This window comes from Homo sapiens, chromosome 4 (genome assembly GCF_000001405.40).
Source record: "Homo sapiens chromosome 4, GRCh38.p14 Primary Assembly".
Lineage (NCBI taxonomy): Eukaryota > Metazoa > Chordata > Mammalia > Primates > Hominidae > Homo > Homo sapiens.
The window spans coordinates 177204706-177307457 of record NC_000004.12 but is presented as its reverse complement, the minus strand read 5'-3'; the positions used below and the strand labels follow the sequence as shown (position 1 = coordinate 177307457).

At 38.4% G+C, this 102752-nt stretch overlaps 1 long non-coding RNA gene across 5 annotated transcripts, besides 1 other annotated feature; it reads left to right on the top strand.

Annotated features, from left to right (window-relative positions):
• Positions 1-6177: 6177 nt before the first annotated feature.
• LOC105377557 (uncharacterized) lies at positions 6178-94402 on the top strand. Of its 5 annotated transcripts, XR_001741925.2 has the most exons (3): positions 6178-6411; positions 86783-86971; positions 93807-94402. It is a non-coding gene; the product is annotated as an uncharacterized LOC105377557 (long non-coding RNA). The 5 variants fall into 5 exon arrangements; XR_007058380.1 differs by lacking the exon at positions 93807-94402 and having other exon boundaries at positions 86783-87050; XR_007058381.1 differs by lacking the exons at positions 6178-6411; positions 93807-94402 and adding an exon at positions 34694-36595 and having other exon boundaries at positions 86783-87050.
• Positions 51636-52155: an enhancer, noted in NCBI's record as "OCT4-NANOG hESC enhancer chr4:178176457-178176976 (GRCh37/hg19 assembly coordinates)". NCBI's record gives its function as "activates a minimal SCP1, AML or CMV promoter by ChIP-STARR-seq in naive H9 embryonic stem cells {active_cell/tissue: H9 hESC(naive)}" and the evidence as "EXISTENCE:reporter gene assay evidence [ECO:0000049][PMID:30033119]".
• Positions 94403-102752: the final 8350 nt, after the last annotated feature.

Sequence of the window (102752 nt, the reverse complement as noted above, 5' to 3'; positions counted from 1 at the left end):
GTCTGTAAAAAGAGCCCACAACATTGCAAGCAAGCCTACCCTAGTGCAGACCCTTGCTACATTTCAGCTGGACTATGTCAGGATCCTGCTAACTGCTATCCTCCTTGAATTTTCTCTTGTGCACTCTTACCAGAGGAACCTTCACAATTTCTTCTTAAGTCCAATTTACTAATTTCAGTAAATTTGCTAAATCTATTAAATTGTGCTATTTGATAACCATATATATATATGTCATTTATCTTTTCCAAAACTCACTTTCTTCATATGGACAATAAATAATACTTTTTCTATACACCTGCATATGATTGCTCTAATTTCCATACACAACATAGCTTATGTGAAAGCACTTTGAAAACTATGAATACTCTACGAAATTAAGATAAATTGTACTTATTCCCAGAATATATTTTGTACCTTTTGTTTTTTGGCTCATGCTATTATTCTCACCTTTTCTTTTTTCCAAGACAGAGTCTAGCTCTGTCTCCCAGGCTGGAGTGCAGTGGCGTGATCTCAGCTCACTGTAACCCCCACCTCCTGGGTTCAAGCAATTCTCCTGCCTCAGCCTCCCGAGTAGCTGGGATTACAGGCACCCAACACCACCCCCAGCTAATTTTTGTATTTTTAGTAGAGACCAGGTTTTGCCATGTTGGCTAGGCTTGTCTCAAACTTTTGACCTTAGGTGATCCGCCCACCTCAACCTCCCAAAGTGCTGGGTGGGATTACAGGCATGAACCACCGTGCCCGGCCTATTCTCACGTTTTTAATACCTCCTCTTTTTCCCAGTTTACTGAAGTTCTCCCAATTTTTTTTTTTTTTTTTTTTTTTTTTTGACATGGAGTCTCACTCTGTCACCCAGGCTGGAGTGCAGTGGTGCAATCTCGGCTCACTGCAACCTCCATCTCCTAGGTTCAGGCAGTTCTCCTGCCTCAGCCTCCCGAGTAGCTGGGACTACAGGCATGCACCAACATGCACTGCAACCTCTGCCTCCCGGGTTCAAGCAATTCTCCTGCCTCAGCCTCCCGAGTAGCTGGGACTACAGGCACGCACCACCATGCCCAGCTAATTTTTGTATTTTTAGTAGAGACGGTTTCACCATGTTGGCCTTCATGATCTCGATCTCTTGACCTCATGATCCGCCCACCTCAGCCGCCCAAAGTGCTGGGGTTACAGGTGTGAGCCACCGTGCCTGGCCAAGTTCTCCCAACTTTTAAGCCCCAGTTGTATGGATATCCTCTAAAACCCTTATTGATACAGTCAGAATTAACCTCATATCTTCTGAAGTTAGTTCTTCCAAAGAACTTACCAAACTTACCTTGTGGTAAAGTAATTTGTGTACATTTTGTACATTTTGGTCTTCTAGACTAGACCCTCATTCCTTAAAGACAGAAGAGATCTCATCTTTATACTTTCCATAGCAGCCAGGATGCTTTTTTTGTATATAATAGATATTCAACAAATATTTGTTTAATTGAATTATTATTATTAACTTAAGGTTGAAAAATTGGACTATCTGTTCCCAGGGGCCTTTAATATCATTCTTTTGAATTGAGATTTGATGTTTTCAAGGGTCTCTTCTAAAATAAATGTTATGGAAAATTAGTAATACATTACGTTAACCTGTGACATGTCAGTAATTAGAGCAACAAGCCAGTAATCTTGATGTATTCCCGAGGGCATTAGACCAACCGTATGTGCAGTCATTTGTGTACATTACAGTCATGCGTCACTCAGTGATGGGATGCATTCTGAGAAATTTGTCATTAGGCAGTTTTGACATTGTGTGAACATCATGGAGTGCACTTTTACAAACATAGATGGGACAGCCTACTGCACAGCTAGGCTATGTGGTATAGACTATTACTCCTAGGCTACTAAACCTGTACAGCATGTTACTGTATTGAATACTGTAAGCAATTATAACACAATGGTAAGTATTTGTGTTTCTTTTTTTTTTTTTTTTTGAGACGGAGTCTTGCTCTGTTGCCCAGGCTGGAGTGCAGTGGTGTGATCTCAGCTCACTGCAACCTCCACCTCCCAGGTTCACGCCATTCTCCTGCCTCAGCCACCCAAGTAGCTGGGACTACAGGCGCCCGCCACCACGCCTGGCTAATTTTTTTGTATTATTAGTAGAGATGGGTTTTCACCGTGTTAGCCAGGATGGTCTCAATCTACTGACCTCATGATCCACCCGCCTCGGCCTCTCAAAGTGCTGGGATTACAGGCTTGAGCCACCGTGCCCGGCCATATTTGTGTTTCTTAACATATCTAAACATAGAAAAGGTACAGTAAAAATACAGTATAAAAGATTTTAAAATGGTACACCTCCATAGGACACTTTTTATGAATGGAGCTTAGAGGACTGGAAGTTGCTCTGGGTGAGTCAGTGAGTGAGTGGTGGGTGAGTGGGAAGGCCTAGGATATTGCTATACACAACTGGAGACTTTATAAACACAGTACACTTAGGCTACACTACATTTATAAAAAGTATTTTTCTTTCTTCAGTAATAAATTAACCTTAGCTTACTGTAACTTTTTTACTTTATAAACTTTTTAAACTTTTTGACTCTTTTGTAATAACACTTAGCTTAAAACATAACCACATTGTACAGCTGTACAAAACTATTTTCTTTATATCGTTATTCTATAACTTCTATTTTAAAATTTATTTTTTTTTACTTTTAAACTTTTTGAAAAAATGAAGACACAAACACACACATTAGCCTAGGCCTACACAGGGTCAGGATCATCAATATCACTGTCTTCCACCTCCACATCTTGTCCCCTGGAAGGTCTTCAGGGGCAACGACATGCATGGAGCTGTCATCTCTTACAGCAATGCCTTCCGGAATACCTCCTGAAGGGCTTGCCTGAGACTGTTTCATGGTTAACCTTTTTTTCTTTTTTTAATAAGGACAAGGGGTAAACTCTAAAATAATCATAAAATGCACAGTATATTGTATATAAAAAGCAGGAACATAGTCAATTATTATAGAATATTATGTACTGTACATAATTGTTTATATGACAGCAGTGCAGTAAGTTTGTTTATACCAGCCAATTATTATCAAATATTATGTACTGTACATAATTATTTATAGGACAGCAGTGCAGTAGGTTTGTTTATCACCACAAACATGAGTAATGCATTACACTATGATGTTAGGATAGCTACGATGACATCACTAGGCAATAGCTCCATTACAATCTTATGGGACCACCGTAGTGTATGCGGTCCATTGTTTATCAAACTATTGTCACACAACACATGACTGTATTTTGTATGTATTTGTCTTCACGATAACCTGTATAGTAGTCAGGGAGGATATTAGCTTTAGTATTTTACAGATGAAGAAGCAGTTTCATTTCGGGTTAGTCGTTATTAAGATAACCTACATTTTTTTGCTCCTGGATCAGTACTTTTTCACTAACAACACAGGTAAGTGTTGATGAAATAAAAATTTCCAAAACACTGGGAAAGATAGCTTTCTTCAAGACCTCAAATAGGCAATATACAGCACATAAATACATAATACTAGTGGAAAAAGCATTGAAAGGGGTAACAGTTTGCCAAAAGGAGATGGATGGGAGCTAAAAATAATATAAATTTTACTTCCAATGATTTTATTAATAAAAAAATGTACTTCATGCTTGCTTTGTCCAGGGCACAGAGCCAGGCCCTGAGGTACATCGTGACATAGAGGAGTCTTTGTACACAAAGACATTACAATATGGTTAGAGATACAGGCATTAAAAAAATGTAATAAAAGGAAAAGAGATCTCATGCTATGTACAAAAAATGATACAGATACTAGGAGAATTCATTGAAGGAACCGATCACTCAGAAGCAATGTAATCTAACAAATATGATCAGAGAAGAGATGGAAGCTAAGAGGGTTCCCATCAGAAGTGGGGGCCCTAGGGAAGTAGAAAAGTCAATTAAGGGAATTCTAAGCAAGGGGAATATGGAAAAATACGTGATGTACTTTGGGCACAGTGATTAAAGCAGAAGTGTCAGGTAGGTAAGTAATGGTAGATGACACTGCAAAAATTCCTAGGTACTATGTTGTCAAGAACACAAATCAAGGAAAATAGAACTCATTTTCCTGGGATAATATGCAGCCAATGAAATTTTTCAGCAAGTGTAGGGATCCCAAACCCACAAATTCACAAAACTTCTTACTGAATTTGAAACCCAGATTTAGTACAGAAGTATTTAATACATTTACTAACCAAAATCCAGGGCTGCATTTTAGGCTATGAAGAGCTGTGGTTTGGGTCCCTTATTTGCTTACTGTTATTAAGGAATAGATGGAACTCACAGTTGCTGATAGTAGGTGGGTAGAGTTCCCTGCACAATGCTGAGTTCTTAACACTTTGAAGAGTCCTTAGTACAAAATTCCTCTATTTTCTCTAATAATAATCCCAGATGCTTACTTTGTGCTTTCATGTACCAGGAAAGGTTTGGAGTGTTTTGCAAATATTGACTCTTTTTAATTTATTTTTATTCTTTTAGAGACAGGGTCTCACTTTGCCACCTAGGCTGAAGTGCAGTGACGCAATCATATTTCACTGCAGCCTTGAACTCCTGGGCTCAAGTGATCCTCCTGCCTCAGCTTCCTGAACTGCTGGGACTAAAGGCACTCGCCACCATGCCTTGCTAATTTAAAATATATATATATTTTAGAGATAGGGTCTTGCTATATTGCCCAGGCTGGTCTTGAACTCCTGGCCTCAAGTGATCCTCCCGCCTTGGCCTGCCAAAGTCCTGGGATTATAGGCATGAGTCATGCCACATGGCCCAAATATTGGCTCTTAGTCCTCACAGTAGCCTTCTGAGGTTGGAACTATTATTGTTACCCTCATTTTACAAATCAAAGCTCTGAGGCATAGAGCGGTGAAGCCACTTTCTCAAGGTTGCAGAGTTAGGATTCAACCAGGCAAGCTGTAGTCTTAACCAAATATTTTCAGCAGCATCAATTATGTGACACTGGCACTCAACCAAATATGTTTAGTAACAACCTTAAGAAAAGTGTTTTAAAGGAAAAGAAAACATTTTAGTCAGCCTTATATGGGAACTAACCACAATCCAAAAGTCTTATTTTAGCATATTATGTTTTGACATATTTTAGATAGCAAAACTTTGTTTATATCATTCTTACAGTGTCTGTGGGCAGATTTTTAACTGGAGTGATAAAAGTATAGCATGGGGGAAATGTCTTTAATTTTGGTGCTTTACATAAATTACCTGAATATATTTAAAAGGTACAGAGAGAGCATCCATCCTCTCTCAGCACCCTCTTAATTTGAGCTTTGAAGTGAGGAAACCTCATTAGCAAGCATTATATGCAGGTGTTTTCGGTGGTATTTACTAAAGAGTCTCCAGTTTCTAAACATTAAGAGAAACTTTAACATTCAACTATCAGAAGAATAATAAAATGCACAGCAACAGAAACCATTTTGACACTTTTATTGTTTGGAGCGTACGCCAAATGTTGGGACTTTGCAAATCAGTTTTTTTGTTACATAGTGAAGGCTGGAAGTGCCCAGGTGACAGTTTTCTGCCTGCAAAGTAAAAACCTAAATTGCAAAATCAACCATGCCTTCCTGATACAGGAAAGAGCTCTGACATACCTAGCCTTTTCATAGTGTTGTGAAATTTATTATTGCGGTGTTTAATTCTAGCTTTCTTTTGCCAAATTCTTGGTGGAAGAGATATTTTTTCCAATTTTTAAAAACTCAAACATATTAAGAAAAATAGCTTCTGAGCATGAGCCTTAATTTTGGAAAAAATAATAACTAAATAGTGACTAAATACAAAATAATTTCCGTTTGAGTGGTTCTTTCCATGCAAGAGAATGGGAGAATTAATTTTTCTATTTTAAAATAGAAAAGCAAGTTATCACCCGTTAATATTTTGGAGCAACATTCTTCCTCAGTTTCAGCCACCAGAGAGTGTATTCAAGTTGAGGCATGAAATCCACCATTTACTCCATCATTCCAAAAACGATTATTGTACAACTAATATGTTCCAGGAAGAGGGTTAAACCCTTCAAGACAGATAATGGTCAGAGATCTAAACAACTCACAGACTAGTGCAGGGAAAAGAGGAAATAAACACTAGCTCTCTAATTGAGGTAACGTGCTCAGAGTGTACATGAGAAAGTGACCTAGATTCTCAGACATCTAAGCTGGCTCCTAAAGAGAAGTAAGTAAAAGTTCATCAGATGAAGAATAGAAGGTGTTTTCTAGGTGGATGGAGGAAGAGATATTTACAAAGCCAGGAGGTGTGAGGGAACCTCACATTCAGGGGAAATGCAAGAATATATGGAGGACAAGAAGATGGAAAGAGAGGGCAGTCAGAAAAATCAGCAAGACAGAGAAATAACCAAGAGAAATGAGCAAAGCCCGACTGTGAGTAATCTATTATGATATATTAAGAAATGTGAATATTGTTTTGAAAATAATAGGCAACACACAATTCTATGCAGGAAAGTGACATGACTGGATTTGCTTTTTAAAAAGATCACTAGAACAGGATAAAGCAATGGGTCTCAGCCAGAGGCAATATTGCCCCTCAGGTGACATTTGGTCACAACTAGGGGAAGGGGATGTGCTCTAAGGAGCACACAGCAGGACGCTGCTAAATATCTTACAACGCAGAGGACAAGCCACCGTAACAAGGAATGATCCAGGCAAACACGTCAATTGTGCCAAGTTTGAGAAACCCTGGGGTGGTAGACAGAATAGGGGCCTCCAAAAAGTGTTCAAGTCCTAATTTCTGGAACCTATAAATATGTTTCCTCGCATGACACAAGGACTCTGCATGTGTGATTCAATTACAGATTTTGAGGTGGGGGATTATCCTGCATTGTCCTGGTGGGCTCAACGTAATCACAAGCGTCCTCATAAAAGGCAGGCAGGAGGGTCAAAGACAGAAAAGCTGACCGAAGACAGAGGCAGAGTTAGTGAAGGCGGGTGGTGATGCTATGCTGATGCCTTTGAAGAAGGGTGAAGAGGCCATCGTCCAGGGAACACTGATGACCTCGGCAAGCCAGAAAGGGCAAGGAAACCGATTCTCCCCCCGTTGACTCCAGAGGGAACTAGCCCTACTGATTCTTTGACTCCAGGCCAGTGAGGCTGATGTTGAGTTTTTGACCTCCAGGACAGTAAGAGAAAAAATCTGTTGTGTTGTAACCCACTGAATTTGTGATAATTTGTTACAGCAGCAATAGGAAACTAATATATCTGGTTTAGAGAGGAATAGATCAGAAGCAAATCCTGAAACAGGATACACAGTAAGGAGGTTTAACAGTGAGGAGTAACAATATTGCCAGGCACTTATCGTAGCACTGGAGCTAAAATAGCCATCAATACAGAAAATAATAGTAATAATAATACCCGCTCTCTTCAAGTATATAAGCTACTGAATCATATGGGTTTTTGTCGTACTCTAGAAAATAACCTCTTGTATAATGCTAATTTATTTTCCTCCTCCATCATATATTAGCTATTTTTTTCTATCTGAACATACATTTTTACTTTTGATTTATTCAGATTTATCAACATTTTATACCGTGATTTGTTCTTTCCCCCAAATCCAAGGTTATACCAATGTCATAAAAATGTCCTCATGCACAGTTTTAATAAACTTTATAGTTTTATTATGCTAAATTGATCATTGTTTCCAGTATTCACTTGCTTCCTCACAGCAGTTTTATTAATGCTATCATTGATGTGTCTTTCTCTAGAGGATAAGACTTCACCACACCGTTGTCAGGCCATTTGACTACCTTAGTCAATTGAATGTGAGTTCTTTTATCTGATCATAAATTTGTGAGTGAGAAATAAAATGTTTATTTTTAGGCCAGGCATGGTGGCTCATGCCTGTAATCCCAGAACTTTGGGAAGCCCAGGAGGGTGGATCACTTGAGGTCAGGAATTCGAGACCAGCCTGGCTAATCTGGTGAAACACTGTCTCTACTAAAAATACAAAAATTAGCTGGGCGTGGTGGTGGGTACCTGTAATTCCAGCTACTCAGGAGCCTGAGGCAGGAGAATCACTTGAACCCAGGAGGCAGAGGTTGCAGTGAGCCGAGATCGAGCCACTGCACTCCACCCTGGGCAACAGAGTGAGACTTGAGACTCTGACTCAAATAAATAAATAAATAAATAAATAAATAAATAAATAAATAAGACTCCATCTCAAAAAAAAAAAAAGTTTATTTTTGGAAGCCACTGAGACTTTGGAATGGTTTCTTATGCAGGAAACCTAAAAAACTTTGATTAAAACTTTTATGTTTACATTTAGGTCTTTTATCTATGATGCCATCGTTATATGCAGAATTCACAGTTATATATGTCTGTTCTTCCTCTTTAGTTTTGTTGGTCTATCTGTTCTTGCCCCACGTCAATACTATTTTTATTACGGTGGTATTATAATATGTCTTCATATCTTGGAAAGTGAGTTCCCACTTTTAGTCTTTCTTTTCAAAATTATATTAGCTTTCTATGAGTGTTTAAACTTCCAGGTTATATTTAGAATCAGTTTCATATTCCTCCTGAAATTCATCTGAGATTTTAATTATAAATACATTAAATTTATAGGTAAGTTTAAGAAAAAATTAATAGCTTTACAATGTTAATGTGTCTTCTTTTATTAAGGTCTCATTGGATTAAGTTTATTAATTTTATAAGTCTCTCTGTGAAGGTGGTGCTTTCTTTATTGGCTTAATTCCTAGTTATTTCATAGATTGATATATTCAGTGGCATATTATTTTCTATTGTATTTTTAATTTTTTTTATTGTGTAAGGCACTTGATTGCAGTGTGAAATGTGAACACTCAATTGGGGAAGAGAAAAACATATTAGCATTTCTGTATATTTAAATTTTTTTTATTTTTAAAAATATTTTAATTTTAAGGCAAGTAGTTCCTAATGGATTAATAACCTAGCTCTATACTTATAATAATATATAATATTTATGAGGCACTGACTTTGTACTATGAATATTTAAGTGCTTTTCAAGTATGATTCACTTAATCCTTGCAGCATCCCAAAGTGATAAGTATTATTATTGTTCTCATTTTACAGATGAGAAAGCTGAGGCTGAGAAGGGATACGTAACTTGCCTAAATTCATACAGATAATGACACAACCAAGATTTGAGTCTAGGCAATCTTGTCCTTGTTACACCCCCAATGGTTTCTTCTTGCCCGCTGTGCAGATAAAGCCAATGTATTGAGACAGCAGTGTTACAGCAGAGAAAGAGTTTAATTACTGCAAGGCAGTTGAGCAGAAGGATGGGAGATGTTTCTCATATTTGCCTCACCAACAACTTGGAGCCTAGGGTTTTTAAGGATAATTTGGTAGGCAAGGGGCTAGGGAATGGGTGCTGCTGATTGGTTGGGGATGAAATCATCAGAGCATCCAAATTGTCTTCTTGTGCTGAGTCAGTTTCTTGGTATGAATCATGGGTCCAGGTGGCATCACTTGGTCTGACTGAATGTAAAAGTCTGAAAAATATCTCAAAAACCAATCTATAGTAATGTTATCTATAGGAACAATTGGAGAAGTTACAAACCTAGTGACATCTAGCTACATGACTCCTGAACAGTAAGGAATTATAGAAAAGCAAGCTAGGGAGCAATAACTGCTTTTTATTTAAATATGCCCACATCTTTGCAGAATTCAGGTCCCTCCCATAACCCTAACCCTGTAGCCTTTCAGTGTTCTTCCAAAGGCAGTTTCTGTCCCCAGAGGGGGTCAGTTTTGGGAGGGACTATTATCATCCTTGCTTCAAAGTTAAACTGTAAACTACATTTCTTCCATAGTTACCTTGGCCTACACCCAGAAATGAGTGAGAGCAATTAGCTTCTGAGGTTAGAAGCAAGATGGAGTCAGTTAGATTAGATTTTTCTCACTGTTATAATTTTTGCAAAGGTAGTTTTACTCTTAGCCTCTGCATTATATTGCATGTGAAGTAGATAATTGTAGCTAATAAATAAATAAATAAATATCAGGGTCATAATAGGCTCATAAAATGAGTTGGCTTGCTTTTTAATTTTTTTTTCTTTTTGAGACAGAGTCTTACTCTGTCACCCAGGCTGGAGTGCAGTGGTGCAATCTCAGCTCACTGCAACCTCTGCCTCCCAGATTCAAGTGATTCTCCTTCCTTAGCCTTGGAATAGCTGGGATTACAGGCACTCGCCACCACATCCAGCTAATTTTTGTATTTTTATAGAGACAGAGTTTTACCATGTTGGCCAGGCTGGTCTTGAACTCCTGACCTCAAGTGATCCACTCAACTTGGCTTCCCAAAGTGCTGGGATTACAAGCATGAGCTACCATGCCCAGGCTGGCTTGCTTTTTAAAAATAAGGATTATATATTTTTCAAAGTTTTATTTTTATTTTATTTTATTTATTATTATTATTATTTTTGTAGAGACAGGATCTTGAGATGTTGCCCAGGCTGGTCTCAAACTCCTGGCTTCACATGATCTTCCTGCCTCAGTCTCACAAAGCACTAGAATTATAGGTATGAGCCACCATGCCAAGCCTAAAAGTTTTATGTATTAATTTTTAGAGGAACTAATATTTTGAGACTAGTGGTGTGGAAAAATACTATTAATTTTTAAAGTTTATCTTGTATCTAGAAATTTTACTTAACTCTTTTATTAGATACACTAATTTGGTCTTTCTTTTGGATTTTCTATGTAGAGATCATCTTAGCGTCTACAAACAATGGCAGTCTCATCTTTTCCTTTCCAATTCCTTTTTTTTTGAAGCAGGGTCTCACTCTGTCACCCAGGCTGGAGTGCAATGGCGCCATCTCGGCTCACTGCAACCTCCTCCTCCCAGGTTCAAGTGATTCTCCTGCCTCAGCCTCCCTAGTAGCTGGAATTACAGGCGCGCACCACCACAGTGGGCTAATTTTTGTATTTTTAGTAAAGACAGCATTTCACCATGTTGGCCAGGCTGGTCTTGAACGCCTGACCTCAGGTGTTCCACCCGCTTTGGCCTCCAGAGTGCTGGAATTATAGGCATAAGCCACAGTGCCCAGCCGTCCAATTCTTAAGGTCAGTAATTATTTTCTTTGTCTTGCTTTGTTGGCCAGGGCCTTCAGTAGTATGTTGAACTGTAGTTGAGATATACGGTATCTTTGTCTTGTTGAGTTCAAAATTTCTTCGGTAAGCACAAACTTTTTTTTCTTTTTCTTAAAAAATCAAATACTTTTTGTTTACTATAAATTGTTCTAAGTGACTTAGGATGAGTCCCCAAGTAGCCTCGGGTTGGGGCTGGTCACCAGAAAGACTAAGGTGAGGGTTAGAGGGCTAGAACCTTTGGCCTCACCCACTGACCTTTGGAAAGGGTCATGGAAATGAGATTAGGCTCCATGAAAACTCTTGAACAACAGAGATTTGATGAGCTTCTGGACTGGTGAACACATCCAGGCCCTGAGGGAGTGGTGTCAGGAGAGTGTGTGAAGCCTCTCTGCACCCCTCCCCAAGTACCTTACTCTGAGCTGTGCCCTTTATAATAAACCAGTAAATGTGAGTTACCTGCCTTCCTGAGTTCTGTGAGCCCTTCTAGAAAGCTATCAAACGTTAGGAGGAGGTCATGGGAATGCTTAACGTATAGCCATCAGAAAGTACAGGAGGCCTGGGACTTGCAACTGGCTTCTGGAGTTGGGGGCAGTCTTGAGGGACTGAGCCCTTAAACTGTGGGATCTGCTCTAACTCTAGGTAGTTAGTGTCAAAATGGAATTGAATTGTTGAACTCCCAGTTGGTGTCTGGAGAATCACACAATGTGTGGGAACAAACCCCACACATTTGGTGCCAAAAGTATTCTGTGGATAGAAACAGATCATAAGCCAAGTAAAGGACGTCTCATTTGCTCCCAGTTTTCCTAGTTTTTCTTTTGTTTTGTATTAAATAAGAGTAAAATTGTATTAAATGCTTTATCTACGTCTACTGAGATAATTAATTGTTCTCCTTTAGCCTACTACTATAATGAATTACATGATAGAGCTTTGATCAGGAAATGTTTCTAGCATTCCTAGAATAAACCCTATCTATTCACACTGTATTATTCTTAATACATTTTGAATTTATTTGGCTAATATTTTATTTAGTATTTTCCCATCTGTTTAGAAGTGAACTATTTTTCTTTTTCTTTTATATCGTCCTTATCCAATTTTAATATCAGGGTACTAGTTATATAAAGTGACAGGTACAATCTCTTTTTTTTTTTCTGGTTTTTTTTTTTTTTTTTGAGATGAAGTTTCACTCTTGTTGCCCAGGCCGGAGTGCAATGGCGCAATCTCAGTTCACTGCAACCTCCACCTCCTGGATTCAAGTGATTCTCCTGCCTCAGCCTCCTGAGTAGCTGGGATTACAGGCACCTGCCACCATGCCCGGCTAATTTTTTGTATTTTTAATAGAGACGAGGTTTCACCATGTTGGCCAGGCTGGTCTCAAACTCCTGACCTCAGGTGATCCGCCTGCCTTGGCCTCCCAGGGTGCTGGGATTACAGGCGTGAGCCAGCATTGCAGGCCTCTTTTCTTTTTCTGGAAGAGCTTTTTTAAGATGTAGATTATCTGCTTTTTAAAGTTTCATTTATCAAACTTAAAAAGGCCCCACTTCAACTAATTATCAGGTATTCAATTAGCAAGGGTGAAAAGGAGGGATGCCAAGCCTGTGTTATGGTATTCTCCAGAGGAAGCTGGTTTAGTCAGTTAAATATTTTCTGTAATTCATCATAAGATAGTGAACTTTAAAGCTTCACAGCAGAATTTTTAAATTCATAGTATTTGGGTGTTTTGGAAGGGATTAAGAACATTAGCACTTTTGTATATTGGCCTCATTTGATGTTGTTTTGATTGCCAACCATTTTGGAAGACAGTTTCCCCCCAAATTCCTGTCAGATTATTAATGCAAAAAATCAAAATAACTATGTCAACATAAGCTATGTTTTGATGGGCAAATTGAAAGACAAACAAGGATGAGATTCCAGAAGGCGATTACTGTAAAAATTAGATTGCTAATGAGGACTGCATTTGTTCCAGGGAGAAGAAATATCAAGCTAATCATTCTTTTCAAAAAAATTTTAAGAAATTAAAAAATTGTTTTTATTTTTATTTTGAGACAGGGCCTTGCTCTGTCACCCAGGCTGGAGTGCAGCGACACAATTGTAGTTCAATACAGTCTCAAACTCTCAGGCTCACCTCACCTCAGTCCTGAGGTGGGAGGATTGCTTGAGCCAGAGAGTTTGAAGCTGCATTGAACTATGATCAGCCTCCTGAGTAGCTGATGCTACATGCCACAATGCCTGGCTAATTGAAAAAAAACTGTGGATGGGGTCTCACTGTGTTTTTGAGGCTGATCTCAAACTTCTGGGCTCAGGCAATCCTCTCTCAGCCTCTCAAAGTGCTGGGATTATGAGCCACTGTGCCTGGCCTAATTATTCTTTAATAATCAGAATTTCTACTTGAGGCAAAGGGGCCACTATTATCTGCATTGATAGAGTCTGAATGTGGAGGAAGTGTTTAGTAAGGAATTCCTCTCAAGAAACAAAAACTGAGAACAGAAATATTACTAGATTTCATCACAGGCAGAGACTATTATTTTAGACCAAGGACCAAGAGTTTTGAAATCATTTTGCATGCAGATTCATTGTTGCTATTTTTAGTGATCGCCAGTTCACATCATGAATAGCTGGAAAACTCTTAAGAATAAACAACCTGCGTGCCTGTTTTTAGGGACAGCAAGCCATTTGGAGAAATGGAAGCAAGGGACAGAGCAGGAGGTGGCAGCTGAGAGGTAGAACAGACACTAAGTTAAGTCCTGGCTGCCACAAAGCAGAAGCGGGAACAGAAAAAGTCTTGTGCCTAAGAATGGACCTGGAGTTTTAAAAAACAGAAATGCTTGAATGATGTCTTTATGCCACATTATCTACTCTGTGGACGTTCCAAGTCAGCTTGATTGTTTTAAGGCATGAGTTGAAGCAAGGTAACACTGAAATTGATAGCTGTGCAATGACAGCAACAGATGGACTTTGCTAGCATGAAGTAATCAAAGGTGTGCAAAGTTTAAGCAAAATACTCAATCCTGAGCTTGACAGACCATATAGAAGCAGGTTATATCATTAACTAAAGGTCAGATATAAATATCGTGAGCTTGTTTAAGACAGTTGGGCACACTCTAGCCTTCTCAATCATATTTACACACTTGGGAGATAACTTGTCAGCTATATGTATATTTGTCCCTACCTATGTAACAGCACAAGTACAACTTTCAGGGGGTGACTGAATCCAGTCTATTGTATAATGTCTTAATGAGAACACAGTAGTTATAATGCACTAAAATGGATTTATATTCCTATGGAACAGAAAGTCAGTTTCAGCAGCCAAATAAAAGATCACTCACTTCTGGCCCAAAGTTTTAGTCAACCACCAAAATCAGCAGAAAAACTCAGATGTATAAAATGTGTAGATGTCTTGGAATCCATTTTTTAAAAAAGGTAAGAACGATATTTAGAAATTGTTCATCTTATGCAGATGGGGTTCATAGTTTAACCATTAAGCCTCAACAACGATTCCTTGGCATTTTTGATCTAATTATTATTGGCCTGTAACGACTTTGAACTACTGATTAAGCCACAATAGGTTCTATTTTGAATTTTTTATCTATTAGACTTGAACGGTTTATCTGTTCTAAACCTATGCAGCGTTTAAAATTCAAGACTTTTTGCTTACTTGCTAAATACTGACACTTAGTTTTTTTTCTGTTCCACTGGTTTCATTCATGAAGCAATTGGAAAATGCTAAGGGAGGGGTGTGTGTGTGTGTGTGTGTGTGTGTGTGTGTGTGCACGTACACAGACACGTTTTATAGTCCTTCAGGGATAATCACTCACCTTTGCAAAATATTCTAATTTAGATTAGCAAAGCTGAAAAATAGCCCATTCTTTTATTTATTAATGCTGCACTAGGGCATCCAGAGCCATATCCTAAATGCTGGAATTACTGTCTATCTTACATGTGGAAGTTTGCATCAGTAGACATTTATGTGACAGCTTGATTATAAAAGGTTTTGATTAATTCCTCAGCACATGCATGTTAGAACTTGATGCTGAGGTTGCGTGCTAATGTGAAAGGGATTAGCGCTGCAAATTTAAAACTCTCCTTAAGAAAAGTGTTAAGCATAACTTTAGCTCAGACAGAAAAGGCCAAGGCAGTTACAGAAAACATATTTGCAGAGATTCCAGATATGAAAATAATTTTGTAGAAATTTCGCCTTGGGAATGTCTTTCAAACTATGTAAGAAGTTGAATTGTTTTACAAAAGGGCAGTCAACAATGTTCTTCAGGATAGCCTGGACTTAATGTCTCATTTTAGAAAAAGTAGTGCTATTTCAAAGAAAGGGAAACACTACTCAGATGATTTCTGATTACCAAAATGCTGCATAATGGGGGAGAGTCCGCACTGAATTCTTTGCATGATAACATAGTAACCTTTAAAAAGTATTCTTCAGAGAAGCTATTCTAGAAGAGGGGAAAACGGACAAATGTAACTCACGCAGAAGTTTGAATTTGGCTTCTGATAGAGTCATGAATTTCCTTTCTTTTTTGGTATTAGTTAGAGATTATGTTCTGCTGACTATAACAGAGACATAACTTTGTTGGCTTAACCATGTAGGGGTTTCTTTTTCTCACATACAAAGTCTGGATATAGGTCAGTGAGATTGGTATAGTGGCTTCATGAGGTCGTCAACATCCTAGACGTAATTCATCTTTTGCTCCGTCCTCCTCATGATGACTTCCTGGTTGCCAGGTGTTATTCTTCATCACTAATCTCCTTTCTCTATTCCAGTCAGGAAGAATAAGAAAGTTATGAGGTGGGAGGGCAGGTGCCCATGTCAGGGAGACAAATCAGCACAGGAATTCCTGGCAGAGTTCAGCTAATTTCATTGACCAAACCATATATGGGTAGCCTTTGCTGAAACAGAGCCGGAGAAATAGGTGTGGGTTTTTGTTTTGGTTTTTGTTGCATCGCTAATAAAAATAAAATGAGGGTCCTTTTAAAAAAAACAGAAATAGGATTCTTTTAGTAAACACAAAAGAGGGAATGGTTATTGAGTGGCCAATCAACATGTTCCACCACATATTACTTCAAGATATTTAACAGCATCCATTCTGATTTTTGGCAGACGCCTGTGACATCCTGATTGTTAGTTATTTTTTACACAATACCTTCTCTCCTTATCTTGCTTAATTAGAAGTAGATTTTGTGCAAAATAGCTTTAGTGCACAGAGTTTACGTTCTCAGGAAATAATGACATCCTGAGAGCTTGTTGATGAAGAGTTTATTCTTTCACAGTGCTTCAGAACCAGAACAAAACCTTAATTATTTATGTATGCAGAAAGGCTAAGAAGGTGTGTTAGACTGGCAACACTGGGTAAGAAATCAAAAGTAAGTATGACATCATTCTTCATACGGCTGCCCTGAAAGTTAAACCTAAAGACGTACTACGTTAATACAAAAATACCTAAAGTAAAAGCTGGTGGAACTAATGACAGATACAGACCAGTCCAATGGAAATATGAACACCTTTTATCAAGGCATATCGTACAACCTCCAGGATAAACCATATGTTGGAAAATAAAACATACAAACGTCTTGATATTATAAACTATGTTAACTGATAACAGACTTAAATTAGAAATTAATAACACAAGCTATTTAGAAAAGCCAAGACATTTGAAAAGTAAAGAACTGCCTTTTAAATATCAGATGGGTCAAAGAAAACAATTACAATTAAATAAAAACTTAATTTGTGTGTAATTATAACAAAAATACAGCCTATGAAAATTTGAGGGATATTGCTAAAGCAGGACTTAAAAGAAAAATTCTAAAATTGAATAAGCAAAATGATTTAAGATCACTCTAAATTTCTACTTTCTTAAGAAGGTAGAAAAAGGCAAGCATTTAAACCCAAATATATAAAAAGACACAAAAACAATAAAGATAAGGGTGGAAATAAGAAATATAAAACAAGCAAGGGAGAAAATTGACAAAGCCAAAAGCTGGTTCTCTGAAAAGATGAATAAAACTGATAAAACTACAGCTAGATTGGTAAGTTCAAAAAAGTCAAAAAGAAAATAAAAACTACAACTTTCTGAAAAAATAGGAATTTTTGTTCAAATAATATGTATATTAAAAGGATAATAGTGGAATATTATGAACTTTTTGCCAATATGTATGACAATTTAAGATAAAATAGACAAACTCCTTGAAAAACACCAGTTATCAAAACTGATGCAATAGAAAATCTAAATAGCCCCATAATAACTGAGTTGAATTTATCCTTACAGTCTTTCCACAAATAAAACCTGAGTCTTTTTTTTTTTGAGATAGGGTCTTGCTCTGTTGCTTGTGCTGAACTGCAATAGCATGATCTCAGCTCATTGCAGCTTCAACCTCCTGGGCCAAAGTGAAGTCATCCTCCCACCCCAACCTCCCAAGTAGTTGGGACTACAGGAGTATGCCACCGCATCTGGCTAATTTTTTTAAGAGATGAAATCTCACTCTGTTGCCAGGCTGGTCTTGAACTCTGGGGCTCAAGCAATCCTCCTGCCTCAGCCTCCCAAAGGGCTGAGATTACAGGTGTCAGCCACCACAACTGGCCAAAGCTTGAGTCTTAAATGGCTTTATGAATTCTATCAAACATTTAAGAAAGAAAGCTAATTCTGTCAAACATTTAAGAAAGAAAGCTGGATTTCCTAGGCCAACTAAGAATCCCTAAGCCTAGCTGGGAAGGTGACCACATCCACCTTTAAACATGGGGCTTGCAACTTAGCTCACACCCGACCAGTCAGGTAGTAAAGAGAGCTCACTAAAATGCTAATTAGGCAAAAACAGGAGGTAAAGAAATAGCCAAACATCTATTGCCTGAGAGCACAGCGGGAGGGACAATGATCGGGATATAAAACCAAGCATTCGAGCTGGCAACGGCCACCCTCTTTGGGTCCCCTCTCTTTGTATTGGAGCTCTGGTTTCACTCTATTAAATCTTGCAACTTCAAAAAAAAAAAAAAGTAAGAAAGAATGCAAATCTTACATATAGTTTCACGTAAAATAAAAAAGGAGGTAATAATTTCCAATGTTTTTCTATGAGGTCTGTGTCAGGCTTAGGATTTGATTTTACCCTAGTTATAAACTGTTATCTAGCATGTTACTGTTTCATACAGTCTGGCAGAAGACAATGAGACTCAACCTTATCAACATATTTGTGTCTATTCACCTTGTTCTCCAGTCCCACAGGGGTGACACAAAAGGCCCGGATGGATGCCAATACATGAGATGTATTGCATGACAGGAGAGCGGTTCTGAGCTTGAAAAATCCACCAACTTGTATCTATCTGGTGATAAAGAAACCTGACTGACAATTAGGAAACATGGTTTTGGTTTTAGCTTAGCTATCGATGCATTCTCACCTAAGGACAAGCCATCTGTGTTTTGTGGTCTCAGGTTCATCATTCATGAAATCAGAAGGTTTGGACAAAGGATTTTTCAGGTCCTCTCATCTCCAACTCTAAGAAGAGTTTAATTCATGTCTATAAACATGAATTAAAGAGGTTTGATAAATATAGCTTTAAATTGTTTTATGTACTAGAACACCTTTCATTAGCATTTGGCCTGAAAATATCAATTCTTCCCCACCCTATGATTCATACATAATCCATGAATCTTAAACTTCCTGACAGTTTTATTTAGTATTTCAGATTTGTACTTCTCATTCTATAGCTTTCTTTTCACATCCATTTAAAAACTCTCCTGATGATGAGAATAAATCAAATAAATAATCCCAAGTGTTTATATGTGTATGCAAATGTCTAGCAAATATCGAGATATGTGTATACATGAATATGTATATGTATGTGCATATATATGTGTTTATGTGCATGTGTATATGCTGATAAATAATACTAGTACAATAACATTCCTTTTTTTTTTCAATTTAATGTGTAGCTTTGGTCTTTAAAAAGCTGACATTTTCTTCCTAGCTACTTTTGCTACTATTAGAACAGTGTCACCAGGTTACAGAGGAACATTGGTCATAGACATCAAACTAACAATCTGTGTTTTTTTCTTCTAAAATTCAGATTTTCTAACCATGAATTCTTCTGAATATTGACAATAAAAAGTGATATTTAGCTAACTAGAATCAAATACATATTTTTTACTTAAACCTTAATGTCTAAAGTTTAGGGAAACAAATGTCTCTTGTCAAATTCAGGATTTTTATTACTAGTTACTTTAATCCAGTTCAGACATTATTTATTGAATATACTGTAGAGTTAAGTCTACTGGACTCCAGCTTGAAACCAAAAGATATCTTCCCATCGATTATTTTAAAATTTTGTCCTCATGCACTTTTCAAATTGTGTTCCACGGAATATTTGAAAATAATACAAAAAAAGTATTTTTATGAAGCATTGGGTTAAAGTTTTAAAAAATAAAGTAGTTTCCTCTATGTGGACTTCTAAGGACCTTCATCCACTAGTGCTCATTGTGGACTTCCAAGGGGGAAAGTATGGAACATTGCTTCCCAAATCTATTCCATCACTGAAATTTATTTCAAGAAACACACTCTGCAAATGCTACTTGAGGCTCTTCAGCATTAAGCCTTGTGATAATTTTACACAGTTTACAGAAAGTCTGCCTAAATTTTAAAAGGCTCTTAATTTGTCCTTTTCCATATTGATCAGCGAAGGCATTGTGTTGCCTTGACCCCCCTGTAATTTCTTCTCATTCAGCTGGATAAGATAGAGAGACATTAAGGCTGTGGATAGGAGAACACTGGGCCTACTTAACAGGAGCTTGAAGCCACACAGGGACAGCCAGGTTTAAGTGGTTAAGTGGTTGAGCAGGCAGATAGTTAGACAGGCCAAGAAACTGGCAGAATCGAGGCTAGTGGTGATTGCCAGCTGTCAATGCAGACTTTTCCAGGAAGAGATTCAAGGCAAGATGAGCAGATAAGGCAGGGTTGAGGCTTAATCAAGTTAGGACTGGAATTGCAGAACTTGAGTCTCAGCACTCCACCACAGGGAGGAACTGAGTCTTAATTCCACTGGACACTTGATACAGATGCCTCTTTATTTTCTAACTCTGGTGTCTCAGATTGTCTTTCACCTGTTAGGTTCAGGTAGAATTATTTTGACTCTAAAAGACCAAGGGTCTTGAAGGCAATCTGCCTGAGTGGGCAACACTATATGTTGTGAGTAGATTTTGGCCTCAGATTGAGTCACCTGTAGAATGAGGAAGGGTGGATTCTTGGGGTCCTTGAACTTTACTTTGTTGTTTTCCTCCTAGGCAGACTCTTTTTACCATAATTTTGACAAAGTAAAAGCTCCCGTTAGGGCTTATCCTAAATTAGGTCCAAGCCTCTTGTATTTATACAGGCATACCTCAGAGATATTGCAGGATCGTTTCTGGACCACTGAAATAAGCCAATATAGTAATGAAGCAAGGCACAAGAATTTTTTGGTTTTCCAGGGCATATAAATGTTATGTTTACACTATACTGTCGTCTATTAAATGTGTAATCACATCCTGTTTTTTAAAAAATGTACATACCTTAATTTTCAAATACTTTATTGCTAAAGAACTCTAACAATCATCTGACCCTTCAACAAGTTGTAATCTGTTTGTTGCTCTTGGAGGATCTCGCCCCAGTATTGATAGCCACTGATTGATCAGGGTGGAGTTGCTGAAAGTTGGGGTGGTTGTGGCAATTTCTTAAAATAGGACAAAAATAAACTTTGTCACATCAGTGGACTCTCACAAAAGATTTCTGTGTAGCATGCAAAGCTGACAGCATTTCACCTACAGCAGAATTTCTTTAAAAACTGGAGGCCATCCTTTCAAACCCCACTGCCGCTTTACCAACTAAGTTATTCTAAATAACTTAGAATAAAGTTATGCTAATATTCTAAATCCTGTTATTTGAACAGTGTGTACAGCATCTTCACCAGGTGTTATTTTTATCTCAAGAAACCACTTTCTGGCCTGGCACAGTCGCTTATGCCTATAATCCCAGCACTTTGGGAGGCTGAGGCGGGTGGATCACTTGAGGTCAGGAGTTCGAGACCAGCCAGGCCAACATGCTGAAGACCCATCTCTACTAAAAATACTAAATTAGACAGGTGTGGTGGCAGACGCCTGTAGTCCCAGCTACCCAGGAAACTGAGATAGGAGAATCAATTACTTGAACCCAGGAGGTGGAGGCTGCAGTAAGCCAAGATCCCGCCGCTGCGCTCCAGCCTGGGTGGCAGAGAGAATCTGTCTAAAAAAACCCCAAAAACCACAAAGCAAAAACTTTCTTTGCTGATTCATAAAAAGTAACTTCTCATCTATTCAAGTTTTATTATGAGATTGCATCAATTCAGTCACACCTTCAAGCTCCATTTCTAATTCTAGTTCTCTCTTGCTATTTCCACCATATCTGCAGTTAATTTCTACATTGAAGTCTGGAACTCCTCAAAGTCATCCATGAGGGTTGGAGTCAACTTCTTCCAAACTGCTGTTATGCTGATATTTTGACCAACTCCCATGAAACATGCAAATTCTTAATGTATCTAAAATGGTGAATCCTTTCTAGAAGGTTTTCAATTGTCTCCTCTCAGATCCATCAGAGGAATTACTGTCTATTGCAGCTGTAGCCTTATAAAATATTTTTCTTAAATAGTAGGACTTCAAAGTTAAATTTATTTCCTGATCCGTGGGCTACAGAATGAATGCTGCATTAGCAGGCATGAAAACAACATTCACTTCCTAGTACATCTCCATCAGAGCTCTTAGGTGACCAGGTATATCGTTCAAAAGCAGTAGGAATCTTTTTCTTTTTTCTCAACAGTGGGTCTCAAAAGTGGGCTGAGGCCAGGTGCGGTGGCTCATGCCTGTCATCCCAGCACTTTGGGAGGCTGAGGAGGGTGGATCACCTGAGGTCAGGAGTTCAAGACCAGCCTGGTCAACACGGTGAAAACCTCTCTCTACTAAAAATACAAAAAGTTAGCCAGGCGTAGTGGCACATGCCTGTAGTCCCAGCTACTCGGGAGGCTGAGGCAGGAGTATCACTTGTACCCGGGAGGTGGAGGTTGCAGTGAGCGGAGATTGCACCACTGCACTCCAGCCTGGACAACAGAGTGAGATTCCATCTCGAAAACAAAACAAAACAAAAAAAACAGTTGGCTGAAAATACTGAGTAAATCATGCTGTAAACAGATGTGCTGTCATCTACATTTTCTTTTTCCAAGACAGACAGCCTGACACTTGAAACTTTGAAGCCAGGCCTTAACTTCTCTCTAGCTATGAAAGTCCTAGATAGCATCTTTTTCTAATAGAAGGCTGTTTCATTTACATTGAAAATAGGTTGTTTAGTGTAGTCACTTTCACCGATTATTTTAGCTAGATCTTCTGGATAACCTGCAGTAGCTTCTCCATCAGCACTTGCTGCTTCACCTTGCACTGTTATGTTATGGAGGTGACCTCTTTTCTCAGCTCTCATGAACCAACAACCTCCACTAGCTTCCAACTTTTCTTCTGCAGTTTCTTTACCTTTCTCAGCCTTCACAAAGTTGACTTAGGGTCTTGCTCAGGTTTAGACTTTGATTTAAGGGAATATTGCGGCTGGTTTGATCTATTCAGACCACTCAAAACTTTCTCCGAATCAGCAATAAAGCTGTTTTGCTTTCTTATCATTTGTGTGTTCACTAGAGTAGTATTTTTAATTTCCTTCAAGAACTTTTCATTTGCATTCACATATCTAACTATTTGGTGCAAGAGGCCTAGCTTTTGGCCTATTGCTGTTTTCAACATGCCTTTCTCACTAAGCTTAATCATTTCTAGCTTTTGATTTAAGATGAGAGGCATGTGACTCTTTCACTTGAACACTTAGAGGCCGTTGCAGGGTTATTTATTTGCCTAATTTCGATATTGTTTTTTCTTAAGGAATTGGAAAGCCCAAGGAGAGGGAGAGAGACGGTGGAATGGCCAGTGGGTGGAGCAGTCAGAACACACACAACATTTATTAAGTTTATTGTCTTATATGTGCACAATTTGTGGAGCCCTGAAACAATTACAATAGTGACTTCGAAGATCACTGGTCACCGATCACCATAACAGATATAATAATCACAAGAAAGTTTGAAATATTGTTAGAAGTACCAAAATGTGACATAAATTGAGCACATGCTGTTGGAAAAATGGCATTTATAGATTTGCTTTAACGCAGGGTTGCTACCAACCTTCAATTTGTAAAATAATGCAATATTTATCCAGGCATGGTGGTGCATGTCTGTAGTTTCAGCTAGTCCAGAGGCTGAGTCAGGAGGATCACCTTAGCCCAGGAGTTTGAGGCTTCAGTAAACTATGATTGTACCACTGCAATCCAGCCTGAGTGACAGAGTCAGACCTGGTCTCCAAAAAAAGAAGAAAAAGAAGAATAATGCATTATCTTTGAAGCACAATAAAGCAAAGCACAAAAATGAAATAGGCCTTTACTGGACATAATATTATGTTTGGCTTTGAGCTATAAAAATCCTGATGAATAGTAGCTTAAACACAGAAAGTGTTAATTTTTCTCATGAGCACTTTGGGGTAGAGATAGGTAGTCCAGGGCTGTTATCACTGAAGTTCTGCAAAATTATCAAGGATTCGAACTCCTTTTATTTCTCTACTCTGCCCTCCTCAGGGTGTTGCTGCCTTTGTGCTTGTTATGGTTTGAATGTTTGTGTACCCCCCAACATTTTTATGTTTGAATTTAATCTCCAATGTGATAGCATTAACAGGTGAGGCCTTTGGGAGATGATTAGCTCATGAGGGCTCTGCCCTTATAAATGGGCTTGCTGCCATTATAAAAGAGGTCTGAGGGAGGCTGTTTGCCCTTCTGCCATGTGAGAACTCGTAGAAGGTGCCATTGATGAGGAATGGGTCCTCACCACACATGGAGTCTGCTGGTGGTTGATCTCAGAGTTCCCAGCCTCCAGAATTGTGAGCAATACATTTCTGTGGTTTATAAATTGCTCAGTCTGGCATATTTTGTTATAGCAGTCCTAATGGATTAAGACAGTGCTCATGTTTGCAAGATGGCTGCCACCTCTCCAGGCCTTCTATTCCCATTCCAGGCAGAAAGAAAGGGATAGGTATGTAACCCTTTCCCACAAGACTCTGTCTTATCTTGAGAAGGATGCTGGCGCTAGGCATGTCTGTCTGTATCTTATTAGCCAAAACTGGCAACATAGCTTCCCTTAGCTGCAAAGGGATTTGTGAAAGTGAATATATTTACATATTACACATTAAGCTTGGAACGTTGATAATAACCTCCAACAAAATTGGAGTTCTATTATCCAGGAAGAAGGGGAGAAGAGATAGTGACAAGTGACAAGTTTCTGCCATATGCTCACTGTAGAAAAATTACAAAATGCAAAGAAGCACCTCTTGATTCTTTTAGTTCCATTGATTTCTTTATTCAGCCTTTTTCCCACTTTCTTCTGGTCAGGTCCTTATTTGAAAATAGAGCCTTTCCTGGCCTTCCCTCAGATAGTTAAAGCAACTTTCAAACTATGTCCTTAAATAAACTATGCTCTGGCTTTCTGATAAAAGTAACTTGCAGAAGACATTTTTTCCTAAAATTATTTAGTATCTCTAAGAAAAAAAAATTATCTTTAAGAAAAAAAATGTAAATAAGGTTGCAGGCCAGAAATTGAAAATCGTTTTATGACAGGCTGTTGACATTTTACTTGGGTCGCAAAACAGGCCATTTCCTGTCTTCTCAAAGCCCTACATTTCTCTCATCACTGCCCTGTAACCCAGTGAGTGGAAATATACTCAGTAAATGCCGCAAAGGCAGCAGCCTCCCCCTCCTAAGTGCATGACTTTTTGTTAATGGCCCTAGACACTGATTGCGGGACCTGGTTCTGTTCATCATTGTCATAATCACCATGGATTATTTTTTTTGAGTGCTCACAGGGGGCATGGCACTATACTCTGCATAATGTTTACTGCTCTATTTCTGCTTCCGAATCATTAGATGTTTTGTTCACACTGAGCTTATCTCTGATTGCAAGCAATACTGTCCACTGCTGTCAGCTACCTAAAGTTAAAGCCTTTTACACTGTGAACATCTCCTTAAGGAATCTGATGAAAAAGTGGTATACCACTTTTTGGCTATGTGTTTTCATCGTTAATGGATTTACTCAACACGCCTATTTGTAGGTATTCTTTTCTTTATTATATAGCTCAGCGATGACGTTGCTGAGTTCAAGCTTTGCCAGAACCATCAAGATTTGAAGGAAAAAGAGAGAGTCACTATGCATCAGTCCTGGGAATAGTACAAAATTGCTTTATATTTAAAGCTTAAGGTATCTGTCTGGAGGAATAATTAGTACAAACACTTTGTAGATGAAGCAGCTGATGCTAAAAGAGATTAGATTATTTGCCCAGGCTGGGCATGGTGGTTTATGCTTATAATTCCAGCACTTTGGGAGGCCCTAGGTGGGAGAATTGCTGGGCAACATAGCCAGACCCTGTCTCTACAAAAAAAAAAAAAAAAAAGGAAAAGGAAAGAAGCTGGGCACAGTCCCATGCGCTCTGTAGTTCTAGCTACTCAGCAGGCTGAGGTGGGAGAATAGCTTGAGCCCGGGAGTTTGACATTACAGTAAGCTATGATTGCAACACTGCACTCCAGCCTGGGTGACAGCATGAGGCCACTCTCAAAAAAAGAAAAAGAAAAAAAAAAGTGAGTTGTCCAAAGCCACACAGCTGATAAAACATTAAAACTGAACTTGAGCCTGGGTCCTAATCTAATTATCTTTCAACTACAGTATACTATCCTTTAATAAATGTTCTGGTATTTCACCAAAAGATCATAAAGCCCAACCCTCATGTGTGAACCTGGCTAAACGTAAAGTATTCTAAAGAACTCATACCTTTTATTGCCATCAGCTGTTACTGTGCATGAACAAGAATAGGTCCTTTCACAAGGTAAATGAAGGGACTTAAAAAGCCTAGCAGAATTCACGAAGAAGGTATTTTATTTTCTTCAAAGTATATTATGTACTTTTGAAGTATATTATGTACTTTAGTTCTTTTAATACAGCAGAACTAAAATTACGCTATATTCTTGTTCAACATGGTTTATTTGCCCTGAACATGTTTACAACTTTGTTGTGCTTACTCACTTTATAAGTTAGTTCTCCATCATAATGATAGTTTTTCTAATAGTTTATTCTTGCTCTTAGCTCTTTGTTTTAGTAGCAATTTCTGGTGTGGTGCTTTATTTGATACATGCTTTCTTACTTTTGTTCAAGCGCTTTCATAATTTTCATACTCATTCACATCAGCCTTATTCTCCTCTTGCATTATTTCTGAGTGCTACTAACTGCACATTTCCTGAGTTTGTTTTAGAATCTTCAATCTTCCTTCTGTATTTCACAATTGCAGATGGCTTTTTTTTTTGGTAACATGCTTATTTTCTCAGTCTCTACTTCTTAAAGCTTGATGTTCCCACTCACTTAAATAACAATTCACTAAGAACCTGAAAATTTTCAAATTGTGATTGCTGTTGAATATAATTGTGACTTCTATTTCATAGGTGCCACAGTTTTCCTTATTTCTAACAATTACATCCAAAATCATTTTCAACTTTATTAGAATTTTACAAGGGAATCTAGAATATCATTTGTGTATGTTCTTTTTCTTTATAGAATCTATTGTACAGAAGCTGATCTTTCTTTTAACTAGTCTCAGTCATTGGAAGTATTTATGTTTTATGTTAACAACTAAAGCCCAAATACATTGCATTAATCTATTCTCCTTCTTATCCCATACTCTCTGGCCTTTAATACACATTTCCTTCTGGGTAACATGAAATCCACCTCACATTTGTAGGTTTTCTAAGCTTTTCTCATTGGCCTCATACCATCTTGACATTCGGGCATTGACTTAGGTAATAACAAATATTTAGTAATGTAATATTTTGGCACATGTACTTCCCTACAATTATATGGCTAGTAGAAAAAAAATGGTCGGCTGTGTAATTTAATCTGATGGAGACTAAAATTAAGTAGAAAAACATCTAAAAGTGCTTTTGAAATAAATAGATCAAGTGAAGGAAAGCAGACTCACTTTAAAAGACAAGGAAAGAAAACACAGAATGAAATATGTAAAGAAATAGTAAAACAGCAATAACTGTCTATAAAATACATGGACAGTGAACATCAAGTTCTTTGTATATTTTTAAATCACAGAATCGTGATATGGTTTTTACCCATCTGAAAGAAAACCATCAAGCATTGGAATTATCATCAATAAAGAGTTGAGTAGATACTGAAGAAGGTAGCCTCACTCATTCAGCCTACCTATATCAGAATAATAGGTAGGACAAGGAGTCAGACATACAAGCCTAGTTTGGGCACAGAAAAAGGCAGTACTGTGGGCCGGCCTGGGTGAGGAAATCCGTGGAGTCAAAAAAGGACAAAGAAAAACGAGGGGCTTAGGTTGAATATAATTATATAAATATGAGCATGTACTGGGCATGGTGGCTCATGCCTGTAATCCCAGCACTTTGGGAGGCTGAGGCAGGTGGATCACGAAGTCAAGAGATCAAGACCATCCTGGCCAACATAGTGAAATCCCACCTCTACTAAAAATACAATAATTAGCTGGGCATGGTGGTGTGTGCCTGTAGTCCCAGCTGCTCAGGAGGCTGAGGCAGGAGAATCGTTTGAACCCGAGAGGCGGAGGTTGCAGTGAGCCCATATTGGCCATTGCACTCCAGCCTGGCGACAGAGCGAGACTCCATCTCAAAAAAAAAAAGAAAAGAAAAGAATATGAGCATGTGTGTTTAAAGTATTCTGGGGTAAAGCAATCTCATCCTTTTTGCCACTGATTCTGGTCATGAGACTGTAATTAATAAAGCATATAGTTGAAAACTACATTATATCACCAGCTCTTTTTATTAGTCAACATGTATGTAGCTCATACATAATGGGGGGCTTGCTGAGAAGATAGTTTATACATAGAAATAAGTAAACAAACACAATTGATCTATTTGGCCAAAACTTTGGAAATCCTTGCCCTCATGTTAGGAAGTGACTGGAAGGGAGAAAGATGCTCAGAAGCTAGCCTGAGTGGGACCACTTCAGAAGTCATTCTGAGAGAAGTCACCTCCGTACCCTGCGTGCTCCTAGGGACGCCATTACTGCCTTTGAATGGCTTGCCTTGGCAATAGATGTTGGAATGTGTGTTGTTGATCCTTTTCATAATCTTTGCCTTACACGTTGCCTCCATTCAAGGACTCCCCTCCTCAAACCTCAGGAGCCAGCAGCCCATGGTCCACTTGCTCACCAATAGTTGTTTCTTAAGTTGAAAAGAATATGGTCAACATCCATGGGTTCACTCTGCCATCTGGAAACTTCTTTCAATTAATAGATCTGTCAGGATCAGCCAGGACTCTCACTTTTGGGGATCCAAACCCCTGCCTACACTGAATGGTGTTAACTTGAGGACAGGTAAGTACTGAAATGATATTTGTGATAGAGTCAGGAAGAGGAGGGAAAATTTTGATTCCAATGAAAGGCTTAGGGAGAGAGGACAATTCACAATGAGTAGGTATCATGAAAACACTGGGGATCTGTAAAGGGGGCGTGGGGCACAGGATGGAAGGAAATGAGCCAGCAAGAGGTGAAGGGGTTCGTATTAGTCTGTTTTCATGCTGCTACGAAGGCATACCCAAGACTGGGTAATTTATAAAGAAAAGAGGTTTAACTGAGTCATTTCCACATGGCTATGGAGGCCTCAGGAAACTAATAATCACAGTGGAAGGTGACATAGGCACATCTTACATGGTGGCAAGTGAGAGAAATGAGGAGTGAAGTGGGGAAAAGCCCCTTAGAAAACTGTCTGATCTTGTGAGAACTCACACACTATCACAAGAACAGCACGGGGGAGACGTCCCCATAATCTAATCACCTCCCACAAGGTCCCTTCCCCAACATGTGGGGATTACAATTCAGATTACAAGTCAAGATGACATTTGGGGGAAACACAAAGCCAGACCATATTAGAGTTTTAGAGAATAATAGGAAGTTCAGAAAAACAATTTTTTCATACTCTTCAATTTTTACCAAAATATTTTGGAGACAAGTGGAGTGACATTGGAAATTACTGTGAAGGTACAAATATTTAGCAGATAACTTTGGAAGACAAATGACATTAAATGAACATTTGTTGGAATTAAAATAGAGGTTAGCAACCATTTTATTATAAAGGGTCAGACAGTAAACATTTAAAGTTTTGTAGGCCATGAGGCAAAATTGAGGATATTATGTAGCTATTTATATAAGAAGAGAGAAAACAAATGTCTACAAATTTTTTATTGTTGAAATTCAAAATATAATAATGACAAGTTCATTAAAAGAAAATACAGGCTGGTACAGCGGCTCACACCTGTAATCCCAGCACTTTGGGAGGCCAAGGCAGAAGTATCACTTAAGGCCAGGAGTTTAAGGTCGGCTGGACAAAATAGCAAGACCCTGACTTTACAAAAAGTAAAAAATAAAAAAAAAATTAGCCCAGCATGGTGGTGCATGCCTGTAGTCCTAGCTATTTGGAGGCTGAGGCAGGAGGACTGCTTAAGCCTGGGAGATCCAGGCTGCAATTAGCTATGATTGTGCAACTGCACTCCAGCCTGAGTGACAGGGTGAGACCCTGTGTCAGTAAAGAAATAAGTAAACAAACAAACAAACAAATGCTTAAAAAATTTAAACATACAAGTCTATGAATGATAAGAATGGGGGGATAATATTTTGCTTAACTGGCGTTCAAAATTAGTTCTTGCTATCATCAAAATCAATTGTAAACTCATCTGTTAATGTTGATCCATAATGAAATTTCATGTATTTTATCTGTGAAAATATCTTCTCACACAGATAGGTTTTGCCAAATACTGATATCAATATGTGAGCATATGATTTTAACTGAGCACATTCACTAGCTCAAAGGCAAACAGAATTCTATTAGATTTTCCTCTTGATATTTGATTTTGGTGTACCATTCTATTGCATACCAGCAACTCCCGCAGGAAAGCTAAGTGAAAGCTCCTCAATTGCACAGTTAAGTGAATTCTGAAATATGGAGGATTTTTGTTTTGTCTTGTTTTTCCTTTAATTAAGATCTGAAAAATGCAGCTGGAACTATAGTTTGAACTTGAAAAACATATTCATTGCAAATTTTTTGTGGGAATGGAGATCTTGTGTTTTGTTTTGTCTTTAACAGTATGTGACGTGTACAGCTTGGGCACAGTGGCTCACACCTGTAATTCCAGGACTTTGGGAAGCTGAAGTGTGCAGATCACTTGAGGTCAGGAGTTCAAGACCAGCCTGGTCAGCAGAGTGAAACCTTTTCTTTACTAAAAATACAAAAATTAGCTGGGCACAGCGGCGTGTGCCTGTAATCCCAGCTACTCAAGGGTCTGAGGCATGAGAATTGCTTGAACCTGGGAGATGGAGATTGCAGTGAGCCAAGATCGTACCACTGCACTCCAGCCTGGGCAACAGAGCAAGACTTGGTATCAAAAAACAAAAACAAAAACCAGAAAACAAAAAACAACAGTATGTAACGTGTATAAAGGAGCTTTACTTTACTGGGTTTGAAACAGTGTTAGTTGTCATAGAAATGATTTTGTTGCAATGTAAGTTTTGCATAGATGCAGTCTTTTGTTTTATTAAAAAACACTAATTTTAGTTATTCAGTGCTTAATAAGAGTGGCTGAGGCTGGGGGCCGTGGTTCACGCCTGTAATCTCAGCAGTTTGGGAGGCCAAGGCGGGCGGATCACCTGAGGTCAGGAATTTGAGACCAGCCTGACCAACGTGGAGAAACCCCGTCCTACTAAAAATACAAAATTAGCTGGGTGTGGTGGTGCATGCCTGTAATCCCCAGCTACTCAGGAGGCTGAGGCAGGAGAATCGCTTGAACCTGGGAGGCAGAGGTTGTGGTGAGCCAAGATCGCGCCATTGCACTTTAGCATGGGCAACAAGAGCAAAACTTCATCTAAAAAAAAAAATTAGAAAATTAGTGGCATGGAAATAAGTAGTGGGCAAGATTTGACTGTGGGCTTTTGTTTGTCAATCACTGAATTAGACTGATATGGCCTTTGGAGTCAGACTCCTTAGTTTGAATTCTGGCCACACTCACTCTTGAATTGTGTAATTTGGGGCGGATTACTCAACCTCTCTAAACCCTCTAAGACAGGACAAGAGTTCTCCCCTTATAGAATAAAGATTAAATAAGGAGTATGCATGAAATAATACAAACGATTAGTAAATAGTATTTTAAAATTCTACTATAATGCTCTAAATGGATCCAACAATTTAGCCATGTAAAAAGGGGTTGGTGTTTTTATTGTAAAACTGATGAGTTGAGCTTGGGTAAGCCTGCTGTGGAGGATGTGTGCCAGCCATTGATGCCATCTATCTGAATTCTTGTTTTTGGGAGTTCTCCATGTATTAGAATTACTGTAAGTATTTTATGAATGCTGCCATTGTTATGCTTCTGAGATGGGATAGTTCCTTTGACCCCTTCACAGGACTCATGAAGGGGTGGCTCATCTACTCAGCCCGCAGCTCTGAACCCCTTATAGGAGGGGGAGCATGGAGGTGAGCAGGTGCGGGAACCAGGGCAAATGAACGCTGGAACTGACTGGTCACTCCTGTCTGGCATTAGCAGGCTCTCTGCGGGCCCTGTGGCAGCGTCCATGTGTGTTACAATGGTCTTTTAGCTCTGCTGTCTGAGAGGGGGTGTCTGTGACTCCTGGAACCCCAGAGGGCATGTGTTACAATCAGTGCTGTTTTAGCATTTGCCAACCACAGACAGCTAAGTGTTAAGCAGCTCAGCGAAGGGTCGGAGTGACATCCTTTTATACCTTGCCCTCTTAGTACCCAATTTCTTGTTGCGTGTCAAGGAAGAATCAGGTCACGCGAACAAATTGAAGGGTGGTGTATACGGAGGATTTTAATTGAGCAGTGGAAGTGGCTCTCAGTGGGAAGGGGAGCTGGAAGGGGGATGGATTGGGAAGATAGTCTTCCCCTGGAGTTTGGCAGTCCCCAGTTGAACTCTTCTCCAAAGTCCTTCCATCAAGCTATTCCTCTGAAGTAAAGCTGCTTTTCTCCAACATCCAGTTGCTTCTTCTCTTCTCTCCTTCGTTGCCACTTTGCTCTGCTCCTCTGCCAGTGGAGCTTGGGGTTTTTATGGTACAGGATGGGGATCATGATGGGCCAGGGTGGTTTTGGAAAAGGCAATATTTGGGTGGGAAAATAGGAATGCATGTTCTCATTTAGGGCCATAGGTCCAGGTTTGAGAGTGGACCTTTTCTACCTAGTATTTCCCTGACTCCTGTCTGTATCACTTCCTTTTCAATTTTTATTTATTTATTTATTTATTTTGAGACAGAGCCTCACTCTGTTGCCTAGGTTGGAATGCAGTGGTGTGACCTCAGCTCACTGAAACCTCCACCTCCCGGGTTCAAGCGATTTTTGTGCCTCAGCCTCCTGAGTAGCTAGGACTACAGGCCTGTGCCACCACAACTGCTAATTTTTGTATTTTTAGTAGAGACAGGGTTTTACCATGCCATCCAGGCTGGTCTGAACTCCTGGCCTCAAGTGAGCTGCCTGCCTTGGCTTCCCAAAGTGCTGGGATTACAGGTGTGAGCCACTGCTCCTGGCCCCTTTTTTATTCTTTATAACCCCCTAATGAGATAGGCATTATTTCCATGTTATGACAAGGAAATTCGTATTATCATCCTTGAATCTACTCCATTCCTCTTCACCTACTGCCCATGCTAAACTAATCCAGTTTCACCAGCTCTATGCAGGGGCTGCCCAGCTAATCCCAGCTCTTCCTTTCTCCACAGTATACACTGGTAGCATACAGAGCATGATTCATGGGTTTTGCTATTCCTCTGACTTCGTAATGGTTTCTAAAGGCAATGAAGTCCTTATTATCCTTTTTTATACTGTCTGATTTTGTGCTTATCTCTTTCCACGTTGGGTGATCCTAAAAGATCAGTGATGTGCCTTATTTATTTTGGTATGTACAGAGATTAATACTAGTAGTTATTAAAAATAAAAGTATTGAATCAACTAACAAATGAAGTTGTTAACAAATGTTTTGTTTCTGTTATAACGGAAACAAAAAAGTATTTTTATTGGTATTCCTTACTAATTTCAAAGCTTTTCAGTAGGTTATTTCATTGCAGTCATGTTTTTCATATTCTTTTTTATGTTATTTATTTATAAACCAAAAGAAGCCATTTATAGAAGAAATGACTTGGATTAACGTGATCATGTTCAGAACCCTAGTTTGCCATTAAACAGCTACGTGTGGCCAGGCACAGTGGCTCATGCCTGTAATCTCAGCACTTTGGGAAGCTGAGGCAGGAGGATCACTTGAGGCCAGGAGTTCAAAATCTGCCTTGACAGCACAGTGGGACCCTGTCTCTACAAAATATTTTAAAATTATTCAGGCATAGTGGTGTGCACCTGTAGTCCCAGCTTTTCAGGAGTCTGAGGTGGGAGAATCTATTGAGCCCAGGAGGTTGAGGCTGCAGTGAGCCATGATCATACCACTGTACTCTAGCCTGGATGACAGAAAGAGGCCCTGTCTCAAAAAGAAAAAAAAAAAAAGAAAGAAAGCTAAAAAGCTAGGAGTATTTATGCAAAAATTTTACTTTTTTCTTCTTTTATTTCCCTTTCTTTTTTTCTTTTCTAAATTCAATTCTATTATGCTTTCTAAAAAGTGACCTTTAAGGTCAAATTCAATTCTGAAATTCTATGGTAGTTTTTAAAGTATGAAGTTTAGTTTTGATAATGGATTCTGTAGTATTTACCTATGTTTTTTGAAAAATAATCTATGCATTAAAATTAGTTTAAAAATATCTTCACTCTTTCTTTAGTAGATGAAAGATGTCCTTAAATTTTTTGGTAGAAACATATTTTTTAATTTGACATATGATTAATAAATATTGGTAAATTGTTTCCTTGAATATACTTCATCAGCAATCTAATTTAATGCTTTATTGAATTGCAGCTTTTTAAGCCATATCCAAATTTCACCGCTAGTAAGAGCAGTGTCTTAACTGACTTTTCAGTGATATAGTCAGTAACCAAAACTGGGAAGGAATGATCAGTCTGGCAGGAGAAGCCACGTTGATTTCTCTATTACCTCTTGGAATTTTACTTTATATGAGAGACCTCATATATTAAAGAAAAACTCTAAACTGGTGTGGATATGCACTTTTCTTTTAATCGCTTCAATGTCAAGTTGTGATTTTTATTTGTATTTATTACTAGAAATGGAATTGGTTATTGCTATGCACCTCAAATACATTACATCATTACATCAGGCTTCTCTTTTTTTTTTTTTTTTTTTTTTGAGATGGAGTCTCGCTCTGTCTCCAGGCTGGAGTGCAGTGGCGTGATCTGGCTCACTGCAATCTCCTCCCAGGTTCAAGCAATTCTCCTGCCTCAGCCTCCCAAGAAGTTGGGACTACAGGCATGTGCCACCACACCTGGCTAATTTTTGTATTTTTAGTAGAGACAGGGTTTCACCATCTTAGCCAGGCTGGTCTTGAACTCCTGACCTCGTGATTCACCCGCCTCGGTCTCCCAAAGTGCTGGGGTTATAGGTGTGAGCACTGTGCCCAGCCCATTACATCATTTTTCTTATCACGGTAACAAGCATGTATAGATTACAGTTTCCAGGCACTTCTATTTTCATAAGACTGGACTATGGCTGTCTTCCTATTGTGTATCCCAGCAGCTAGTCCTGTTACAGAACCAAACTGGGGTCCTCTTGTCCAGCACAGTAAGACCAGATATCCACACCACAGTTTGCATCAGTAGAAAGGAAGGTGTTTATCTGTAGGGCAGCAAGCAATGAGGACCAGACAGTTCACGCTTAAGTCACAGCCTTGTTGATGGATTGCAGGTGAGAGTTTTTAAAGGCAGGGGTAAATTTCAGGAAAGCAGAAGTTATAGGCAACATGGTATGTCGATACATTTGCATTGGTTTTGGCCTTAAGAAGACAGATAACTTTAAGGGAGAGAGGGCTTACGTGTCATAAATAGATTCAAAGATTTTCTAATTTGCAATTAGATAAGTAAGATAAACCTTGTGTAAAAATTTGGGGTCAGCAGATTTGAATGTTAGCTTGGCTCCTGGATGTGACTCCCTCCTGGCGCCTCAGAATGAAATGTAAAACAAAGAACAGTGGTCAGAGTTCAGACTTCAGTTCCTCGTTATCTGAGGTCTACATGCCAGCAAGTTCGTTTGGTGGGGGTCTGGGTTTCTGAAAAACAACTCAGAGACCTATGTTGTTATCTTTAGTTTCTGCAGGAGAATCAAACATCCCATGATTGAAGCTTTCTTGGCTGTTGTTTTGGGCTACTATTACTTTCTTGCTTTTCAAGTTACTTATTTATTTCTCAGGGCTGGCTAGGCACCTGGAATTTCCCTTGAAAGAACTCAAGATTTCCCTTTAGTTCCATGCTTGGGTGTGGAGAGGTGCAGGCCCCTAAGAGGGGGTCTCTGCTCCTTTTCAGTTTAGAGCCTGACACATAATGCCTGATTCAACAAATATTCACTTAATCACAGAATGAATGAAAGTACTATCATATTTGATGCTCACATTATTTCTATTAGACAGATGAGGAAAGAAAGATGAATTAAGGATTATTGTACAAGGTCACAGAGATGATAAGCAACAGCAGTTAGATTTAAACCAGATCTTTTGACTGGAGAGCCCTAATCTTTTCAATGACTCCGGCCTGCTGCTTCTATTAAAGTTGTACATGTTTTTAGAGCCGATCTATCAAATCATGTTTGTTCAGAAGATTTTATGATAAATACTTCATACTTTAGCACTTTTTTGATATTTAGAACCAAAGACAGACTTAAACTTCCTCAGCACAAAAACACCAGAAAGGCCCGTTGAGAAACCTGCTGCAAATTTTAATGTGCATCTGCAGAGGATTAGGGTCCCCATAGACATTCTGGGGCATTCCCCAGGGAGTTTCATGGAATACTATTTCCCAAAGCTGTTCAGAAGTTCCATGAAGTCAGGAACATTTTTCTGCTGCTTAGGCAAGTATGTTATCTGCAGACTGTAATTTCTCAAGTCCAAGAAAGGGAAATGTTGGTGACAGAAACTTACTCTGGGGACTTCATCTACAGAAAGAAAGCTCACTTATCACAAACAAACCATTTCTAAGAGAGCAACAATTTTGTTGACTACATTTAAAGACAGAAACACGCAGTTCCCAAGTGCAATTTCAGTTTTCCAAAGGACAGTTTGATTCTTTTTCAGAAATGCGTTGGTGATTATTTTTTGTTGTTTTGTTTTGTTTTGCTTAGAAGGACTGCTTAGTGTGCCTCTTTAGTCAACATGAAAAAGAAGAAAAGAACAAGCAACTGAATGATCCTCTGATGGCCTCAAGGCAGTGGATTGAGAATATCTCTTAAGTACAAGGAGGTATTCTAGGTAAGACTGGTAAAGACTTTTTAAATCAGGCTCAAATACTCCTCAAACACTGACACAGTCAGATTGATTCTGATTAAATGCTTTTTTTTTTCCTAAAGAATGTCTATTTTCCATACTGATTTTACAAAATCCCTCTAAAATTGCTGAAATTCCTATAATAAAATGTTAATCTCTTACATTAAGAATTGGATGAAATTTACTTACAGCAGACAATCTTGGGTTCTATTATGTTTAGTATACAAATTTTTTTCTTTTGACAACTACTGTTTTAAAACTCATGATATTAGGTTTCAGGATACGTATTTTATAAGATATAATACATATATTATGTATTATATATACATATATGTATAAATAGCATATTTATACATATAATATATTATATTTATACATAATACATATAATATAATATATATATACACATATATATATTTGTTGTGTGTTTTTTTGACAGAGGAAATAGTACCAGGGCTAGAAATTACATCAATATCGTAGGGTATTTTTATACTGTTTTGGCTACTTTGTATCCTTCATATATATTCCTTGTAGGTAGGACATACATGCCTCAAATATGTGTAATTTTTTAGAAACTTGTGATTTTCTCAGCTTAATAACTTTGTAAATAACTTTGTACTATTTAAAAATCTATATCTGTAAAATTATATACCACACTTGCAGAAAAACTGTTTAGGATATTTACTGCATAAAAATGAAAGGTAGGCTTACATTTTGGCTTTTCTTGGGTGGGGAGGCAGGAGATACCACTACATTATGAGCTTTCTCAGGGAATACACTCTACGTTGGTCAGGTCTGCATCCCCAACACTTAGTTTGGTGACTGACCATATTAGACACTCCATATATTTTTGTTAACTAACTGCATGAAAGGCAATGATTATATCATGTGTCTGTCTAGGTGCTGGCACAGTAGGGTCAAATCTGGTCCATGACCAGTTTTTATATGCCAGGAAAGCTAAGAGTGTTTTGCGCATTTTTTTTAACATGCCGTAAAAATAACAAAGAAGAATATGTAACAGAGATTACATAGCCTGAAAAGCCTAAAATATTTGCTATCTGGCCCTTTACAGAAAAATGTTTGCTGACCCATCTTTATTCTTAAATATACTCTTGTTTTTACATACACTTCAGTCAGAGCTCAGACCAGTCTTGGAGTGAGGCTATCCCTGGAGGTAGACTCTGCTAATTGCCTGTTCAAAGTCATTCCCTTTCTCTCTTGTTAACAGAATCCCCATTATGTTTGGTTGACAATAGAACTTCTATGGATGAAACATGGCAGGTCAAAGCCAGTTTTGGCAATCTCATTTGTCTTTCCTAGTGATTTGTCTAGAGTAGGCATGTCACTCAGTTCTGGAAGATGAAACCTAAGGGGAAATGACCAGGTAGATTTCTGAGAAGGATTTTACTCCTCTTTTAAAGGCAAACATATATAAAGGAATATATGTGTTTGCTTCCACTCCATTCTGTTAAGTGAAGTTTAGCCTAAAGTTGCCTCTTTACATATTTTAAATTGAGCCTAAAGCTTTCTATGTACATAGTGAACTATAACCTAAATAGAAGTGTAAATGGTCTCAAATCTACTCTTGTGCCAATCACTGAGTTTTGGCCAATCATAGGGGGCCAACTGTTTAAACCATTTTTAAATAAGGCAAATGCTGAGCTATAACCCACCTGGCTGTTTCTGTACCTCACTTCCATTTTCTGTAGGTCACTTTCATTCTGTCCATAAGTCTTATGTCACCACATGCTTGTGCTGGACTCTCTGAGTCTACTCTGGCTCAGGAGGATGCCCAATTCATGACTTGTTCTTTGCTCAGTTAAACTCTGTTAAATTATATTTGTCTAAGGATTTTCTTTCAACAGTTCTTTCTTGCTTGGGATTTAGTTATGTGAAGTTGTGTTTTGCCTCTTTGGCAGTCCTCTTTTGACCAAGAAAGAAAGCCAAAATGATTCAAAGTGATGTTGGGCTAACATTCTGCCACTGTTGTGCTGTTGAATTGACTCTACAACTGAGATGAGATTGTTTCCTTGACCTTGATCCCCTTCATGGGTGGGAACTGGATGGCTCATTTCACTCAGTCTGCTGCTGGCCACTCCTTGCAAGAGGGAGCATGCAAGCAAGTGAGTGTGGGACCAAAGCAAATGAATACTGGAACCGGCTGGTTGCTCCTCTCTGGCAGGAGAAGGCTCTGTGCAGACCCCACAGCAGTGTCCCAGCCCCTGCCCTCTCAGCACCCAGGTTCTCATCCAGTGTCCAGGAAGAATCAGGTCACATGAATGGGTTGAAGGGTAGTGTATGCAGAGGATTTTATTGGGTGATGGAAGTGGCTCTCAGCAGAATAGAGAGTTGGAAAGGGGATGGTGTGGGAAGAAGGTGATCTTTCCCTGAAGCTGCACCATCTGAAGTTAGTTGCATCTATCTGCAGTCTCTGAAGCTCAGTTGCTTCTCTGCTTGTTTCTCAGCTACTTCCATGCTCGTTGCTCAGCCACTTGTATCCCTGATGCTCAGCTGCTTGTGTTGCTCTGCCAGCTGAAGACTTTTTATGGGCACAGGATAGGGGTAAGGCAGACCAAAAAAAAAAAAAACAAACAAAAAAACATTTTTGCGGAAAAATGGATTCAGCTATTTTCACTTAGGGCTGCGGTTCCAGGCTTAAGGTTGGGGTTTAGCTGGGAGCCCAGCCCTTCTATATCATAACCACCTATCTCTAGCCTGCTTGTCAAACCACCATTGCGAAATTGTAACTAAGACAGTGAAAGAGATTTGACCTAACCAACTGCATCTTGCTTCTAATCTCCAAGCTATCCTTATTCTTTCCTGGGCATAGGCTGAACTAACTTCTGGAAGAACTTAGTTTATAGTTTAAAACAAAGATGATAACAGGCCTTTACCAAGGCAAATCCCCTTCTTGCCTGGGGACTAGACTGCCATTGTAGGTTGAACATATTAGCCACAAGATTAGAAATTATGGTTTAAGAGTCATGCAGCTGGAGGCTACAAGATTCTGACCCTCCTTAACCTGCTTGTAAGATCAATGCTTGAGATATTTTGCAGACCTTGCAACTGATGGATCAGCTGGCACCACCAAAATTGATAAACTGGCTCATCTGATCTTGTGGCCCCCACCTAGGAACTGACTAAGCACAAGAAGCATCTCTGACTTGACCAATCAGCACACCTGTCTCATTGGCTTCCCCCCGCCCACTAAGTTGTCCTTAAAAACCCTGATCCCCCGAACCCTCGGGGAGACTGATTTGAGTAATAATAAGACTCCAGTTTCCTGCACAGCTGGCTCTGCATGAATTACTCTTTCTTTATTGCAATTCCCCTGTCTTGATAAATTGGCTCTGTCTAGGCAGTGGGCAAGGTGAACCCATTGGGTCATTACATTTGTAATATGATAAAAAAAATCATGTCTTTATGCTTCAGGCTATTGTTAATTCTGTACGCTGATGCTTTCTGCTAAAATATACTGATTCATTCAGTTTTTAGATCTATTATAATGAGCTCAATGAAATTATTGAAGTTTTTTTTAATGAGAAACTCTCAAATTACTTGGAGTCCTAATTGGTTATAGTATTATCCAGACAGGGATTAATGTAACCTGGTACTACACTATCTTGGACATAGCCATTTTGGTTCAAATTTATATGAGAAAGGCAACCACTTGGAGAGCAGAGTGAATTCAACCGTGAAAAATCAAATTAATTCTCTTATCTGATTAAGAAGTGTGTGTGGATGTGCTTATGCATTTGTGTGTTCAGTATTGACAACCATAAATAATGAGATTCAGAAAACTTTATTAATTGTAGAGTTTATTCAAGCACTAAGCTTGAGGATGGCCATCTGGGAAGCAAGGATTCCAAAAAACGGAAATCAGCTTTCCAAAATGTGGAATTTTGGAGGTCATCTATATAGATAACATTTAGGGAAGCTTAACAGAATTTCAGCATCTTTGTATATATGGCTTAATGCATGGTTACAAAGATCTGATTGGTTGAGCTGGTCTTTTTCTTTCAGGAAAGGTATATTTAATTTCCACATTGAACATGTGACAGTCATGAGGTCTTTTGCATGATCTGGTCTGAATGAGGTACAGGACAGTAAAGGAGGCAGTTAATCTATAACAAAAGTCAGTGATTAGAAGGGGAAGAGATGTGGTCTCTGGTTTCTCCTAGTCATTTACAACGCAAGAGCAATGAGAGAGTTATTCTACAATCTAAGAAGCAGAAGTTGTAACTACATTCTATGTGATTCACATCACAGTCACATTTCTCTCAAGGCCTAAAGAGTTTTGAGGGTTCCAACAGCTTTTAAATTGTATGTGTTTTCACAGTATAAACATAGAATGTATGTGCTTCACTTAAGTAGACATTGGTTAGAATATACTAGACTAGGAATTAAGGAAAACAATGCTTGTGATCTGTCAATAGTGATGTTACAAATCCATGCTGTAAAGTTCATACTCTTAAACCCTCACATTCCTCCCTCAATGCTTATTTCAGAATGGATAGATACACAATGCTAGTGTAATATTATTTTACCTTATTTCTGCATTTTGACATCCCAGAATGGTATATTGCGTTTTCACTGCCATATAGGAAACTTCCCAGGGCACTTAAATGCAGAATTAATATTCTTTAGACTTCTATTTACTCTAGGTTAGCTATGTTAACTATTAAAACTCTGCTGCAAACTAATATTCATTTAATTTGATTAAATATTTTCTGAAATCTTTCAAATAACTATGATTGAGATTATATTTTTTCAGTTGTGCCCATGTCTTACCTATCTATATATGGCACAAATAGCACTTTCTATGGACATTTCATACACTCATCCATCTCTGACTTACGTAACTTTCTACTTTAGGTTAGTTTGTCTATGAAATCTCACGTGTTATTCTGTCTGTTCATTATTGTGAACTTTGAACTGTCTGGCAGAGGGCTATAACTTCCGGCATTTGTAAAGAGACAACTCCTTGCCTCCAACAAAGCTGCTTCCATATAACAAATTAATAGAAAACTTACTTATTTTTAAAAAAAGGGAATATGTTTTCTTTAATAAATTTCTAACATGTACATAGTGCTTTACAGTAGAAAATGCATTTGTATTTCTTATTTTATCCTCATAAAAACTTCACGAAGTCAACAAGCTACTGCTTTTTGTATCTATTTCATATTTTAAAAACGGGCTCAGAAAGTTTAGGAGACTTGCTCAGTTCACTCTCCTTTGAAGAGGCAGATTCTGGCTCTAAACCCAAGTCTCCTGATTCTTGTTCCTTCCCAGAGATAGGATGTTTGCACTGTTTTGGGGGTAGCACTACCATCTTTTTGAATGATTTTTGGAAATAAGCCATTTATGAAATATAATTTTCGTTAGAGGTGGCCAACTAAATTAGCTGACCTTTGACATCTTTAATGAAATCAATGAGCCTGTGCAAAAAGTTTTACATCTATCTCTCTTTTAAAAAAATAGAGAAAAATATTCACCATATATTAGGAATCCATAGAAATATTTTGGAAATGTCTATATACTGTGAATAAAATCACTGTAGTGTACAACTATATGCCATCGACATGTGTCTGATGTCAAGGTTGATTGAAGATTATTATAAAAAGTCTAAACATATTCCCAGTTAATTTACGATGCTGGCTTTCTTTGTCTGTATTCTCAGCAGATGACAGAATTCTACATACCTGACTGTCAAGCTTTACTGGTGGTTCTTATATATGCAGCATTCATTTTACTTTAATTAACCTCAAGACTCCTAGTTTACAAGGCAGAGCTGGGCTTCCTAATTATTTCCATAAAACTAGCAATCTTGCAAGCCATCAGAGGCTGTGGCTAAATCCCACACAAAGAAGCTTCAGTACTAGAAAATTTAACAAACTACTGTTTCTTTTTTTTAAGGAAAGGACTCTTTCATATTCTTTAATTTTTGTTGAATGGTGTTACAGTGAACTCTAGAAATGGCTCAGAGGCTAATTTTTTTTTCTTTTATACATCTGTCTATCATGCTACCTCTCTATATTTTTAGAGTACATTAAAGAAAATACGCCCTACGGTACTATTTTTCATCTTTATAATGCATGTGAAAAATTATTCTTGTTTTATCGTCTAAGGATAGTGAAGAGTGGGAATTGAATTCACTGTTACCCACATGCTGGCCTTGACAGGGAAAGACCCTGGATTATCTTCAGAATCAAGCCTTCATTACTGAGATAAAGTGAAAGAGACTGTACCACTCTTTATGTAATTAAATGCAAGCATTATGAAAATTTTTCTGCACAGCTGTTAGGTTGAAAAAAATTTAGGCCTTATCAGTAATCCCTTTATATCTTTAACATGATTCATAGCTCCTCACGTATTCCCTGGCCCAAAAATGAAACAGAATTTGCAGCCTTCCACAGGTAAATATTGCCCATTTGTTGCTTTAATATCAATTCTGTAGCTTTTTAAAAAAAAATTCAGTGAGCCATTCGAATGGCTATCATGCCATGTCTGGACAATTTATTTACTCAGCAATTCATAGTTAAAAGGCCAAGTGGCCAAGCAGGTCATAAAATAGTCACTTGAATTTAGTCTCAAAATGTTGCAGGACTTTTCCTTAGTTCAGCTAAAGACAGGGTCCTTGCCACATGGTCATGGAAATTTAGGTCTGCAGAAAATTGAAGGGTGAGTAAGGCAGGGTTTTATTGGATGAAAAGGGATAAAAGGGAAAACAGGGACCCTCTGCAAAGCCAGAGTCCCTGCTGGTGAGCTTCCTACCTCGCAGTTTGAATCCCAGGTTCCAAAGAGAAAGGGCCAGGCTCCGTTCCACTGCAAATGGCGTGAACTTCTGTGGCTTCACCCGTGCTCAGGCCAGATGGAGTTTTGCCAGGGAGCCGTTCCCACCTGGCTGTCTCAAAACCTTTAGACAACTGAAGTAATAGACTCCAATCGGGCTGTTAATTAGACCACTGTAATGTAATAACATATGTGCTTGAGGGGAGGTTATGCTGCCGCCCAGGTATCTCTGGGGTTGGGAACCTGGAATGATGAGTTCCCTAACCTACTTGACCATATCCGACAACAATTCTCCAATTATATTAATTGATATGCAAAATGTTCTTTAATGTCTATTGTCTATATCTCAAATGACTCTAAACTTGGGCAGAGAAGACAGATATGCAATATACTGGGGACCTTACGACCCCATGCATTAGTCCAAGCTCAGTAATCCCTGAAAGGCCTGGGCATTTCCTTTTTCAGGCCCATGGTAAGGGGCTCTGCGTCCTTTGCAGGGAGACCAGAGAAAAGATTTGGCAATATCAAAAAGTGTTTCCTTAAGGAATCTGTTTTACTCTGTATTTGAGGGACTTTTGGCGTTCAGAAGTAGTTTATGTCTAAGAATTAGAAGGCAGAGTCTTTTACTCTTTTATGATGGCAAAATCAGACTTCTGCTTACAATACTAGAGTCTCTAAATTCAGATCTAATAGGACTCTAGTAGCCTGCCTAACTATTTTCGTCCAAGAGACCCCATAGTTAATTAGTAACTACCAAAGATCCCTATGGGAAAAATTATTCTGATGACCTTTCTGTCTCTGCTGCCTATTTCTGTAATCATGAGTATCTTGTTTCTAGCAGTTAAGTGCTGCCATTTAGTCTTCTCCACTCTGGGACCCAGTTGTCTTCACTGAAGTCATTAAGCCTATGTCAAGGACAGCCTTTTCCACCTTCCTTGCTGACCTACTCAGGATATCCAGTATGGTACCTTTCAAGGTGTTATATGTATATTTGTATTAACATATATTTTTAATTTATCTGAAAATAATTTCAAACTTATAGCAAAGTTGCAAAAATAGGCGTATACAAAGAACAATGGTACAGCCTTTACCCAGATTCACTTCTTAACATGTTGCTCCATTTGCTTTATCATAGAGACCCTGTCTCTGCCTCAGCATCTGAGCATAAGATGCATACCTCCTGGTACTTCCTCACTAAGTACTTATTTCTTAAGAAAAAATGTATCCTTGTGTAACAACTGTGTGGTTATCACCTTCAGTAAATGTAATACTAACTCGTATTTTAATCTATCATCTACATTCTATTTTATCAAGCAACCCAGTTATGTCCTTCACTGAATTTGTCTTCCATTATAAAATGTAGTCTAGGGGTAGGTACTGCACTTAATTATGTCTTTTTAGATTCATTTAATTTGAAAGATGTCTAAAGCCTTTCTTTGCCTCCTTTATATGCAGAATATAGTCCTCTCCCACATTTTCAAAAAATAAAACTGCATGTTCCTCATTTTGAGTTTGATGTTTACCCATGTTTAGATTTCAGTCATGTCTTCCCAACTGGGATACTACATAAGGGATATTGTGATTTGATGTCCTTCTCAGGGTATCAAATCGAGAGTCACACAATGTCTATTTGCATCCTTATCATCTGGTCAAGGCATTTGATTTGTATACCATATAGTTACTGCTTTTTACATTGCAATTAATAATCTGTAGTAAAACAATTTAAGATCACGCAAATATTTTGCCTCTTTTAAACATTTATCCTCCTAGTTTTAGCATCAGTTGATGATTTCTGCCTGTCTCAATCTTTACTGTAATGACTGCAAAAATGATGACCTTTTTCCAACTCCACCATCCCTCTGATGTTTATCATTCAGCAGTTGGTGTTCTTCTAAAACAAAAGCCCCTATCTTCTTATTTATTTACTTTATTTATTTATGTATTTTGTATATCTAGGTATAAGTATTTTGCATATAAGTACACATAGAGATATATATTTTGGTATAAACTCATAGTTTTCTATTTTCCCCCTAGTGGTTTATTACATATTTCTGTCTTCTATTTTATTTTTTCTTTTTTTGAGGCACGGTGTCACTCTGTCACCCAGTCTGTAGTGCAGTGGTGCGATCTCAGCTCACCGCATCCTCAAAAGCCCAGGTCAAGCGATCCTTCCATCTCAGCCTCCCAAATAGCTAGGACTACAAGTGCAAACCCCACACCCAGCTAATATCTTATTAGTGTCTCACTGTGTCGCCCAGGCTGGTCTTGAACTCCTTGTCTCAAATGATCCACCTGCATGGCCTCTTCAATTGTTGGGATTACAGGCATGAGCCACTAGGCCTGGTCCATATTTCTGTCTTTAATTATTTTGTTTACCAATTTATTTTTAAATTGCCTAGGTAAATGAAGGGTCCTCTGAGGCACCTCAGGATAAATTTCTATAGATTGAGTAATTTAGTACATAAAATAAACTCATTCCATTTTTATCTAAGTCTTAAAATTCCCTTTTCTGTATTATACTAAATAAGGTTAGGCATGTCACCTTCGTTTTGTGCAGAACACCATTTAGTCCAGGTTCCAGGCAACTAACCAAGTCAACATTTTATACCACAGTGAGAAGCTTCAGCTGGCACATTGAGTCTATAATCTCTGGTAGGTATACCTATATTGATACATTTTGTCTGATCTATATTTCTTTTTCCCTTGTCTATCCTTGTTAGAACCCATTCTCACACATATCCTTCAGCTTCCAGCTAACATTATATATGTATATATATGGATATACATATGTATATATGTATACGTATACATATATGTATATCCATATATATATATATATATTAGCAAAATCATGGATCTATTTGATATGAAACATAACTCTTTCCATGTCAGATTCTGTTCGTTTCCCTAGGACAAGCTGGGATCTAACTCTTGTCATAGGTGTAGTGTCTATGAGGTGCAGCTGTGGCCAGGGTCTCCAAACAAACCAGGGCTTGTTCCATCACAAAGGAGAGAAAGAACCGTTTCTGTGGGTGAAGAGATATTCACTGGTCTTCAGGGATGCAGAGTGTTCAGGTTCAACAGAATCCACCAAAATGTTCCTCATCAGGATTCCACTTTCTGTTGGGAAATACTCCAGCTTTGATGTAAGAGGCATGGAAAGGCTTTGCATTCAGTTTTTGTTGTGATACAGCAAATTATGGACATCAAACTCTGTGTCTGATTTCTGGCTATGTTGGTTATGTGACAGCAGGAGATCATGATAGATGTTTCCCAACCTTGTAACTGTGTGTTGAACTAAGAATTGAAAGCCCAGAGCCTGTCTTTTTTTATTTAAAAATTGCCCAATATAATGAGAAATAGCCAGAGTTCTGTATTCTTTTTACTCTCCTGGATGCTGTATCACAATGGTCATTTCATTTCAAAACCTTCCCTTCAGTAGGCACTTTATTTCAAGTGACTGAAGGTGATCCTATGAGTGGCTCTGTGTCATGGGCCACACATTTTCCATTTTTGAATGACATAGGGATCATCCTTTTTTCACAAAACAGGTCTCACAATCACTCCCAAATTCCCATCTCTCAAGTACAACTGCTTCTAATCCTACTGTATCAGTCAGAACTCAATGTAAAAACAGGGTCTACTGTCAAACCCAATACCTGACAGAGATACAAAAAAAGAAAAGAAAACTTCAGGCCAATATCCTAGATGAATATTAATACAAAAATCCTCAACAAAATACTGGCAAACTGAATCTAGCAACACATCAAAAAGCTTATCCACCACAATCAAGTAGCCTTCATCCCTGGGATGCAAGATTGGTTCAACACACAATCAACAAACAAATCAATAGATGTGATTCATTACATAAACAGAACTAAAGACAAAAACAACAAGATTATCTCAATAGATGCAGAAAAGACTTGTGATAAAATTTAACATCCCTTCATGTTAAAAACTCTCAATAAACTAGGCATTGAAGGAACGTACCTCAAAATAATAAGAGCCATATATGACAAACCCACAGCCAATATCATACTGAATGGGCAGAAACTGGAAGCATTCCCCTTGTAATCTGGCACAGGACAAGATTGCCTTCTCTCACCACTTGATTCAACCTAGTATTGGAAGTTATGGCCAGCGCAATCAGGCGATTGAAAGAAATAAAGGGGATTTGAATAGGAAGAGAGGAAGTCAAACTTTCCCTGTTTGCAGATGATATGATCCTATATCTAGAAAACTCCATTGTCTCAGCCCAAAAGCTTCTTATGCTGATAAGCAACTTCGGCAAAGTCTCAGGATACAAACTCGATGTGCAAAAATTGCTAGCACTCCTATACACCAACAACAGTTAAGCCAAGAGCCAATTCAGGAACCAACTCTTTCACAATAGCCATGAAAAGAATAAAATACCTAGGAATACAGCTAACTAGGGAGATGAAAGATCTCTAAAAGGGGAAGTACAAACCACTGCTCAAAGTAATCAGAGATGACACAAACAAATGGAGAAATATTCCATGCTCATGGATAGGAAAAATCAATATCATTAAAGTGCCCATACTGCCCAAAGCAATTTATAGATTCAATGCTATTCACATTAAATTACCATTGACATTCTTCACAGAACTAGAAAACACTATTTTAAAATTCATATAGAATCAAAAAAGAGCTAAAATAGCCAAGGCAATCCTAAGCAAAAAGAGCAAAGCTGGAGGCATTATGCTATTTAACTTCAAACTATACTGCAGGGCCACAGTAATCAAAACAGCATGGTACTGGTACAAGAACAGACACATAGACTAGTAAAACAGAATAGAGAACCCAGAAATAAGGCCCCACACGTACAACTATCTGTTCTTTGAGAAACCTGACAAAAACAAGAAAAGGGGAATGGATTCCCTATTCATAAGTGGTGGTTCAATAACTGGCTAGCCATATGCAGAAGACTGAAACTGGACCCCTTCTTTACACTGTATACAAAAACTAACTAGTGATGGATTAAAGAATTAAACGTAAACCCCAAACTATAAAAACCCTAAAAGGCAACCTAGGCAGTACCATTCAGGAGAGAGGCATGGGCAAAGATTTCATGACAAAGATGCCAAAATCGATTGCAACAAAAGCAAAAATTGACCAATAGTATCTAATTAAACTAAAGAGCTTCTGCACAGCAAAAGAAACTATCAACAGAATAAATAGACAACCTACAGAAGAGGAGAAAATTTTGCCAACTATGCATCCAACAAAGATCTGATGTTCAGCTCTATAAGGAACTTAAACGAACAACCCCATTAAAACAACCGCGTTAAAAAGTGGGCAAAGGACATGAAAAGACACTTTTCAAAAGAAGACATACATGTGGCCAACAATCATATGAGAAAAAGCTCAGCATCACTGATCATTAGAGAAATGCGAATCAAAACCACAATGAGATACTATCTCACACCAGTCAGAATGGCTCGGAATGGGTCAGAATGACTGTTATTAAAAAGTCAAAAAGTAACAGAAGCTGGCAAGTTTGTGGAGAAAAAGGAATGTTTAAACACTGTTGGTGGGTATGTAAATTAGTTCAACCATAGTGGAAGACGTGTGGCAATTCCTCAAAGACCTAAAGACAGAAATACCATTTGACTCAGCAATCCCATTTCTGGGTAGATACCCAAAGGAATATAAATCGATCGTTCTATTACCAAGACACATGCAAGCATATGTTCACTGCAGCACTATTCATAATAGCAGAGACAGAGTCAACCTAAATGTCCATCAGTGGTAGACTGGATAAAGAAAATGTGGTACACATACACCATGGAATACTATGCAGCCATAAAAAGAACAAGATCATGTCCTTTGCAGGGACATGGATGGAGCTGGAGGCCATTAATCTTAGCAAAATAATGCAGGAGCACAAAACCAAACACTGCATGTTCTCACTTGTAAGTGGGAGCTAGTTTATGAGAACACATGGACACTTAGAGGGGAGCAACACAAACTGGGGCCTTTCAGAGGATGCAGGGTGGGAAGAGGGAGAGGATCAGGAAGAATAACTAACGAGTATTAGACTTAATACCTGAGTGATGTTCGTGACCAGCCTGGCCAACATGGTGAAACCCTGTCTCTATTAAAAATACACAAATTAGCCAGGCATGGTGGTGGGTGCCTGTAATCCCAGCTACTCGGGAGGCTGAGACAGGAGAATCACTTGAACCTGGGAGGCAGAGGTTGTAGTGAGCCCACATCAAGCCACTGCACTCCAGCCTGGGCAACAGAGTAAGACTCCATCTAAAATAATAACAATAATAATAAATACATAGAATAAACCTGGGTAATGAAATAATCTGTTCAAAAACCCCCGTGACACATGTTTACCTATGTAACAAACCTGCACATGTACCCCTGAACTTAAAATGCAAGTATAAAAAGGCAGGGTGCAGTGGCTCATGCCTGTAATCCCAACACTTTGGGAAGCTGAGGTGGGTGGATCATCTGAGGTCAGGAGTTCGAGACTGGCCTGGCCAACATGGCAAAATCCTGTCTCTACTAAAAATACAAAAACTAGCTGGGCATGGTGGCACGTGCCTGTAATCCCAGCTACTGGGGGTGCTGAGGCAGGAGAAATGCTTGAACCTGGGAGATGGAGGTTGCAGTGAGCTGAGATTGTGCCACTGCACTCCAGCCTGGGTAACAGAGCGAGGTTCCGTCTCAAAAAAAAAAAAAAAAGGGAAAAAAAGAATATTTAAAAAAGAGAAAATATAAAAGACAAACAAAAAACACACAGAAAATTCTAGGCTTCCATTAAGGAATACTGGAAGGATAGATTGTAGTTGCGCCACCAGAAATGACTTCTTCAATCAAGATCCACAGGGGACCTGCTCTACTGAGACAGCTGCTGCGCTTGAGAGTGTCTGTGACGCAGGATGAGGAATCCGAGGCTGATGCCACTGCTGCCTCTGACAGAACTTCCCGTGAAAGCAAAAGAAGCAAAGAAAAAGACATTCAATGATTGAAGCAGAAAATCTTCAAATTTCCATATTCTTTTTAGAAAAAACATCGAAAAAAGACAAGAAAATGGTTTTGGCTTGACTTTCACTTTCCACATCTCACTCAAATGCATTTAATCTGAGGAATCTGATGTGTATCAAGGACCCTAGAGCAATAGATAAATGTTGTTTAGTTTCCCCAGATCTCAGTTAGAGATGCGTTGGAATCTAGGTTGAACAAACTAGTCGACAATATTTAACAGGGCCCAACAGTGAGAACTGCCACGTTTAGATCAGGAACAAGGAAACCTATGGACAGATGTGTTGTTAATGAGAGTTGTAAGCAGTAAACATTTGGCTCAATTCTCATAATGTGTATTTATATATCATACCTCATAAAACTCATAAAGAGGATGATTCTGATTCCCCCAGAATGAAGTTTATGATACTTATTGTCCTCTTTTGTTTAATATTCTTAAATCATGAAAATAAATGGCAGCTAGTTCATGTCCAAAGTGATTTTGATATTGAGTTGTACACATTATGGTAATGCATTTTTCTTTTCTAATAAAGCCTTATATTATCGTCAATTAATCAATAATTGTATATGACTTATTAATATATCTGTATTTTAGACATAGCAAGACCTAGCTGACTTTTTTAACAGGATGGTATGGAAGACCCAGTTCACTCCGAGTAAGAAAGCATCATGTCTTCTCTTTGAGAAAACTGGGCCAAACTGAGGATGCTGGCCACGTGACCTACTCATGACTGCTAAGCAACAGAATGGCTGATATGACAGATTTGTTAATATAGATTCTGGTGTAAGCATATCTCTTTCCCTTTTTTGTATTTTGTTGTTTTTATCAGTACTGTATTTTCAATGAAGAAGAAGTTCATAAGGAAAAAATGAAAAATATAACTCTAAGCTAATTGGCTTTGAAGCTTTGGGGGATTCATTTTATTATGGAAGATCAACTGGAAGATAAATGCACATACACAGCATGAAAAATATCGACCCCACAGAAACCACAGGAGAAAGCTCAATTGGCTGGCAATGCTATCTGATTCAAAAGTGTATATACATAAACTAACTTGCATTGTGTTTGTTTTATTTATACTTGTTTATCTCTTCCAAGCAAGGACTTACTGATTACTTGAAAAAGAAGTCAATTAAAGGGGAAAGGCTAAGATAAGAGAAGAAGCTGTTTTTAAAAAATACCTTTCTGATATCTTATTTAGAGGTTTTCATTGTGTGGTAAATTATTTTGTTAAATTTTATATTTTAACTTATGCTTGCAAGTTTTTTATTATTTAATACTTTAGCCCCTTTAATTCTTGCCTAAAAATATTTATTCCTCAAGCATTAATGAGAGAAGAATCTCTTCCATCTAGGCAATAAGGAAAATAAAGTGGCTACATATTAGAGTCGAGTTTTCAACTCTTGTCTGGCCTTTTGTGTAAGAACAGTTGGCACTTAAGAACACCTTTTCAAGGTGAAGTCCTCTAACTGCTTTTGTAAGCATGTGTGGGGTCATGAATAACAATGGCTTCACAGGGAGAATACATCTTCACATCTGATGGAGCATCTCGGAGATTCACTCCATTCCCAAATCTCTCTGAACAATATATATTAATCTTCAGAAGTGATAACCTTAATAGAATATGGTGCAAAGTTTTAAATGTTATTTCTCATACTGTCTGATTTATTGAAAATAGGTAGTACTTCCAATGATATCACAAAACTAACAACCATCTGACCCCAACTACAGTTACAGAATATGACAGATACAAAATATTGTTATAATGAACCAGAAGAGGTATCTGGTTTTTGTTGCAGTAGAATTTAGATCTAAGGGGTACATAACTATAATTTGCATTTCTGGGACAAAAGAACTTGAGAACCAAAAGAGCTAAACATTTGCACATCGAGTTTGTATCCTGAGACTTTGCCGAAGTTGCTTATCAGCTTAAGAAGCTTTTGGGCTGAGACAATGGAGTTTTCTAGATATAGGATCATATCATCTGCAAACTGGGAAAGTTTGACTTCCTCTCTTCCTATTCAAATCGCCTTTATTTCTTTCAATCGCCTGATTTTGCTTTTGAAATTAGCAATGGAGAAAAATGCTTCAGCAAAGTTAGCGCAATGATTTGACAAGACTCACAAATATCCCAAAGATCTACTCATAAGCTTCTAATACGTGTAAAGAGTATAGAAGAGCAGGAGAAAGAAATCACTGTCAATAACTGATCATAGAGAGGTTTGAATATTTCCAGCCACAGCCCTGTAATGTTCTTCCTTATTCAGATAGGATGTAGTTCATCTTTGGTTATGAATCCCTAAGGTTGGTCTGAGATGTCGTAGTGTTGGCAGAGCCTAAGCACAAGTTTACAGGGGGACTTATATACCCCAGACCACATAGGGAAAGACAGGGTGTATGACAAGTTAAAGCAGGCACAAGCTATCAATCTGTGCTGTCTTTTCCAAACCCTATAAAAACACATAACCAAGCCTTCATCTCTATTGCTTTTGTATTCTTACTTCTCTTGTTTTGATTCCTAATGTTTGTGGTTCTGGATTCCGGATTCCTTATCTGACTTCTATTCTCAAACTCATTTACACCTTTGATTCTTTTTTCTCATCTACACTGGCTATTATAATGATTTGGTACAGAAAATAAGAAAATGAAAGACATAAAACTTTATCTACATCTTTTCTGTCTGTGTTTTAGTCCATTTGTGCTGCTATAACAGAATACCTGAGATTGGGTAATTTATAATTAATAAAATCATCATTGGCTTATGATCCTGGAGACTGGGAAGTCCAAGATTGAGGAACTGGCTTCTGGCAAGGGCCTTCTTGCTGTGTCATGTCATGGCAGGTGGCAGAAAGGCAAGAGAGGGCAAGAGAGTAAGAGGGGGCCATATTCTTTCTTTTATAAAGGCACTGATCCCACCTCTAAGAGTGGAGGCTTCATGGCCTAATCACTTCTTGAAGGTCCTACATCATAACACTCTTACAATAGCAATTGAATTTTAACATGAGTTTTGGAGGGAACAAACATTCAAGCCATAGCAACCTGCAAAATTTTTATGTTATACTTGGTGGCTCATTTGTAAGTTAAAGTTCATAGGACGGAGATTTGGGAGTAAGGAATTTAAATGAGTTCCTTGGGAAGGAGATGAGAATAATTGCTTTAAATGTCATATAGATGTGGAGTATTCACTTTAAATTCATTAATTATATATAGAAACCACGTTATGGGTTAATGACATTCACTGTAAAGATTCTATCTGCATTTATATTTTTATATTCACAACTTTTGGAATATTACCCATAAGAGATCTTATGGGTAATATTAGATCCCTTAGACTTAAATGTAGACAGCCTGTGCCGACATTTGCCACATAATATGTGCAAGTACATTTTACTATAATGTCATTGTGTTTGTCTGGATTAGAGCAGGATTTTCCTGTTACTATAGTGGCCCTCACACTCTGCTGTAGTGTGGGTGACTGATTCTCTCCCACTTGCCTTCCTTACAAAGGCTGATTTGACTGAATCTCTTGACCTAGGCTTCCTTTTTGAAGTTGCCAGAATGGACCTCATTGGCTTTTTCAGAAAGTTTAATGTCCTGATGAAGTTCAATATCTCTCAAGGATATTCTATAGAAATCAAGTTCTGTAATAAAGTCTTTATCAGTGTAATCAGGACACATCTAACAAATGTTGGCCAGGGACTGTGGCTTAAACCTGTAATCCCAGAACTTTGGGAGGCCAAGACAGGAGGATCACTTGAGGCCAGGAGTTTAAGCACGGATAGCAGAGTGAGACCTTGTTTCTACAAAAAATTTAAAAATTAGCTGGATATGACAGCATGCACCTGTAGTCCCAGATACTCAGGAGGCTGAGGCGGGAGGATTGCTTGAGCTCAGGGGCTCAAGACTGCAGTGACCTACGATTGCACCACTGCACTCCAGCTTAGGCTACAGAGCAAGAGATCCTGTCTCCAACAAATAAATAAATAAATATGAATAAACAAATAATAATAATAAAATTAACATTTATTAAGTACTTACCATGTGCCAAGTTCTGTACTAAACAATTTACATGTATGGACTCATACAATCCTGAATAATTTTATGAGGAAAAACTGTTATAATTCCCATTTTATAGATGGGGAAACTGAAACAGAGGAAGGTTTAGTAATTTGCCCAAGTGCACACAGTAGGAAAAGACTGAACTGGTATTTAAATAGATATATTAGTGAGAAAGTCCCAGAGTTAACATAAAGTGAATCACAACAAAGCAAGAAAACCTGTAATAATAATTATCAAAAAGCTTCTTTTTTAAACCATTGTTCTTCATACTTGTCCATGGACTGTGCATTTTGAGGTAACACCCATCACTACAGTGTACGCTTTGGGAAATGCTTCATTAATTCAGTTAGATCCTCTATGACTGTACTTCCAGACCTCAGCTCTGAAGTTCCAGAGTCCTTTAGGAGCCTTGACTAAATAGGTCTGAAATTTTCCAGGGAGGGGTTTCAAGATATTCCATCACATTTACTTTAGAAATCCACAAAGTGATGGGAATAAGCTAAAGGTGTCTCATTCAATTTCCACTGTTACTGAAGGCGTGTTCTGCAAAGGCAGGAATTTTTGTGGGTTTCATTCTCTTTTATATCTCTGACAGAATCATGCTTAGAACATAGTGGGTAGTCAAAAGATATTTGATAAATAAGTGCATTAAATAGCCATCATAGATCATAACCTGATTATATACCAGATTTGCCTTGAACCCTGAAGTTTAGAAGAGAATGGCAAGGGAGAACAGAAACGGATTTCAAAGGTCTGTCCTCTGCATTCCCCATTCCACTTGTTCTCACTGCTATTCTTATTCCACAACTCTCAAGAAAATTAAGATGTTTGTCCCAGTGGACTGGAAATGTTTGGTATCTAGTTTCCTATAAGGACAAGGAAAATATTTTCACTCACGAATTCAGATAATGATACTTTTTGAAGGTTACTATGTGGTAGCCATTGGACATTTGGTAATGAACAAAATACCATGTAAGTAAGCACTTGCGTAATAATTACTATGGTCCTTTTATAAATGATGCATGTATATTTATATATATTCTCATATACATATTATATACACACAGTATGTGACAAGATATGTGATAGGCACCATGAAGTGTTTCACAGTATCATTACTAAACGTAATTTTTCCAAAGATATACACTATGTGTATATATGTCATATATAAAAATGTGTATATATGTCATATATAAAAATGTGTATATAAAAACAATATGTACATATACTCACTGAACCATCATCACACTTTACATATGAGAAAAATAGAGCCAAAAAGTTAGCAGAGGGCCATTATGAGCCTAATTAGCCATTGTCTACAAGCCAAATTTTTACAGTAAGCTATGGTCCCCACTTCAACTTTAGTGGAAATGAGAGACATCTACTCACACAAATGCCTACCAAATCCCACAAATGTGACAGGTGCTGTGACAGAGCAGCAGAGGGTGTTATGAGAGACGGCAGTGGAGGGAAAGTCAGAATGGGACTCTGATGAAATGACATTTAAGCTGAGACCTGAAAGGAGGGGAGTGGTTGGCCAAGAAAGGGCGGGGAAGGCATTCTAGATAAAGGAAACTGTGCAAGGCCGAGGCAGAGCAGGTGCACGCAGCCTTATACTGTTGAAGGAACTGGAGGAAGTGCATCGCAGTGAGAGCTTAGGAGTTGGGTGCAGGGCAGGGAAAAGGAACGCAGGACACAGCAAGAAGAGGCTGGAGAGTGGGGTCAGAGGGGCATATCACGTCCACAATGTAAACCATGCAAAATTTTACACACTTTTAATTTCAATAGGAAGTCACTGGAAGATTTTAGCAAGGATGTGACATTATCCTATTTATGTTTTGGAAATGTTAGTCTGCTTTTTGCACTTCCATAGCAATAGATAGTCATGATAATACATAGCACATTTATAAAAGAATATTTATTCTTTTAACAGATGTTTTCTTGATTACTTCAACTAGCTCATTTGTATCACAGATACCATGTGGACAACAGAAACCATATTTACATTTAAAAGTATTTAAAATGAAAATGTTTTGCTGTAAATAAATATGATATGTAAAAGAAGCAAATTTAGAAACTGTGTGTTACTAGGAAGAAAAGGAAAAGACGTGACAGAGACACTATTAAGTGCTTCACAGTATCGCTGATGGAAGTTATCAAAAGGAACCTTTTTAAAGCTACACAATGCTCATTGGCTATGTAAATGTTAAAAAACATGTATTTAGATATTTAGGACAATATTTACTATGAGGACTTCTCATGCAGTGAAATGCAGATGTAAACTTTTATTAATACATAATTATATGATAGAATTAATAAACTCTTTACTATTTCATGTGTATTTAAAATATTATGAATTAAAAGGCAAAAAAGCAACAACGTTTTAATAAAATTTAGTCAAAAAGGAGGCTTACTTTGTCCTGTATAACGAAGAGCTAAGACTAATAGGTTTGCATTGATAATGTATGTTCTTTGCAAAACTACCATCTAGAAAAAAGAACTTAGCTACCTTTAGGGTGCCCAACGTTTGTATCTTATATAAACAAGCTGTCGTTTAGAATCAGAAGTAAAATCCATGGCCTATGGCACTGGTTAAAAGCAGACACTCTTGCTCTAACAGCTCCAACCTGGGCTGGTTGGAGATTGGCAGGAACTCAGCGGGAAACATCCAGAGCGGGCTCACGGTCCAGCAGCGCTCCCAGGAGGGCGATGGCAGAATAGCAGCCTGTTAGGCGGCGGGAGGAAGGCGAGGCACCAGTTACTGATACGTATGTCTGAGAGCGAGTCTGAAGGAGAGGAAAGACTGCAGAAGGCATGGAGGTGACAGGTTAGACAGCAAGAGAAATGGCATAATGCAGAGCCGGTTAATGACTCTGGCAGCTTTCCACCTCTGAGAATGTTACAATTGGTGAGGGAGGATGGCACATGTGAATTATCTCTTGGTAAGAGGGAAATCCTTGACTTGAAAGACCTGAATGTTCTTGTCTATCAGGACACAATGAAATATTTAGATTCTGGGATAACAATGTACTAATGCTAGTTTTCTAGAGGTTATGTTATTGAATCTGTTGCCTGTCAAATTTGAGAATACAAATGAAAAAAAATACCTGATTAATAAAGCCTAGAATATGTGCTAGTGATTGCAACATTCTGGTGAAAGGTTGTTCCGTTGGTTATTTGCCATTGATAAATTTTGGGTACAGCCAAATCATCACTGGACTCTCAGTAAATTGTACAAGAAATTGTTGGTTCATATTTTTAGGTGACCTAAAAATGCATAATATTCAAAATATAAGTGGAAAATATTAGTCAGCCAGATACCTCTTCTTTTTAATTATGCAAACGCAATTATTCTTTTAAAAAGAGCTGGAAAAGAGATGCCACTGTAGTGTTGGAGATCCTGCAGATATAAATTAGGAGTGAGCAGGGGTGGGGACAATTTTGGTTTAGCAATAAAAGGCATTTAGTAACACATCCAAGCTATGACAAGGCAGTGTAGAGAGGTGTGCTGAATTCTTCTTTGGCTCAAGGTTTCTCGGATTTTAGGTTTTCTGCCATTCACTGTGTTTAGGCAACTTGATTAGTACATCTTGATAGTAACAGTACATGTCTCTCAGTTTTAGTGTGAGTATTGGCTGGGCACGGCGGCTCACACCTGCAATCCCAGCACTTTGGGAGGCTGAGGCAGCAGGATTGCTTGAGCTTAGGAGTTCAAGACCAGCCTGGGCAACATAGAGAGACACTGTCTCTGCATTAAAAAAAAAAAAGGAAAAGAAAGTGGAGTGTTCTAATATGACTCATGTAAAAGCTGTTAAGATAAAAAAAATCAGAACCAGTTTGTTTTTTTCACTTACAAGCCTTATCAGAAATTGAATTTAGTTTCAAAGATGAATTATTCTCATTTAAGTAGTTGTGTAACTGTGCATAATGTCGTAACTATTTGATAGCTAAAGACTAATATTTTATGAAACACATACCTCTATGCCAGGCATGAGGCACCGTGTCAGTAAAATAGACTTGGTCTTTCCCCTTCATAGAGCCTAGAGGATAATTTATTAATCTTAGAGGATAATGTATTCATCAAATTAACCATGATGTGGTTAATTTGTAGCTTGTGTTAGAATACAAAGAAAAAAGAACAGTTCAGAATGTTTAAAAAGGATTGGCTTTGGGTAGAGAGTTCGATACCCGCACTTTAAGCCAGGCAGCTGCAGAATGGGGAGACCTTGGTGGTAACTAAAATGGAGCCATAGTAGGTAAGGATGGAGAGGATATGGGTGAAAATCCTATGCCAGGCACTGAGCATGAACACATGCATGATTAATTTCCGTGCAGTCTGATGAAGTAGATATTCTTACTATCTACATTCAATACTCAGGGAATTTGAGGTTGAGGCGCAATTAAACAAATTGCCCAAAGTCCCACAACTAGTAAGTGCATATTTTAATATTTCTCATTGCATACAAAATTAGACAATGGAAGATTTTTAGAAAGAAAGGATTAAAACTACTAGGGCTTTAATACACACAAATAGATATTAGTAAAAATGCAGAGATGCCCAAGATAGGCATTATAATGAGACTCAACAATTGTGACCCCCTCACTCTTCTCTGTATACATTTATTGCTATCACAAACCTCCCCAATATTTTCCTGCTCATGTTCCTTCTAGAAAGAAGTCTTGGCCGGCTACAGTGGCGCATGCCTGTAATCCCAGCCCTTTGGGAGACTGAGGCAGGCAGATCGCTTGAGGTCAGGTGTTCGAGACCAGGCTGGCCAACATGGTGAGACCCCGTCTCTACTAAAAATACAAAAAATTAGCCGGGCATCATGGTGCATACCTGTAATCCTAGCTATTTGGGAGGCTGAGGCAGGAGAATCACTTGAACTTGGGAGGCGGAGGTTGCAGGGAGCCGAGACTGCGCCACTGCACTCTGCACTCTAGCCTGGAAAACAGAGTAAGACTTCGCCTCAAAAAAAAAAAAAAAAAAAAAAAAAAAAAAAGAAGAAAGAAAGAAAGAAATCTGCAGAATATAATAATGATTAGACATGAACCTGCAAGGTTAAAGTATCTATCAGGAACAATTTCCTGTTTTTTTGTTTTGCTTTGCTTTTTTTTTTTTTTTTTTGTCTCTTTCGGCCAGGTGCGGTGGCTCACGCCTGTAATCCTAGCACTTTGGGAGGCCGAGTTGGGCCAATCACCTGAGCTCAGGAGATGGAGACCAGACTGGCCAACATGGTGAAACCCCGTCTTTACTAAAAATACAAAAATTAGCCGGGCATAGTGGCGGGCGCCCGTAGTCCCAGCTACTCCAGAGGCTGAGGTGGGAGAATCGCTTGAACCTGGGAGGCGGAGGTTGCAGTAGCCCGGATCGCACCACTGCTCTCCAGCCTGGGCTACAGAGCGAGACTCCGTCTCAAAACAAAAATAAAAACAAAAACAAAAACAAAACAAAAAAAATCTTAGCAGGAAGCAAATGAAAGGTCAAAGCAGATTATTGCAGTCAGTGGGCACTCAACTAAGGGAAGCTTATAAAATGAAAACAGAAAAAAATCCAAAAAGGCTTCGCCTCCTTCCTTTCATAATAAAATGCTGACACAACCTTAATTATACTGTTATAAACAGTGCTGTTGGACCACTGCTTCACCATATGGGACTGAGAACTATAAATATGTTAGATATTGGTTCTTAGGAAGGGAAAATATAGAATATATCCTTTGTACGAATCATATTTTTATGAGGCTGCTGAAGAGTAGCTGAGTGTTGAATCAAATCACGAATTCTCAAGGCCATCATAATCAGAGTAGGCAAAGTATATATTTGCTCAGGGAAACATCTGTTAAGAAATTTCTCCTGAGTCTCATCAGTAGTTGGCAAGCTTTACTGCTTTAGCTATGTTTTCATTATTGGCCTGTCTGCAGAATAGTTTACACTGGTTGTCCTTGTATCATTAATTCACCGGTAAAGAAATAACCTTTTTAATGGCCCGCCTTTGTTGATAATGCTCACAACAAAATTTAAATTTTAAATAGTCACTCAGTGATTTGTATTTTATTCAGTTGTGCTCTTGAATTTTATGTACATGCACAGAGCTCTGAAAAAGGATAAAAATAGTAAGTTATGAACTGATTGTGAATCATCCATGGTGTTTACAGTTCAGTTGCTTTTGGAGCATTGCAGAAGTTGTGTCTTTAACTAATAATGCTTGGTTCGTAGGAGTCACACCATTACTTCTAATACTTCTCAGTGAAATTATTGAAATCAGCGACATAAAATATACATGGACTTTTTTTTTTAGTTCGAGTAGAGGTACCTTCCAGCAAAATATGCTTTCATCAAACTATCAAATTGATAATAGGAAACAAAACATTTTCTGGAAAAAGAAAAAGACAACCAGAAAATCATCTTTTTTGATACAGTTATCTCATAGGTATCTGTTAGCAGTGGCATGAATAAAATATTTCATAAACTTTTTGGACATAATTACCATTAAAACATACTGGCCAGCATCATATTATTTTCTCTCTAGATTTCCATTTAGTGCTTTCCGTGTGTCACAGAGTCAATGTAAAGCTACCTGGATAAACCCATTAATGAATTGTTGCATAATGTTTTGTAGTTGCTTTGCAAGTGAATTATTTTTGCTGTGGTACTGCTAATACAGCAACCTCTATGCCGTCTATGATTACTAATACGGAATAATAAAAAATTGTAACTTGGTCCAACATTTTCTCTGGTCAAAATGTTGATATAACTTGGCTAAAAATAAGCATGGAGAAAAACACAAGCACTATTTTGTGGTGTGTGAGATCGACCTGCAGTTGTTAACGCTGTTATTAAGTTTCAGTGACTGTTTAGGTCATCAATCTCTGACAAGAACCTTTCAGAGTGCTTGATGATATTGCAAGTAGCAAGCTGTGCTGCATTAAAAGATGATGAATCTCTGTTCAGGTAAAGCTTTGCCCTTTGGCTATCATAATGTATCACCACTTTGTTTACAAATGGGTATTCACTACGCTAAATGGCAACAGAGTGCATGCGATTTTATAAATACGAAACGTTGGCACTAGCTAATATCTGAACATCTAGTTGAAAGTGCAGTTGGAAGTCTAGGGAAAATAATCATAGTTACTTACAAGATAAATAATTTTGTAAATTAAAATTGTTGGGATTCAGCTATTTAAATGATTACAAGTTATGTTTTAAAATAACATGTTTCTATAGAATAACTCAATTTTAACCCTTGGTTTTCTCTTAAAAAAGTCTTTCCATTTTTTACCTAAACATAAATGTGGAAGCATCATACATAAATTTGATAATTTATCAATTTCAAAGGAATCTCTAATCTTTGCTATTAGATTCATGGAGCCACCAGCCACATTTTGTCCAGGTTAGTATTGTTTTAGACAAGAGTCTTATTTTTGGTAGGAAAATTATTTTCTGAACGCAGCAAAATGGAAATGACTTTATCTCTTCTTTTACTGATTGGTTTAAATGCAGCGAAGTGTTACTCCCTTGTATCCTTGCTTATTAATCAAAGGTGACATTTTACAGGCGTGTAGGAGGAAAACCATGTAGTGTTTACCGTAACAACTCCTTTTGTTTTTGAGAGAATGTCTCACTCTGTCACCCTGCTGGAGTGCAGTGCTGTGATCATGGCTCACTGCAGCCTTGATGTCCCAGGCTCGAGTGATCCTCCCACTTCAGCCTCCTGAGTAGCTGGGACTACAGGTGCACACCACCACGCCACGCTAATGTTTTGTATTTTTTTGTAGAGACAGGGTTTCACTACGTTTCCCAGGCTGGTCTCAAATTCCTGGGCTCAAAGTGAGCCACCTGCCTCAGCCTCCCAAAGTGCTGGTATTACAGGTATGAGCCACCATGCTCGGCCTAAAGTCATAAAATATTACAGAAAGTATTGTACCTTGGCTACCCTTCCCTGGTTACCTTCCTTCCCTCCATTCATATCCTGATACATTCATATCATTAGAGCATTTATTAATTTCACATATACATTTGAACTATTACTGTATAATTTATCCATAAATATAATGTAACATTTTGTATATTTTCAGTGTTTTTAAAAATATGATGAGAATATGTGTATTATTATTTAATTTGCATTTATTTGCTCAGTATTCTATTTTTGAGTTTTCACCATGTTAATGCGTAGATCCCTGATTCATTCCTTTTAAGTGCCGTGTATTAAGCTGTTGATGGAGTATACCACAGTTCATTATCCATTCTTTTTTTTCTGATGAGCTGTTAGGCCTGTGTCCAATGTTTCACATTACAAACACCATATTTTAATATCCCACCATCTGTCTGCTTATGCACGTGTGCTCCGTTTCTCTAGGAGAGTATGCACCTGGAAGTTTAAATGTTGTGCGTATCTACAGCTTCACTGGGACATTGCTCTATTTCCCTCCAGGGTATTTTTAATAGATTTATCTTTTCATCAAAGTGTGCAAGTTTTCTATTTTTCCACAACCTCGTCAATGATATTATAAAATATTTTTAAGTTTTATTAATCCGATGGATATGTTTTTCACTATTGCATTCTTTTTCATTTCCCTACTTAAAAATGAAATTATCTTTTCATACATTTATTGAGCATTTGGCTTCATCACTGAATTATTTATATCCTTTTAAAATTTCTTTTTTTGCCTATTTTCTTATTAATTAGTAGGAATTCTTTATATATTATTGTATCTAATTCATTTGTTAGTTACATGAATTGCCAGTAACTTCTCCAATTGGTGGCTAGTCTTTTTACTTGTGAGCTGGACTTTCTGCCTGGGAGTCCTGCCTCTCTTTCTTCTCCTGTGACAACCCTATGCATTTCAGGTCTAGCTTAAATTCCATGTCATTTATTAATTACCCTCCTCTCCTCATGGAGTTATAAAATATTTTTTCTCAAATCAATGAATCTAAGCCCTTTATTTGACAAATGGGGGAAAAGGGACTAAGAGAGTTGAATCAAGATTATGAAATGTGACATTTGATATTCTGTTCTGACTTTTAATTTCAACATACTTGTAAAATATAACTATTAAATATTGCTTATAATAACTTTCTGTCTATGAAGGTTTAGAATTCTTTTTTGTATTGGGATTGTTTTTTATAGTGTGCAACTTTTAGATCTGAAAGGAAATGCAGTGCTGAAATGCACCATGTATTAATTGTGGTTGTAATGTTAATCCTCAATTTAGAAGATTAAAATTGTAGAGTGAATGGACATTATTCTCAAAATGAGTTTTTTTTTGTTTTTGTTTTTGTTTTTTTTTTTTTTTTGAGATGGAGTCTTGCTCTGTCACCCAGGCTGGAGTGCAGTGGCATGATCTCGGCTCACTGCAACCTCTGCCTCCTGGGTTCAAGCGATTCTCCTGCCTCAGCCTCCTGAGTAGCTGGGACTACAGGTGCGTGCCACCACACCCAACTAATTTTTGTATTTTTAGTAGAGACGGGATTTCACCGTGTTAGCCAGGATGGTCTTGATCTCCTGATCTTGTGATCTGCCCGCCTCGGCCTCCCAAAGTGCTGGGATTACAGGCATGAGTCACTATGCCCGGCCAGTAAGTTTTTTATAAATACAAGGTGCTAATAGATGTTATATACCTGTATTTGCATTGTTTTAGTTTCATATAATAATCTAGCATAAATCCCTGTAACATCCAATTTAAGAAGAAAAACTTAGGTAAAATGCATCCCAACTCTAAAGACTTAGTTTACATTATTCATCACTAGTCCCACTAAAATAATAAATAATACAGCCTAGTCTTTATGAAGACTAGAAAGATTTAAGTGACTGAAAAATTAGCAGTTTTTTGCATTAGGATGTATAAAGCTTTATGTCTAAGCATCTTGAAATGCTGACAAAGAAACTTTTTTTGGCAAGAAAAAGTGCTGTATGGTAATTTTTACATTTTTAAAGAATGAGTAACAAGTAAGGTTTTTAAAAATTTAAATCTCATCAGACTAGCATAGAAATTTAGAGCTCAAAGAGACCTTCGAAATAATCAAATCCAATGTTTTCACAAGTAATGAAACTGAATTCTAAGAAAGTTAACGAACTTCTCTTAGAAAGCACAGCAAATTAGCCAGAATCAGAACTACAATTGAGATCTGCTGTTTCCTGTCAAGCCTCCCACTAAGCGGGCTGTGTCTCTAGACATCACGCATGCTGAGAATGGATTTTTAAAAATATGAGATGGTTACTTTTATTACAAGATTCATTCTACACGAAAGCTTATGGATCCTTTGCTCAATTTGTAGGATGGAACGGAGTGTTTGGCATCTCCACTTCATCTTTCGTAAAGGCTGAATGAACTCTTTGCTGCCACTTATTGAAGATAAAAGGAGGCAGAATTACCCTTAAGTAAATACTTTGGCCTCAGTATTTCCTCCACTTTGTACATTAATAAAAATCCCTTTCTTTCACCCTGTCATTTGACTGTCATTGTCAATCTACATAGAATGTTTCTTCATGAGAGGGCTTATTCATTCAACAAGATTTTATGAACCATCTGCTACTGACCAGAAACTGTGGTAGTCACTGGAGTGCCAAGTAAGATAAGTGGCCATGGAGTGCCATGGCATTCTTGTAGCACACATATTGTAGTAAAAGTAATCTTCACATACTGTTTAAAATATATTTATTGCAAATGTAATGTGAAGGGACACAGGGTAATCAATAGAGTAAAAAGGCAAAAAAATCTTAAAATGAGAACAGAAAAGTACTGATTGGTTGGGCAAAATGAAAGCCATTGATGACTTTAGTGATTTGAAGAGTGAGGTGAAAATCTGGAGTAACTTCTGAGAAAGTGACGATGGCAGCATTGAGTACCCAGCTGAAGGTGGACTGAAGCTGGATGGCAGTTGATCATTTTGCACAAAGTAAAGTGGCCTAGGGATTGGAGGTCTCGCTGAAGATGAAGAGCGGCTGGAATGGCAGTAAGAAAGTGAATGAGGCCGGGCGCGGTGGCTCACGCCTGTAATCACAGCACTTTGGGAGGCCGAGGCGGGTGGATCACGAGGTCAGGAGATCAAGACCACCTTGGCTAACACAGTGAAACCCCATCTCTACTAAAAATACAAAAAATTAGCCGGGCGTGGTGGCACACGCCTGTTAGCTCAGCTCCTTGGGAGGTTGAGTCAGGAGAATTGCTTGAACTCGGGAGGTGAAGGTTGCAGTGAGCTGAGATGGCGCCACTGCACTCCAGCCTGGGCTACAGAGCAAGACTCCATCTCAAAAAAAAAAAAAAAATGTGAATGACTTTGAAGGACTGATTTGGTCAGAGGATGCCATTATGGAATTTGGATTTCAGAGATGATAAAATGCAAGAGATGTAGGGTTCAGGGTTCTCCAGAGAAACAGAAACAATAGGATATTGATGTATCTGTCTATCTGCCTATTCATCTAGAGAGAGAGGCGGGGAGAGAGATGCTGTGCTATGGACTAGATTGTGCCCACTTCCCTTGATTCAGATGTTGACGCCCTAACCTTCTATGTGGTGGTATTTGTAGTTGGGTCCTTTGGTAGGTAATTAGGTTTAGATGAGGTCGTGAAGGTGGAGTCCTCTTGATGGGATTAAGAGCTCTTCCAAGACGGAACACCAGAGAGGCTGCTCTCTCTCCTCCTTGTGATGAGACAGTGAGAAGGTGCCATGTGCAAACCAGGAAGAGAACCCTCACCAAGAATTGACCTCTTCCAGAGCTTTGATATTGGACTTTCCAGTCTCCAAATCTATGTGAAAATAAATTTCAATTATTTAAGCCACCCAATCTATGGTATTTGTATTGGCAGCCTGATGAGACTAACACACACACACACACACACACACACACACACACCTTAAGGACCTGGCTTCTGTGATTGTGGAGTATTAGAAGTTTGAAATCTGTACGGTGGACCAGCAGGCTGGAAACTAAGTTGGGAACTGATACTGCAGTCTTGAGTTTGAAATCCACAGGGCAAGGAGGTGGGCTAGAAACTCAGGAGAGATTTGATGCAGCAGCTTGGAGGCAGAATCCTGGGATGGGCTGTGGAAATGAAGACAAAGTACCTGTCATTGGAGTTGAGGATGAGCACATGCAGAGCTAGGCTATTGGTTGATTCATGTGCAGAAGTCAGCTATTTGGTGCTGACAGTAGATATCTGACGTAATTAATATATACTCTTCTCATTCTTAGGACACACATTCAGAATTCTTTTTGCATTTTATCTCTTCAGTGGCCCAAATGTAACAAGAAGATTGCACAAATGGCCAGGCATGGTGGCCCAAACATGTATTCCTGATACTTTGGGAGGCCAAGGAAGGAGGTTTGCTTGATGCCAGGAGTTTGAGATCAGTCTAGGCAACATAGCAAGACTCTGTCTCTACAAAACAATCATACACACACAAAAATTAGCCATGGACAGTGGCTTGTGCCTTTAATCCTAGCTACTCGGGAGGCTGAGGTAGGATTGCTTGAGCCCATGAGGTCAAGCAGCACCTTGTTTCAAAAAAAAAGATTGCTTAGTTTGTGATATTTTCAATGTGTCCTCAGTTTAGGGACTTTGCTATAATTTTTCACTTGCAATTATAATATTTAATATTTTTATAACTTTTAAATTGTGGCCTAATAGTAGACTGTTTCATAAAAAACACATTTATTACTGCTATTACTACTATTATTTCAAAGTTATGAGTAGTTAGGAAATAATATCATTGCATTACATGTGGTTAGCCTCATATTCCAATTATCTTCTCCTGATTTTAAAGAGGATTAGGCTTTATTATCTATATTAAAAAATCCCAGAGACAAAAGCAATGCACAGATGGCTATGCAGAGGGAGCCCCTGCTTTGTATTTGCAAATTCATAGATACAGCATATGCATTCATTTGCAGCTCAAACATAATTAATCTAGGTGGAAGCCATTCATTTGTATCACAGTAATGTTGTTCCAGATTTAAACACAGAAAGACTGCTGGATCTGATCCCAGGTTTACAATAGCCTTACTTGAGAAAAATGTAATAGTTAATCCAACAGCAATACTGATATAAAAATTGAGTGCAAACATCTTATTTGTAACAAAAATATAAAGTTGAATTGTTTCTAGAAAATTGAAAGAATGTGGTGTTACTATTAAATGGTGACTCTTATACAGTATAGGTTTTAATATAATATAGCAATTCAACCAATAAACAGTACCTTCCAATCAGCTCTATACTTGAGACAAGTCAGTTAGCTTTCATACAACAGGCACATTTTCACTTTACATATTATCTTATAAATACCGGCTTACAAGTTTGTGAAGTCAGAGGATTTTTTTCAAACATACCAACTGAATTACTGGCTAACATCATGGGCTAGCACTTTTACTCAATTAAAAAAAAAAGGAAAGAAAAAAGGGCTTTTATGTATTATGAAACTCTCATTCTGTGAAGAAAAAAAAATAACTATTCAGAGACTTTTGGTTGTAAATGAGTGTTAAAGGGAATCAGTAGGGATTTCCTCATCACAGTTCTTCACTCCAAGCCTGTATAACCTCCACCTTCTGTGAGCTCAAATGCATGAAGGGAGAGAAATGAAGTTACAGGCCAAACAAGGGTACATTTTGAATAGTTCCCATTCATCCTCCCATTTTATAGCTTTTAGATTACATTAATTACATAGCTTGCACCTATAAACAGTACTTGAAAAATTTCACTCCTCTCTCTATAGTGCTATTAATGAATTAGGCTTCTAATACTTAAAATGTATTTTAAAAGTTATATGTGCTGTGTGTATATATATGTATATATATTTTATTTTTATTTTTTATTTTTATTTTTATTTATTTATATTTTCTTTTGAGGCAGGGCCTTGGTCTTTTACCCAGGCTAGACTGCAGTGGCACCATCACAGCTTACTGCAGCCTTGACCTTCAGGCACAAATAATCCTTCCACCACAGCCTGTGAGTAGCTAGGACTACAGGTTCATATCACAATGCCTGGCTATCTTAAACAATTTTTTTTTTAATTTTTAGAAGAGACAAGGTCTCACTATGTTGCCCAGGCTGGTCTCAAACTCCTGAGCTCAAGCGATCCTCCTGCCTTGGCCTCCCAAAGTGCTGGGATTACAGGCATAAGCCACTGCACCTGGCTACACACTGCATTTATTGAAAACCTTCTGGTACATTGACAAAGTATATGTGAGTGCCTTCATAATCTCCCTTTGAAATTCTCTCACATTCATCAAGGAAATGACAAAATTAGCAGATTAATATATTTCATAAGTTACTGATTCAGTGCTCATAATCACCAGAGTAAAATATTAAGGAATGACTAAGTCAGGCCTTAAGGTTCCTTGTCATCTGATACTGTTACTTTCTAAATTCAGATTAATCTCTATTAATTGCTTTCTGACAGCATATTTTTTCTTTTATATTTATAAACTGTATTTCTGATAGATAAGCCAATGTAGATCAAGATGCATAAAGAAACACTAGAAATCTGGCTTCATTTTCTTTCATGTACAACTTAGCATTTTGAAAGCATCTGCCACATGTACCTCTGTGTCCCTTGTCAACATTTGGAGGTAGCCGGTGAGCACTGCCATTTCTTTTATTTAGTAAGTGTACTTGTGAGTATTTCAACATCTTCTCATCAAGCAAGTGTAAATGTTAAGAGTAGTTCTGCTGCTTCAAGTCACTGCGGAGTGGCTGTGAGTTGCAGGATTTATCTGGGTGAATATACCAAAGACTGTGTAGATGTTGTTGATAATTCTGCTCATGTTTTCTTTAAGAAAACATTCAAAGTTGGAAATACAAGTTCTAACATTTGATTTACTTGTGTTTCCAAGTTATTTGTTGAGCAATAGTCATCACATTTTATTTGTCCTTCCCTGTACCACATGTGCTTCTTCTTTATGAACAAAAAGTGCCACCTGCCTGCTCAGAGTTTGAAAAATCATTTCTCATTTCATAGTATTGAGCTGAGGGTGTTTTAAAAGATTTTATGATATTTATTTAAGTTATGATAGAGATTTGTGGATTGACTATGAATTGATCAAATCGACTACTATCTTCTAAAAGGGACTCATGCCACGGTAGTTATCCTTCATTTCTTTCTCATTATGTTCTTATTTTTTTTGTGCGGGTGGCCATCAAAGATTGTTTATTTTGTAGTAGTGGTAATGCTGCTTTAGCTTGTATAGCAATAACATTATTTAAAGAGATATCTAATGAGGTGACGTGGAAAGGGAACCATAATTTGGTTCAGGTTATGAGTGAGGAAACTGCAGAGTTTCTCTAAAATATTGCCAGAAGTAACGTGGTGAAGTGGTCCTCATGCAAAACCATTCATTATAGGTGTGCAGGCATTAACTCAGTTTAGTTCACATATCAGTAAGAACTACTAAAATGGTAGGTGACAAAATTCAACTCAAATCAGCTTAATCAGAAATGGAAAAGGAATGTTTTACATGCCTGGAAAGTCCAGATGTAGAGAGGTTTCAGGGATGACTGGATACAGATTTAGCAAGGTCAGCTGACCTTGTTCTATTTCCGTGTCCATTTCTAGGCCCTGCTTTTCACATGGTGGCTTCATTTTCAGGCTCTGCATCAGGTCCTTCAGAATACCAGGCTCACATCACTCTCACTGAGAGCAGTTACTTCATCAGAAAATAGCATATCTCTTTCCTATAGTACCCTTACACAATTCTCAGTTTGGCTTTAATTGGCATGAATTGGCTGACAAATTTATTCCTGAACTAATCTCTGTGGGTGGGGGCTTTGAGACATTTACACCAAGGCCACCCGTCCTCGTCTGGTTCTAGGGGTTGGATAAGCCTTATCCAACCACCTGCACTGGGTGTGGATGAAAGGGGATGTGGTGGAAGGCCCAGATCAAGATTCAGTGTTATGTGTTGCCTTGACGTGTGTTGCCAGGTGGGCCTTGAATAGCCTAACTGCAAGTTTCCTTTCTGACTGTGCTCTGCAGATAAGGGCCTAGCCAAGCAACCCTTCTTACCAAGGGGCCCAGGCACAGCTCCTGCTTATCCCTGAGTAGTGGGTTTCAGTTCTTTGCCAGCCTGCAAAATTATTCAAACAAGCCAATCGCATACTCCTGTGGGAACCAAGGGGCACCTCATCTTCTTGATACTGCAAAATCTGCCTCCCCCAGTCCCTTGCTGTTCCCTCTGCTCTCAAGCTCAGCCCCCATGTGGTCCTGCATGGCATGGAGTGCCCTCCCACACAGGCTGTGAGCTCATGCACAATTGTTGAGTTTGTCCAACCAGTGTTGGCTGTCGTGTATTTGGCCCTCCCCATAACCATATGACAGGAACTCCTCCCTCCCTGATGGGGCACATAAGGGGTAATTAAAACAGAAGGACACCCCCAAAAATGAGGAGTCAATCCCACATAGGATGAATGAATGCTCTATAGGTCCATAAATAACTGAAGTTAATTTCAGTTAGGATCCATAACTCGGATTCCAACAAGTATTCTCTGTACCTAGAATTCCTGGTAAGACATGAGAATGTAACTCTCAGATTGTTTTAGAGAATTTGGCTGTACTTGGAAGCAGCATCATTTCAACTTAGAACCCTTTACCTGTTGCAGAAGGCAGGATTATAGAGTTAAGAGAACTAGGACTGAGTATCCTAGCTGATGAAGCACTGCATGTTATATCTTTTCTTTTCTTGGAAATTCACTATACTCATTAACATTTCAAGACTCTAATAAGTCCTGCAGTGAAAAAAAAATCAATACTTTCTATCAAGATTTTCCAGGCATATTTGACACAGAATACATTTTTGCGTACCATCTATTAATATTTAGGAAATAATTTAATAGAATATAACATCTTTGGATAATATATTCTGCCACTATAGAAAGTTATATTTTTAAAAATTTGTTTTAAATATTATGAGAATATCTTGAATCTTTACAATTCTAGTGAATATAGTCATTAAACATAGATATTGTATAACATTTAAGAATACTTGGCCGGGCGCGGTGGCTCACGCCTGTAATCCCAGCACTTTGGGAGGCCGAGGCGGGTGGATCATGAGGTCAGGAGATCGAGACCATCCTGGCTAACAAGGTGAAACCCCGTCTCTACTAAAAATACAAAAAATTAGCCGGGCGCGGTGGCGGGCGCCTGTAGTCCCAGCTACTCGGGAGGCTGAGGCAGGAGAATGGCGTGAACCCGGGAAGCGGAGCTTGCAGTGAGCCGAGATTGCGCCACTGCAGTCCGCAGTCCGACCTGGGCGACAGAGCGAGACTCCGTCTCAAAAAAAAAAAAAAAAAAAAAAAAAAAAAAAAAGAATACTTATGTGGTCTTGTCCTTAAGAGATCTACACCAGAATTAAGATTAGACTTAGATATCTCAAATTCAATCGACCATTTAAGTTGAACTTCAGTTCTTTGATTTACTTCTCTAGATTAAATCCTTTAAAGGCTGTTTCTTCCTCGATATTATTTGGGAATATAAACCCAATCTTATAAGACCAGAAAAAAATATCAAGTAGTTATTTCTCCTTTAATCACAAAACCCTTGCAGGAGATAAAAGATTAGCCTCAGACTTTCTGACCTATAATGTTAACATATTTTAAAAGACCATCATTTCAAATGCTCTAGTTTCTTTTTTGAGCAAACTGTGAAAAAACAAAAAACTCTTCTAGTATCTGTCTTCTGTGGTCTTCACTACATATCTCCTGAATGAGTGTATTAAAAAGTAATGTGTGATGCAAGTTCTGATGAATGGTTCATGTATGTTTTCTGCACATTTCCAGTTATACAAGTAATTAATTATGCCAATAAAAACAACAAGAACTCGCAACACATGATAAAATAGTGCAGAATGTTGGGATTGTGAGGGGTATGCTACAGTTTTTATTTGAGTATGCCAACAAATGACTGTCAGTTCTCTGAGTTAATTATCTGTGTTATATTTAATACACACTGTGTAATTCTGCAGGATTGTGGGTAGTCTTTCCCTGGAAGAAATGTGACTGGTTGTCAGCAAGGGGGATGGTTTTATTTCTGACAACAAAAGCAATCATGATATTTTAGATATAATGAAGAAATACTTACCTATGTAACTATTATTGTTTTTGAAACAATGTTACCTTAAAATATATAAAGGAGTTTATTTTTAATTCTTCTATGAGAAATAACCACAAATATTTTTAACTAATTAAAAATAAAATGTCTTGGATGGAAAGGAGATTAACTGTGCTAATTAGCATAATATTCTGTCAGAGCAATATATGGGGACTTGGGGATGTCTCATAATAGATATTGAAATATTCCAAATTGATAAACTCTTTTAAGATTCTTCTAGGCTCAAATGTTTATTTTTACAATCTCTATTAGTTTCTTTTCTTTACTATTTATTTATTTATTTATTTATTTATTTATTTATTTATTTTTTGAGTCAGATTCTCCCTCTGTCTCCCAGGCTGGAGTGCAGTGTTGTGATCTCAGCTCACTGCAACCTCCACCTCCTGGGTTCAAGCGATTCTTATGCCTTAGCCTCCCAAGCAGCTGGGACCACAGGCACATGCCACCATGCCCAACCAATTTTTTTGTATTTTTAGTAGAGACAGGGTTTCACTATGTTGGCCAGGCAGGTCTGGAACTCCTGGCCTCATGTGATCCACCCGTCTCGGCCTCTCAAAGTGCTGAAATTGCCATTGCGCCCAGAAGTAGTTTCTTTTAGAAACATGATTGAAAACTCTCTAGTTCTGCCTTGGCAATGTGAACATAAGTAAAATATATTTGCAAGTAAAGTGCCATATTCAAAAATTCCTGTGCTCTTACTTCTCTTCAAACAATTATTTATTGAATGTATATAAATGATACAAAATCAACCTCATGAAATATAAACAGATGACCAGCTCTGTGTCTGTAACTTTGGACTAGTGGGAAAAGTGTGTGTGCATGCAAATGTAATTCCTAATTCTCTTGACAAGGAAAGCATGGTGGATGTTCAATATTCTCATTAGTCACTATGGTTTTTCTTAGCACCTACCACAGGTCTAAGTATATGATGATACGTGTACTGTTGTCTGTCTCTTACTCTAGACCTTTTTATTTTTTTGAGACAAGGTCTCACTCTGTCACCCAAACTAGAGTGCCGTGACACAACCATGGCTAACTGCAGGCTTGACATCCTGGGTTCAAGTGATCCTCCCACCTCAGCCTCCTGAGTAGCCGGGACTAAAGGTACACACAACTACACCTGGTTAATTTTTTATTTTTTGTAGAGATGGAGTCTCACACTGTACTGCCTAGGCTGGTCTTGAACTCCTTGGCTCAAGCGATCCTTCTGCCTCTGCCTCCTAAAGTACTGGGATTACGGGTATGAGCCACTGTGCCTGGCACCTGCCTCTAGGTTCTTAAGCAATGTAAAGGCAATGGTATTGGAGTACTAGCAAATATGCACCATATACACATATACAAATACATATGCATTGACATATACATGTACGTATATGCTTGCTGTTGCTGGTGTAACAAATTACAACAAACTTACCAGCTCAAAACAAAACAACTTTATCATCTTACAGTTCTATAGGTCAGAAGTCTCACTGGGCCAAGATGAAGTTATAAGCAAAGTTGTGTTCTTTCTGGAGGTTCTCAGGGAAAATCTATTCCCTTGTGTTCTGAAGTTCATAGAAGCACTTGCCTTCCTTTGCTCCTGGTCCCTTCCTCCATTTTGAAAGCTAGCAGTGTTGCATCTTCAGATCTCTCCCCGACTCTGACATTCTTGCCTCTTGCTCACAGGGCCCCTTGTGATTATATTGGGCCCACCTAGAAGACCCAGGAAAACCTACCCATCTCATGAACCTTACCATAATCATATCTGCAAAACAATCCTCACTACAATCATATCTGCAAAACAATCCTCACTACAATCATATCTGCAAAACAATCCTCACTGCAATCATACTTGCAGGTCCTTTTTGCCATATAAGGCACAAAAGACTAGAATGTGAACATCTTTGGGGGTTATTATTCTACCACCACTATACCTATACCTATATGTATATCTGTTTCTATATCCATATTGGTATGTATTTATGTATATATCTAGGGAATACAATTCTCATTGTACAGATTTATGATTGAAATGAATATAATTTTATTTCTATTTTATCATTCAGTTTAAATGCTCTTTTGGTAACTCATTTTATAAGGGACTCAAAAACAATTTCAGTCTAGTCAGGGTTATATCCACAAAATGTCAAAGCCTAGGGTGTGAGTCCATGAAGGCCCTGTCCATCAGTCCACACAGCACTGCTGCTGGGATGGCCCTCATTCCTGTTACAGGATGCATATTACTTGGCAGCAAGAGGTCATCTAATTCCTATTTTACATGTACTCACTCATGCATTCATTCAAGAAATATTTATTATGTATGGAATGCAAAACATAAGATATCATCCCTTATCTCAAGGAAACTACTTTCCAGGAAGACAGACCCATAAACAGATAACTGAAGTAGATTCTGGCAAGTGCAATGACAGAAATGTACATAAGGTAGGATGTGAGTATGGAGGAGAGAGATCGAATTCAGCTTGGGAGTGATGTGAAGTTCGATGAGCAAAGGCTCCTGGGGTTGCTGACAGGAGAGCTGAGACTTAAACAATGAGAAAGAATTTTCTAGGAGTAACAGAGGTACTGGTACAGCCAAGCCTCAAAGTTCCCTGAGGACTGGAGATGTATCTGAAATTCAACTCAACAAAACAATTATTGAGCTGTGATGTATGCTAAAGAGAAATACAGTGACCTCTGAGAGTGCTTGATACCTATACTTCCCCTTATCAAGGGGATTAGGGAAAGTGTCTCTGAGGAAGTTACAGACATTAAGCAAGTAATTACAAGTGTGATGAGCTCCACGAAGTGATGCCATGGTAATGCAGAGAAAAATAATTTAACCTAGTCAAGAGGGCCAGGGACTGTCACACAAAGAAATTGGTGTTTAAATTGAGACCTGATGGATAAGTAGGATTTAACAAAGAAAAGAGAAAGAGAAGCAATGGAATGTAGAGAGGGAGAAAGAGAGACTAAGAGTAAGCCTGAAGGAAGGTACATGTAAGGACTTATGAATCAGGTTAGGATTTTACAATTTGTCATAGATTCATTGGGGACCCTTTGCAAAATTTTAGGTTTGGAAATAACATGACCAGAATTTTAATTTTAATCCCTCTGGCCATAGGAAGTAGAGATTAGATTAGAGTTAGGTGTTAGAATTAGGAAGCTGGTGAGTATCCGAACAAGACCCTGACTTGGGCTGGGTGGTATTAGCGTGCATGGAATGGAAACAGTCCCTTCAAGAAATATTTAGAGGGTAGAATATTTATTGAGTTCTTCTTATGTTGAAAACACTATGCTAAATTCTGAAGATGCTATAATGTATGGCACAACGCCTGGCACATATGTGCCCAAGTATTTTTAAGTTGGTAAATTAATGTCTGAGATAGAGTAGCAAGAGATAATGACATGGGCCAGATCGTGGAAGTGTTATACATGTGTCGTTTCAGTGTCATAAACAAGGGTACTCTGACATTTGCACATTTGTATTTTTTTAATTTTTTAAATTAATATTATTTTTGAGACAGAGTCTCGCTCTGTCGCCCAGGCTGGAGTGCAGTGGCGTGATCTCGGCTCACTGCAAGCTCCGCCTCCTGGGTTCAAGCCATTCTCCTGCCTCAGCCTCCCGAGTAGCTGGGACTACAGGCGCCCGCAACCACGCCCGGCTAATTTTTTTTTGTATTTTTAGTAGATACGGGGTTTCACCGTGTTAGCCAGGATGGTCTGGATCTCCTGACCTCATGATCCGACCGCCTCGGCCTCCCAAAGTGCTGGGATTACAGGCGTGAGCCACCGCGCCCGGCCGCACATTTGTATCTTACTGGGGAGATGTTTGGCTGTTTCAAAATGAATTAGGGGAGATAAGATGCTAGATAGAATCAAAGGAGGCCATTGAAGTAAAATATAATGGAACGTAAACCAGTCAAGTGATAGGAGATACGGAAAAGCAGAAACACGTGTAAGAAATAGTAGGGAGGCCAAATTAGAAGTGATGCTTGAATGAGATAGAGCAAGAAAAAAATAAGAGTCAAGTATGACTTCCCAGTTTCTGATATCAAAGCATGAAAATGATAAATGTGAGTCTGGTGCAAACAACATTCAGGTGGCAAACACGGGGTGAACATGCCAGAGCTACTTATTGGTGACTGATACATAATTCCATCCTAGAATACCCTGCTAGTGAAAACCCAAGTATAATCCTGCTTTAATTTTTACCTGATTTTTCCCCATGATTAACCCAGGTTTTAATTTGTATTTTAGTCATTCACGATGATTGGTTCACTGCCATTTTTCCTGATGCTTTAATATAATGTGTGTTGGGGGTGGGGGGCGGATCCGAAATAAAACATTTTCTTAGGAGATAATTTGTTATTTGTCTATGGCTTTTTTTTCCTGTTAGTATACTTTCTTTCTTGTGTAAATTGTTCATGTTTATGAGCATTGGACCAACAGCTACCTAATAGTTGTTTATTTTTGTATGATGAATAGCTTTCAAACTGTTTATTGTATTGATCGGATTACAGTGAAAACTGCACAAGAACGCTTCCCACAGTGCTATTTTTCTCACATGGTCACCACCAAGCAAAATTACATTCTGGGTAAAAAGGAAGAAATACATGAAACGTACACTCTCGAGACCAACAATAAATAATTGCAAAATAATTTCCAAATCCTAGACTCAGTTCCATGAAATATAACTCACGTCCCTTGGGGTTTCCAGCACTTTACCAGTCCTTGCTGAATGCATTCTTTGTCACACATCTTGTGATCCTTCACACTTTGGGGTCACGGTGTGTGAATTTATTTTTGAAAAGAGATAAGTTTAATTTCATAATAATATAACAGGTATTGTCAGTATTCCTATCAAGAAAGAACTGCTCACAGAACACGCAATAATGTGTTTATTTAATAATAATAACAATAAATACCCTTCAGAAAACTGGTTTCTGTTTCTTACTCCATTCCCTCCAAATATCATACAGTTTTAAAGCTCTGTTCCATACCTGCCTAATTTTTATAAAACTTGACTCACTGTTCCTCTAACATACTTTGCTGGCTTAGATTTCATATTTGATTAATTTATAGAAGAAATTAGAATTTTAGAACAGACAGAATTAAAATACACAAATGTTTATGTTAAATGAATAGAAGAGCACTATAAGCAAAACATTTTTACACCGAGTTTATTTAGTGCGAAAAAAGAAGAAAAACATAAAACATTTTTGACCCATCAACTTTGCCAGCCAAGTTAACAGCACTGCCTGACCTACCTTCCCTGCGGTCTAATTACACTAGCCTCTGAATTTCGTTAAACAACAGCAATAGAGCCCCATACAGCTTGGGAAAAGTTTGAATGACAGTGACTTGCTCTGTTTAACACAGGATTTAAAAGTGAAACCTAAGAAACCGTTAGGCTAAACGGAAGCCATTTGCTCAAGTAAACTGCTGGGAATATCTTGCTTCCTAGCAGAACTTTCAAAGACACTGACAACATCTAACTTTTCTTGATCAAGGCAGATAAGAAAACAGTCTGACTTATTATCCGGTAATGATTTTTTTCTGTTTTAAATGAGAACCATAGGTAAAATATCAAAACTTTAAGGTCATCCATTGTTAGAGTTTGTCATATGTAAGAATAGAATCAAGTCTTCAGACTCGAAAGAACAGCTTCTTTCCTTCAGCATTAAAAGTTGCATTATTTGCAATGTGCCAATTGTTTCAGGCCACCATTTTCCCCAGAGGGTTTTAACATTTTCTTTATAAGTCAAATGGTCCATTTTTAACATTTTGGGTGTGAAAGTTGACTCAGATAGACTCCTGAAATACCAAGTTAGCATTCTCTCTCCCTGATCTCCTATTCCTTCCATTAACCTGTCGATTTCTTACCACAAGACTTACTCGGTCTGCAAGCAATCAGTCCTGATTACTATTGTATGATGAATAAGAGAAAAGAAAAGGAGAGGCAAGGAAAGGAAAAAGGAAAAGGAAAGGGCAAGGGAAGGAAACCATTGTTCACGAGGTGGGCTCACTTTCAATGCAGCTGCCGCTGTTCCTGGGCTGCCAGTACTCACAGGTCTGATGTGGACCCTGTGGCAAATGAGGCGTATGTAGCCACTGAAATGAACATTCTGGCATCTACTGGAATATCCTTCTACTGCAGGCCTGGCTGTGAATACTCAGAGGGGAAGAAGAATGCTTCTTTCCTGGTGTTCATTTGCAGGTATTGTCCCTCCGTGTCAAATAGATGAGTTTCCAACATTTAGTTTTTATCAAACTGTAATTTGAGTTGCTCATGAGAACAATGTAGGAGCAGAAAAGAGTGATCCGTCTCCTCCCCATCATAAAGCTGGTGCTGACATTCCTATAACAAAAAATAATGAAGAGAAAAGCATAACACATTTATTTCATCATAGTTTTACATGACAGGGGAGCTTTCAGATTGAAGACTCAAAAGATACCAGAAGCTATCTGATGTGACTTGATGCTTAGGTTCTATGAAGCAGAGACAACTTTGCAGAAATACAATTGAACAAAAAGGGTTGAATCTTTTTTTTTTTTTTTTTTTTAGACGGAGTCTTGCTGTGTTGCCCAGGCTGGAGTGCTTACTGCAACCTCTGCCTTTCAGGTTCAAGCAATTCTCCTGCCTCAGCCTCCTGAGTAGCTGGGACTACAGGCACGTGCCACCACACCCACCTAATATATATATATATATATTTTTTTTTTTAGTAGAGGTGGGGTTTCACCATATTGGCCAGGCTGGTCTCGAACTCCTGACCTCAGGTGATCCTCCCGCCTCAGACTCCCAAAGTGCTGGTGAGAGGTGACAGCGTGCCGGCAGTCCTCACAGCCCTCACTTGCTCTCAGCGCCTCCTCTGCCTGGGCTCCCACTTTGGCGGCACTTGAGGAGCCCTTCAGCCCACTGCTGCATTGTGGGAGCCCCTTCCTGGGCGGGCCAAGGCCAGAGCTGGCTCTCTCAGCTTGCAGGGAGATGTGGAGGGAGAGGCGTGGGCGGGAACCAGGGCTGCGCACGGTGCTTGCGGGCCAGCGCGAGTTCGGGTGGGCGTGGGCTCAGCGGTCCCCACTCTCGGAGCGGCCCGCCGGTCCCACCGGCCTGGGCAGTGAGGGGCTTAGTACCTGGGCCAGCAGCTGCTGTGCTCAATTTCTCGCCAGGCCTTAGCTGCCTTCCCGCAGGGCAGGGAAGGGCTCGGGACCTGCAGCCTGCCATGCCTGAGACTCCCCACACCTCCAGTGGGCTCCTGTGCAGCCCGAGCCTCCCCGACGAGGGCCACCCCCTGCTCCACAGTGCCCAGTCCCATCGACCACCCAAGGGCTGAGGAGTGCAGGCGCATGGCGTGGGACTGGCAGGCAGCTCCACCTGCAGCCCCGGTGCAGGATCCACTGGGTGAAGCTAGCTGGGCTCCTGAGTCTGGTGGGGACGTGGAGAACCTTTATGTCTAGCTCAGGGATTGTAAATACACCAGTGGGCACTCTGTATCTAGCTCAAGGTTTGTAAACACACCAATCAGCACCCTGTGTCTAGCTCAGGGTTTGTGAATGCACCAATCCACACTCTGTATCTAGCTACTCTGGTGGGGACCTGGAGAACCTTTGTGTCTAGCTCAGGGATTGTAAACGCACCAATCAGCGCCCTGTCAAAACAGACCACTCGGCTCTACCAATCAGCAGGATGTGGGTGGGGCCAGATAAGAGAATAAAAGCAGGCTGCCCCAGCCAGCAGTGGTAACCTGCTGGGGTTCCCTTCCACGCTGTGGGAGGTTTGTTCTTTCGCTCTTTGCAATAATTCTTGCTGCTGCTCACTCCTTGGGTCCACACTGCCTTTATGAGCTGTAACACTCACTGTGAAGGTCTGCAGCTTCAGTCCTGAAGCCAGCGAGACCACGAGCCCACCAGAAGGAACGAACGACTGCAGACGTGCCGCCTTAAGAGCTATAACACTCACCTCGAAGATCCGCAGCTTCACTCCTGAGCCAGCGAGACCAAGAACCCACCAGAAGGAAGAAACTGCCAACACATCCGAACATCAGAAGGAACGAGCTCCAGACACGCAGCCTTTAAGAACTGTAACACTCACTGCGAGGGTTCGCGGCTTCATTCTTGAAGTCAGTGAGACCAAGAACCCACCAATTCCGGACCCACTGGCATTACAGGCGTGAATCACTGTGTCTGGCCAAAAAGGATCTAATCTTATAGCAGTGGAATGAGGGGGAAGCCCAGCAAGGCCCATCTGTTTGGAGTCTTCCTGGACTTCTGGGGCCTGACCCTTTTGGAACGGGGGTTTTAAGATTCATAATCGACAAAGTAAGTCAAATAATTTTTTTTTTTCTGTCTTTCTTTCTTTTTTTTGTTTTAGACGGAGTCTCGCTCTGTCACCCAGGCTGGAGTGCAGAGGCGCAATGTCAGCTCACTGCAACCTCCGCCTCCCAGGTTCAAATGACTCTCTTGCCTCAGCCTTCTAAGTACCTGGGACTACAGACGTGCGCCACCACACCCAGCTAATTTTTGTATTTTTAGTAGAGATGGGGTTTCACCATGTTGGCCAGGTTGGTCTTGAACTCCTGACCTCAGGTGATCTGTCCACCTTGGTCTCCCAAAGTGCTGGGATTATAGAGTTTTTTTGTTTGTTTGTTTTTTAGAGAAAGGGTCTCTCTCCGTCACCCAGATGAGAGTGCAATGGAATAATCACGGCTCACTGCAGCCTTGAACTCCAGGGCTTAAGCCATCCTCCTGCCTCTGCTTCCTAAGTAGCCAGGACTACCAGCACGCACCACAACACCTGCTTAATTTATTTTTATTTTCTATTTTTTGTTGAAGTGGGTTCTTGATATGTTGCCCAGGCTGAGAGTTTCGTTATGGCCAGCTGTGACACAGAAAGGTGAGGAAAATTAGAGTAATATTTTTCACTTTATGGCTGCCTTTGGGGAAAAAGGGTTCTGTTTTGTATGATCTACCCTGGGGAAGAGAAATTCTATTTTCTGTGTCTTGCCTCAGGGCAGAATGAGAGTGAGACAGGAGGGCAGAAGAAAGTCAAAGAGAAACTTTGCTTCTGAGGCCTTCACTTTGGGGTAGCATTTTCTGACTCCACCACCACCTACTTTCTGTGGTTACAATCTGCAGCTCACAGGTCTGAGTTGGGGCCAGAGTGGATGCACCATAGACTCAGACAGATAGCTTCTCATAATGACCACGTCCAGGTTCAGGGACCACCACTGTTACCTGACTCTTTGATTCTCACAGGGATTTTATCTTAGGAATTTGTTGCCCTTCACTTTCTTTATTGCTTCTTCACCACTGGGTCCTGGTTGGGCCTTCTCTGTCTATCCCAATTTGCATAAAAACTTTTGGGAAATGTTGAGTTTTGATCTCTTCCCTTCCAGAAGACCTTGGGATCCTATTTAAATCTGAATATCCCTTTTCCAGGCATCTTCAAGCTTACTTAATGTTTTCTTTGAAAAAATAAAGATGTCTTTTATCAAGTATACTGCTACAATTTTGTAGGTACCAAGTTGTTGAAAATCCCTCCACCGGAATCTGTATCTGCACCGTATCTGTGTCCCTAACCCATCCCTACCTGTATTTAATCTCTATGTCCATCATTTAAAATCTCCATCCCTCCCCTACGTCTCTTCATATCTCTGCAAATAACATAGTCGTTACTTTTTCCTTATTTTGCTCTGACTGCTTAATTTTATTGGCATTACTACATGAATAGGTAAATAAATTAGTGTGCCAGGAACTCAGTGGTGATTTGGTTTTGAATTCACACAGTGGCTGGAGAAGAAGAAATATGGTGAAGAGATGCAGGTATCATGAGGAAAGCCATCGGGCTTGATGAGCAGTGCTTTGAGATGTTGAGGAAAGGCAGAAATCAAAGATGACACAATGTTTAACCACCTGGTTGATTTAAAGAGTAGTAGTGGAATCAACATTATTGGGGGAGTCAAAAGATATGAGTTATTTTGTAGGGAAAAGCATACATCTAGTTATGGATTGATTTTGTGTGTGTGTGTGTGTGTGTGTGTGTGTGTGTTTTCAGATGGAGTCTCACTCTATTGCCCAGGCTGGAGTACAGTGGTGTGATCTCGGCTCACTACAACCTCCGTCTCCTGGGTTCAAGCAATTCTCCTGCCTCAGCCTCCCAAATAGCTGGGACCACACATGTGCACCACCACGCCCAGCTAATGTTTTTGTATTTTTAGTAGAGATGGAGTTTCACCATGTTGGCCACACTGGTCTTGAACTCCTGACGTCAAGTAATCCACCCACCTCAGCCTCCCAAAGTGCTGGGATTACAGGTGTGAGCCACCACGCCTGGCCTACATTGATTGAATTTGAAAATACATTTAGATATCAAAGTGGGAATGGCCATCACTCTAATAGACTTTTCAGAGCCAGAATCACTACAGTGAACCTTGATGTGATTATCATCGGGCAGTATCTGTGTCAATGTTCACATATGGTATAGTCAGTCCAAATTCTCACTTAAAAGTAAAAGAATTATGATCAGTAGAAGTAAAGTTCTGCCCTCTATTAAAGCTAATGGGCATCAAAAATTTCTTATTTATTTTACATGAAAAAAACATAAAGAATGTTCACTGAGCCTTGGTCTTTTGTGGTTCCATTTTTCAGGAGAGAATAGGAGGAAAAAGAAACTCGCTGAGGCTGTTCCAAACAGGAAACCGACTATGCTGTCTATTAATCTCCATTCTCCTTTGAGTGACTTTTCTTTCTTTATTTAAAGATTTATTTCCAGTCATATGCCTGTGTTTTCATAGCCATTAGGATAGGGAATTATAAGAAGAAATAGACACGGATAAGAAAGAAAGGCAAGGAGTTTTATGTGTGGATGAGTTTAATAAATATTAAGAGCAAAACAGATTTTTAAAAGGCATCCTTTACAAATGTGCATAACACTTTGTGATTCAATTATAAATAAAATACTCCTCTACCCTCTTTTTCTTGAGAGCCTCATGATAAAGCTTCAACAACCGTGTGTTTAGTACTCGAGAGACTTTTAGAAAAAGGTCTTTTTATACATACAACATAGTACAAAACAGAATCATTAGAGAAAAGTAAAGCAGTCAATATGACCTACAGCTTCCAATTTTCAACTTAATATTGAAAGTTGCTTTTCTTTCAGCAATTATTGATGTGGATGAACTAACTGACACCATTTTAAGTCATCTGTAGAATTCTTTTTCTAACCACTTAAGAGAAAACAAAAAAAAAGCTGTAGTTCAAAACTTATGAAACTTTAAAAGAACTCATCCGCATCAGCACTAAAATGTCAATGGTCAATGTCTATTTTCTGCAAATACAAAATTTAAATTTAGAATTCTTTTTGGTGACTAAACTGTGCATTAGAATTTATTTACACACTCTCATTTTGCAGACACAGACCAAAGGCCAAAGATGTTAAATGACTTGCCCGTAGCATTCAGCTAATTAGCATTGAATCGGAGATTCTTGAGTCCCAGGTATACAGATCTTTAAAACAGTTCAAATCAAAGCTGAAGAAAATATATTATTGTCAAATTAAAGCAGACCCTCAGTTTTTCATACATCACATTTTTTATAAAAGAGAAATGAAACAATAATGAGTTTAGTGTTTTTCCATGGACTTAAAAATATTTTCTTATTTAAAAATTACTTCCAGTTAGATCACCAAACTGAGATGAACTTTCAGTGTTTTTGAGGTTCACACAAGTTCATCATTTTGACCAGAAATCATGTGACTGCTATTTCGAACTTTGGCAGAAACTGCTAGAAAAAAGTCCCTCAATGGTCAGAAATGACCCTTCTCTATTCCCTCCACCAGAGCTTGAAATAGTGGGATGATTAGGGAATTAACACTTGGCTTAGTATTCTTATGACTTCTCCGGGCTGGCCCTCACCACTAGGTACTGCATATCTTAGAAGTCAGCCCTCTTAAGATTTTCTAGTCCAGTGGGTTAGGAATGTTCAGAGGGCTTGTGGTTAAGCACTTGTGTTAATTTCTTCCTTCTCCCACATTTTATAGACTGGAAAACCCCTCTGATTTTTCATTTTATGAATTTGGAAAAAAGTCAGATGTTTAAATTTAAAAAGATATTATCATTCAACACATTAATGGCATATTTTGCAAGTTTACCTATGAAGAAGACTAATGTTGATAACAGCAGTAGAACAAGACATAATTATTTTATATTAAATATAGCATTTATTAAAACTTTTGTGTGCTGTTTCTGTAGAGATGAGAACCAGACATTTATTTCCTTCAAATTTCTCATTAATGAATGTGCTTATATGTTAAAGCACAACACGTAGATTGCAATTCTAGGCTGCATTTTTGGAAACCTTCCATGCTCTTTTTGAAATTCCAGGGACTGGAAAATTAGGGCCATTTTAAAGTTTTTATATATATAAAACAAAGCCCAAAATAACAAAATTACAAAAGGCAAACTACAATCAGCTGAATGGCCACTAAATTGGCTAGGACTTATTCCTCTGCTTGTATTGATTGGTTGAGCATGGCACCCTCTAATATTAGACTGAGCTTAACTTGTGGAGAGGGCCTATTGCTCAGTTGGATGAAGTTGCTGTCACAGCACACCTGTGACATTAGAGTTGTCTGGCCAATTTAGCTGAAAGGGTTAGAGAGTGGTAACTGTGAACTCAAGGTTGTGATCATTTTCTGCTTTTCAAAGAGAAAAAAACTGTTTTATAATCACTAACGGGAGCTCTTTCTCTAGTCATGGATGCCTACTGCTCTTCATTAGGAGCAATGGAAAGTGGTAAAATGCAAACCTAGCATTTCTGCCACAGAATAAACTTAAAGCTCAGAGATCAAAGGTATATCATGTAGCCTAGTGGTCAGGTGTATTGGCTTGGAGCTTCATCAGCCTGAGTTAAAATCACAGCTCAGCTTCTTATTATCTGTATAACCTTGTGGAAGCTATTTGACTGTGTGAAGAGGTCAAAAAATATATTTAACTCGTCAGCTTTTCGGGAGATTTTATGTGCCTTGCAAGTAAGATTCAATAAAAATTAGCTACCTTTATTAATTATTTCATCGTTATATACACATGGATGGTTTTGTGTCTACTGTTCCAGTAAAATGGTCAACATTTATTCTTCTGTTGAGAGCATTCTTGAAGCACTTCAGCTGTCGACCCACACATACAATTTACATTATTCATTGTTTTGCTAAATCACTTTTTGAAGTGCTCTTCATTTATCTGTTCTCTCCACAGTACTTAATAGAAATGATTTTCATCATTGTAAATTCCCTTCACATAGATTGGCTATCAATGCTAAACAAGTGATGAACACCATTAAAACAAACAAACAAACAAACTAAAGACAAATCCCTTTTTATTTTGAAATAATTTTAGACTTACAGAAAAAGTGCAAATTGCTCAGAGTTCTCATATTTCCCTAATGTGAGCAACTGACATAGCCATTGTACAATGATCAAAAACCAAGGCATTAAGATTGATACCATAGTTTTGAGCAATAGATCTTATTAGGATTTTACCAGTATTTCCCCTAATGTTCTTTTTCTTCTCCTGAATTTAACCCAGCTTCCTCCATTGCACTTAGTTGTGATACCTCCTTAGTTTCCTCTAATCTGTGACGGTTTGTCATTGTGTCTTTGTCTTGTGACCTTGACGCTTTTAGTGAGAGACAGTGAGTTTGAGTTACTTTGTAAAATGCCTCTGATGTTTTCTCATGACTAGATTTTTGTTATGTATTTTTACCAAAAATAACACAGAAGTGACATTGGGTCCTTCTCAGGGGGTACATGACCTTGATGTCTTATTACTGGTAATACCAACTATAATCACATAAATAATCACATAAATAGGATAGTATGTGCTGGATTTATCCACTATAAAATTGCTATTTTATCTTCACAATTGATCACAATTTTGGGGAAGATTTATGAGACTATTGTAATACCCTGTTTCTCCTCAAATCTTTGCCTACCCTTTTTCAGCATTTGTCAGTGGCTCTTGTCTTCAACAATTATTACTGTCATATTCGCCCAATGGTGATTTAGTACTTCCCCCACTTCTACACTTATTAGTTAATTTTTTTTCTATGAGGAAGAGTTATCCCTTCTCCTCATTTATTTTTCACTCAATTATGTGTTTATATCAATATGGACTCATGGATATTTATTATATTCTAGAAGTACTAACTCAATAATGTCATCTATTTGTTTCTCAGGTTGTTCCTACTTTGGCCATTGGAGCTCTTTCCAGTTAGCTTCTCTTCCTTGGACAGCTTCCATACGTTTTTGAGCACTTCCTTATTTCTGACACCAGAAGATGACTCAGGCTTGACTTGTATTCTCCCCGTCCAACAATGGAATCTGCCATTTCTCCAAGGAGCCCTGATTCCTTTTATTTGAGCGTGGTACATAGAAGCTGAGCAACTTTTTCTCTCTTTCTAATAAATGCTAATTCAGGAAAAATAAAAAACTTATAAAACAAAACTTCTCCTCTCAAAATAAAAATAATTTTACGCAGTCCCATAAGAGAATACACATTTTAAAAATATGTACAGCCTATGCAATTGACTAGAATAGTGTTGGTGAGAACATTCACACTGGCTTTAATTAAAAATTAATGGTTAATATTTTTGCACTTTTATGAAGCAACAGAAATCTGATCTTTAGTACTGAGATAAAGTTTTTGTGTTTGATGCAGTTTGCCCACCCAAACTATCTGCGGGCTACAGTTTGCCCATTTCTATTCTAGATTGCTGTTGGGGTAGATTAGAATTGTTGAGCGAATTGACTAAATTGCTCCAGTCTTTTTGAAAGGCCCAGTTGTCCCTTTGAAATATTTATGGGTTTTTGAATAAAGGTAGAAATTAACCCTCCCACTCTTAAAACTTGAAACTTATATGTGTCTCATCTGAGTGGTTTCCTCAGGAAACAGACCCTCACGCAAGGGACTGAAACTCACCAGATCACCATATCCAGACCATGAGATCTAAGGTCTCTTACCCATCGTGATTGCTCCCTTACCCCTCCCTCATTCCTGTATTCCTGCATGTAGTGACATCCCTTCTCTGCTATGTAAGCCCCAAATTTTAGTGGGTCAAGGAAAAGGATTTGAGACTTATCTCCTGTTCTTCTTGACTGCAGCTCACAAATAAAGTCTTCTTTCCTGGCAATACTTCTTGTATCAGGCATTGGCATTCTGTATGGTGAGCAATGGGATCTAGACCAAACCCCTGGCATTTGGTAACAATTTAATTTCATGTCACTGGGTCATCATTATATAACTTGAGTAATAGGTGGCATCATCTACCTCCTTTTCCTCCTCTTTCTTCTTCCTCTTCCTCTTCCTCTTCTTCTTCTTCCTCTTCTTCTTCTTTCTTTCTTCTCCCTCTCCCTCTCCCTCTCCCCAGTCCCTCAGGATGTAAATCAAGCTCTTCACTTGGGAGAGTGGTCAGGATGATAGAGCCCATGGATTTTCTGCTGGATCTGCTTTTGCTCATTACTGCTTTTCCTCACACTTCCTATGATCAGAGGGAAAAGCCATTACCTTCCTCTATCTGTCTTGGATATTACCTTGTTTGCCTCAGCTGCACAAAGATTAAATATTTGTTTTAAGAGTCTTGTTAATTTTCCGAAGTCAAAAAGCATTTTAAGTTTGCAAGGGAAAAAGAGGGAGTAGGGTATTAACAACAACAAAAAACCCATCAAACTCTAAAATATTTTAAAAAGGTTTATTCTGAGCCAATATGAGTGACCATGCCCAGGGAAAATGGTCTCAAGAGGTCCTGAGAAAGTGTGCCTTAGGCAGTTGGATTCCAGTTTGGTTCTATGAATTTTAAAGGGACAAGAGTTATTACAGGCAAAGACATAAATCAACACATGGGAAGTATATGTTGGTTTGGCCTGAGCAGGCAAGATATCTTGAAATGAGGGGCTTACAGGTGATAAGTGGATTCAGAGATTCTCTTATTTGCAACTGGTTAAAGAAGTAAACCTCTGTTTAAAACTTGTAATCAGCAGAAAGGAAGGTTTTTTTTGAGAGGGAGTCTCACTCTGTCACCCAGGCTTGAGTGCAGTGGCACGATCTCAGCTCACTGCAACCTCCGCCTCCTGGGTTCAAGCAATTCTCCTGCCTCAGCCTCCCGAGTAGCTGGGATTACAGGTGCGTGCCACCACACCTAGCTAATTTTTTATATTTTTGGTAGACACAGGGTTTCACCATGTTGGCCAGGATGGTCTCGATCTCTTGACCTCATGATCCACCTGCCTTGGCCTCCCAAAGTGCTGGGATTACAGGCATGAGCCACTGCTCCTGGCCGGAAGGTTTTAATTTAAGGTTAGGATGTCATGTAGTAAGATTAATGACCTACAGGCATGACTTAACCCTTGGCCTTGCATGGACTCAGGGTCTTGTTTATAAGCTGGTATCTTAGTGTCACAAAGAGTCTGTTTTGTCAGCCTTATGATCTCTATTTTAACACTAATGCTACTCAGTTTTGTCTAAACGCTAGCAGGGATGGCATGTAACAAGGCGTGTTCAATCTTCCTGTGATGGCTAAGAACTCAGTTTTTCAGATTTCTCTTGGGTCTCCTTGGCCAAGAGGGGGTCTGTTCGGTGAATTGGGGGGCTTGGGATTTTATTTTTAGTTTAAAGAGGGTGTCAGAAAATCAGGTGACATGCCCTTTTTTAGTTGTCTTGTTCCTAAAGCCTCTAAGTCTCTTAAGGCTGGGGTGGGAGGCAGAGGTATACAGATGCTCTGTCCTCTCTAGACAAGTTAGCATAGCTATCTTCCTAGGATCTTTGCTTCTCCAGTGCTCCTGTGAAAGAATTCTTATTTCATTGTCCCCTCAGATCCATCTGCAGTTTCCAGATCTTCATAACTTCAGGCATGGAGTATACAGGTTTTTTACTACTCTGAGTTGGATTTTTACTCTGCCAGGAGGCACAAAAAAATCTTTCTCAGTGTCTGTTAATTCCTTTGTCAAGGAGTTGTCTCATCACATAGATGGAGAGGTTGAATGATAAAAAATGGCTGAGGTCCCCATTCTAGGCAACTGCTAGTTCTTACTTTTCTCTGCTCTAAATTACATCACAAAGCATCCCACATTGACTTGATAATAAACTGACAATTACAAGCAGCCCACAAAAACAAGTTTCTGCTAATGCGTGAAGATAAGGGTAATAAAGCTTGGTGAGTAGCTTCCATTTTCAAACCTGTTCATGTCCCCTTAAAACTCTCAGACAGGAACTACTATCACAGAACACAGGAAATGTTGATTTGGGACTGATATTTCCATTTTTTTGATTCCTCATTCTTATCAGTACAACATTTTTGAACAAGTATAGGAAAAAAGGGATTTTTCACTTCCTCTCTGAAGGTTTGAGTTTGCTGAAATAAACTGACAATAGATTAACAGAAAAAGCATACAGATTTGTAAATGTGCAAGTGTGTATGGGAGCCATGTGAAATATGCGACTCAAAGAAGGGCTAAATGGGTAGAATTTAAATAGCACCCTCTTCATAGAGCAGAGGGAGATGGGGTAATGGAGGCAATTTGGAGAGGTAGTAAATAATCTTTAGGAGAGTTGATTGAGCCCAAAGAACAGACAATAGTTTGTAAATGGTTCTCTTTGGAAATGGAATGGGACAGGTGTGGTAACATTCCTTAGTCTTCCCTCCTACCACGTGAGTTTAATGCTCTGGTTAATGAAATCTCAGGAAGGGGATTCAAGGCAATTATGTTCCTTCTGAAAGAGCTACAGATAAGGGAACTTCAGAGACAGTGTTCCATCCTGCACTTAGGGGGAGAAATAAAGGTTAGACAGTCATTGGTTCTGAGGCTGCTTCTAAGGCCTTTTAATTTTTTTTAGTTCAAAGTGCTCAGCACACCAAAGCACCATACTTTGGGGTATCGTTTTCTAAGCCTCAACATAGGCATTCACATATATGGATAGTTATTTATAACACATTAACTACATGTAGTCATAATATATTATATATATATTCGAACTTTCACATAAAGTTTGAACATATATGTAACTTCAGAAAGATGAGATAAATATAAAATAATTTTATTTTTTATTAACAATGCAAAAACACCATTGCTTTCACTAGCATAATGTACTAACATTTTTAGTGAGTGCAACATGATTGAATATATTTCATTATTTTGAAAATTTGAATCTATTTTTTAATTTAATTTTTTTCAATATTTGCTTTTAGTGTCTGTCTTATTTAATATAATAATATTGGAAAATACAGATATTTAAATAAAATGATTTATGAAAAATTATTCTTGGCCAAGTGTGGTGGCTCATACCTGTAATCCAAGCACTTCGGGAGGCCGAAGTGGAAGGATCATTTGAGGCCTAGAGTTTGATACCAGCCTGGGCAATACAGTGAGACCCCATCTCCATAAAAAATAATTTAACAAAATTAGCTGGGTGCAGTGGTATGCATCTGTAATCCCAACTACTTGGGAGGCTGAGACAAGAAGATTGCTTGAGCCCACGAGTTTGAGGTTGCAGAGAGCCAAGGTTGCGCCACTCCTGGGTGACTGAGTGAGACCCTATCTCTAAAAGAAAAGGAAAGAAAAATGGTGCCTGATCTTCAATCTCAATTGTGATTATGTACATTTTTCAATGAAATTGAGTTAATTAATTTATCTTTCTCTGAAATCAGTCAATGTTTTTGAAAAGTAATCAGAAGTTGTTGGTTTTAACATTTTTAAGCTTAGGTTCAAAGCCACCTTTCACTGAAGAATAGCATTTAGGAAACACAACTTGGGTGCTAGGTGTTGAGAGATCTTGGAGAGGTTTTTCAGAGGAGAAGAAATTCTGTTTCCAAGTTTCAAACATGAATATAAGAGTTTGAAAGTAGTGATATATTATTTTCAGCAGAAAAAGAACACTTAATGATGAAAGCATTTAAAAAAATAAATAAACTGTCGGGCTGGGTGTGGTGGCTCATGCCTGTAATCCCAGCACTTTCGGAGGCCGAGGTGGGAGAATCACTTGAGCCCAGGAATTTAAGATAATGCTTGGTGAGTAGCTTCTGTTTTTAAACCTCTCAAGTCCATGTCCCCTTAAAATTCTCAGACAGGAACTACTATCACAGAGCACAGGACATGTTGATTTGGGACTGATATTTCAATTTTTTCCCCCTGGGAAACATAGGGAGACTCCATCTCCACAAAAATTTAAAAATTAGCTGGCATGGTGGCGCACACCTGTGATCCCAGCTACTTGGGTGGCTGAGGTAGGAGGACTGATTGAGCCCAGGAGATCAAGGCCTCAGTGAGCCAAGATCATACCACTGTACTCCATCCTGGCGACAGAGTGAGATCCTATCTCAAAAAATAAAAAATAAATAAATAAATAGAAAAATAAAATACTATTGTAAAATAATCAATTACACTGTCACTTGTTGAAATGTCACTTTTTCTTTAAAAAGGTTGATTAAATGTAATTTATATTTTTCAAAAGGCTCTGCTTAATATCCTACAATTGATGATTATTTATTACTACCAAAATTGTTGCCAATTTGGAACATTATCTTCTGTAAAAGTAAAACATGCTACTTATTTTAAACTCTTTGAATGTTATGAATTCAATAAATACACACTAGAATGAATGATTCAATTAGTGAGTAATGGAGATAACTGTTGAGGTTTTGTGTGGTGCAAAATAGTTTCATGGTTCCTCTCCATTATATTACAAAGTTTTGTGATTCATCAATACAGTAGAGGTCTTAAAAAAAAAAAAGCTAACCACATGATGACATCTTGAAAACATCAGGTTTAGCCGGGCATGGTGGCTCACCCTGTAATCCCAGCACTGTGGGAGGCCGAGGTGGGCGGATCTGAGGTCAGGAGGTCGAGACCATCCTGGCCAATGTGGCAAAACCCTGTCTCTACCAAAAGTACAAAAATTAGCCAGGTGTGGTGGTGGGCGCCTGTAATCCCAGCTACTTGGGAGGCTGATGCAGGAGAATTGCTTGAACCCGGGAGGCAGAGGCTGCAGTGAGCCAAGATCATGCCACTGCACTCCAGCCTGGGGGACAGAACGCAACTCTGTCTCAAGAAAAAAAAAAAGCTAACCACATTATGACATCTTGAAAATGTGAGGTTTAAAATAGTTTACTGTAATTATTTTCTTTTGAATTGGGTACTGAATAAATTTTACCTGTAGTGCTTTTTCTGTATGCTTACTTTGGAATCCTGTTAAAATTCCAGGTAAAAAGTCACCGCATTATTGATTACACTTACATAGTTTTCCTCCTAAAACATTTTACTAAAGAAGTAATTACCATTGAGCTATATCTTTTCTTATAGTTTTCTTTATGATTCACAAAAACTATTTATGCATTTCAAGATTAATATACAATATGCGTTAGTCAAGAATATTATAAACATTAACATTTTGATTCAATTTCCACGCTACAAAAAATATTGTAAAATTTATTTCTGCAAAATTCCTTACATACTTTCTATATGCCTTCCAACAATGTTGAAATGCATTTTAGTTTACCACTGCATTATATTTGTGAATTATTCCAGCTCTTTTACTATAGTAGGAAGAACATGTCCTCTCAAACCTGACAATTATGTAATAAGATGGAGAGTGACCAGAACAGTGAAAACTAGATCTCAGTGCCAGTGCTAACTGATCAAATAGTGGCAGCTGGAATTTCTTTGCTAAGGACACATGCAGGATTAGTTGAATGGTGCTCTGCAAGCATGGTTTAATGCCATGATGTTTAATTAAAAATTATGTCAGTGATTAGTATTTTAATAAATAACAGTAGCTGAAATATTAATTTTGGGGGGTTTGTGGTGAGAATGATAAGTAAGGATAATGACTCAATTTTATCATAAAACAAACCATTTGACCGTATTCTGGTTGTAATCTAGTTCCTATTTTTCATTTTATTGTTCATATCAACAACAGAATGACTCTTTTGCGGCATCTACAGCTCTATTTATTTTTTGGGTGTAAGAAATAATGGTGGAAATAGTCACCATGTGTCAGGAGCAAGTTTGGGGAACAGCATACTCTCCAAATTTACCATACAGCTATGCGACATAACAAAATATTAAACCCCAAATCCTTTGTTGTCTCATTATTTTTCTTTCTTTGTATATCCCAGAGGTGTTCAAGTTCAAATGGACTGACTTTCACAACAGACCCATGAGAAACATGTCTGACAAATATATGCTTCTTTTTACCCATTCATTCAATAGGTATTAAAGGGAGCCTAGTCTGTGTCAGCTACCATCTGGCAGTATGTACCATAGTAGTGAGCAAAATCAGTATGATCTCATGGAACTTATCATCAAAGGAAAGGTAAGGCAAATGACCACTAGGAAAGCACACATGAAAGAAATGAAAATTGTGATATGTGTTATAAAGAAAACATAAAGAAAGCATAAAATGCCACATAAATGATCACCGTTTTAGCACTAGTGCCTTATATTTCATGAATATATTGCTTGTTCTTCGTCAAATGAGTGACAAAGTTCTCTCTTAAAGTTGTTAATGCTATCCAACTTACATAACTGTAGGAAAGAGGTTCCAGAAGAGTGTTCTAGTAAATTTCTAACAAACATGGTCTGGAAAAAGCATAAAATTTAACTTTGAAATCATATTTATGATTGTATTGCAAGATCTGCATTGTCGTTGATTTTTATCTTTACCCTCTTTATATGGCTGGGACAGTAATTCTCAAGAGGTATTTCCTATTGTCAAGTTATATTTTGCTTAAATGACATAAAAATGTATATAAATTTTTAAATGCATATATAATGCATATGGAGTAATGAAAATACTGAGAAGTAAATCCATAGGGCTAATGTTTCTCTTGGGGTAGAATTCATCATCATTAAATTGTACCTTGATAATTCTTTGCCTCCTGGGAATAATGAAGTACAATTAGTTTTCATTTGTTATTTTTTTAAAAAATAAAATAACTTACTCAAATTCAATTCCGTCCTTCATGTACAGCTAACTCAGTGTAAATTAGCTATTGAAGGTTTTAGAAAACCTTGATTCATTGTAGTCAATGAAGTCTCCTATTGATGCCATGTTTGAATGGGAAATTTATGTCATCTACCTTAGTTGAAATAAAGAATGAAAGAAATCATTATACTTTTGTATACACGGTGCCTCTTCCACCTTTTACTTATTTTTGGGTTTTAGCTATGATAGAATACCTTGGAAATGATGGAATAAGTGGAGTGGTATAAATATAGTGGAAAATGAACTTGTCAAACTTCAAAAGGATATAGATTACTACAGATAGAAGAATATAGATTACTATAGACAATACTATTATAACTGGGAAACATAAATTAGACCTTCTCAACTGGCACTTTAGATCAATAAACCATTTTAAAAGCTTTCAAAGCTTTAACTCTTGGAAGCTTTTAAAATGCTGTGAATCTGAAAATGTATGTTTTACAATGACCTGAGAGCATCAGTGCAGATTTAGAAGAATGATTCTTAAAGATAGATGATGTCTTAAAATTGTGTGACAATGCTATATAAGCACATTGTCATGTGCTTTTTAAAGCCATTGATATAAAATACTGGTCTGTCTTGGTAGGTTGTTTCAAATAACGAAACACAATAGGCAAGAGAAATTTTGCACTGAACCTAAGAATTTGTCAGATTCTGAGATGGGTTAGAATAACTAATTTGTTATCAGAAATGCAGGTAAAAAATTAAGTCCTTGATATCTTTTTAACATGGACAAAAGAGAAGCTACAAAATGATTTTTAATTGGCATTTACAGTCAGACAGCTGGATATATGAAATCTTATTTGAGGGCCTGAGACTTTACATTCTCAGTGTGATTGGTTGCACTGGAAGTTGAACAAACTGAGGTTTTTACTGTACCCCAAATTTCAAGACTATTTAAACAGAAGTAGTCCAAATGTCACATATTTTCAATAAATTTGAACAAAAATTCCTGGTAGATATTAAATCATGCTTTCAAGAGGGATTTGAGGCGTTGGGACTATGCATGATATGAAGCAGCCTCAAATTTTACACAGTGTGATTGAGACTGATGGAAGCTACAAACTCGCCTTCTCTTCCATTTGCTTAAAACCTCATTGCCCAATAGTTTTGTCCCAAAGCTCCAAACTTGGTCCTCTCATTGCCAGGATTTCCTGATGCACGGTTTCTGTCTCAGCTGTCCACTGGCTCTCAGTGGATTTTGTGCACCTATATAACACATTTTTGGGGACTGATAAAAGTTTATGATATTTTCCCTGTATTACCTCCCTTATTTACTCCTGTGAGCTGGAGTTCTTTTCTCTCTTCATGCATGGCTCTTTGAGAACCTTGGGTTGATCTCTGTCTCTGAGCATCTCCCCTCAGATCCCCCTTGCCTTGCAATCCACCTGGAGAGTCCTCCTCTGTTCTAACCATTTTCCTGCACCTTCAGATGGAATTTAAAGATTACTTTATCATCTTATCTGCTCTCTTGCATTTTAAATTAAGTATTGATCTTGGAATTTTCTCATATTATTAATGACTTTGCAAATTTCTGACAGTTAGGTCATAGGCAAATGATGGATTCTGAAACTTCCCATTGTTGTTGCTTGACAGTTACATTACCAGATGTTTTTTCTACTTACTCTGTTTCTATTCACCTACATGAAGGAAAAGTTTGAAGGCAAGGCTGAGCTAATAATTGTTGAAAGACAGCCAGTTTTTTCCCAAATGGTAGTGAATTTGGGAATTTACCAACATCCCTTTTTTCTGACCCTCAGTCACATGAGTTGTTAGCACATAAGGTTGAATCTAGTTTTCAAAAGTAGATTCACATCAACGAAACTCCTGACACTGATGTCAGAAAGCCAGAAGTCAGATGCATTAACTTGAGAAGCAGAGTCATTCTGGTGAATGGGAATTTTCATGTTGGCATGACTGACTTACTCTTTTTCAAAGGACTGAAACCAAATCATGATTTAAAATTTTCCTGGGGATAAGCAAGAGATAGAGTTGTATGATGAAGTTTTAGATGGATGAGGCTAAGACAGCTCCATTCACCTATCCCCAGAGAGACTCCTTTGACTATGTAGGTTGACTATGATGTTTGTGTCAGTCAGTGTTCTCATGTAAGCAGAAAAATAACTAATTGAAAGGCTGTTAGCTGACTCATGGGATCATGAGAAGTTTGGGGGAGCCAGGAGCAGAAAGTGAAGAGGAATAACGCGAGGCTGTGTCAGAGCTGTGCTAGGGAACGTGGTGAACAGAATATTGCTTCCTGTAGCGAAAGTTGGCCTGGGTCTCTAGAGCTACCAGTGCACTGCCCACAGTGTGGTAACTAAAAACTAGATGGGATGTAGCAGCTATGTAGCCTCTGCTTCTCAGCATCCTTAACTCTGAATTCCAGGTCTGATGAGTATCAAATTGGCTTGGCCTTCTACGAAGACACATATTATGTAGCTATCCAATCATGGAAAAAGATAAATATTAAGTAGCCAAAAAAAAAATGTGTCAAATGGGTTGTGCTGCTACTATTGATGGCACATGTGAATGAGTTCAGATCTTGCTGCCGCCACCCTGATGAAGTGCTTTTCCCAGCATTCTCCATTAGACTGTTGTGGCAAGAAGACTGGAAACACCTCAGTTCCTAGATCTCATAAACAACTTCAGCACAGTCTCAGGATACAAAATCAATGTATAAAAATTAGTAGTATTTCTATATACCAACAGCATCCAAATTGAGACCCAATCCAGAATGCAATCCCATTTACAATAGCCACGAAAAGAATAAAATACCGAGGAATACAGCTAACCACGAAGGTGAAAGATCTCTACAAGGAGAATTACAAAACGCTTCTGAAAGAAATCAGAGACAACACCAACAAATGGAATAACATTCCATGCTTATGGATAGGAAGAATCAATATTGTTAAAATACTACCTAAAACAATGTACAGATTTAATGCTTTTCCTATCAAACTAACCAGAAAATTTATCACAGAATTAGAAAAAGCTATTTTAAAATTCATATGTAATCAAAAGAGAGCCCAAATAGCCAAAGCAATCCTAAGCAAAAAGAACAAAGCCAGAGGCATCACAGTACCTGATTTCAAACTATACCACAAGTCTACAGTAACCAAAACAGCATGGTACTTGTAATAAAACAGACACATTAGACCAATGGAACAGAATAGAGAGCCCATAAATAAAGCCACACACCTACAATCATCTCATCATTGATAAAGTTCACAATAACAAGCAATGGGGAAAAGATTCACTCAATAAATCGAGCTGGGATAATTGGCTAGCCTTATGTAGAAGATTGAAACTGGTCTTCTTCCTTTCACCATATACAAAAAGCAACTCAAGATAGATTAAAGACTTAAATGTAAAACCTGAAACTATAAAAACTCTAGGAGAAAACCTAAGAAATACCATTTTGGACATAAGTTCTGACAAATATTTCATAATGAAGAACCAAAAGGCAATTATAACAAAAACAATTGACAAATGGGACCTAATTAAAGAATTTCTGCACAGCAAAAGAAACTATCAACACGGTAAACATAAACAGATAACCTACAGAATGGGAAAAATTTTTTGAAAATCATGCATCTGACAAAGATCTAATATCCAGAATCTATAAGGAACTTAAACAAATCAACAAGCAAAAAACAACCCTATTAAAAATGGGCAAAAGACACAAACAGACACTTCTCAAAAGAAGACATACATGCTGCCAATAAGCATCTAAAAAATGTTCAACATTACTAATCATTAGAGAAATGCAAATCCAAATCACAATGGGATATCATCTCACATCAGTCAGAAGGGCCGTTATTAAAAAGTCAAAAAATAACAGATGCTGGCAAGGTTGCAGAGAAAAGGGAATGCTTACACACTGCTAGGGGAATGTAAACTCATTCAGCCACTGTGGAAAACAGTTTGGAGATTTCTCAAAGAACTTAAAACAGAATTATCATTTGACCCAACAATCCTATTATTGGGTATATACCCAAAAGACTAGAAATCATTCTACCATAAAGATATATGCATGTGTGTGTTATTGCAGCACTATTCACGGTAGCAGAGACATGGAATTAACTGAAATGCCCATCAACAGTGGACTGGATAAAGAAAATATGGTATATACACACCATGGAATATTACACAGCCATGAAAAGGAATGTGGTCATGTCTTTTGTAGTAACATGGATGCAGCTGGAGGCCATTATTCTAAGCAAACTAATGCAGGGACTGAAAATCAAATACCACATGTTGTCATGCAGTAGACTAAGGCCTACTTCAGGGTGGAGGGTGGTAGGAGAATGAGTATAGAAAAACTACGTATCGGGTACTATGATTATTACCTGGGTGATGAAATAATCTGCACACCAAATCTTCAAGACACACAATTTACCAATGTAACAAACCTGCACATATACCCCTGAACTTAAAATAAAGGTTTGAAGAAAAAAAAGTGACAAATGTTCATTAGAACTCTTTATTGTCAAAAGAGTTCTACCAGACACTGGCAGGTCAGGAACTGGTGACATTTGCTTTTGTGATCCCAGTAGTATAGACATCAAAGTCAGACAGGCCTATAGTCGGGCTCCAAATCTATCTCTGTCTCACAGTGTCAGAAAAATAAAGAAAAGTGCTTAGTACACTGCTTGGCATAGAGCAATAGGGCAAGTGCCCGATCGGTAGAAGTTATTACTGTACTCTTTGGGTCTGCCCAACACTGCGGCTCATTCCCACACCCTCTCTTTGCATTGGTTCAGTCCTAGACGTCAAATAGATGATTGTGAGTGTTCTGCTGTCAGTCTTTATGTGGTGGTTCATACTTTATCTGTAAGGGACAATGCGGTTTTCCTCATTTCTGAATCCTAGAAAAAGCTCAAGTTAGTGCTCACTAACAACATTTATAAGAGTTGTTATATAAAGCATAAATGAAATTACATTTGAGAAAACGCCTGGTATATTTTATAGCACACATTAGGAATTCAATAGGTGTATACCTTTCTTCTCCTTTTTTGTTTGAACTTTCTTTTCAGCTTTTGTAACCGATTGTTATAAAATGTTAATTAATTTGTAATTTTGTTTGGTATCACAAATACTATGCTTAGTCACTTATACTTGGTCAAATTCTATGACCCAGGCACTGTGATGGGGATGCAGGCAGAGCAACAAATGAGAGGCTTACACTATTATACCAACGCAGGCTTTTAGTTGTAATGATGTTTACCAACCAACTTTAGAGTAAAAAGCTGATTTTCTCCCTCATTCTTAAATGTAAGCAGCTCTTTCCTAACAGGGTATTATAGCAAAACATCTGCAATTTCAAAAATAAAGCAAATACAATTTATTAAGCATCTATTCTATGCTAAAACCATTATAGGAGCTTTCATATAAATTATCTAATTTGATTCTCAAAACAGCTCTGTAAGATCAGCGTTATGTATTGCGGCCTCTGTAATTTTTTTAAAAAAGAGGATAATTTTATTTCATTTTAAGCCTAGTTAAAGCAAAAGACCATTGTCTAGTTCATTGTATGTGTGTATTTTTTTTAAACTAACATATAAGTTTATCTAAGCATGGCACCTAAAACTCTAAGGTTTACCAAAGAGGAAAAGGAGAGCTCATACCCCATCTGTATTTAAACTGAAAGAAGTGTCACATTTGTCATTTTTCAGTGTGGCATCTATTGATCCTCAGGCAGGCAATATGACACAGCAGTTGTGAACATACACATTGAAGCCAGACTGCCCGGGTTCAAATACTAGTTCCATTATTTTTTATTTTTATTTTTTTGAGACAGAGTTTTGCTCTTGTTGCCCAGGCTGGAGTGCAGAGGTGCCATCTCAGCTCACTGCAACCTCTGAATTCTGGTTTCAAGGAATTCTCCTGCATCAGCCTCCAGAGTAGCTGGGATTACAGGTGCCTGCCACCACGCCCAGCTAATTTTTGTATTTTTAGTAGAGACGGGGTTTCACCATGTTGGCCAGGCTGGTCTCAAACTCCTGACCTCGTGATCTGCTCGCTTCAGCTTCCCAAAGTGCTGGGATTACAGGCGTGAGCCACTGTGCCCGGCCTAGTTCCATTATTTATTAGCTGTGTGACCTTGGTAAAGTCACTTCACCTTTCTGTACCTTAGTTTCCTCATCATTAAAATGGGGGAGAACAATAATAACTATCTGATAAGATGGGTGGATTAAATGTTTTTAATCAATTAATTTAATTAAAAGCACAGATTAAATGAATAGAGACCAAACGGAACCTTGACAAAGCTCAGCCATTAAGCTAGGAGATGAAAAACAGGCTTACAAATAGACCTGCGCTAAACCAGAAGTCTCTTGTCTTGACTTGTTTCTTAGTTTTGTTTAGATTGTTCATCTCCTCAGGCTGTTAAGATCTCATGTGTCCTGAAAGTGCCCTCCACTTGGGGAATATGTCCTTCTTCTCCAAACTAGGACAATGAAAGACCTGGATGAAGAAGGCTACCCTTGTGATAGTTTTAAGAGATGGGGGAAAAATTAAAAATTAAAAAATTTAATGGCAGGTGTGGTGGTTCACACCTGTAATCCCAGCACTTTGGGAGGCTTAGGCAGGAGGATTTCTTGAGCCCAGGAATTCAAGATCAGCCTGCACAACATAGGAAACCCTGTCTCTATGAAAAATAAAAAAAATTAGCCAGGCATGGTGGCACACACCTGTAGTCCCAGCTACTCGGGAGGCTGAGGTGGGAGGATCACTTCAGTCCGGGAGATTGAGGCTGCAGTGAGCTATGATTGTACCACTGCACTCCAGCCTGGGTGACAGAGTGACACCCTTTTTTTTTTTTAATTAAAAAAAAAAAAGAAAGCTACCTATATTCTGCTAAGGAGAACATTCTGGTGTTTTTACTTACAGTAAATGCAAGCAGCCATCAGGATGATCTGACTTTCAAAACTTCTGATGTTCTCTAAGCTGCATTAAGAGAAGGTAAAACACCTAAACAAGAGAGATGATAGTTTTATTAAGTCTTTTTCATTTCTTTTCCTTTTTTCTTTTCTTTTTTCTTTTTTTTTGAGACAGGGTCTCACTTTGTTGCCCAGGCCAGAGTGCAGTGTTATGATCTTGGCTCACCGAAGCCTCAACCTCCTGGGCTCAAGTGATTCTCCCACCTCAGCCTCCCAAGTAGCTGGGACCACAGGCATGCACCACCATGCCCAACTAATTTTGGTATTTTTTGTAGAGACAAGGTTTTTCCCTATTGTACAGGTTGGTCTTGAACTCTTGAGCTGAAGTGATCCTCCTGTCTTGGTCTCCCAAAGTGTTGGGATTACAGATGTGAGCCGCCACACCCAGATTGAGCATTTTTCGAAGTGCAGTTCTCAGGACATGTTCATAAACATGCAGATTACTGCACTCCACACCATGTACCTATTGCTTCAGAAACTCTAGAAAGATTTTTATAATTATTTGCAATTTTAACAAGCTCCAGAGTAATCTTTATGCACTTTGCAACTTTAAGTTTGAAAACAACTATCTACCTTTGGTAGGACAAACCAAATGTATATTATTAAAATTTTTCTGATTGATATACTTCACTAAAAACATAGACAATTAGAAAGGAAATGTCTACAACTAGAATAGTAAACAACTTGAAATCAAGTCATATGAAGGCTACTTAAGGAATTACGGTTGCTTAGTAGTTATGATGAACTAGTAATTTTTGCATGATTTGTTAATCATGCAATTACCAGGCACTGGGATAACCTCATTAAATGGTCATTTTCTTTAATCTTCAGAAAAAGTAAATGAAGTAGGTACTATGATTTTGCTTGTTTTAAAGATGAGAAAATGGCCAGTTAATGAGGGAGGATGTAGCAAATGAAAACAATGTTTTCAAGTCAGAGACTGTATTTTATATTTTCTCAACATCTTCTATAGCATCTTTTACAGATAGGTGCTCAATAAGTACTTCTTAGATTAAAAAATAAATACATCTCAAAGCTGTAAGTTTATTTGTGTTGGCTTTTTATGGGGGTAGGGAGAGGTGGGAAAATTGTGAAAAAGACAAAAATAGCAATATTTATTTTAAAGCCCCCCAAAATTTGTGTTTAAGAAAGGTATTTAGACCTTTCTCCTAAATGGTTATATAGAGGCAATATATTTCTCCTTAAGAAGACAGATACATGCTATATTAG